The sequence below is a fragment of the Dermacentor andersoni genome, chromosome 10 (assembly GCF_023375885.2).
Source record: "Dermacentor andersoni chromosome 10, qqDerAnde1_hic_scaffold, whole genome shotgun sequence".
Taxonomy (NCBI): domain Eukaryota; kingdom Metazoa; phylum Arthropoda; class Arachnida; order Ixodida; family Ixodidae; genus Dermacentor; species Dermacentor andersoni.
In genome coordinates this window covers 49,664,304-49,805,277 of record NC_092823.1, presented here as the reverse complement: position 1 = coordinate 49,805,277, position 140,974 = coordinate 49,664,304, and the positions used below count along the sequence as shown (strand labels likewise).

The 140,974-nt window shown below is 45.1% G+C and overlaps 4 protein-coding genes across 5 annotated transcripts in view; 3 read left to right on the top strand and 1 right to left on the bottom strand.

Moving 5' to 3' along the window:
- LOC126543673 (mitochondrial inner membrane protein Mpv17-like) overlaps window positions 1-1,608 on the top strand; it is an 8,556-nt gene extending 6,948 nt beyond the window's left edge. Inside the window, exon 2 of the mRNA XM_050190780.3 lies at window positions 1-1,608. This exon is cut by the window's left edge and continues 1,319 nt beyond it. The gene's annotated coding sequence lies outside the window, so the exon portion shown is untranslated.
- Window positions 1,609-23,708: 22,100 nt separating this feature from the next.
- LOC126543674 (mitochondrial inner membrane protein Mpv17-like) lies at window positions 23,709-30,434 on the top strand. The gene is made up of 2 exons (XM_050190782.3): window positions 23,709-24,338; window positions 28,731-30,434. Exons 1-2 carry the CDS (start codon window positions 24,184-24,186, stop codon window positions 29,113-29,115), a joined length of 540 nt encoding a protein of 179 aa, XP_050046739.2. The 5' UTR covers window positions 23,709-24,183; the 3' UTR covers window positions 29,116-30,434.
- A 1,073-nt stretch (window positions 30,435-31,507) lies between these two features.
- Arp6 (Actin-related protein 6) lies at window positions 31,508-86,509 on the bottom strand. Its single transcript, XM_050190779.3, has 11 exons — window positions 85,800-86,509; window positions 82,853-82,970; window positions 77,983-78,051; window positions 70,275-70,398; window positions 65,313-65,448; window positions 52,995-53,150; window positions 48,745-48,865; window positions 45,937-46,060; window positions 40,270-40,345; window positions 33,778-33,840; window positions 31,508-31,791 (listed from the first exon to the last, which is right to left on the bottom strand). The coding sequence occupies exons 1-11, from the start codon at window positions 85,874-85,876 to the stop codon at window positions 31,662-31,664; spliced, it is 1,194 nt and encodes a 397-aa protein (XP_050046736.1). The 5' UTR covers window positions 85,877-86,509; the 3' UTR covers window positions 31,508-31,661.
- Window positions 86,510-86,735: 226 nt separating this feature from the next.
- Window positions 86,736-100,567, top strand: LOC126543671 (tubulin beta chain-like). 2 transcript variants are annotated; one of them, XM_050190778.3, is made up of 6 exons: window positions 86,736-86,888; window positions 91,026-91,134; window positions 91,712-91,819; window positions 94,612-95,056; window positions 95,520-95,956; window positions 100,242-100,567. In XM_050190778.3, the coding sequence occupies exons 1-6, from the start codon at window positions 86,832-86,834 to the stop codon at window positions 100,421-100,423; spliced, it is 1,338 nt and encodes a 445-aa protein (XP_050046735.1). In that variant the 5' UTR covers window positions 86,736-86,831; the 3' UTR covers window positions 100,424-100,567. The 2 variants fall into 2 exon arrangements, with proteins under 2 accessions (XP_050046735.1, XP_050046734.1); XM_050190777.3 differs by having other exon boundaries at window positions 86,737-86,888; window positions 91,709-91,819.
- The last annotated feature ends 40,407 nt before the right edge of the window (window positions 100,568-140,974 follow it).

Genomic DNA, 140,974 nt, shown 5'->3' with positions numbered 1-140,974 from the left:
TTGCAAGTTTTCCGTAGTGAGCGACAGTGACGTCACCATGTATTGAAAGGTGTATTGTAATCGATGCCTACTTTACGTCCGCAAATTCTCTACGTCACGACGATTCAAATTTCGGAGTTTTTATTTGTAGCGATAAAACGAGAGCAGTATTAAGTGCGAAGTTATGATAATACGCGTTCGCTTCCCGAGTTAAACAAGAATCGAAACAATACGAGCAAGCTGTTACTATAAAAGAAGTAGTTAGCCTCAAATTTCCCATAAAGGAACCAAATACAAGCTTGAAGGTAGAGATGGTAGAATTTCTTTATAATCTAGCTGAACAGTTCCTAGCTGCGCAAAAACCACAGCCGCTGTAGATTGCACATATAGTTCGATACACGCAATTCCTTCCTGAACTACCCTAAAAGTACCCCCTACTTTTATGCGAAGCATATTACTAGAGCTCAACCCAGCTCCTCAGGCGCGGCGGTGTCATCTTCAATACCACGTGACACCGTGACGTCACGACAGAGGAGAAACGGGGCTCCAACTCGCGCCGTCGCTCGCGGCATCGCGGCGGTATATAAGCAGCTGCACTTGTTTCTAGGTGGCTTTGGCTCAACTCTTGCAAGATGGGCTGGGTGGGAATCGAACCAGGGTCTCCGGAGTGTGAGACGGAGACGCTACCACTGAGCGACGAGTACGATGCTTCAAAGCGGTACAAAAGCGCCTCTAGTGAATGCGGTGTTGCCTTAGAAACGAGCTGTTTCTAAGGCTCAGGCGTGCGTCGCTTGCTCAGGCGCACATTTCGTTGCCGCGCCGAACGCTGCGTTGCTCGACGCTCACCGCGTCCAATGCGGGGCGAGTAGTCGCTGCGCCGTAGCCCATTGTCTTACACCCCTTGGCGGGTCGACGGGAACGCTGTCGCGTTCCACTCTTGAAGGCGAAGCAGAGTAACGCATGAGTTGTTTCTTCGTCTAGCCGAACCAAATATAGCCAAGCAACAGCAGTTCACCAGGCTAAACAGTGGTTCAACAACTAAAATAAAGGCTAGTATGCTTCGCATCCTGGGCTTAACCTTAGCTAAGCCACAGCCATTTTTTTTTCTAAGAGTGAAATGGCAAAAACGGCTTTCGATTGTTTAATCAGATAAATAGTTCGTCATTTCCAAACATAGTGAGATATAAGGCTAGCATAGGGTTCATCTGGAAAAAAAAAGATGCCTTATTTACATTATTTGATTCAAATATCTAATGGCCCTTCACAATTGCATGGCGGGCCGACTGAGGACCTTGCACATAATAAACAATTTATTGTAGAGCAGTTGGCTGCTTCATGCGCTCACTGAGGAACTGTGGCGCCTATGTGCAGCATCTGCTGCTGTCGCCTTTGCCTTCGATCATCCAATAGGCGTTGTTATCCCTTCTGTTTGAACACAAGCACATATTAGACATTTTCCGACAGCGAATTTTCTAATGGAATGCTAATCAAATGGAGAGATTGTTTTATGTGCATTCGATGTCTAGAATGTTCGCACATATTTATAAGACATTAGTGTTCCTATAAGAGGATGCGTTGTTCAAACGGAGTTTAAAGAGAAATAAATCCTTGTCGACTTGTTTAAAAATATTTATTCGTCCAATGATTGAGAAGCCAGTGTGTGCTACGTATATTTATTAAATCGTATACTAGAGTGGTTGACTGCTCAGTTCGAGACACTTAAAGGCTGCCATCTACAGTCAAGGAAAAGCCAGACTGCTGCCTCCAAACAAGCGCATCGTGAAGCCATGTATAGTCCCAAAAGTGTGCCGGTGAGGCATGCGTAATGGTGTGTGGTAAGCATACTTTCTTATTTTGGATGTGGAACGTGTGACATTCTATTGATTAGTCACAGAGTGTTTTACTGGAGCTGATGCTTCTGTCGTGAATAGTAGTGGCGGTTCTGTATGCCTTGCAATACCCTAATATTCCCAAAATATTCCTTGTATTTGGGCCAGGACGTACTCTTGTGAGATCCGTGATTCATGAGATCTTGAGTTTCACCACCATGACCCTACGTTGCCTTAGAAGTTGCGGTAGAGGCCCGCACTGGAGGTGCTCTCCTGCTGCAAAGCGTGGCGCTAAGATAGGGAATATTAATTGCGCTGGCGCATTGTGAACAAAGTTCTCCAAAGAAAGGACCGTTATCTGATAAGCGGTTGAATCACGTATTGCTCAGAGCAAGTACTGTCGGTGTCGAAATTATGCGGCCAGCGAGATCTGACCAAATGGCGGAATTCCCGAGCAGTCTGCAACCAAGCGCAGTAAAACTGCCCGATAATGCGAGTGCTTAACTTTGTAGACATGCTCCGTAAGTATGCAGAATTTTTCTTCCGTCTTGAGGGTCGTAAACTTTGGACACTGCCGATATTTGTTGGTGTGACGAAATTAAGAACTCAGCAGTCCTAACATGGGGACAGCTGGAGCAAAACACTAGTAATTTTAGTTCGCTGGGAGTGGCCTCCGTCCTGCAGCTGACATAGACTGGTGATGAGGACACTTGCTAGCATTACACGTGCAACATTCACAGCCTCACGAACCAGGTCCACATCCAGCAAAGTAAACGTTCATAAATAGCCATCGCAGCTTGCTGATTGCTAGCGATAAAGATCACTTGAACTCTTCTTGAAATTGTCACGGCCGCATAAACATAAATCCCCAAACCTCTTTATCTCCGCGCTATCAAAGATAACGGCAATCCGTGTCTATGAAAGGATGTCCCTGGCCCGCTCTGTCCTGGAGAGGCTCATCACGGGATCTTCAGTAAAAATGTCGTGCTTCCTGCATGGCGCAGCTTTTGAAAGAGGCAAGTATTCTGAGTTGCAAACTTAAATAGCTTTTGCTGCCAAACGAACGAATAATCGCTTCTTTAGTTGCTGCGTTTTATACAATTCCAGCGGTGGAGTTAGAATAAACCGTGGCACAGTCTCCGCTGGTAGTGTCCCACAGACAGCAACAAAATACCGAACTTCCGGCTGCATATTATGTGCACTGTTTTTCATTAGGTGTGCAATGGTGGCTTCCACAGCAGGCCCTTCAAAGGTGACGAATAGCTGAAGCTAGAAATCCTACTAAACGTTAGCTCCAACCGTATCGCTTAATGTGTTAAGCCTGACGCCTTGTGTTGTTTATACAGGCCTCCCATTTTAAACACCGTCATTTAGTCTGTAAGCATGCAACATGAACGTCTGCATCAAATATATCAAATTAGGTGGCTTCTACATAGTACATGATAACGCATTCTATTCGTTCATAAGGAGGTTAATGCGCGCTAGTATTTGTCGTAGCCTCGCAGAAAACAATCGAACCACTGATATTTTGGCATTTTGTCACAGGATATTGCTCCGCTCATATTTGTGGTTCAATGACTTGATCTCAATGGAAAGTTGCTTAGTTCTCCAGGATGTGCAAAGCTGCTTAGTAAAAAACCATGGTTCATGATCATGGCTCAGTACTCGTAGCACGAAGTTAACATCGCAGCAGGTTTCGCCTGGCTAGCATGAGCCACTACATGTGTTATTAGTATTAACTACGACGTGCCACCATTCAAACTTCGTCTCAAACTTCGTCTCAAAGTTCGTCACACACTTCGTCACACACTTCATCACACACTTCACACACTTCGTCACACACTTCCTCACACACTTCATCACAAGACATTTTCATCTGACGTAATAAAGCGGACACCGTTACTGGGCTCCTGACGCGCTCGGTTTAAATATTGCCTGAAAATTGGGCGATAAGTTGAATTAGATGCAGTTTTTTTTTACGATGGTGCTATAAATTCCATCTGCTGCCATATTTGTGCGGGTGTAATGTGCGTGTCGAATGGCAAAGCACCGGAGCTCCAGCCTACAAGGAAACACGCTGAAGAATATTTATTACGTGCTATGATACGCAGTTCATTCACGCTGGAAAAACAATACCAGCGTCACTGTTACGCTTCCCACAGCTGCCCATACATACGGAAGCTTTCCTTCGTCTATACCTTTTGGTTAATGGGCTATACATAATGTGCTTGTTGCATATTTTTCGGGCTCCATATTCCAGGAAGTCTTTCAAGTAGGATACGCTTCTCAACGCTAAAATACCGACTGGACCACTGAAGAGCTGCCAAGTTACATTTTGGGGCAAATATTCTAGACAGAATTTTTTCTCGCAGAGTCTCAGTTCTGTCCGTCATTATGCCTCTTGAGTGCGATTTTGTCAGTTCATTAATTACTGGCTAAAGTTTAACAGTATATAGATGTAAGGGTCAAATACCACCAGGAAATAACAGCCCACTTGAATTTTAAACGATTGCGAAACGGTTTCCATGGAAACAGTACGCAACATTGTAGAAACGTACCAGCCCATTCTCAGTGACAGACATGAGAGAAGACACCTCATCAGGGCCACAACTCTTCATCGCAGCTTCAAAAATGCTCGAGTTTTCTTGGCAAATGTAATGAGGCCATTAACAATGTTATTGGAATTCTGATCTACAGGAACAATTTCGAGAAACTTGCAGCGGTTCCAGTAAGTAAACAAACAGTTGAACGACAGATCTGAACAAGATGTGGAAATTCCTTTTTCGTAAAACATTGTATTGTTGCTTTTGTTTATCACTGAATGCAAGCGACTATAAGATAGCTTGAGCAGTGAGGCAGGCAACTTCTTGTGAATGGAACAGATGTTCAGAATGACGACACGTTCTAAGAGATGTGAGCTCACCACTGCTTAGCCACGCTATCGCTTCATGGTTCGGCTACAATCAGTTCATCGTCTTGAGGCTACGTTTTTAAACGTGCAAGTTACACACCGCGGTGGTTGAGCGGCCATGGTGCTGCGCTGCCAAGCGCGAAGTCGAGGGGTGAAATCCCAGCCGCGGTGGCCGCATTTCGATGGAGGCGAAATGCAAAAACGCCCGCATCCCGTGCATTGGGGGAAACCATTAAAATCCTCTTAAGGTCAAAATAATACTTAGTCCCCCAATACGGCATTCCTCAGTGCCAAATCGTGGGGCACGCAAGGCCCCAGAATTTAATTCTTTTTAAGCGTGCAATCTAAAATAAGTATCTTGCTATTCCTAATGCCCTTTTGTCGTTACGACTAACACTGCCTGCCCAACGCCATGGTTGAGTCTGAACGAATCAATGGCAAATAACTTCCTGCAAGAGCGAGGCGACATAAATTGCGGGGTATAAATCAGAGCGAATTTTCCAACCCAGCGCATCCTGTCCTACAGATGCCTATACAGCTGTGATGGCGCCAGCGTGCTTGGTGTCACAATAAGCGATAAATTGAAGCTAGTGCGTGTCCTGTTTGCGCGTGGTCCTCGTCGGTCTTTTTTGTTGTTGTTGTTTCGGCGCTGCCAGAATGCATCAAAGTTCGAGTGACCAACTAGCCAGATCCTGCCTTGGTACATAAATTCGAATTATTCAAAAGTATAAATTTCCTGCGTAGTTAAAACTTAAACTGCTTAATCTTATGAATTGCATTACTTTTAGAGGTTCTAAAAACCACAAAAAGAAAATAAAAAAAAACAATAAATTGTACTACATGCGCAAGTCTGTATTCGTACAAAACTTGTATTCGAAACTATGTCGACAAGCTTCGCGGCGAGCTGTGCGTTATTTGCTTCGTGCACTGTTCCTATAATAACAAAGACGAAATGAAAGTCATTATCATTATTGGGCAGGTGCTACTGCGTGAACAAAATTTTTTAATCCATCATTGCCATACATGGGATCCTTCGACGAAGCCACCGAGGAAGCGCACACGTGTTTCTAGGAAAGAAAACATCGCTTTTTAATAGAAAAAGAAAAGTATTCACTGTTATGTGGCTATGCGAAAACGTCGATGACCAATATTTTTTATCAGCTCTCCGTATTATTTTTTCTTGAGAAAAGCTACATTTCCTTTTGCAGCTTTTTAAGGCTTTCGGCTGGAGGCCAGCATTGTTTTCGCATGACAGTTCTTCTACCTGCAACTTTTGTGGAGAACTCCACTTATGTATACAATGGATCTTTCCTCACAATGTGCTTAGATTTTGATTCCCCATATCACCTGGCCGTCACCCTGATAGGCAAAACGTGTACCAACCACCCAGACATCAGGTGGTGAGTAGCTTGATCTTAAAATTTTATTTCGTCCTGGGATTGTCAGCTTTTGTGCCATACAACTAATCGAGCGCCATGGGAGGTAGTGTTTGTGAGCGTATTTACAAAGAATCTTCGCAGGCACAACAGTGACCGTATAGAGCATAAACTAAAGATAGTGGAAAGACCCAGTTCACATACTTGTATATGTCCCGCGAAACTCGTTGGGTAAAATATTGAAACATTTAGTTATTTACAAATTTGCACACCATTCTATTGTCGGTGGTTGGCGTAGCCCCAACAGCCTTCTCCAAGTTTTTAATAGCTAATCTTTGGGTAAAGTTATGTAGGCTTGAACGATACCTATGGGTAAACAAGTGTCAGTTAAAGATAAACTCACCTTTCAAGGATTTTTTTAAAACTTTGAAAGATTTAAAGACAAAATAAAGAAATATTCGCGTTTCTTCAGTTGCTGGCTGTAAAGCACGTTGAACGAGCTTTACTCTGCGCTACCTTGCGAGAGTTTGCACAGATCCGCTAACGTTGATATTTCTTGCTGCGAATCTTTCTAACACTTATGATTTTTCCGTGTAGCTACGATTTAATGTCACATGAGCTCCGAGCTTTCGTTCGGGCAGGACTTTTTTGCTCTGAAAGATAAAAATATTGCTTGCTCATACTGACGCGAGGGCCATGTCATTACACTGTGACATTTCAAGAAACAAAATGGGGACCCGACAGTGACACCGAACACCTGCAGTTTTTACGCTGCTGATATTACTATTACTATTACTATTACTCAGTGCGCACATGCTTTACCACTGCATGAGAACGGAAATAAGGCAGTCACGGCTGTTCATCGACCCCGGGACAAATTATCTTAAAGCACCAGGGCAATTTTGTTAGCAATGAGCACGGCAAAATTCCTTTTATATATCTTTCAGTTGCACAGTTAGGAAAAAGTGCATATGTAGGCAAGAATTATAAGTTATGATGAGGACGCCTTTATGAAACTTAAGCAACGGATGGTCTCACATTTTCAGCGGCACATCGCAGCCGCGTATACCGTGATACGCGATAGCTCTTTCAAGATGCCTACGATTGCTGGTACTTGCGTGGTTTCAAACCACTCGCCGCCATGCAACTTAACACATCTTGCGTGCACGGACAAGTTTGCTGTTCTGGTTGCACAACCAGATTTGGCGTTCCACGTCGTTCCTTAAAAGAGTCGTCTTTACTTGCTGTCCATCTACGTATCTTTCGTCGAAGCATCGCCCTTTTTCAACTTTTTCATTGTTACAATTTCTAAACATTTTGTTGAACGGGAAGAGAACCAAGAATCTGAAATAATGTTAATAAAGCTTGATCCGCATGTCAAACACAAGTCTGCATTGCCTTCTCTGTAAAAAAAAAAAGGTCGTGGAGTTTTACGTGCCAAAACCACCATCTGATTATGAAGCACGCCGTAGTGCGGACTATGAATGAATGAATGTGTAGTTTTTATTGGCGCAAGGGCCAGGTATGGCCAAAGAGCGTCATGCCAGTGTTGGTGATTTCTCGGTGGAGTGATGGATTCTATGAAGTTCATGTGACGTGGCTGTAAAGGGGCCTAAAGAATAGTCGCTGTAAAGTGCGTAAAATCTACGTTTAATAAGATTATGGCGATGACTAATGGCGTGTACTATGAGCCTTAAAGTACATTGCGAAAATAATGTTATATACAAAACATGTCAGAACCAAAGGTTGGCCACAGCACTACGGCCTCACCAGAGCCCTTGAGACACAAAGGCCTGGAGGCATGTGCTATACAATACTGCTATCGCAGCGGCATCCTCTGGAGAGAGGGAGCGCTACAAATGTATTGGACTAATAACATGTAGGACAACATCATTCAAGAAGCTGAGGACTGATTTGCCAATAAAAAGTGGTTCTTTGCCAAGAATCATAGCCGGGGGAAGTGGGATACGATAGCATTATGCCAACGGAAAATGTTTCTTTCTCTCAGCTTCGGCTTCCCGACACTCCAGTAGGACGTGCAGGACGGTCAGCCTCTCCCCGCATCTACCACAGATTGGAGGCTCACTCCCAGAAATTAGAAAATTATGGGTCCCAAATGTGTGTCCTATTCTGAGACGACAGAACAGGACATCTGTTCGCCGTGATTTTGTTGTGGAGGGCCAAAAATCTAATTGTGGCCTTATCACGTGCAGTTATTTGTTTCTGCGTCCCACATGCGTTGCCAGTGGTATCGCAGTTTCTTTCGTAAGAAAGGCTTCAGATCTGTGACAGGGACAGAAAGCGGTAGGATTAACAGCATGTAATGCAATTGATGTGGCCATCTGGTCCGCCAGAACGTTACCCTCGATTCCCCTATGGCTAGGTATACCCAGCATATAATGATATGATGGTTAGCTAGATAAGCTTTACACAGCTCGGAATATAGCTGAATAAGTGCGGGATTTTTATGCTTATAGATTGACATCAAGACTTTCTCGAAACCTAGGGAGTCTGTATACATAACTGTTTTTTGGAGTTTTGATTTCTTTATTTGCTTCACAGCCGACAATAGTGCGTAGGCCTCGGCCATGAAGATACATGTTTCCGGATGCAGTACATCGAATTTCGAGAAGTATGGACTGACGGCTGCATAGGACCCCCCTCCATGTGACGTGGAAGCGCCTGTATAGAACTCTGTACACGAGTGCTCCACACGAGTGCTTTCGCCTCCAACGAAATGCGGCCGCCGAAGCTGGGATTCGATCCCGCGACTTCGTGCTCAGCAACAGAAATAGTGTGCCTCAGTAAGATTGGCCAACTTTTAGATAGGAAGACCTACCTTTGTCAAAGGCGACCTCGTCACGCGAAGTAAATCCTAGTCTCCTTCGTAATGTAGTAGTGTGTATAGATCGTAGCACCACTGTGCACTTACTTCCACTGATCCCATGCTAAGCAATCAAATTTTTAATCTCTTCAAACCAAGTAATGTTCTGCCATCCTCGACGATATTTCTCGTTCCTAAGCGCATAATCTGTTGTAAAAAACCGCCGGTCACCCGCTCTACGGATTATAGGACCTGTTCCGCTCCGTTCCTTACTGTTAAACTGAACTGGAACATCAGGTGTACGAACTAACTTAGAACGTTGCCTTCCTGTGCCCTACCGTTACGCCTCTCGTCTTTTTTTTTTATTCCAGTGCTCCTAGTGCAGTACTTAGCTTCACAAGCTTATTTGCCTTTGATGTTTCTGCCCCTTGCGTTGGCACTGGTAGAATTCAATGATTGTGCACTTTCTATTTCAAGCTTAAGTGTAAGCTACCAGTCACCCCTTGGGAGTGCCTGCCATATGCACTAGAATCCGTTTTATTTGCTTTTTAATGTCTCATTATACTGGTCTCCTGTGACTAATTGGCCTAAATAAAAGTGCTCTTGCAGACCGTAGACAAGCTGGCTACTGGGCACGAACACATCACAGAGTGCGAAGTTGGGCTAGTCGGTCAGAAATACAGCGCAGCAACAGGACCAACAAGAAAACACAGGCGGTGACCAGAAGGAAGCATTGCTCAGGGTGACGGTTAGCAAAGAATACAAGAAACAAGTCGTGCGAAAGGACTCGGTGCAAAAGAAAGTACTGCGCAAGACTGCGAAGTTGGGCTAGTTAGTTGAGCAATAGCACGGATTTATCGTGCTCTTTGCCAACTCTGCATAACGCTTCTGGTCATCGCCTGAGTTTTGTATTTGTTTGGTCCTTTTGCGGGCGCTGTCTTGTTCTTCAGAGTACGGACTCTCTGTTTTTCTTCAGTAAATAGTGACGCTGTGCAGAGCCGCCAGACAAACACGCCTCTTATTGAGAAGACAAATGACCAATGAAATACAATGACATAGTCGGCTCTCTTCTAAGAGCGTAAATAGCTTTCTCCTCCTACTCCTAATTTCTATCTATATATACTATCGGCTCTCACTGTCCTTTCCTAACTTACCCTTTGCTAGCCTCCGTTCACGTGTCGGTGGAACACGCTATTGAAAGTTTGGCCAACAGCAATTTCCTATTTTCCAGTTTAATCCTTATACGAATGAGAAACCGCATTTTGCTTCCTTTTCTTGCTAGGATCTTCAACATTGCCTAAGTATGCTCAATCATTTACTGCAAATCGTTTGCAGCCAGGTGGCAATTCTAAATGGTTTGCGCATCACAACTTCGAAACCACATTTCCTAGTTTTTTCCTACACGAGTGTAGCCCATATGCCGTATATATACGCCCTATGCGTATATAGATGACGCTTGTTTCCGTTCACCAGTGGGTTGTCGCATGTTTTGAATGTCTGGTAAACATGAGTGACACCTACGAGATCCATATCATGGAGATAGGCACGCAGACCCGGAGACAAGAGCGATGGGGAAAACACATACGATGACTATTGCCTGAAAGTTCGCCCCTTGCAGAAAAGAAGGTGGACACAGAAATTATCTGCCCATGCTCAGGAATGCAAATACTTATCTGCGAAATCTGAGGAGAGGCAGCGCTAAGGGTCAGATACATTTTTTCCAACATAAGTTCCTACCGACTAGTTCAACTTTTTGTCGTCCTAAACTACAAGATGACTTGGCAAAACAGCGCCAGTTAGGCCGCGGGCACGTCGATGACTTCGTGCGCTACGATGAACGACACCCGGATGGGTAGGATTATGTTGGACGACGCACTCATGCCGACTGGGACCGCGTGCAGTATTTGAGTCACCCTGGATTTTCTGGCCTACGTTCAAGAACAGCTCAATTTAAAAAAAAAAAGAGTTCCTGTAACCGCTGAAAGAGGGTTGACTTGCGTGAAACAGTTCCTTAAGAGTTGAAAGATGCAAAGAGCATTTCGCTGCTCTTCAAGCTTAAACATCGCGCAATGCACTGCAGCGTAATGATGTTAGGCCCATACCATGACATACGATATTATTCAGTTTCCTAAGTTTCATTCCATATCATCATTTTGTAGTACGATATCTATACGCAAATGACACAGCGTTCATTTCATCAGATATTCACATTCACTCGCTATATAATCAATTGGAAACATACCTGTGCGCCATTGAAAAATACTTAAGCAATATTAGCTTCTTCCCTCAGAGTTAAAGAAAGCAGGCACATCCCACGCCCTGTGGGAACCGATGTTATGCGAAGCAGTGTGCGAAGAGCCTACCAAGTTAACAAAACGACCATGAAGGCACCAAGACGTAGGTGGCTGTTTCATGACTTACATGGCACACAGATCATGATATTCCTGTCATGACCACTCATTTCTGTTCGTCATATAGTCTTGTCATAGTAGGCCAATTTCGGTACCTACCAAGTTAACGAAACGAGCATGAGAGTACCTCTCAAAACAACTCTGAAGAATCCAGTGCATTGCTTTATATGTTCATCGTACACGTGCTTTACACTGATGGACGTCAGTAGCAGCCTCCGCAGCTGCTTTCGTTGTACCAGCCTTGTCTATTCATCGGAACTTAGACCAGAAATGGTCGCCGCGTAATATTTCAATCGGTTCCTGGACACTGCGGTGTTGATTAGAATAAGCTTGCCCACCCTTCGTGGTTACGATTACATTTCAGTCCCATTCTCAAGCACCGAGCCGCCGCCTTCATTGACTTGATTCCGAGCTTCGCGTCAGGATCCCCAGTAGCACCTAAAGAAACCACGCGTGCCTTCTACACATACAGAGACTTGGTGTGGCCTTTACCCAACACTATCGCCATCGCATTGGCCGTGCGGACAGCCAGGACTTAGAATGGCGCCCCGCAGGAGGCTATTTGACCACATGATTCATCACAGTGCCCTTTGCACTTGCGAGAAATAAATTTTTTAAAAGCTTCTTTGGCACCCACAGACAGCCGGTCGGTTTTTGAAAACCTTGTTTTTGGGCAATGGCCAGAATACTCTGCGGGTTCTTTGGGATACAGCGTTTCTTTAAACCCAGTGAACTCGACATGCGACTTCAATAAGTGTCACTGATTAAACGTTTCTTTTCAATTTATCATATTCATGCCTTTACGTCATTCTTATTTTATCATATTTATGCATTTTGTCATTAATATTTAGATCATCTAATTTATGTTGCGCAGTAGGTGGTCTGAAACATTTGGTTCCTAAGAAATCATCATTAGAAACTGGATCTGGCATCGCTCACTTCTACGCTCTTATACCGGCAAGTATAACCTAACACAGTTATTGTTAGTATTACCAACCACAGTTATTGGTTGACACGCTTCTGCACGCCTGGTCGACCGGACAACGAAGTCGTCGGACTTTACACTGGCTCAAGGGTGTGGGGCTTCGAAGTTCAGCGTCGATGCAGTCATTCACTTCAGCTTGCACCAATGTTGTTTATTTACGGGGTACGCAAGAAGTGAAAGGTCGAACTCGTCGCGGAAGTTATTACCCTGCGAGCAGCCACAACTGGACCGTACGTAAAATGCTGCTGATGCATGTGGTTAGCACTTCCTCATTAGATAATTTAAATCGCTAAAGATGCGCCATCTAAGCGGAATTTGTTCTTTGTTGCAAACTGCCAAAATGATTACCAAAATTAATGATGTGACATACATCTAGACATATAATTATGGCAGCAAGGCACACAAGGCATACCATTAATCAGCTGTCAATGAAAATGCGTTGAGTTAACAGCCTTCCTTCCCTCCCTCCAAAGGCCCTCCACGAAACTCAGTCTATAAGCATGTCAGCATACCTACAGAGCCGAACTACTCCCACACGAGCTCGTCATACCGCAGCCGCAAGGTTCTCCTGTGCACGCAATTTCACCGGTGTGAAGATTTCACAGAGATCTCCTGTGTCGCTTGGGCTTAAGACATTAATGTCCTCGACACGCGCTGTCGTACGGAGTGAATCCTCAACGACGCACGAGCACTTGTGAAACTACACATATAGACCTCCCATCACCGAGCCAGCTTTATTTCCCTGTAGGTAGTCGGTCACGGCTTTGGTGCATGTCGTGTGAAGAAATGAGCTATTTACATCATACGGTACCATCCTATCGCCAGATGTAAAGTACTCGCGCAATGAAACGCGACAGTCTTAGTCTGTGTAGCCGCGGCTACATTAACTACGCACCCGTGGGTGCCCGTGAAAGCGAGGGGAAAGTTAATTCCCCGAAGACAAGAACGTTTTTGGGAGCACCATGCGCCCGGTAAAGGATTTATTTTTTGCTATTGAAGACCATCACATAACCAGTGGCACACACTAAGTGACCCACGTTGTTGCCAAAGAGGTTAATTGAAGAGCGGCACCACCTGCCAAGTGGCACAATAATTGTTTAACCTATCTTGTGTCGAAGAAAAACGGTTAGATCCGGACTTAGACACCGGGAATCGCCTGAAGTATCCTGAGAATGCTAGTTCCATGAAAGGAAGAAAGAATGATCTGTAGGAAGTTGACTACAGATAGTGCAGCGGATATAGTCGAAACACTGTAACCGTATACATTTCTCCTTGTGGTATGTGTGTGGCACTGTGCGAGTAAGATGTCTGAGTGCATCAACGAGCGAGTGAGTTTGCTAAGGCACGTGAAAGCGCGACCAAGTGGAATTAAACGAATTCTCGGGTTTTACGTATAAAAACTCGATTTGATTATGAGGCATGCCGTCGTCGGGGAGCTTAAAAGAGCCTAGTCATAGAACCGTAATGTGCAGGCAAGAACAGTGGCCGCATACGTACTTTATACTACAGTCCCCCATTTATTTTTTGCAGCGATGCTCTTAGGAGGCAAGCGGCCAGAAACCTGGTCAGTTACCTGTTTTCCAATAATGCTCGCGACAATTGGGCTTTTCACAATCCCGCTAAGCATACTTTCATAAAAATGATTTATTTATTCATAATGACGGCGCCCGCATTTCGATGGGGGCGAAATGAAGAAAAAGTCGTGAAGTTAGATTTAGGTGCACGTTGAAGAACACCGGGTAGTCAACATTCATCCGGAGTCCCCCACTAAGGCGTGTCTCATAATCAGATCGTGCTTCTGGCACGTAAAATCCCCTTTTCTAATTTATGCATTATACCTTACAGTCCGACTGAAGGGCATTGAGTAAATGAGCAAAATTTATACAGAAAAAAATAGCATCAAATAAACCGGTAACAAAACAAAGGTTACAGAGAGTACATGTGGAACATCGTTATACACTGTTACCAAAGAGCGTATTCAGGTTACCGCGGAAAGGTTCGCGGTTTGACATGGATGCGATGTGGTCCTTAAGATTGTTCAAGCGTGTAATAGTACGAGGCCGTGATAATGAGTTGAATCCCTGCGTTTGACCATTTATACGCATGAAACTGAGCGTGCTGTGAAAGCGTCGTGACGAATGCACACGCTTAAAAATTTTTTTCTAAAAAGTTTATAGACGTCTATAGACTAGTCCATGGAGTCTATAGACTCTCTATAGACATTTTTTAGGCTAGTCCTTAGACAGTCGGTAGACTTATGGTCATAACCTTTTTATACACTAGTCTATAAAAGTATGGGTCTATAGGCTGTCTATAGATTAATGAAAACACCTTTGCCGACAAATTTATAGACAAAAGCGTATAGGCTTATACAGTTCTACTTTTGTAGACTGAAGTCTATGGAATGTCTAAGAAGACAAAAGTGTATAGGCTTATACAGTTCTACTTTTGTAGACTGAAGTCTATGGAATGTCTAAGACAAATGCCTACAGATCATCTATAGACATTTCTTTAGACTAGGCTATAGACTTATGACCTTACACTTTTTATACTTGTCTTAAAATGGCTGAGTCAATAGACAATCTATAGACTGTCTATATACTAGTGAAAATTCACCTTTGTAGGCAAATGTCTGCAGAATGTGTATAGACAAAAGTGTAAAGGGCTATACAGTTCTATTTTTGTAGGCTGAAAACTATAAAATGTCTATAAGCAAATGTCTACAGACTATCTATAGACATTGCTCTATAGACATTCCATAGACTTCAGTCTATAAAAATAGAACTATATACAGTTTTATTTTAGCAGACTGAAGATATGTCTATAAGCAAATGTCAATAGACTATCATAGGCATTCTACAGACGTCAGTCTGCAAAAGTGGAACTGTATATTCGTATACTTTTCTCTATAACATTCTGCAGACACTTGAGTACAAACATGAATTCCCATTAATCTATAGACAGTTTATAGTGTCTATAGACTCGGACATTTTATAGACTAGCCTACAAAAAGTGTAAGGCCATAAGCCCCTAGACTCACTTAGACAATTCCTGCAGGTCAGTCGATAGCTAATCCATAGACTTTCGCCTAACACTATTTGACGATTATTGTCGACACAGGGTGTCCGAGCTAACATAAATTCAGTGAAGCTGTTCAACGAAGAATAATGTAAAAGAAGAGGTGCAGTAAGATTCGAATTTAAGACTTGTGGTGTTCAGCCGTCAGAGATCTGACCCGTAAGTCTTTTTATAATAGTATATCTTGCACCGTATTATTGTTAAATCTTTTATTTTCATTGCCTAGATTGGCTGATATAGCCGGGATCGCCAACCTATATTCCAGCTATATAAACCACATTTTGCCAACTATATATGTTTCGATTATTCATAAACACTCGCTGCTGGGGTTGTTAAGCAGTCTACTGAAATGTCTATGAAAATGTACTGCATCCAACATGCATATGGGAATGTACCCAGGGAACTGTACATGGAAAATCATGCATGCAGATGGAAGCAGTCAAAAAATCTGAAATGCATGTAGCCATGACTCTTTACGTAAAGCTGCATGAGCCTTTGTGCACGAGCACATTTAAGAAATAATACGGTTGCATGCAATACATCCGTTTGAACGAAATCTGCTAGCTATCTGCTATCTACATGTTAGTTTACATTTTCGTTTACATATGGCGGCAAAAAAATTTTGAATGTATGTTGTGTATGTTCACGTGTTGCTTTTCATTATGCATTAATTAGATAGCTTAATAATGCTCTTGTACCAGCTGCACTTTCATATGTTGCATAAACAGACAAAAAAAAATTGAAGCAATTCCACTAGTCCTGAATCGTGCAGTGCAAAAAAGAAAACAAGTGCACCGATATTGAAATAACTCTTCTTATTGTGCGATATATTAATTTTCTTAAAATGCAAGTCTTACGCTATGATCGAAAGATACTATTTGCAGATTTGCAGACTACTTCGCCTTGGCAAGCAAGGCCGCCAGGCCGGCCTGCACCTTCGCGTCATATGTTCCAAAGATGCTGGAAGTGTATGCTGCAAATAATTAGATGCAACAATGTGAGGCAAAAATATTCCTTGTGTATTCCGTGTGACCGTGTGTGACCATGCATTGACGTCTACGTTACACTACTTCAAGCAACATCTAGACTTATAAAGCATGAATCCATCAACGATATTCAATTTACACATACTGCCGTATTTTACAAAACATGGCAAGAACATGCACGCAGTAAAAGTCACCTGCAGGGTCATGTAGATAAAAAGAAGAAAAATGCTACAACACCGCAACCTTTAGTCATGTGACAAGTAAAGATTGCAGCTGCAAACACGCTGAAGAAAACGCGCCTGTTACTTTAGCTCTGCTCTTCCCCTTGCTATTTAACAGACCATCTTTGTTGGGGGAAAGAAACGTGGAGAATGACCCATCCAGGGGAGAAGCAGCAGGGACAACTCGGCATTTGGCAGCGCGTCTTCTATCCGGTGTGAGAGATGTTCATACCTATAGGCTTTTGATGAATTAGCCCGCAGGTTCCATTTAAGGTGTATCTGCACGCCGCTACTCTCTTGCCTTGTCACTATTGGCACAAATATGAAATAAATACTAATGTGACCAGCTTCATCGGACCCCAAAATCAAAACGGAGGGGGAGGCTGGAGTTAGACCCGAGATTGAACATTAATCGCTCCAAGTTTTACGTGAAGCTAGTCAGTTTCCGAGCTAATCAGTAAACTTGCACTAGCGTTTAGCTAATATTCTACGTGTACTCTAACACCATATGCATCAGAAGCAAGACAGCATGAAGACGGCGTCGTCAGTGGGCTTTGGTTTGGCTATACAGCTCGTTTGCCGACGCATTGAGAAATTTATTGTAGCTGGATTTAGAAAACATGTGCGAGTCGTCGTGCGCTCTACGAGGGGCGCGATCCTATAATGGTTCGGTAAGCGAACCATTCGATTCCTCACGCGCGATTGATCAGAATCGCGCATTCGTCAGCAGTAAGCGCCATTCTGGCAAAGCACGCGAGAAATGTTCGCGTTCCTGACTTTTACAATGTCGCGGGTGCTGCTGCCACATTTCCGGCAGTGTTCCGCTTTACCGCCTGCCTCTCGAGTCTGCTTGAAGGTGGCGCCCCCACACCCGAGGAAATGAAGAGCTCATTAGTCACCACAGGGCGGACATCTCGGTATAACTCGGGGTCCGGAGGGCCAAATACGGGATGAAACACTGTCCTGCAGGTAAGCCGTGGGACAGCGGGACCACTGCGGTAAAAGCGGGACGTGTACCGTCTAAATCGGGACGTCTGGTTACCTTACTAGGTCACTCTTTTATCAAACAATATATGTAGTATAAGCTACACCGCCCACTTTCAAGCCTTTCTTGACCCCAGAAAGGACATTTGATAAAGCTTTGTTTGTTTAATTGTATAGTTTAGAGGAAAAAGAATAATTTTAATAAAATGAAGTCGCTTATAAATGGCATATTGTTCATAGGGCTAGGACGTCGCATATGTCGGGCTGAAACATTGATCAGCGTGACAGGCACATGTATTAGCGTTGATGCATGTGCAATCTCATGTCATGTGATAAAATGTTCACACGTGTATCAGAACTTCGATAACAGTCACTAGTAGTGACCGCATGACGAGGGTGAAAACCTCGTCGTAGTGGTGTTAAACTATACTCATAAAGAAGTTTTGTAAGAATCCAAGCGAGTAACGCAACATATATGGTCACGTTACTTTACTTTGAAAGGCCATTCCAGTATGTGCTGCATTAGCAGTGCAATGCTATAAAATCCTGGCCACGTCAGGTACCGAAATAGTGGCTTTTGCCCATTATTAGTGATCAATTTAAACATTTCTATTGTTAAATCTAGTACTTCAATGCATATTTACAAGTTCTCCATATTACTATGACAATCATTACTATGATGCCCTAGTCCATAGCTGACGTGAGGTAAGGCCCGCAAACATGCACAGATTACTGTACCCTATCACATTGTTCGATATGAGAAACCTGGGTCGCTGCCTCACACCCACTTGTTGTTGACAGGAGGATACTCAGATTTCCCATAGATTCTGGCGCTGTTTGGCACACTTGTGATGTTTGCAAAATAAAGCAACTCTCAAGTTTTTTAATGCAACGCTCAATGTGGGCAGCCTGATTGAAATCACAAGAAGACACAGAGAAAATGAGCTCGATATCTCAAAAGCGCACGCTTACAGCATCAGCCCGTGTAATTGGAGGAGCTTGTACTGGTGTGTCACAGTGACCTGCAGAAGGTTGAGGGTCACCAACCCTGATGGCTGCGATAGGCATTTCTTTTGATAATTCTACATCACTTGGAAGTGTGTCCCAGAGGTCCTAGCAAGCAGAACTCTCTCGATCTCACACACCTGGGGCAACTTCAGGAGCTCTTTGTGATGCAGCCTGCTTCAGAGAAGTTTGCCCTGACCCGGCTGCTATCACAGAACGCCGTCGCCACCTTATTCAGAAGAAAATAGGAAGAAAAAAAAAGAGTGTGGCAGCACATGAAGCTATATACTCGCCGTGGTGGCGTATTGGCTCTGACGTCACTAAGCCCGAGGGTGCAGGAGCGAATCGCGGCCGAGGCAGCCGCATTTCGATGGAAGCGAAATGCAATAACACCCGTGTACTTAGATTTAGGCGCACGTTAAAGAACCTCAGGTGGTCAAAATTAATCCAGAGTTCCTCCCCCCTCTTCGGCGTGCCTCATAATCATATCGTGGTTTTGGCACGTCAAGCCCCAGAATTTTTTTATATGAAGCTGTTCACTGCAAGGTTCAAATGCGATTTGTTTTTACTGCAAATGCGGTAATCTGTTTTTAGCATCTCTAACATACAATTTCATCGGTGTGACATGATTTCGCCTTCTTTTTTCTTTTGCGTCCAGGCAAAAATAAGATTATGTCGTCTTCGTTGGTGAAAACGTATGTCCTGCAGAAACTAGAGCGGCAGGCGGTCTCGGTAATGTTTTAAAGGCACTAGCAGAAATCCGGTGAATACGCATGCAAAAACCAGTGCTGCACCGTTCCTTAACGTTTTTTTTTTTTTTCTATTAAACTTTTGAGGACGCCCGTAGGACAATTTCTCGCAGCGCGTGGAAGCATGCTTCATTATTGTTGACAAAATGTTTTAAAACGCGCACTGAATTCTGACCTCCGCTAGCGATCGTACCCCTGCGCTGCTTTTGGGCCAGGTGTCCGTGTCTTGTACTCCACCGGAAAAATCGTCGGCACATGCGACGGGTGTTGGCTAGAGTCATTTTTGCAGTTTCCCACGAAATGTCTACTGCAAATCCGTGTCGTCTCTGTTGGCAACCACACACTTCCATCAGGACTGTGCAGAAAATTGACGAAAGATTTCACCACGCAACACAAATATTACATGCGTACAAAACTTTATATAGCCTCTGCAGTGGAAGAGCGGCAGCAGCGTAACCAGTTTCGTAAACAGTTTCGACAGCCCATCTCACGATGACTGTCGATGTTAAGGCGACTGGCGTTCCAGCGATGTAATGACACACCTTACGTAGCTGAAGGCATTTGCTATCTGTAGTGGTCATTCCGAGGTTTCTGCTGCTTCGGCTTCCTTACCACATTGCACCATGCGGGGCTCCATTCTGTTATCTCGGCAGTTGATAAGGTTCTCTTGTGTTTCCTAACCGCAATGAAGGCTCTACAACCGGTTTTAGATATAGTTGTAATTGACGTCATATATATATATATGTGTGTGTGTGTGTGTGTGTGTGTGTGTGTGTGTGTGTGTGTGTGCGTGTGAGAGAGAGAGAAAGAGAACCATACAAAGCCAACAGACAATTAAGCCACGGAATTGAAACGGAAATGTAGAAAATAATTAAGAATTGGTAGCGCAATGCACGCATAATGCGGAGGTTGTGGGTTAGACTCCCACCGGCGACAAGTTATGCTTTTATCCACATTCATTTCTACCTTCCTAATTATTTTCTACATTTTCACTTCTGCAACAGGTAATTTCCTCGACGTATTCCTTGGCTTCCTTGTCTGTTGGATTTATGTAAATATGATTAAGGAAAATTGAGCCCCTCGGTTTCCCTTCTTCTCTTGTTCATAGATATCGAAGTCCTCGAATCTGGCAGCCTTGGTATTCATTAGGTAGCATACGAGGGATCTTTAGCCACATGCCTGCCGTCGTAAGTTAACGCGTCACGTGACGCGAGCTGGTAAAAAAAAGGAATGTTCCACATCCACTCAGCATGGATTTGAGTAACGCTGGCTAACATTCCGATGGTTAGATGTAATAAATAAAAGTACGCAAGTTAGTCGACGGATTGATAGCCGTCGTCGTAGCACAATTGGTAGTGCAACGCACACGTAAGCCGAGGTTGTGGGTTCAACTTCCACCAGCGACAAACTATCTTTTCGACCACTTTAACTTCCCTCTTCTTAATTATTAGTGGCACGAGCATAGAGTGACACTCTTAGTTCTTGCGCAGTACTCCCGGTTCACCTTGTGAGACGACCAGGCAGGAAGTTCAATATAAATAGGAAAAAATCGAAAAAAATTGTGCAGTACAAGATTCATGGACTTCATTACAGATATGATGTCGGAGCATAAGTTTAGTTTCAAGTTCAGTTACTGAAGTTTCTGGAATAATTGGACTTAATTAGAAATCACTGATTACCGCACACCAGAGGCACAGAATTTCGACTTCGGCGAAATTCCTGGAAACCCGGAAGTAGAAAGCGGAAGTAATGACGTGTCTAATGATATCACACATAAGGTGGCATGCGAGCGACCACCGTGCCGCAGGCGGTGGCAACGCACTGTGGCAAGGGGAGCGTTCTTCCCTTGCGATAGCTAGCGTTTTGAAACGCAGCAGAAAGGACCGGGTTCCGAAATTGTACGTCCTACATGAAGTGGCGTTCGAAGTATCGGTTGGCTCCCGCGCACCTGTTTCACATGCAAGTGACGGCGTGGTGGCTGAGCGGTTCGTAGACGCAGTTTCGTTTCACATGGTCCGTTTTGCGCACTCTTAAAGAAGTATGCACCCTTCGGGGCTTGCCCCACAACGACAATGGTTATCTGCCTTGCTTGTGTTTCCTTTCTTGAAAACGCTGCGCTCGCTTCTTTTCTGTCGAGAATGTAATGTCACGCTGATAACGCGCACATATATGACATTCATGGCCTGGAAGCACTGGGCGCGCAGCATTAAAGAAAGACGCGCAAGACAGATGACGATTATCGTTGTGGGACAAGACAATAGAGACCTTTAGCTTGTCCGCTATTCCGGTAAACGGGAGCGGTTTGAGCGGATTGCGGTATTTGCGGGGGCGTAAACGTGAGCGGCCAGAGCAGTGCAGCCGCCTGGTAGCGTAGAGTTCAACCATACAAACACAGAGCTAAAACTGCAGTAACCCACTGTATCCTGCTTCGCTACTCGTGCGAATTTTGGCAGCGGCGTAATTGTGAACACGATTACGCCACTGTCGAAAATTTACAACAGCAGCTAAGCAGAATATAGTAATTAGCTTTGTGTTTGTGTGGTTGGGCTTTGCGCCGCCAGCTGGCGCCACCAATCTGGCCGCTCACGTTTACGCCCCCGCTAAACCGGCAAACCGCCCGCGCTTGGCGGAATACCGGACACGCTAAAAGTCTCTAATCTCCAAAGGGCGTGAACCCTGTTTTTTAAGAGTGAGCCATTCGTTCTTTTGGGATGTAACTGCGAGGGAATGAATTAGTGTCCCTCCCCACGCGGTTACTCCTTCAAGGATTAACACTTGCTCTTTTTCAATGCTCCGCAAGGGAGTACGTACGATCATTCTTTTCCATGCTCCTGAAAGAAGCATCTCGTCTGAATCGAATCTAGTCGTCTGCGCTGCGCGTCTCCAGAAAGTAGCAACATGGCGGCGCCCTCAGTTGCGGTTGCCGATTGCAATGCATAGGCTCCATAGGGAGCTGTTGTTCAAGAGTCGTTTATATTAACTCTATGACACAATCAGCGCCACCCTCCGCCTCCCACAGTATGGTGTGGCCACCAGTTCGGGCGCCTGCAAACGCATATTCTTTTTCGCACCATAACTTCTACATCAAAATTTTCTCAACATCGATCCGACCTTTCTGAAGAATATACGGAATTAACTTTTCACGTGCTTCACATGTACGTGATACGTGTTCATTCTTCTTCTTGTATAATACTTTGAATATTTTTGGAGTTAAAAAATGAGTCGTAGCAACAGGGCGGCGCCTTCGCGATTGTCACTTTTTCAGCTAAGCTTTTCCTTTAGAGTTAGCACATTAAGTCTATGGTCTAACGCTATTTATTCCTAAAAGCTGACATACAAATCGTTTTTCGAGCTAGTCTCTCTTTTCTCTTCTTTTTATGTCATTTCCCATATAACCAGACGAAATGACAATAGCTGCACACTTCAATTGCTTGGTTATTATTAGATATCTCGAAAATACAGTGTTACGTACCAGTATGCAGCCGCTGTATAATGCCTTTGTGGCGAACCCTGTGAGCCTGTTGCACCCACCCCAATAAGTAACAGTTTAATGCCGCAGTTGTAGCATTTATGTTCTGTTGTTTAACGATTACTGTATAAATAAGACGGGAACACGATGAAGAGGCGATGCTGACGAGCACTCCTCCGTCCATCGTTCAGTTTACTTATATTTATTTTTCCACTGCAGCCATCTATGCATAACGACTTGTATAACTAAGTATAATTGCTACACGTCATATAAACTGTGCACTTGTTTCAAACCTTTACGCAAAGCTTTACGAGAACATATTACGTAAGACATGTTTGGCATCATTCCCTTTTTTTTTTAATTTACTCATACTGTTGGCCTGTCGGCCGTTACAGGGTGGGTCAAAAGCAGGTCTTCAAAAATTAGTACAATACATGAATATTCCAATAGTACACACACCACACACACAAAAAAAATACAGGTCAATAGCAGGTTTTCGGCAATTAGTACAGTACACGAATAAAAAAAAAACAAGTCAATAGTCAGCTTGAAAAAATGATTATCTTAGCTTCTTGTCTGTTGGCTCCGTGCCAAAGCTCAAATATTTCGTAAATTATTAGACAAACTGACGCGGACTATCGTGCGGCTGCTCACACCGAATTCAAGCACATCAAACGCACTCCACACCACAACTCTACATAGACACGCAGAGCCATTTGTGTTATAGCAGTTGGTTTTGTTCATTAGAGCAGCAGCACCCATGGCTTTGTTGTTTCGCCGCTTCGCAGGCAATGCTGCACGCATCGAGCGATGTTTCACTCTTGAGCGGGTTGTTTTCAAAACACCCGCGTTCTCGTCATACTGCGTGAGGCCACGTGACTTCCGGTTTAGTTTTTTGCTTCTAACTGCTCGTAACCGTTTCCTTGTTTGCCGTGTGGTCTTGCGTTTGCTCGCTATGCTTAACTGCTCCTCTCTCTACCCAAAGTGTGCGCCGGAGCCTGAGTCATGTGGTGCACTGAAAATGTAGTCATGTGTAGCCGCCGCGTTGACGTAGTGCAATACGGAGCGGTTGGGCAGAAAATTTGATCCGAACAAACACGTGCGAAACCCCGAACAGCCAGCGCGTCTTGCCGTGTCTTTGCTATCGCTACCCTGCGATATCGGCGCTTCCGATAACTACGGCGACCCAGGAGTCCCAAGGGAGCTCAGAATATAAACCATCCCGCTGTCTCTGCATGTGGTTGCCAATGCGGGTGATACAAACGAACCACTTTGTCGGTTAATTTACGGCGTGGTTTGCGGATCGCCGTCCGTACGGAGCTTGCGATTGTGTGTAAGGCTGTTTGGCGTGCGCTAGCGTTGCAAAAGCTTCGAAAATGCGGCAGGCGTGGAACCTCTACGCGCGTGTGATGCGCGATCACCCGGCGAAGACTCAGCTGATCACCACGGCCACTGTGATGCTTTCGGGTGACCTGATCGCCCAGAAGGTGCTCGAACGCCGGTCCAGCATCGATGTGCCTCGAGCAGCGAGGTACGCTCGACTTGTTCCGTTCTATACCGTGTAAACTGGCAACATGCTTTTAAATAATGACAGTGAACATGACTATGACTCTTATTGCATGCATGAAAAATAAAAAGCAAATTGGTAGTATTTTTTTTTTTCTTCTCCCGTCGAGAAGCATAATCTTGTCGTAGCTTTACCATTTAGGCATTTTTCTCTCAAATAAATTGGCGTATAAAAATAAAAATCTCATTAGTTTTTATTCCTTTTATGCCAAACTCAAGAGCCATAGCGTGGGCAGGATGCATGGAGCCAAACTGTGCTTAAAAGTCTGCTTTAATAATGCATATGCAAGATGTAACTTTGAGGCCAAGGACTGTGATGCTTTGGCACACCCGGATGATAAGCTCATTTCCTTTCACGATACTGCAATATGTCAGCATTATTTATTGACCTGTAATCGGCATCTTCAGCCTGTTTTATTTATTTAATAACAAAAGCTTTTAACAATGAAAGCATTATGAAATGATGTTGGAATCTCTGTGAAACGAATCTTTTGTGAAGCAGTTACTTAAATTTCATAAATCTAAATGAAGTGCATACAATTGTCTTTATTGTCATCTATGCAATGTTTAATGTGATGCATTGTACATGTTTGTGTGCTACACTGTTCACAATCTAAACTGAGGTGCAAACAGTGCGTGCGAATTCACACTGAGACGTTGGTGCTGTGATGCCACGAAGACAAAGGTGATGCTTGTCGAGGAAAGAATGGTGAGGACAGATGAATGCTGAGAGAAGTATGATGCGAAAGACGGGGGTAAAATTGACTAGTATTTTTTCTCTCTCATTCATACATCCATGGCCTAATCGCAACTGGTACACATGCACATGCTCTCATGTGCATGTGCTATGTGACATGAAACACACACCTATTTGGTAAGACAACAGCCATGGTCAGAAAATTCTGGCACCGTTTGCGAAGGAATCTTTGCTTTAAAAACTTCAAGCGTTAACTTGTAGATGTGGTGAGTTTGCGGAGAGGCCCCTTTCTATTATTGTGTGGGAAGAAGGAAAACCTAAACGGTATGTCTGGTCTTGCGAAATATGGAGTTAATCTGTGGTTTCAAGGGCATTGGGTGTGTGCTTCTTTATAGAGACAAGAAATACATAAGATCAATGCAGATTTGTTAAGAGTAAGGAAAGGAATTCCTGTCCAAATACTTTTTCTCACATATGAAGTGCCTTAATGTCATTTGTTCGCGGAGAGTCGGTGAGAGAAAACTTATTATCAACCTGATCGCTTTTCTGATTCCTTTCGAGGTTGCTGATGTTAGTTTTAGTCTGTGGGCCTGAAACAATATAAGCATGCTCAAATTTAGGTCTCATTAGTGAGTAATAGGCTAGTAATTTTGTGTTGAACAGGGCATTTTAAAGTTTGTGACTCAAGTGACATAGTTTCCAAAGTGTAATAAATAATGCATATATTTATAACATTCCACAAGAAGCTGCCAGGCAGGGTTATGCCTTAATATATGTAGCTGTTGACTTCTTGTAGTGGTGAAGAAACTGATTAATCACTCTATCCAAGTGGCCACTTTTTTCATTGAAAGAAAGGAATACAGTTTTTCTGTGTTTATCATGCCCCCCACTCGTAACAACATTTTAAAATATTATTTATGCTAGTGTTGAAGGACTTTTGGTTATATGAACATGTAATTTCTGTGTATAAAATAGTCATCCACCAGCAATAGAATGTGGACACCAAGTGCAACAATGTAAACAATATTGTAAATATACAATAAGAAAATTGGAGGGCCATGGCCCCCGAGACTGTGTGCGCTAGCAGGTTTTGCTCCGGCCGTCCCATTCGGCATGCTTCCCAGCAAAAAGGTGCGATGCGGTTCACGCCCTTGGCTGTCCCAGTCGGAGGTGGTCATGGAAGATATAACGCACGAGATTACCGATCTTTTCATGAGTGGCAGAAGATGTTCACTGGATATATCCCAGACAATTTTTTAACATTGTCTCGAGCATTTTGCCATCTAGACCGTCCGGTACTTTTGTGCCTTTGTTTTCATCCTGTACCTTTCTATGTCCTTATCCACTGATCTTGTAGTATCTATAGTCTGTACTTACAGTATGCTTATTCTATTCTTCTAAAGAAAATTGTGCGTGGTCTCACACACTATTATTTGCCTGTGAACTTGTAGTTCATGGTATGTGGCCAAGTTTAATTTATGCCCGTCTTCTTTTTCTCTCTTATTATTAATTTTTACTTTGTGGGGATTCACAAATTCGTGTGGCTATTTTTGCATTTGAATGCCAACTCAGTAGTTCAATGATCGTCGTGTGCTAATTAATAGTATCTTCTCGAGCATACTTATTTGTTTTTAGCTTTCCTTTAGTTTTCATATCAATGGCACTTTTTTGCATTGACTGTATAATGTTGCGTGCTATTGCTTTGTGCGATCAGTGCTTTTGTTACGTTGATACTTTCTTTTTTTTGCCTTGTTAGATAATGCTTGTTTTACATTAATGTAACCATTTGCACTTTACCCAATGCCTTTCTGAATGCAGGTAGGGTATTCATAAATACATACATTTATAAAGAAAAAAAACAAGTCCCACTCGACTTCATTTCTTTCTCTTAATGTCAACTAGAACATCGGTTACCCCTTTTGCTCTCTGATCCACACCGCTGGCTTCCCGTCCCCTTAACGTTACACTTAACATTTTTCATTCCATCACTCTTTGCAGGGTCCTTAGCTTCTTCTCAAGCGTCTTTGTTAACCTCCACAAGTTTGTGCCTCGTTTCGCCAGTGGAATAAAGCAATTGTACACTTTTCGCTTCAACGACGGCAGTAAGCTGCCAGTTGTGACTTCGAAATGCCTGCCATGTGCACTCCAACGCATCTTATTCTTGTGTACATTTCCTTTTCATGATCTGGGTCCCTTCTGATAAGTTGGCCTTGATATGTACATAATCTTATGCACTTTGTAGAGCCTGACTGCCAATCACAAATTCTTCTCTTGCCAGGCTTTTGAACAAAACCCTTGTCTTCTGAAAGGGAGAAATTGTCATCCCCCAACGGTAGCATAAAGCTGCAATGGAAACCCATATGCGTTTGCTTTGCAGTGTAAGAGAAGTTTGTCCTGGCCGAGGGATTAAACCCGGGAACAAGACGAATTATTCTTCAACTTATTTTCCCACTGGAGATCAGCTATAATAAGTGCACATATGCAAGGAAGTTAATTAGTTGGTCATGGTGTCTAACTTTGGGAAACTGTGCAGTGCTTTATGAAGGATGCCATAGTCGAGAGCTCCACATTAATTTTTGACCACTTAAGGTTCTTTAATGTGTTCACAAAGCATGGTACACGAGCGATTTTGCATTTCACCCCCATCGAAATGTGGCCACTGCGGCTGGGCGTGAAACCCGTGATTTCACGCTCAGTAGCACTGCACCGTAGCCACGGAGTCACTTTGATGGATCTTTAAAATCAAGCTGTATGACCCACCACTGTGGTGCTGTATTTCTATCACCACCAATAAGGCAGCAAAGCTTCGTAAACAGCCACCTCTTGCACTAGAGGTCAGCGTCAGCAGGGTACACTGTGGTTTACACAGATGCAGGTATTCAGAGTAATGGAGGATGGGACACCTTCATTGTCTAGACACACCCCAGTATTCAAGATACCTGCAGCTATGTGGCAGAAACAAGGGAGTCTTTATTACTTGAGCTACAGGTCGTGCATGTTGCGATCATAGCTGTTCACAACTTGACAAACATTGACGTTGTTGAGATCAGCGTCGACTTGCCCAGTGCTTGCAGATGAAACAAGCAAACAAAAAAGCAACACGTATACGTGAAGAGGTTTATAAACTTTACATGACTTTGCATTTCACCATCAAAGTCCACTGGAACTGACCCTGTGAAGTAACCAAAGTGCTCTGCCTCCACATCTGGCGTAGATGCTTGCCATCTATTGTCGCTGGGTCTGAGGACGAAAGTTCACGAGAGAGAAAGTGTTTTGAAACACCAGGATATGGACAATCTAGTCCACGGACTATGAACGGTTAACTATGGATGATAAGTTCCACAGGCCGGTTATGCAACTCCTCCACAAAAGACTGCATGCATTTACTTCATCATAGTATGCTGTATGGCAAACCGTGCGGTCGACAAAAAAAAAAAATACAGAAATGCACAAGAGTAAACATCACAGCAAGCCAAAACAAGAAAATATTCACAGGACTAAGTGTATATAACAATAAACAATACAACAAGTCTACAGTATAAAAAGAATTCCAGGTCTTTTTAGTGACACATCAAACAAATGTTGGTTTAGTAAATAAAGAAAGATTTTGTCTTTGTTCATTGACGTCTGAAGTTTCTGAACTTTTCCGAATGTTTGCAGGTTCTTCATCATGGGCGTTGCATTTGTTGGCCCTGCTCTTCGCGTCTGGTACTTCACGCTCGAACGCATTGTCGGCAGTGGTGGTGGGCGGGCGCTGGTTGTCAAAAAGGTGTTCCTCGACCAAGCCCTGTTCACCCCGGTGTTCTTGCCGAGCTTTCTGGTGACTCTCGGTGTACTTCAGCGACGCTCGTGGGAGAGCATCAAGCAGACGGTGCGGGCAGACTACCTGCCCATCCTGAAGGCGAACTACATGCTCTGGCCCGCAGCACAGCTAATCAACTTCAGATTCGTTCCTCTCAGCTACCGAGTGCCATTTGCGAGCTGTGTGGCGCTCGTCTGGAACACATATTTGGCCTGGAAGGCCAACAGGACGCAGAAGATATAGTGGATTCGATCAGTCTTTGAATGCAGTGATTTGTTCGCCAGTGGTCCAGGCGCAGGTTTCTAAAAGTCAATGCCAGCTAGATCAAAGTCAGCTTTTCTTCTTAGGCAACATTGTCTGCCAATGATGCCACTAGATGTAATTCGTGACTTGATTCAACTTCTTTCACGCGTTGAGTACATCACATTTGGGCCAAAGGTAAGATTACATATCTTACACCAGATTACATGATGCATACCTATGTCTCGATATGTGACGTACCACTTCTTAGTCACAAATTAAATCAGAGTAGTTACCATAGCCTTCGCAGCATTGCATGCTATATATGAAACGGAGTATAGATATCATTTACGACTTTTGAGGCATTTCTGGCACCCAGTTATTTTGCCACATTTTGCCGTAGTGTACAAATGCAAATAGGCATTTGTGGTTAACTGACGCCCAGCTACAATTCTGATGTTGAAAGCTTTATGCAGCGAAACAAATTATGCCTTTGCGATGCCTTTCTCCTTGGGAGCAAGTTGTTATATTTTCCTAGAGACATCTTGTGATGATGACTTCAGTATGACAAAACTGACTTCTGACATCATGTTCTACCATTTGCTGTATCAGTCTTGGAGGCCATTCAAAGCTGTTGCACTTGCCGTGCTTTGATTGCGTGTTAAGTTTAGTGTAGTCTATAAAAGCCAAATAAATGATTTTGCACCATTTTCGGACATTTTGTATTGGGTTGGTGCTTAAGTCAGTGAAATACTTTTTCTCTGTTACAGAACTACATAATTCAGCTCAGTATATCTGGTAACAATTCATCAAAAATGTGCCACAAAATCATTCAGGTACCCCCCCCCACACACACCCATTTACGATGCTGTCTCAAAGCCTAGAGACAGCTCTTGGTCTAGAGGCAGCACTAGAGCATGGGATCTCACGCGGCCGATACCACGGCTGCTCTGGTCGTGCAGACCAGCACGTTCAATTTCCTAAGCTCCCTGCATGTGAGCCGCCTTCTTCAACAGCTCTGCAGGCAATAGTTACACTGCTACATCCTCGACCTTTGGTGGGAGTTGAACCCACAACCTTTGGTGTTAATTAGGGTGAAGTTAATTAAGGTAGAGTTAATTAGAACACTTGAACCTACAACCTTTGGTGGGAGAAAACAAGTACAATAGGAAGAATGCATTCGAATAAAAATGGGGATAAGTAATGTAATGAATGTCTCGGGAGCACGCAGGCTTTTGCCTTCATCCTCTTCAGCATACGCTAAAATGACTGTCAGCTTCTTTTTTATTCTCCTTTTAAATAAACTGTGAGTAAGAAATTGGCTTGCACTGCTGGCATGATTTGCAATAACAGACGAGGAAAGAACCACGTATGGAGAAAGGTTGGTTTTTATGGTCCTCACATAGAGTGAGCGGTGCCTTAACATTCTAACACTATCCGTATGTGTTACACATGTTTAACTACTGAAGCACAATTACTATACAGAGACCAGTTTTTTAGGCGCTATGAACCGGCGCTCTAAGTGTGAAAATAAGCAGCCTGGACAAGGGTTCAAACTTGAGACCCTGAGTATTAGAAACCCAATATTCTAGCTCTACTCCACGCCAACATCGACTATAGCAGTGAACTAAATGAGTTGCGTGCCCTGAGGGCAACTTGAGTTATTTCACAACTGACAGTGGCTACTATATTTGATGCCCTCAACAGGATTCCGTAAGTTCAATGATGTTAGTATTAATTACAGGTGAATAAACATGAAAGCACATGCTATGAGCGCATGAGAGAGAAAGTGTATGTGTGTGCACGCCTTTTTTGTCAAAGTCCTGTTTGCGCTTCTTTAACATTCTTATAAATAAGCAAAAATGATGGGCAAATGTATACCTGTCAGCTAAGATACCTTCTCCTGGTCAGTTGACTGAAAATAAATGTCAAATACCACCACTGCCTGATCAGGTCACTCACTGATACAAAAAAAAAGTTGCCCATAAAGTGCAACATAGGCTGCTCAAGCTACAGAAAACTACGGAGTTGGTTAAGAATAAGCATGCTTTCACTAGGTTGACTATTGAGGCTTATCACAATATCAAAGTAGGTAATGAGTGCATAGGCCAGGCTCCAATCATGTTATCGCCAAAGGTGGCGGCTTTGCTGGAGACGCCATGATTTCTAGTTTTTGCTTATTGTTTTTCGTGTTTGTGGCAACATTCTGTCCCTTCTTCCCAGTGTGCTGTTTCCTTGCACTTTTTGGCCACAATGAATTCACATTGCCTAGCTCAACTTTCCCTGCCCAAGCAGATTGCCTGGTGAGCCGAGGACAAGACGTTTTTCATTATGACCTCGCACACACAGTCAATACACAGCATAGCCGGCTCATCAGTAGATCACTAAGCAAGAATAAAAAAATGAGTTTTTTTTTATTATGGTCCCATGCACTCAACACACTCTTCCATCATTCCGCACAACCATACACATAATATCAACCACACTGACATTCATAATTGTGGAGCTGTAGAAATTGAAATACGCCAAGTCAATCACGCACAAGCACATCACGAGTCGAACTTTTCTAAGCAAAAAGCAGTGCCATTCTCCTCGTACTGCTTCTTGGTCACAATCAGCTTGTTCATGTCAGGATCCTGGAAGGCCATGACACCGCCATGCCATGCATATGTGATGGGACTGCAATCAATCAAGAGAGTGAGAATGCTTCTTAATGAAATGCAGATATTGTGTTGCTGTGTGTAATTGCTTGCCCACTACTCCGCACAGGTAAGAGGATGGGGAATGTAGAAGTACATGTAATGTGATTGTGAGCACAGGAGAAAGAAAAAACAAAAATGACAAAACGAGAATGGCGGATCTTATATTTGCATATGATGCAATACAAAAATAAAATTGTCATTATGTTGTGTGTATGTGTGAAGCAATTCCTAGAGGTTCTCAAACAAGCCAATGACTCGAAAATATGACAGGCAGTTCAAAGTTTGATGTAACATAGAAGAACAAGGCAAGGGGCCTGAAGCGCTTTTCAGTGTTAACGGTGTTGTAAAAATGATGTCCATTTGACCTAGATAAAGTGCTCTTTCATCTCTACAGGCTGGAACGATAATAAGAAATGCTCAACCATTTCTACCACACCAGAATATTCACAATATGGATTGGTATCTTGTCCAAGGCGCCAGAAGTAACTACTTGATAAAGCATTTGTTTAAAGCCAAAGGAAAGGTGCAGATAATTTTCTATGTACTTTGAATATCCAATAAATGCAAAAGCTAGCTTGGAAAGACGTATAAGGTCAGCTTAACTACTTTTCCTGTACAATATGTACTTTATTTTAATCTGTCACTTGCAATGATTCAAGCACCATGGCACATGGGCCAATCAAGAAAGGGAGTTTGTGCTCACGTTTTCAGCATATGTAATTAACAATACAGCAGCCACTGCCTTCCAACACTCGGCTTGCAAAGGTGGCTTTTGGGTGTCTAACAAGAGATTCACATAACTACTTATGAACGTGGCTTTTTGTGTAAGTTTCATCATTGTCTGGCATTTTCACCTCTAAAGTACAGTGCGCTATAAAAGGATGCATCTTTGCAGAATGTACGGTCAAACTTGATGATATTGAACCCGGCTATAATCAACTATCCATTAAACGAAAATACTTCTGAACAGAGTGAAACCTTTACTTAGACTGAACAAAAATTGTATACGCAGCTGATAGACCAAACTTTGTCCACCACTGAATGGCTTCATGAGTGGGCAGGACACTACCATGCCCACCATGGAGGAATAGAAAAACAGATCGTAACAAAACACCCTGTATACAGGTGAGACGTTTTTCAATGGACAGTGGAACAAAATGTGGAACAGTGAGGAAGGTGCCCTATTAGCCACAGCAACATTGCTAACAGCCTTGTGCGCATGTAAATTAAGAGTCGTGTATTATGTTTCCTAAGAGTGACACCTTTCCACTCTTTATATGCTTCATCGCATAACACAACTCTATTGCGGCGAAGTTGACTTTAGGGAGCCGGCTGAAAATGACATGTTTATCGGGAGCGACGATTGCACACGTCCGGCATTTAATACTTCCGAATTTTTCTCTGCGCTGCTAAATTTAAGTGACCGTCGCATTCAAATACAAGGTAAGATGTCATAACATTACAGAATGGTGACGTATCATATGGAAATACATGGGAGTAAACGGGCTTACAGTCGGGACTGCAAAAAGGTGACGTACCAGTGGGAAAACGTAGAATCCAGGAACATATCAATGGGGTTCCACTGTTGAACTGAATTCTGGGGTCTTGTGTGCCAAAACCACTATTTGATTACGAGGCACGCCATAATCGGGGACTCCGGGTTAAGTTTGACCACCAGGGGATCTCTTAACGTGCCCCCAATGCAAGGTACCACGGGCATTTTTGCATTTCGCCCCCATCGAAATGCAGCCGTCACGTCCGGGATTTGATCCTGCGACCTTGTGCTTAGCAGCGCAACACCACACTAGGCCACCGCGGTGGGTAGGGGTTCCACAGGCGAGGCTTTTCTTTTATGTTCTTTTGATAGCCTCACAACAATTTTTGTACTGACCTATTGCAGCAGGTATGCTTGAAGCCAATGCAACATGGTGAAATGCCAATAATGGCTTGATAAAAGACTTACTTATCTGGAGCTGTGACATTCACCTCACAGATCTCGGGACACAGGGAGCGCAGGTCGGTGTACCTGCGTCACAGAAGAAAGGCGCCACTTGCAACATGAGCTTGCAAGAGATAGCAGAAGGCAAAATAGGTGTGGCATAATTTGATCAGCTGGGGTCTAGAGGAACACTAATGAGATAAACTATTTGAGATGTATCAGTAATTACACTTCCACAATACCAAAACAGCCACTCTTATCATTAGAGGAAGCTTGATAAGCCACAAAAGACGCAAGGAAGAAAGGTGCGTGCCACTGCCGTCATGGATTTTGACGTCGTCTGCTTGGGCCTGGTTAATTTTGAATGGGTAAATATGGGCTAAATTGTGTTTTAATGAAACCAAACACTGAACGTAGCAAGTTTCAAGGATATTTACTGTGTTACAATGGCCCAAATTTGAGAAAATACATTGAAATACCTGAAATCACACTGACATATTGGCACTGCAGTTTCAGCTAAAAATTCCAAAAATGAAGTATGGCCTTCATTTTTCCTTGTAGTAATCAGCTTCTTACTGCAAGATTAATGAAAAAAATAGAGCTGAAAGAATATGTTACAGGCCTCAGCTAAATCTGCATTTGCACCTAATTCTTAGTATAATATGTTCCAAAAGAACTTCTTAGACAAGTCAGTGTTTAGGTTTGCTAGACACTATACTGCTTGGCACTACATAAACAACATAAAACAGAGAGTATATAGACAGACAATCGCCAACTATCTATGCACTGTTCAATGACAGTTTAGGTTTACAGCAAAAAAAAGGCTTTCACAAAGTATGCGCATGTAATGTGTAAAGTGTGCGTGCGTCTGGTGCGACAGACAGCCCAAGTGTTTCGAATATGATGACAGTCAGGACCTTAATAGAGAAAATGTAAGAGTGGGGTTCAACATTACTATGCAGCAGACAAAGATAATGCTCAACAGCCTAGCAAGAGAACAAGAGTTCAGGATTGCCAATGAGCCTTTAGAGTCTGCAAAGGCATGTTTACCTAGGTCAATTACTCACAGGGGACCCTAATCATGAGAAGGAAACTTGCACAAGATTAAAAATGGGCTATTGTGCATACAGCAGACATCACCTTACTCATGTTTAACTGAATTGTACGAACAATAAGGAAGGGGGAAATGAAACTGGATCAAAAGGTAACTTGCTATGATTAATATAAAAGGTAAAATAGGAAAGACAAAAGAATGGCCAGTTGCCTGCTGCTAAGTTGAAGTAGGGTGTGATGCTTGCAGTTAAAAGAATGTCCTACGATTGCCGCCTTGGCCCCGAGGGATGTTGGCTAGCACTCCCGTATCTTACTTGGTGAAGCACTGCACGCATAATGCAGAAGATGAGGGTTCAGCTCCCAACTGTGGCAAGTCGTGCGTTCCTTCACTTTCATTTCCCTTTTCCTTTACTATTTATTTATTCATTTATTTACCATACCTTACAGGCCCTATAGGGGCATTGTGTAAGGGGGGTTACAAAATCAAGGCATAAAAAAAAAAGTAAGCAGCATTTTGAAGTCTAATTTTTACATTTCAATTGAGTGTCACTATCAACTTCCGCAACGCTTTCCATGGCTTCATTGTCCATTTCCTTCTTAGGACTGTAACAACATATCAGGCCTGTCGGATCCCCGCATTCTTCAGAAAGGCGCTTTCTTGAGAGACAGCTGTCATGAAAACGTCCCAGTCATGATTTTGCTAAGGTGTGTATCATGCATACACACCTCGTCATTTCCCAACAAGTCTCCCTTGCTATGTGCCTGAAATTGTCATTGAACAATTGCTATTTGGAGCTTGGTGCATGTCTCTACGTTGACACTGTCATGTTGCTTACATAACCACCAAGCATTACAACGTGGTGCGAGTAGATAGGCAAGTTTCTTTTTGCATTGCTAATCAATGAGAATGTGGGCACTATGGCTGAGCCACCATGGCAGGAAGTGTTTCACAAAATTTGAAGTGAAAATGCCAGAGACTTCCGGGTACCAGGTCTTGGACATTGACTTTGATTTTATGTTTGCCTTCATTCGATATAAAAGTTAAAGGATAATTGATGTGACATTTTTTGCTTTTCATATTTTGCAGGAAGTGAAATTCTCGTATCTCGAAACCTCAGAAAAAATACTGGCAATTCTCAGAGCGTCTTAAATAATTTACCATACACTTGACTTCTGTTTGATCTTGACGAGATTGAGAAAATTGGCCGAATTATTCTGTGGGCTGGATTTAAAGAAGCGGCACAACAAAAAATTTCTAATGCACCACTGTTTCATTTTGTAGTATTTTTCCAATTCCGACGCACCACTGATTCTAATAGTAACAGTTCTTATGGGTTTTTAGCAAAATAAGAATGTGCTCCCATATCTAATGTACACCAAATTTTATAACAAAACACATAGCATGCCTTTGAATCTGGCAATTACAAATAAAACAAAACCTTTTATTGCTGTATACAGAACACAACATGTCATTTTCTGGCGGTCCAATGTGTTTGATATTATGCATTTCTCGAACAGCTGTGCAACCCTCACAAACGGGATGGTGGCCTACACCTAGACTAACCGCTCTGCCAGTTCGTCCTGTGATGCATGCAGGTCTCCGGAGGGCCGAAAACATGCGACACAACTGTTCTGCAATTACGTTAACAATTTAACAGGAGCTGAATTAATGGAAGTCTAACCGAAGTAACTTTTCTGCAAGTCTATCTAGGTCTCGTTTTCCAATAAGTGCATGTGCTGTGACGCCATGACGTAGAAGGTGGTCACGTGGGAGCAAGACAATGCAACGTTTTGTGAACTCTCTCCGTTCTCCTTGGCAGTCTGCATGCTGCTACTCATAGCACAGCTCAATGTAGCAGCATAGCAGACGACTGCATGAGCTGGAGGGAGGGCGAAATGCCACAATGTACTGCTCCCACTGGCCACCTTCTATGCCATGGCGTCACGGCATATGCTACAGCCTATAGAGAAATGAAAGCGTAATTGTCTCGTATAAAAGCTATTTACAGTAAATATTTATAGAAAATAGGTTTGCCAGTATTTTTTTCTATGGTTTACATGTCCATGAATTTCATTTAAGGCAACAACAACAACAAAAAATGTCAAATATGTTCTGTCAGTACTCCTTTGGGACAGTTTCCTAAAACTGTTGCTCATATTTGGCGATAGCCCAGTGCGGTGCGCCTCACTAGAGAATCACATGGCGAGGAACCAAGTAGCTCAGTGCATAGAGTTTTCTACAATATACTAGAGGGAACTCTGGCGCTGCAGTCGCTGTCCTACCATGGGAATGATGGGAAGTACATGGATTTGTCTGATCTTTGTGCTTGTGGATTCAGACGTTCTGGTGGCTTTGTATATTACGCTATATAAATCTTATTGTCGTAAATTTCAGTGCAATCTATACTCTTTTAAGTGCAGAAGACGCCGGGAACGCATACAATTGCTATCAATTGCAACGACTGAGCTTGTCCAGGTGGCCAAATCAAAACGCGCCAAGCATCTCAAGGCACTGGCATGCCCGCGCTAAATTTATAAGGGTACTGTATTTCATTCGCTTGTCGATGCATGTGTCCGTGGCTTAATAGTTTCAAGATCAGGCTTCTGAGCCAGAGTTGCCGTGTTCGAATCCTGCCGTCGGACAATTTTAATGATGTTTATTTAGTTATTCATGACGCAATACACTGTTGAAAATGACGAATTTACAGAGTCACAAAGCCGTTTGAAGCCAAAAGGACAAAGTTTAGGAAAATCCATGTACTTCCCATAATTCCCATGCTGGTACAACCACTCCCATTGCAGCTCCCGCAGGCACTAGAGCCAGAGTTCCCTCTAGTAATTTTTGTAGGAAACTCTATGGATCAGTGAACGACAAATACGCCTGCTACAACACGCCAACAGTGAGTGAAGTGGCGCCACCTATCTCGAGCCGAAGAAAGATGCAGAGGTGCCTGACGTGAATTGGGAAGCTCAAGAATATTATGCTGCAGTAAACATGCTAATAGGACTTATCATTTATAGGTTTTAAGTCTTTCTCTTGCAAGAGGAGGCGAAAGTTTGTGTAGATACTTTGTAAACCAAGTGTTTGTTTATTTTTAGTTGAAACAAGCTTTTAAAAATCACATGGAGCACATGTCGCGCTATTCAACCTGTTTATGTAGGTTACCTGAAAAGCTGGACGTTACTTGTGTGACAAATCACACTGTCCAGGAGGCTAAATAAAAAAATTCGTTAATTAAAATTTTCTTTATTGAGTTTAGGGCACATGTTCCAATTGCTAAATCGAAGCTGAGCAGTAATGAAGTCACATTTGCTTAGGAGAACTTGTATAACTAGCACAAATTCCAAAACAAAGATGTTAACTCGATTTTTCAGTTAATTCGATCTCGACCGAAGGTCCCAGCCAGTGCCCATGCATTTCTATGAACACAAACTTTCCTTATTTTGATCTTCAAATTGGCCTTAGCCGGATAATTCGGCAGAGCTAATGGGACAGTGAATGCATAGAACACGCATAATCTCTCGTCGAAAATGTCTATTTTTGGCCTGCCCTAGGAAGGTTTTTCAAGCAATAACCATAGCTCACAATGTTTGATTACGGTATTTACCCGATTCGAACACACACCTTTTTCGTTAGAGTGCAGCTTCTAGGTGCCCATTCCTGTGGCGAGAATCGGTGTCCTACCTCGTAACAGAGCTCAGCGAAATATGAGAGCAAATGTGAAGTGCAGCGGGGAATGAAAAAGGCGGCAAGAGTGAAGAAAGCGTGAGGAGGAAAACGGAGTGCCGCGCACGAGGAGCTTTGCGGCGTGCGTCGTCTGCATGGAAACAAAGCGCTGCATGAGCGGAGGTTGTCTGCAGCGGCTGCTGTGAATCACGGCAGTGCTTCACCTACGCGCTGCCTGTTGCGATCTCTCAATTAGCGAGGCAGTCGTACCACACTTCGCTCCGTCTGCAACGTGCCGCACGAGACAAGATTGTCCGCACAAAGCAATATATCGCGAAATAAAAACACGTATATAGCTGCACTCAAATTTCTCATTAGGGACTATTGTAATCGTCAGAGAATTTTTTTTTTTCTGAAAGAAAACTGGATCTAAAATTGCATACACGATACAATTAGTCACGAAACCAAAACAACCTTCGCAACGTTGGGTACTTTTTCAAATAACAAGGATGTATTGCCGCAAAACTGACTTGAAAAAAAGATTTAAACCTCGTTTAGGAACAGTAATGTAATTTCTACTTTAGTTTACTACTTTGGATGGATAGAAAATGGGTGTGTGTTTGATTCGGGTGCGTGTTAGAATCGGGCAAATACCGCCAAATGAATCAGTGGTGTATTTTGGTGTTTTTCCTGCACCTTGTTCAAATCAGCCTGCCGCTTATTTCAATCAATTTCGTCGGTGTTGTTAGGGTCGAATTAACGGAAGCCGACTGTATTGGTCCTTAAAGTGTGCTTCTAGGTACACTGGTGTGCATCAAGTAGTTCAGGATTAACTGTAAATTCAATGTGTCTATTAACAGATTTTGGTGGCTGATACCTTGAAAGTGGTGCTAGTTTTTTAATTTATGCAACACAGACATAGCTTCACTGCTACTTGGCTTCATTTTCGCAATTGGAACATCGCTCCTTCGATAAATCTCAATGTTAGTCAGTGAGCACCTTTATTTTTGTCACTTGGACACTGCTATTTATCACACAATTAACGCTCACCTCTTCAGGTAATCCACCTGAGCAGACCGAAATGTGCTACTTGTCAGAGGCAATATTTTGAAAATCTGTTCAGACCAACATATGAACAGATGGTTCTATATCAATCACAGCATGAACTCAATGGTTATTTGCTGTTTCTTTTTTGTGTGTGGCTTGGATAAAACATCTTAATGTTTTTTTTTTCTTGCACACCGAATATATTCCAACCACAGCTTGGATATTTCAGCTGTGTTCGGGGTGCTTGAGTATGAGCTGTAGCAGTTGCCAAAGGCTCAAGTTGCAAATTTCTGATTTTTAGCTGGCAACACTGCTCCCGTTGAACATACCAGTGAATCAACAAAAAGAAGTTTGGCCAGAAGTCACCTACGATGACTATCCAAGTACACAAATGGCCCAGATGTGTCACGCACGAGGTGTGAACTGCAGCTTGGGTACTCTCTCGCACTTCCCTCTGAACACGCTGCATCATCTGGTGCCCTACCGTTTAGTTTGCGCATACGCAGTGGCACATACAAAATAATCCAAGTTAGCTTCAACGAAACTCACTGAACAGCGGCATATACCCATGCGAATGGCCCCACAGACTGCATTGCTTTTTGGGATTGGCCCACATGTTTAGATTGCATCATCTTCGCGATCAGTACACATTTTGGGATAGTTATATAGCTAAACAGCCAAAAAGAAAACTTGTCTGACAATGCTAAGAATGCTATTTTCGTTAAAAGCAGAGTATAATTTGTACTCACACTCGCTCCCCAAAGGCAGGGAAGCAGGCATTCCCGCCAGTCAGGAGGACGTTCTTCAGCATGTGTGGTCGCATTTCTGCAAGTCACCGAAAGGAGAGAGAAGTGTGCATATCAAGAAACAAAGACAGTCCGGTGTAGAGCAAATGCTAAAGGTAGGGATGTGCAAATGTTCTAAATTTCGAATATGAATCAAATACTCCTTGCTATCCTATTTGTATTAGATTAGAGCACTTCACTATTCAAAATTTTTTAATACAGCCAATGTCCGATTTCGGTTTTCATAGGGGCTGCGAAAACGTCCTAAAAATTGGGCAGTCCCGAGAAAACGAACGCTTGCCTTTTATTGCCCCCAAGGGGTTCAAATAGCCACAGGCACGTCCAAAATATCTCTGAAGGCCTGCCAGTACACATAGGCGTATCGGTGCTCGTACTGTGGCAGGATACGGCGGGCGCACGCGTGTATAGTTAAAAGGATACATGCTGTGACCCATGACAATTGCCCTTTCCCGCTCTTGACATGCTTCACCGCGTACACTGCTGCAATGAGGCGAAGCTAACTTTCGCAAACCGGCATTATGCAATGCGTCGTGCTTTCCGAGCTTCGAAGCCATCGGCGAGGATTACAAAGGCGGAATCGGCGCCATTGCTAACAGCGGCGAATTGTTTTACTGAAAAACACGGCACCGAACAACTAGAAACTTGGTAGTAAGCATCGAAGTAGCTAGGCTTAGTGCCACCGCAGTGGTGGCTACAGCTGCCAGCGGATCTGCGTGCGAGAGCACCTGTTCGAGGCGGCATGATAATTAACATGGCAGCGGTGGTAGCGCTGATCAATGCCGTTTCAGACCTGCGGTAATAGCAAAAAGTCCGGAAAATCGGATCGCAAAGGATTATTGCGTCCAAAATTTTAAACGTTCTTATACACTGGCTCTATGGGGAACCGTGGCAGTGCCGTGAAGGCGTCCAAAATTGGGCATCCAAAAAATCTGTCGTTGACTGTATTCATTCCTGTTCAGACATAAGGGACAAAGGAACTTGTTAGAGTCTTTCAGGGAGAGAGGCTGATGCCAACTGATGACTGTTCCAAATGATTCTGGTGCTAGTAACCATGGTTGTGCAGAGGCACCAGTTCTTGTGCAAATGCATGAGTAACTTCTACCCAGTAACCTTCAGTCATTCATTAAGAGACGCTTCAATTTTAGGCGGATATATACGAATCTGCTGTCTCAATTCATAGAAAATTTTTTTTTAGTTTGGCCAGTTGAGCCATGTGCGCATCCCTTTAAAACAATTCCTTTAAAACAATGTGTGGTGGTGTAAAGTCCCAATTCTCTCCTTCAATGAGCAGCACAACACTGACACGTCCTTTTTTTGTTTCATTACTGTCACTGCCATCGTGCACAAGATAATTGAAAGCAGTTGTTTCCCATTCAAAGCTCCGAAGCTAACTAGATGTGCACTCTGCACCAAAAAGTTTCCCTCCGGCAGGACACAAGCACCCTAATCACAAGATGTGTTTGTTCCCTCCCAGATAACCTAAGCAGGGTGCAGAAAGTTGCACTTATCAGGCTTCAAGTTGGGGTCGCCATTGAAGATCGCAAGGAGAAGCCTTTGTCCTGCAGTGGACATAAAATAAGCTGCTGATGATGATCATGACCACTGAGTGTAATGGTTTGCTTATTTCTTGGCTTTTCCTTTCAGCGTCTGGGCAAACACGAAACTGTTGCACGTGGAAGCTGCATCGATTCAGCGTCTGTTCTGCGCAACCAAAAGCATTGTCAAATGCTGCCAGGTTACTTGGCATGGTAACACATCTGCAGCGGCCACACTCCCTTCGCTTTCCCTTCATAGCCAGAAAAAGTTGTCCGTGAGTATAGTATGGACATGTCCCGGCTTTCAAGCAGAACTCCTGTCTCCCACCGGAAGCAGGCTTACGATACAGTGCCATGACCAGCTATTATCGCTGGGCACATGACATCAATACCACAGAACACTGCTTCATTTCATACACAACACTGGTCTTACAGCGTACATATACAGTCTATGCTCGTTACAATGGACCCGTGTAGAACAGACTTTTAGATATAACGGACCATACTTCAGCTTTAGTTTGTTGTACCTATTTTATTATTACAATGAAATTCGCTTTTGATGAACCACGCTACAATGAACTATCGGCTACAGTGTACGAAATTAGCGGCAATCTTTTTTTTGAAATCGGGCACATAAACATACTTTTGCAGTGTTGACACGGGCTGACAACTGACTTGCAAAGGTCATCCGATGATTCCGGCTCAATATCCTTGCACGAGGGAGGAAGGTAGGGCGGAAACATGCTGTCTTCTTTTGTGTGCGAGGCACCAGGGGGGGGGGGGGGGGGGTAGGCAAGAGAGAGGACGGTTCTACTCTGGCGGCTGCTGCTCACGGCGCAGCTGCTGCATCTTGAAAGCGATCTGCGATGTGGACAAAGTGAGTCCAGTGCCAACAGCTTCGTATGCGCTGTGCTTTCGACGTTTAGTTTGGGTTGAAGTGAGAGACGACACGAAGGTCAATTCACTCGCTGCTGCTGCACTTGCTTAATTTGCTATCGCAATCGACGCTTAACCTTTCGGGCGAAACTGCAACTTTTTGTTTGTTTTTGCTTTGGACGTTTGTCACTCACTCTTAGCAATAAAGTTGTTAGACATCGCAACGAAAGTTTCGGAAGTGAGGCGTTTCTGATATTACGAACTTTGGATGAAACAGATGTTTTTTGTCGGATTATCAGGGTCCGTTGTAACGAGAGGAGACTGTAATACAGAACCTGTGTTATTATGCCTTAAGGGGGTTGCCGCAACTGAAATGGTCAGTCCGGTTAATAATTTGCGGTGATGTTGACGGCAAATGTGTAATTTCATCAGGGTTTAGTCCAATACAAGAGTGGTGAGTTGATGTTAAGCATTACCTTGCGTGCACCACTCCTGTTTGCTTGCGTATTACACAGAACACACAGTGAGACATTATTGTTTGAGGCGCTGTTGTGTGCCACTGTTCATAATCCCTTACAGGGTTGAGCATTATCATTGCCTGACATGGCACATTGCATTGTGGCAGACATGTTAAACTTTAAATGAATTACGGGCTGTACGTGCCAAAACCACGATCAGATTATGAGGCACACCATGGTCGTAGACTCTGGATTAATTTTGACACCCTGGTGTTCTTTAACGTGCACCTAAGTGCACTAGTGCTTTTGTATTTCACTCCCGTCGAAATGTGGCTGCCATCGTCAGAATTGGACCCGCGGCCTCAAGCAATGCCATAGCCATCAAGCTACCACGGTGGGTACAGAAGTGTTGATTTTATGTGCGAGAGCTTCCGCGCAGACTGCGCTGGGGAATGCCGGCAAGCGGGTGCCGGGAGGCCTAGGATTTGTCGCTTTCCGGTGTGCTCCCTACTGACGCCGAAAATGTTCTGCCGAGACCTGCGCACTGGTTGCACTGTGATTCCGGACACTGTCACATTTGACAGTTTCACAGGTGCTGACACTGCTGTACTGACATGCGCAGAACTCGACGATGGAGAGATCATTCGTCAGGTTTCTGCTGCACCACCGGACGATGACTCCATGTCGGAAGATGACGCACCATGTGCTACGCTGCCGTCGCAGGTGGAGCGTGTACAAGCAGTGACTGTGCTTTCAGCTGCGTTATAGTGACCGTACGACCCTTTCCGAGATTCAGGTTTATCTGATTGCGCATAAACGGAACAGCGTCCAATGGCGCAATTCACGATTTCTTCAAGCCTACTGCCGAGCCCGAATAAGTGCGTGGAAATAAAGGATTTCTTTTTTTTTTCTTAATCTGCTTTTAAGGACACCTGTTTATTCGGACATTTCCGCAGTCCCCGTGAGGTCCGAATAAACGGTCGGCGACTGTAATAAAACACTCAAACAGAATGCCTGCATGTTTTCCGCTTTACTTCGCACTGAAGCAAGAGAGATGTACTTCTGCTTCGTCTGCTTGTTCTCACGGTCGTGCGGTAACGTGCACAGGTACCGAAACTATGCCATTTCCTACGCTGTTCCAGCACGTGATCATGCTCTATGATCCGCTTGTTCTGCCTCAGTATTTATGTAGCAGTGAATTATACCGCTAGTCATGTGTCCTTGTGCACAGCGGGCAAAATTGTGCGCTGCGCGAGATGATAACAGCTCGCGCGCAATGCCGCCAGCAAAAGTGCGCATCGCCAAAAAAAAAAAAAAAAAGCAAGGAGAAAAAAGAAGTGAAAGCGGGGCCAGTGACGTATGTGTCATGCGATATTCGAGGTCAGGCATGGGAGAATGCAGGGAAGGAATTTCGCTCACAAAGGCTAGACGGGGCGAGTGGAGAGGGTGTCTCGCTATGCAGTGGAGCCCTCCTGCTGAAATCATGAGTTCACGGCACTGAAATATTTCTATCTCGGCTGTTAATGAGTCGACTTGAAAAATTTTTGTGGTAGAATGCTCCCTAGAGGACACGTAACAACTTCCAGCGTATGACCAAAATTTAGCTATGGGGCCTGGTGAGGGGCCCTTTAAAAAATGTTGCGAATGGCATCATATACATGCATCAAGTGATGTAAACAAGCCTCTTTATTCTCCTTCATTTACAGTGACGCTGCGAGGGGGGTTTCGCAACAGTTTTCATGTGGCGGCATGGTTGATATGAAATGTCAACGTAACACGACGTGTGTTGAAGCCCCAAATTTGCTTTGAAACGTAATGAACAATTATCATAAAATAAAAGTTACTTTGCGTAGATCTAATTCGAATAGACAGCAACACATGTGCGCAGTTTCTTTTAACCAGTAATTGGTAATTCTTGCATCTCATGTTGCATTATACAGGCTCCACAATGGAGGTCGGCTAGCACTTCAAACGGCAGTGATGGTGAAAGCTGATTCCATGGCGCTGTAATGCCACCTAAGTAATGGCGCCTACAGCCAGCCACCACTGCATTTGAGCGAGGCTGTAAGCCAGCAAATGAACCCCCAGTACTTCCAAAGGGTGCGAGAGCCTGTTTATATGCAGCTTCGCTGTCCTTGATGGGTCAGTTGCTCAGGTTGATGCATATCTGCAAATTTCTTACCATGCAGACTCCACGATTACTTTGCTCATAAATGAGAAAACATTTTTGCATTTGATTCGCTTCGGAAATTTCACTTTTCAACACTCCTGCCCTTTATGCCAATGTACATTTGCAACTTCCTCCGCAGGGCTTTCAAATCAAATTACAAGGTATTGTGTCCGAAAGCGACACATGGCCTATAGTGGACTACTACGGATTACTTCTGACCACCTGGCATTTAAGGTGTATGTATATTTACGCGGATTCCGAGCCTCTTTGAAGTGCCCCCCCCCAAAGCTTTAGTGCATTTGGTACGACAGAAAATACGTAGCAGAATTTTCTGGCTAATCTGTTATCCCAGGCTCCCTACTTATTAAGGCTTCAAGGCAGTTCTCGCCAAGCACGAATTATCGGTCAGCAATTGCATTATCCAGAAGAGGCATTTTACTTTAGGTTTCCCTGTCTACATTTAAAGTTCATTCACGGCAGCGCGTGTCCGCCAGTTCATCACATGACCCTCTGTGCCGTCACGAAAAGCAGGTGTGAAAGAAGAAATAAAACGAGCAGCAGTCGTGCTCACCTTTTGGCAGAGTCTCAACGACATAGTTTATCGCTTCCGGAATCCCCATCTCGTCTACACCAATGTCTGTCGGATGGAACAGTAGCTCGGGAACCGTGAACCGCTCGTTGCTCAGCCGAAGGAGCTGTGAAAAAAACGGGACAGGGGACGACGTGGATGGTGTAAAAAACATTATATATACTCCGTTTCATAGAGAGAAGCACACGCTGCAAGTGCCAGAGAGGCTTCTCTCGGCGTTCACATTCAGGACAAAAGTACATAGTGTGTCGCGTACGAACGAAAGGCAATAGGTATGCACCATGCAATTCCATGCCGTGTCGACGTAGTGTTGCCCGCCGTGCAACAATGCAGGAGTGAATGCTTCGTGTCCCTCTCGCTTCAATGCGTCTCCAAAACTAGAGATTACGCAACCTCTAGTGCTAAATGCGCGGAAAGACAGTGCCCGATGCCACACCGTCTCAGCTCACCCAGTCTTTGCACACGTGGCAGATTACCTCTAAAGCAGGGCGCGCAGGCTGCATATGCTCGTTCGATCGGCTACGCTGACACCGCCGACGCTCACCGCAGGAACGGGGTATTAAGAGCTGCGCTATAAATTGGTGGTGTGGTGTCGTCGGATACAAAACCCAAACTGCCTGTGCGATGTTTGTAAGCTTTATCGCATAACTGTACTGCGGCCACGGAGCAAGAAATATTTAGGAGTGGAAACTCCGCTGTTTGCGGCGACCAGTAAAGGTCACAAGCCCGCGGATATGTTTTCATGCTGGCGGCACCTGGCGGCATGGGAAGAAATTACCGCCGTTTTGGTTGCCAGGGCAACCGGTTGAGCGTGTTGCCCCCGTTCGGCCGCGCGCGCCTGACTTCTACCACGGAGTGGCCGGAGCTGCCGGAGCCGCCGAGCCGCCTGCCGGGCGCTGCTTTTTTTTTTTTTTTTTCCGCTGCGGCTTCTACGACGCGCCGCATGGTGCCGCCACTGTATACGGTAGCGTCGGCGCATGCAACAATTGTGACTTTATCTGATCGCCCGCGCCCGCTCGCGCTGACGGGAGTTTCACCTCCTATATGTCTTACTCCGTGACTGCGGCGAAGCTGACTTCAGAAAACCAGATGCCATTGTGCAACACATATTGGACCCTTGCCCATGTTTAGTTTCTCGCTACAAAATCGGGTGCTCATTAAACTTCGGCTCTGTTTATGAGCTTTAATGTAATTTTTATGTTAGTTTTCTGCTCTGGACACACGGAAAGTTGGCGCGCGCGCGTTTGATTCGAGGGCATGTTATGACATGGGCAAACACTGTCAAATGATTCGACAATGTGTTTTGTCGCTTTTCTGCATCTTGTTTAATTCAACCCTCCCATCAGTTTTGTCGATCAGTTTCGTGAGTCTCATCAGTGTCAAATTAACGGCAGTCTACTGTATTGAAATCATGTATAAAGAAACTTTCGTTACATTTAGGTTCAAGATAGATGGTGTTCTAAAGACAAAAAGTTTACAAAAAGTCATATAGAGAATTCAGTTATATCAAGGTTTAACTGTATGTGATTTCGAACCGTGTTGTGAGCTTAAATGGACTTGGCTATCTGTCACAGGTGAACCATATTCTGGTCATCAATTTTGCATGACAACACAAGATAGAACGTGACACATCCTAATCATGGAGAGTCATTGAGCCTCTCAACGGTTAGCCAAAGAAGATGGAATGCTATATCTGCGAATGCACGACGTTATTAAAAGTTATTTGCACACACCAATGGTTCTTGTAAAACGGGGGGGAATAAAAAAAAGGTCAACCCAAAATTTGATAGTGCAGCAACAGCAAATGGTGACTCCCTATTTCTAACAGAGAGTTTCAGCTTTGACAAATCTTTTTCGTCGAGTGGGTGATTACTCAGTACAATACGCAGGCCACCATTTCAACCACTGATTTCTTGCAATAATAAAAGAAGCATGGAAACAACTTGTATTTTCACCGACAGTGCAGTCACGCCTTACACACTGAAATGTTGCATAACTAAGACAGTCAGGCAAAAATGGTTCTTCTCGGTGATGCTAGCTTGTGCATGCTCCAATCTCACATGAAGGTAACATATTGTGGGTCATTTTATTTAGTATATCGTGTTTGTACGCAAAGTTGATGCGTTTGGCATACAGAATTAGATGTGTACATACATATCACCTGCGGTGATGAGGGACCAAAGGGTAATTTTTTTCAGTGAACGGAACAGTGGCGCCATCTATCACTGGTACGGTTAAACATGATGCATACCATGCTTTTTTAACAGCGACAAATAATGGCAGCATTCTTTTGCTGAGAAAATCTGCCCCTTTCGTTCGGCCTCACTGCAGATGACGCGAACTCCTAATTTGTTGGACGATGACAGATCAGTACTGCGCCGAAGCATGACATTAAACGAAATGAACCAAACTCACACCTCTGTGCCAAATTTGAGCCTAAACAAATTGATGCCTCTACCCAAACAGCAATTTATACGTGACTCCCTTACTTATGAAGCGTTCAGTGGATGCACAGTGTGACTCGCAGAACATCGAACTTGCTTCTGGAGAGGGTTACGAGAGGCTGAACAGAGCTGCTGAAGTGCACAAAAGTGCACGAGAACTTCATCGTTTTTGCGAAGCTTTGTCCCTGCTGGATTAGCATCTCGTACGGATGCAAAACTTGCAACCCAGCCCTCATATCCAAACAAGGGCCTGATGTAGTACATCTATCGACACGCTTTCTTAACAGCCCAACAGATACAGCCTCGCTCGGCGAATGAAAGAGCACTGCAGAACGACCATGCAGACCTGTTCGTTGTCCTTGGGCCTGCCGGTGGTCTCCTCGAGCGGTCGGATGTAGCCCCGCTTAATGACTGTGTAGTCGGGTAGGACGTAGTCTCGGGCCACTGTGTTCTCTGCACCGTGCTTCCTGGGAGGAGCAGAGTAGGGCAATTTCTTCCTTTTCCGCTTATTTATCCTAGACGCTAGATTGGGCACGAGCACATAAACAACAGCACACTTGTCAACAGCGAATGCAGCTGTGCGCTACGGCATAGTGCAACTTGCTACTAGTTCCCACTTAATTTAAGTGAGCTCAGTAGTGTGTTGTAGTCTATCAAATAATTAGTCCAACTAATTAGTTTCGAGTGACCATGGCTCTTAGATAAACCCCTTATGCCAATGCAGATGCTGCAAAAATTTTGGAATAATGATGAAAGGGATGTGGAAATAAAACAGAATGGAGAGAAATTTACTCTGTAATTGAATCCTTCTTTTGAGTCATATTTTGAAACACTGAGTTGCTCAGCCCTCATATACACTACGCCTTTGCTATACTGTATTTAGTACTCGCATAATTGAATGCACTCACGTAACGAATGCACCCATTGCTTTTCCAATCAAAAGGCGTTTTTTTTTTTCTTTTCGTTGCATAATGGTCGTGCCCCTAACTTGGTGTCTTGAAGTAGGAGACACACGACACGATTCGGCGTTTGATACGGCACCTGACGTACCAAAATGGCAGCCGTATCTGAGGCGTTTTGCCGTGTTGTAGGTAGAGCCAGATTGAATGCCTGGTGTGCACAGGTGTGTGTTGTAGGTAGAGCCAGACTGAATGCCTGGTGTGCACAGGTGTCCAATCCAGCACTACGGTATGGAAAAACGCCTCGGCTCTGGCTGCTGTTCTGGTACATCGGACGCTGCATCGGACTCTGAATCATACCGTGCGTCTATTTTTTAGAGGTGGCAACAGAAAAGAAATCGATCATAATTTTACCCCGCATAATGAACGCACCCCCCCCCCAACTTTGTGCAAATTTTTCTGGAGGAAAAAAAAAGAGCAATCGTTATGCGAGCAAATATGGTATATTGCTGCACAGCTATTCGGAAAGTTTAGTGAGGGCACGCACGTGACACTTTAGTGCATGAGCATTATGGAGAGAAGATGTCTTTTTTTTTTTCAGTGTTTTGAAGACAGTGTCTTCTTTGGGGAGTTACCGCTGCTATGGTGGCTAAAAGAGTTGGTGCGCCGACCGAGCGTAGTTCACCACTTCTCCACATCGCGACGCGAAAATCGCAATGCTGTCAGTATAATGGTGCTCCTGCATGCATCATCGTCTCTACGCTGTGTAGACAGACGAGTGTTTGAGGATATTGTTGCCACAGTTTTCAGCTATAATTTGCGCCTCAAATACCGTTGTGAGCAGTGCAGGCAAAGCTGGATGGAACGTTCTGTTATTGTTTGAAGAGACGAAACGCTTGAATTATTTTTCTGGCTCATACGCAAGAATCTGGTACTACTGATCCAGCAGTTTTGAAGAAGTGGGAAGCTATTTTGGAGTTATAGGTCTGTGAACTAGCAGTACATAGTCTTTTTCATAGATTCGGTGCAACCAATTATTAATATGAGGTTGCATGTCCAGAAGCAATTAACACACGGTCTACGAGAGGCGCTGATTACTTTTTACTTTACTAGATTACTATTAGATTACTAGATTACTTTACTAGATTACTTTTTGACTACCTGTGGTACTTTAACATGCACCTAAACCTAAGTAAGTGACCGTTAAGCATTCCGACTCCATCAAAATGCGGCCGCCGTGGCAAGTAATCGAACCCACAACCCCATCCTTAGCAGCACAATAATAACCATTCAAAACAAGGATGTTGCACTTAACTTAAAGCAGAACTGATTCCTCCCACACAAATTGAGGTAGTTCGCCCTTCCTAAAGCTTCGTGAAACATTTTCACTACCTTTGACGCCATAGCTGGCAACATGCTATGCATTTCAGCAACAGCAAACTAACATTTCCTACAAAGTTATGGTGCAGCCGTCAGTTTGTTGTATAGAAACACATGCCTCCAATAGAATTTTATTGAGGATGATGTATGTTAGTCTAACTTCACACGAACAGAAAATCTGGCAGCTGAAAAACCTTCCACTGCCGGGCCCAGTAACCACGAGGCCAATCACGTATGCACGCGTTGACAAGCACTGCAGGCGTCGGCACAACAATCTTGAAGTCGTCGCACTTTGCAGGGGCTTCATTCACAGCTTGTTGTGATCTCGCCATGCCCGATTTTGCGGTCTTAATCCGTTGTGTGACGACCGCAGTTCCAGAAATTGTGTCGCTCTTTTTTTTCTCAAGCATCGTATTACGGGGATGAGTGGAACTGCCATATCGATGCATCTTTGATAAACCTCTCTTGGTCAACCACATATGGATGAAATCGCGCCTGCGGGCAACTGTTCTTAAAAGCACACAATCTGCACTCAATTAGGTTGTGTCCACTGCTGCTCTTGTCAACTCTGAAAACAGTGCTGTTTTAGGCTCCCTGACGTAAAGTTCAGAGCAAGAAAGTAAGTGTGCAAGATTAAACACCGCCACTACTTGGTGCGGCGTCTGCTTAGTCAGCCTCGTGGTTGAGCTCCCGCTAACCATGCTGCTCACATTTGCATCGTAGACGCTTCCACATCCTTAAAGGGTAAGTTGGTGTAGACTGTTTAAATACCATTCCAGAAACCTTGCAACGCTTGTTTCGTGCCCAGAAAAGACTTAGTTTACGAGAAAATTGCATCTGAAGGGTCCGAATACCTTCTTCGAAATCAAATCTCCCGCCACCCAACGGAGGAGTGGTGACATTGTGTACACCATTACGTCCCTTTGCTGCGGCGCCCGACAGATGGCGGTACCAAGCCAAGACAAAGTCAGAGTAGTGGATTCGCTGCCAAATTTCGCGACATCACATGCAAGTTGAATCCTCTGCTACTTGCAGTTTGTGTGAGTTTCGCGAGCTAGCGAAACCAGCGCAGCACTACGCGATAACTACTGAAGCGCGGGCGGAGCGGAGTCGAGAGAAAATTAAACCGTTTGACCACCCGCGTCATTGTCAAAGATAATTTCAATAAGTTCTTTTGTCTAAAAATGAAATAGAACTAGACAAGTAGCATTTTATTTTGTCATAATATAATACAAGGATGTTTTGTGCAAAGAGTGGTTGAGTACTAGTGACAGAATTTAATTGAGGAGTGCTTTCGTCATCGGGCAAGTATTTGAGTTTCCTGGGGGAGTCTCTAATCATGTCCTGCATTTACCTCAATTTCTCGATTATTAAGTTCTGTTCGCGATAATATCAACACCTTAGAGATTCTCAAGCACTAATCTATCACTTTAGCTTGACTTAATATTTGCCTTTGGTGTCCCTTTAAGCAACTTCTAAACATGCAATAACAGAGACCCGTAGCTCCTCACTGAACAAATTGACAGCTACAGATGATAATTTATCACTGCGTGTGGTTTAATTGTTGAGTGCCGTCTGCCGCATGCAGCAGATGACACACACCACTCCAACATCCTGCTGAGCGAAGCGCTATTTTTGCGTCATGATGTGGACATGTGGGATCTACGCTTCAGACGTGTCAGCCAGCACACCTACACCTCTAGCCACCATACTGCTGCCTTTCCGTATCAGGTATGTCCGTTTCTAGCCTCTAGCTTCTTTTGTGGGCTAATTCCAGCGTAAAAATGAGACAAAAGTGATGATGATGACTGCAATGATGACGATGATAGCTGATGACAAATGTCCAGGAAGAAATGGTTTTTCATCAACTTCAAGTAGAGTTTGTATCACCTTTCAACTTTTTTCTTTTGTTTCTTTTTTTTGCAGCAACTCCAGCGGGAAACCTGACGCAGTGATATCTGCCTGTGGCAAATAATGTGCGGCGCAACTAGTATCTTCCCCATAACAGACAACTCGACCATGCTTCGTTTAGGCTCAAGAGCCAATGGGTCGGATCGAAGCAGACTGGGACGGGTACTGGTCAGGTTTGAAATTACCGAACCAGGCTCGGGCTGGCCAGTGCACGACACTTTCAGGCTTGAGCAGGGCCAGAAAAAAAATGGCCCGTGTGGTTCATCACTCCCTATCACCCTCACCCCCTAGGTGCTGTTGTGTTTCTCGCAACAAAGGTGGAAAGGTTAATGTGCAGAGATGCACACAAACACAAAAGAACTTGCCCCTGCTGGATGAATACACCCGGCATCGCCACCACACTTACTGGGCGATTCTCATGTGCTCGTTGAAGGAAGTGGAGACAAAGCAGGCGTCCTCCTTGACCTGGTTCATGACATACGTCTCATCCATGACGTGCAGCTGCCGGTAGGAGACGATGTCCTTCAGGTGGTTGGTCAGCGCCTTGCCTCCCAGGTTTATCCTGTCACAAACGCATGTGTATACGTCTGGTCATCACCATTCTTGCACACGTTCACAGCTTGATTCTTAAAATGCATGGCACATAGCAAAAAGCGAGCCTTTAATTAAGGAACACTACAGAGAAAGAGTAACTCAGTTTAGACTGATAAAGTATTTTTCAAAAGTCTGTTTTCTTGAATTTTACCATAACAGTTTGATTATTAAAAGGCCAAAGTTTCATGTTGCACTGAAACCGTAGAAGCCTGTAAACTTCTGTGATGTCAGGGATCTCAATTTATTTTGTCGTACTCAGTAAGTTTTCCCCAAACTGAGCTCAGTTCTTGGTCATTTTACGATATGCCATAGTCCGTCATTACCGATAACAAATTAACAAGGTCTGAGCAGAAGCAATCTAAACTCATGATGAGCTGGCATGAGAACTTCAGGGTGGCGTTGTCGCCCACCTCAGGTTTTTCCATATTTGCAGCTCAAGTTAGATTTACCTTTGGTGTCCGTTCAACAAAGTGAACTTTTATTTAGTGATTATGTCAACATGGCGACTGCATCCGACTGATTTCATTCCAACAATGCATGCACGGATTCATGCCATGCTTCAACGGCTCACATTGGGAATATCATAAAGCTCGTCTAAGCTGCAGGAACGTTGTGGTAGACGCCAAGCCTCATTCATGCTGTGAGAGTACTACTATATACAAGACATAGTGATTATGCACCTTGGCACTCGCATAATGAGCACATTCCAGACACAGCGCAGTACACAAAGGGGAGTGTATGAAGAACCAAACATCATACACAAAACAGCCGGTGAGGAAGAACAGAATGTGCTAATGAGTGGGGTTTATCAAGATTTCACCTACATGCCTAGCTGCTCCCACGTGCTCCAATGATACACGTGGGTGGCCCTCTGCATTAGGCCACGAAGTTTGTGCATTGAGATCACACCTAGATCACCGATTCTGTTAGTGGCATGGCGTTGATGGTGCCCACTTTTATTGGCCTAGGGGCAGCAAGACATGGAGATGAAATCCAGAGAAGCCATAGAAATCTAACCGATCCGAGTGCATTTTTACAATTGCTAGTAAGTACAGCCGGGCGTGGCATTTTGGGAGAAGCCAGACGTTTGTGCGCATGTGCAAGTAAGAGCGGGAGCGAGAGAGAAAATGCGGAGACTTCTGCTCCTTGAATATATAACTATGGAGAACTTTCCTTGCGCGTGTTGTATGCGTTTGTTCCTAGGCGTGCCGGCATTGCAGAGTGGGGTCAAGTTTGTTTACGCTCCGACGCTGGCTACCGGCGCGGTGAAGCAGTGGGCATGGACACCTTGTTCAGTGATCGCTTTGCCAGAAGGTATGTCGGACAGATTTTCTCGCGCCTGCGGCGCTGAGTCAGTCACGCCTCATCATAACTTTGTCGCGTTATACGGCGCTCTACCTTAAAAAAAATATCACTGATTTTCCCCGGAGGAGCAATAGAGGCCGTAGTAGAGGCCAGGACTGCTCTCCTGGTGCAGTATCTTCGCTCTTGGCAGGCTTTTCGTATGCTGCTGTCTGTGACTTTTCAGGAGCATTTTTGAGTCATCCCCTTTGAATGAAATGAATGCACAGCACCTTAGCAACCGCAGTTGAGTACCATTGCTTGATGTCACACCATGAGGATTATTGGCTTTCCGTCTCGACCACGTTAGGTTAGGTTATCTTAGGTTTACGTTAGCTTTAGGTTACCTTAGGTTAGGTTAGCGTAAAGGGCATTAGGGTGGTGCAGCGTGTTCTCACAACTGTTGCGCCGTGCAGATTGTCTCTGCATGTCGTCCATGTTAGGTTAGGTTAACATAAGATTACGTTAGATTACCGTATTTACTCGCATAATGATCGCACTTTTTTGTCAGAAAAAATTGACGCAAATTCAGAGGTGCGATCATTACGCGGGTTAAATTTCCCATAAAAAAAAAGTTTTTTTTTCGTCCCCCATTTGCTGCAGGATGCGGGACACCAAAACAAAAATGGCAGCCGGCGGAGCAAGCCGAACGCGATTTTTTTTTCTTCTCGCGAGTACATTACATGCATTGAAACAGGTTTTTCCACATCAGTAATAAATAATATCGTTAATATCGGCAAGTTTGCGGCAATAACGTAGCCATGTGCACTTTGAGGGGGCAGAAACAGATGGGCGCGCTTAGCTGCCAGCGACATAGAAACACATGGCGGGCATGCTGCGGAAACTGCTGCATGTCTTCACTACTATCCTAATACCGCACGTTTGCGCTAAGGGTGGGTGAATATCTTAGCTGTGTTACAAGCGTTGGCGTATGAATAAGGTACACATTTAACGTATCAGTGTAAACGTGGCTACTATCGTTGCCGCTCCCGATTTGTTGCTTGCCCATGAGTGCAGATGAGAAAAACCGAATGGCGCCTTTTTTTGTTGTTGTTGACCACAACCATTATAAAGCCTACACATAATAAAGAAAAGTTTGGTAGTACCTCTTTTTGTCATGGAAGTGCGGAAAGTGATGAAAGTAATGAAATGAGGCATCTGATGAAAGTAATGAAACGAGGCATCTACTTAAGAATGTTTGGTGCGTGCAGACCGCTTGGTTTGTCTTGAATAGTCGTTCGGGTAGCATTCAGCAGATGGTAAGCGCGATCATTATTAGCTAGACTTGGCACACGACATATCGCTGCGGCAAGTTCGGGGTGCGATCATTACGCAAGAAATAAAAAAATTGAATTTTGACGACAAAATTCAGGGGTGCGATCATTACGCGAGTGCGATCATTATGCGAGTAAATACGGTAGGTTAGCGTAAGGTCAGGTTAGGTTAGTGTAAAAAGCGTTAGTGTGGTACGGCGTATTCTCACAGCAGCTATGCTACGAGGATTATTGTCTTTTTGTCTTGGCCATGTCTCATTAGATTAGCGTTCGGTTAGGTTAGGTTAGCGTAAGAGGTGTTAGGGTAGCGTGACGTATTCTCTTAAAAGTTTCAGGGGCGTCAAGCGCCACCGGCAGCCTTTCAGCCTCGTTCAACTGCGGTTGCAAAGCTATGGTCCCTACTGCTCCCACGGAAACATCTTTGATGTGATTTTCAAGGCACATTGCCATGAGGCTCGAGAAAGCTATGATTCGCCAGGACTGACTTCGCCATTGCCACAAGCGCTGCAGGGGTGTCAGTGCCACCCCGCTGCTTCACCTATTTCACCGCTCTGGCAACCAGCGGCCGAGCGTAAACAAACTCCACAATGCTGGCACGCCTAGGGACAAACGCATACAACACGTGCAAGAAAACTTCTCCTCTGTAGTGCCTAGGCAGAGTCATATATTCAAGGAGCAAAAGTGCCCACATTTTATCTCTCACACTCGCTTTTACTTACGCATGCGCACAGACGTCTGGCGCCTCCTGAAATGCCACGCCCGGCTGTACTTAATAGCAACTGTAAAGTTGCGACCTGAGTAGGTGTGTGCAAACAGTACTTTTCAGATTGAATTCAATACAAATGCAATAGTAATTGAAACCAACTGGACTACTTAATACCTTTCGAATAACAATGAGCTGTTTTTCATCATTAACATAAAACAGTGTTTGCTACTATGGTGACCTCTCATTAAGGCGAACTCAGTTAAGTTGAATTCTTGCATATAACGAACAACATGGGAATGTTTGTTTTTTCACAGATTCAATGCAAAAAAAAATCCCCTCAAAACGAACTGCATCAGATGTGCTTTTCGGTTATGACGAACATTCGGAAAGACCGCCACTGCTACCTATCCTGGAGGCTCGGGTGCTTCGATGTACCACGCCCAAGGGCACGTGCATCAAGGCACCCTACAAAAGGCCTGTGGCTCACATCGCCCGTTGACAGGGGCAAAAACAAGACGAGGAAATAAAAAGAGACAGTGACATTTCACGTCGTGAACGCAAGTGATGTGCAAGCATCTGGGTGCTATAGCACATGCGAAGCTATAAGCCCTCGGTGAGCCTAGACTGTCCATGTCGCAGATCGTATTTGACAGAGCTCATGTGGCCACGCCATACGCAGCAGCCACCAGTGTAGAATATCCCCTCATAAACATTCGCTTGCTAACTAAATTTACAAGCATGGTGTCAGCATGCACAGGCAAACATGAACACATCATACTCTATGACCTTGGACGGTTGCTGTCAAAACGCTGGCGTGAGGGATCGTGGCAGCAGCAGCGAGCGAAGTGACCTTTGTGAACTCTATCGCTTCAATGCAAACTGAGCGGCGAGAACATAGCGCATGCAAAGGTACGAGCCATCGGCCTACCTAGACTATGCTTCCATAGCAGATTGCGTTCAAGATAAAGCCTGTGCAACCTACAACACCCCCTTCCCTTCCCTCCTTGGTGCCATGCATGCAACGGAAGAAGGCGCGCTCCCCCCCTTTCCTCTTTTGTGCAGGTGACATTGAGCCGCCATCGTCGGCTCACTGTCGCACGCTTTCACTCACACACACAGTGTACGGCATGCGAGGACGATGTTATCACGAGACAAACCTGGTACGTCCGTATTGCAAACGAAACCTGTAGAAGCTGCCAGAGGAGGTCAACCCAGTGCGCCTCCGCCTACCTTCCTCCTCCGCAACGCTTCACCTCGTTTCTCCTTCCCCACTTCGCTCAACGTCACCTAGACTTTCTACTAGGTTGTGCTGCTTTGCCGCACGCTCAGCGCGCTCCTTCGTACTCTCACTAGCTCGGAGTTTGCACCGATGATCTGTGATGCACCAGATGCCTGCTTGAACTTGCTAGTGAGCTTTTTCCAGCATCACAAAGGCACACAAATATATTTAAGGTCATTAGGTGAGATAACATTGTTTGTGGCTGCTCGCCGATTTTCACAGAAGTGCCAAACGTCCATTATGGACTGGATGAAACCAAGCAAGAGTACCACTTAAAAACAGTGTTCTATTAATTTCAGCTAAATAACTACTTTTTGTGTCATTTCTCCCCCACTTTAAATCTACTTCATTTACCGTTTTGAAGTAAGATATTCGGATGCACCTGGTCATGTTGCCAATTATTCTGGTAAGACGAATAAATTTTCGTGGTCCCTTTAAGTTCGTCTTAAAGGGAGTCTGCTGTATAATAGCATATTATATAATTATGAATAGTGTGTTCAAGACTTTAGCAAGCATCTGTCAATACACTGCACATAATGAAATGCTGTTGCTCAGAAGCCTGAATGGAGCATTAGGAATAAATAAGCAGTTTGTTTGTGTACTAAGGACACTGTAGCACCGTTTACATGAATGCGACAGTGGGGCATCACATTTCCAAGCGCATTTGTGAAAGGCGATGCAACGCCGTTTACATGTAGCGCATTAACTCTCGCGAGAATGTAGCGCCACATGGTGTCATATAAGGGAAGTGCAGCCAACTTCCGGTGTAACTGGTTTCCAGTAGTGGGCCGAGTGCACGTTGGTGGCTGAGTGCCGAGAAACAGACAGCTTTAGTTTAGCGTACGCAACTTATAGCGTACACTATATGCTATAGTAGACAGTTTTAGTTTAGCGTAAGCAACTTATAGCGTACGCTATACACTAGGTGTAGTGTACGCTAAGCAGCGCATGTTTTCTACAATTTTAGTTGGCTGGCAATATCTTCGGATTTCAGAGGCCATATGCCGTAGTTGTGGCTATTTCCCGCCTGTAGCGACAGGTGGTGCTGACATCTCGAATGTTTCTGTCGTTAGGCTTCGACTCGGAAATGAGAAGTGATCTCGAAAACACAACGAGGTTATCCATAATACTTTGTCGTCGAAGTGGCCTGAGACTAAGCGAAAGCCGTTTACACAATCATTTGCTACGAACGAAGTGCATTTTACAAAAGCAACGCCAAATTCAATTCGAAGCGGGCAGCCGGGACCGCCGCCATGTTTCACGCAAACTCCGCAAACCACGCAAAAATGCTAACACTAACTAGTTTGCGTTGCGTACGCCCACTATACCCGCTATTTCGTTTAGCATTCAGCGCATGCACAGTGACGACCCGCTATGTTTTAGCGTACGAATGGTTCATATTTATGTAACAAAAACTGTTTTTGCTCCACAATTGTTATCTGTACCGCCACCCTCACGCAATGCTCCTTCCGGAGCCTGTGAGGTATATGAAATAAATAAATAAGTATAGTGTACGCTATACTAAAACTGTCTAGCGTAGCGTACGCGAAGCAGCGCACATTTTTTACACTTTTCGTTGGCCAGCGAGATCTTTGAATCTCAGAGGTCATATGCCGCCGTTGCAGCTATTTCCTGGCTCTAGCGATAGGTAGAGCAAACATCTCGAATGTTTCTTTCATTAGGCTTCGACTCGGAAACAAGAAGCGATCTCGAGAACACCACAAGGTTATCCATAATACTCTGTCGTCGAAGCGGCCTGAGACTAAACGAAGGCTGTTTACACATTCATTTGCTGCGAACGAAGCTGCATTTTACAAAAGCAACGCCAAATTCAATTCAAAGCGGGCAGCCGGGACCACCGCCATGTTGGTGGCTAATTCCTTCCCATAATTCCTAATGCGATGATCCTGTGTTTACATGCTCCGCAAGAGTCGACTTCCGCCCGTAAATCTACCCTCGCCTGGTGCATTAATGCGATGCGCCTTACTAGCGCATTACTGCTGTTACATGAATGTGATGCACTAGAATGTGATGCGATGCGACACTGTTGCATTCATGTAAACGCAGCTTGTAGTGTGTGCAGATGATAGTGGTTTATTTGAAAAAAAAAAGAACGTCCGACAATTACAATATTCCATAATGCGAAATGTGAGCGCAGCTGTATACGTGTTTTCATTTTACGATATATTGAGGAGAAGAATTTGAGCCCGAAATCACCGCACCAACTGGCAGTGGGCCAGTGCTGTCAGTGCCTTTGCAGAGGGAGGGTCACCATGGAAACACTGGCATGATGAGTGGCATTGGAGCCAGCTGTGGAAGCCGATGACGACGAAGGCGCGCAGTGGCACGAGTGCATTCGCACAGTTACGCTGAGCTACGACGACGCTCAACCCTGGAACAGGTGCTTAAGACCTACACTATAAAATCTGGCTGCCCGAGTTATGTACAGCATGCTCCTTTATGTAATTCTCGTGTTTCACATTTACTATGGCCACCAGGATAAAATTTATCGCACTTTTGCAAAAATTTTATGTTTTATCTCATCGTCATCGTCATCAGCCTGGTTACGCCCACTGCAGGGCGAAGGCCTCTCCCATACTTCTCCAACTACCCCGGTCATGTACTAACAGTGGCCATGTTGTCCCTCCAAACTTCCTAATCTCATCTGCCCACCTAACTTTCTGTCGCCCCCTGCTGCACTTCCCTTCCCTTGGAATCCAGTCCGTAACCCTTAATGACCATCGGTTATCTTCCCTCCTCATTACATGTCCTGCCCATGCCCATTTCTTTTTCTTGATCTCAACTAAGATGTCATTAACACGCGTTTGTTCCCTCACCAAATCTGCTCTTTTCTTATCCCTTAACGTTACACCTATCATTCTTCTTTCCATAGCTCGTTGCGTCGTCCTCAACATAAGTAGAACCCTTTTCGTAAGCCTCCAGGTTTCTGCCCCGTACGTGAGTACTGGTAAGACACAGCTGTTATACACTTTTCTCTTGAGGGATAATGGCAACCTGCTGTTCATGATCTGAGAATGCCTGCCAAACGCACCCCAGCCCATCCTTATTCTTCTGATTATTTCACTCATGATCCGGATCAGCAGTCACTACCTGTCCTAAGTAGATGTATTCCCTTACCACTTCCAGTGCCTCGCTACCTATAGTAAATTGCTGTTCCCTTCCGAGACTGTTAAACATTACTTTAGTTTTCTGCAGATTAATTTTTAGTCCCACCCTTCTGCTTTGCCTCTCCAGGTCAGTGAGCATGCATTGTAGTTGGTCCCCTGAGTTACTAAGCAAGGCAATATCATCAGCGAAGCGCAAGTTACTAAGGTATTCTCCATTTACTCTTATCCCCAATTCTTCCCAATCCAGGTCTCTGAATACCTCCTGTAAACATGATGTGAATAGCATTGGAGAGATTGTATCTCCCTGCCTAACGCCTTTCTTTATTGGGATTTTGTTGCTTTCTTTATGGAGGACTACGGTGGCTGTGGAGCCGCTATAGATATCTTCCAGTATTTTTACATACGGCTCGTCTACACCCTGATTCTGCAATCCCTCCATGACTGCTGAGGTTTCGACTGAATCAAACGCTTTCTGGTAATCAATGAAAGCTACATATAATGGTTGGTTATATTCCGCACATTTCTCTATCACCTGATTGATAGTGTGAATATGATCTATTGTTGAATAGCCCTTACGGAATCCTGCCTGGTCCTTTGGTTGACGGAAGTCTAAGGTGTTCCTGATTCTATTTGCAATTACCTTAGCAAATACTTTGTAGGCAACGGACAGTAAGCTGACCGGTCTATAATTTTTCAAGTCTTTGGCGTCCCCCTTTCTTCCGGATTAGAATTATGTTAGCGTTCTTCCAAGATTCTGGAACGCTCGAGGTCATGAGGCAGGGTGTATACAGGGTGGCCAGTTTTTCTAGAACAATCTGCCCACCGTCCTTCAACAAATCTGCTGTTACCTGATCCTCCTCAGCTGCCTTCCCCCTTTACATAGCTCCCAAGGCTTTCTTTACTTCTTCCGGCGTTACCTGTGGGATTTCGAATTCCTCTGGACTATTCTCTCTTCCATTATCGTCGTGCGTGCCACTCGTACTGTATAAATCTCTATAGAATTCCTCAGCCACTGGAACTATCTCATCCATATTAGTGATGATATTGCCGGCTTTGTCTCTTAACGCATACATCTGATTCTTGCCAATTCCTAGTTTCTTCTTCACTGCTTTTAGGCTTCCTCCGTTCCTGAGAGCTTGTTCAATTCTATCCATATTATACTTTCTTATGTCAGCTGTCTTACGCATGTTGATTAACTTCGAAAGTTGTGCCAGTTCTATTCTAGCTGGAGGGTTAGAGGCTTTCATACATTGGCGTTTCTTGATCAGATCTTTCGTCACCTGCGATAGCTTACTGGTATCCTGTCTAACGGAGTTACCGCCGACTTCTATTGCACACTCCTTAATGATGCCCACAAGATTGTCGTTCATTGCTTCAACACTAAGGTCCTCTTCCTGAGTTATAGCCGAATACCTGTTCTGTAGCTTGATCTGGAATTCCTCTATTTTCTCTCTTACCGCTAACTCATTGATCGGCTTCTTATGTACCAGTTCCTTCCGTTCCCTCCTCAGGTCTAGGGTAATTCGAGTTCTTACCATCCCATGGTCACTGCAGCGCACCTTGCCGAGCACGTCCACATCTTGTATGATGGCAGGGTTAGCGCAGAGTATGAGGTCTATTTCATCTCTAGTCTCACCAATCGGGCTCCTCCACGTCCACTTTCGTCTATACGGCTTGCGGAAGAAGGTATTCATTATCCGCATATTATTCTGTTCCGCAAACTCTACTAATAACTCTCCCCTGCTATTCCTAGTGCCTATGCCATATTCCCCCACTGCCTTGTCTCCAGCCTGCTTCTTGCCTACCTTGGCATTGAAGTCGCCCATCAGTATAGTGTATTTTGTTTTCACTCTACCCATCGCCGATTCCACGTCTTCATAGAAGCTTTCAACTTCCTGGTCATCATGACTGGATGTAGGGGCGTAGACCTGTACAACCTTCATTTTGTACCTCTTAATAAGTTTCACAACAATACCTGCCACCCTCTCGTTAATGCTATAGAATTCCTGTATGTTACCAGCTCTATTCTTATTAATGAGGAATCCGACTCCTAGTTCTCGTCTCTCCGCTAAGCCCCGGTAGCACAGGACGTGCCCGTTTTTTAGCACTGTATATGCTTCTTTTGGCCTCCTAACTTCACTGAGCCCTATTATATCCCATTTACTGCCCTCTAATTCCTCCAATAGCACTGCTAGACTCGCCTCACTAGATAACGCTCTAGCGTTAAACATTGGCAGGTTCATATTCCAATGGCGGCCTGTCCGGAGCCAGGGATTCTTAGCACCCTCTGCTGCGTCGCAGGTCTGACCGCCGCCGTGGTCAGTTGCTTCGCAGCTGCTGGGGACTGAGGGCCGGTGTTTGATTGTTGTGTTCATATAGGAGGTTGTGGCCAAGTACTGCAGCAGGGTGGCCAATCCTGCTCTGGTGAGGGAGTGCGTTGCCGGTTCTGGTCACCGGAATCAGGCCACACTCCAGGCCTGTTTATGCAATTTTATCAATACACAGATTTCTTTTTTAATCCGGTGGAGAATTGTGCGGCACCGGGATTCGAACCACGGACCTCTTGCATGCGAGGCGGGTGTTCTACCTCTACACCACCACTGCATTCTTTATCTCGTACAGTTTACAGTTTATCATACAGTTTACATATACATACATATATCATACAGTTTACATCTCATACAGTTGACAATTTAAAGTATTTGAAAACTGCTCGAGAGATATCCATATTTACCAATAGCGACTATTTGATTTCGAGACCGAAGCGAATTGGAAAATATAGTCAAACCTCAACATAATGAAGTTGTAATTGCAGCAAAAAACTTCATTAAATGGCAAGTTTCATTAATTCAAGGTTTTACAGTTCTAGCAGTAAAATCAACTTCACAAATTCCCAGAGCATTCCTGGGGGATAGTATCTCTTCAGTAAGCACTTATAAACAAATCCCAAGAAGGGCAGGTTATAATAGCGCGGTTATGAGCGACAGTGCATTCGGTGCAGATCGCGCCGAGAGCAATGCATCGAAGTGGCCACAGTGGCAGAGGTTTGCGTGCATTGCGACATGCGGCTCCATAAATCTTGGACGCCATGGCCGACCATGCTTAGTGCGCGCAGCCGTCATCAGATGGCGCACACAAATGAAAAAGAAAACTGTAAAAAGATACAGATATTCATCCCGAGCACCGAAAGCAAATGTCAGTACTGCCAGAAAGGCTGAGCCCTGATGGTGATGGCAAAGAGACAACTACATGGAATCAGGTTTGTAGTTTTATCAGTGTCACGTGCAGTTGAGCAAACATGAACAGATCTCACTTGATGACCACAAACTCACTGTCACAATGAAACTTCCCACCGTGTTGCGGAAACTTGAAATTACGCAACTGCCAACTCTAGACACACGGGAACACAAGGCACATCAAAGCGCATCTCGGCTCGGTCTTTGCACTTGTTGCAGATCACCTCCAAGACAAGGCACGTGGCCCACATGCAAAGAGGACACAAGTGCGCTCGGGGGAGAGGGCAGACAGGCGGGCATTCCTGCCCCCCTCAGGCAGGTCCTTGATCCTGTTACCATGTGTTCACTCCCTCCCCATTCCTCCCCTGGCATTCAAAATGAAAGTTGTATACTTTACTGACGTGAACAGAAACATGGCTTCTCAGTGCCAGTTTGACATTTCCGGGGAAAAAAGAAAAACATGCAATATTGGCGGGCACAAAAACTAAAACTGTCGGCGTGCAACTAATGCAAAACGTCATTAACGTTTTATAGAGAGGTTGCTTGATGTGACCGAGGGCAACGCACTGTGGGAGGCAGCTAGCGACAAATGGTTGTCTTTCGACTACGTTTCTGCAAGTTCAGATGATTAATGAGCAATGCCGCAAAAATAAATGCGTTTCGGCGATTTTCTTCTCGTTTCCCTTTCCTGTCTTTTTTTCTCTTTCTCACTTCAAGCTAAGGTGTCAACCTACATTCTGTTTTATACGATTCTTACTTTCCTTGTCATCAACTGCTCTTGCTGTTCTACACAGACATCTGCTGCAACCCATAGGTTTTTCTTTATAAAGGAAACAGGTTAACATTGTTACATGCCACCAGTGAATCAATGTTACAAATCTCTGGTGACTCAAGGCAACGATTTGGAATGCGCAGTGATGCAGCCTGTACACACACTGCCAAGAACAGCAGAACTGTGAACAGCCCCTCACTGTAAGAGTCATGGCAACTACACGAGTCTACATGGCAACCACGACACAAAGACAAAGAAATAAATTATGCTTGTGCAGAGGCGCCCACAATACTTAGCGGATTGCAGAGCCCAGTCCAATTATTTCGTTTGCTTCAAGGTGACTTCCTTCCTTCACAGGAAACGCAAATAACAATTGAGCGTGTTGGTCCCTCACCTGCGGATACCGGCCTTGATCAGCTTGCCACGCAGGAAGGGTGCGATGTGGGTGAAGGAGAAGCCACTGTCCACCACCACGCAGGCTATCTCCCGCACACGCTCCTTGCGGTACTTGAGGGCACTCAGAGCACCCGCTGCACAACATGAACAGCCAGACGTGTAGAGCAACCTCTAGCAACCCCATCACGGTGGAAAAACAGTGCGAAAAACGGGACAAAAAAGAGAAGACAGGACTGATTACTAACAAGTGTGTTTATTTTGCAACCATAACACATGTATGGAAAAAAAAGAAAAAAAAGAGGGAGCTAAAGGCTCCAAACATGCAAGTAGGCGAATAGTTCACTGTGAACTCAACAAACTTGGTTCCCTTTTCAAGCGTGTGAACGCTTTATTAACACTTGATTAAATTACAAGGAAGGTGTATTTTTTTACAGAATGCCCCAAACTAAGGTTGCTGCACCCGTTAGTTTAGCAAATAAAGTTTATATCATCTATTTGCACAGTCATTACCATGTTTGAGGCCCCCACTAACGTTCAAGACAAGCCAAGCTTTCCATATCCTGGCATTCCCATGGCATCACAGTAACATATTTGCATAAAAATGGTAAGGCTAGACTTCCCTCCAGATAGTACTGTAAGAAATTCTATGCTGCTAACAGTGGCCTGCTCTAGGACACATTTACGCTATAGTAATCTATTGTATTTACTGAACATCACTGGATGTTGCCCAACGCATTCTGTACCGACAGGAAACTAGAAAAAAGTTCGAACACTTCCCCAGCCACGATTAGAAAAGGAATAAAGCTCAATGTACTTGAAAATGGATGAGTTCCGTAAGTTTTATTTCTCACATCGTGTTTCACCAGCTCCACGTTGGAGGCCACTAGGAGTTTCGTACAGCTGCGGTGATGGAAACTGATGGCGTGTTCCAGCAATGCAGTCCACATGGGAGACTCATATGAGTATGACTAGGGCGTCGGTGACAAATCAACTAGGGTGACTCAATGTGCACATCCTCTCCCTTTTCATGCAGGGTGGCGACACTCTCTGAAGCTGTCGATGCCGACAAAACCACTGTGGAACCGGTCTTCTCGGCACGCTCCACCCTTTTTCACCTCACCTCTGATGGCCGCCGTACACGACCGTAATTAGCAGCCGTCACACACACCTTGCCAGCCATGTCGTGACTTTTGCAAAATGACTGGGTGCTGCGTCCCGCAGTGCTCTAATAATTGGAGAAACGGCTGGCGACTATTTGCATTTCTGAGAGATCGAAAAAGACGGCTTCTATGGACAGTGAAGGTTAAACGGGGCAAGTGGTAGCCTATGAATGTCTCATGTGTCTGCAATGCGAGTACAGCGTGTTCTGCGTTTTCATCACGAACTAAAATTCAGGGAAACAGTGTACGTGCAGTAATGCTGACATTTTGCTAGTGCGCGTATTCACAGTGTGGCATTGTGAAATATTTGTGAAAGATCGTAGTGAAAAATCGTTAATTACATGCCACATAGCACAGTGAGCTTGTGAACTTTTTAATTGTTGCAAATTAACGTAGTTCGCTTTCTTGCAAACCTACAGTCTCACTTCGAAGAATCTAGTTTCAACCAAAAACGGGCGGATGGCTGGAAGAAGCTGATGTCAAATGTTGTGCCAACAGTGCTTTCAGTCGGAGACTTCCATCTTCGTCAGGCTTCCTCCTAAATGAATCCTGAAGAGGATCAATTAGTGCGTGTCATGCAGAGCTGCACTTTTGTGGGCAAGTACCAGCGAGTAAGCCTGCCCACCCATCCTGAAAGAATACGCTTGCAAAGGCAACAACCCTCATTACCCAAGCAAAGCAAAGAAGTAATGAAAACGGTGAAGTAATGCGAAGAGCACTTCAATGGCATTGCTGCTTGAACTGATACAGTCCTCAAAGTGAGATCCTCGGTGCAGACCTGACTAGTTCTCTCACCGAACTCTGAAGCCAAGCGTGGAGGCATGCCGTCAGCACAAGGAGATTGTTGAGAACCTTCCGATCTTCAGCTATGCTCAACTATGGGGCTGCAGATACGCCTGCGTGAACTGAAAGCACGAGTGAGTGAGGGGCATGGGAGCAGAACGTGCGCTGGTAGTCAACCTCAAATCAATTTTGGTTTGTTCAGTGCAGCTACAGGTTGTTATTTGTGTGACCTACCACATCTGAATAAATGACTAGGCATGGCAGCTGCCCTCTCCACTGCATCATGCAGTACGGTATGTATCATAACTCTCCAAATGCGTGAAGTAATCTAAATGTACAATGCAAACATTTTTGACCATTTAGTACTATTTACTTTCCAAAGAATTACATGCAGAAATCAGAGGCAGATGTGGTCTGTAGTTTCAGTTCACAACTGCGAAAAAATTTAAAAAGTGATTTTCGATGCATCAGTAGCTAGAGGAAAAATTGAGGTGCGTCCGAGCTGTGACAGAAAAAGAAAGAGGAAAAATAGAAGAAAAGGATAAGCAAATAACTTGAATTGTACTAGGTCATGCAATATACCTTCTGGGAACACTTCAGCGGGGTTACTCCTTGTAAAAATTTCTGTATATACAGAAAGACCGCCTTGCGCCATCGCGCTAGATGCACGATACCATGTAGTGAGATTGAACATAGTGCATGCCATAGCAGATGACGTGAGTGTCACCACCCTGTATGGAGCGGCGAGCAAGGGCATTGAGGCACCCTGGAATCAGCACTAAGAACAGCCGGCACGCAGAACCCTAGTACTTATACAATTGCCAACCGATAATTTGGACTCAACAGGAACCGCAAAAATGTCCGAATAATTGGGAGTGCAAAATATCGAACTCGCCCGAAAATAAGTGACTTTATTCATCTTAAAAAAATGTGTATTGTATTCTTGCACTGTCCCTTTCACAGATACCTTCAATTTCGTGTGGCTAGCGCAACACGCATCAGTGTCTTAGTGTCTCGTGCGGATGAGATGAATTGGTGTTACTTGGCCTTAGTCCAACGATGTCGGCTGATGAAGTTGGGTCCGCTGAAGTGGACTACTGCGGCAGACAATCCGCTGCCGCATCAAACGCAAATACATGGCACTTCCTCTTTATGCTACATGAAGGTGAGGTTAGGCCGAAGACACTGGGTCCAATGGAGTGCACATCCACACTACTATGGTAAACTGTCATCTCCGGCCATCGACACGAACCCACAATGCTTCTGCCATCCGATCTGACCCCGGCCTAACGTCGACAGCCGCGTAGCCGAAAATTCTCTACCCCTTCCTTAAAAATACCAGCCACTCAGTGCAAGGAAAGGTCGTACCTCTACATAGCCAGGGTCGCATGCCAGGAATATGTGGCCCCTAGCAATGATAACATCTGCTTATACAGTGAACATTCTTTTCCAATTTTTGCTGCTACCTGAAGAAAGCGGCAGCCCCCCCCCCCCCCCCCCCCCAACCCTTCTCTCACTAATAAATGTAAACACCCTCACTTTTGAACATTTTGACTTCCACCACATCCGCGCGTCAACTTATTTCAATTTTGCCATTGTAGGTGGGGGGAGAAGCAGAGACGTTTCACGGCCGCATGTTTCCATCAAGAGGACATGGCAGTTATTGTCCTGACGAATACAGGTCACGTTTCTGAAACATTGGCTCTACATAGAGACACGACTTGTTCGATTCTAACTGACAGGTTACATGAATTGAAGAAAGAGAAAGAGAGGTGTGCAGGGGGGTCGGGTAACAGAGCATGGCTCAGTGAAGGAAGAAGCCACCACGTGCAATGCAAGCGCAGTGCAGCTAGAGCAGAGCGTGGGCTCAGTGACCTATCCTGTCCGCATTCATGCATCCATGCATTCATGCATTCATGATGTACCTTGCAAATTTCCTGAGTAAACTGCACTAACAGTCGCTGCTGCACTCCCCTTGTTGGCCGTTGTTGAGGCATCATTGCAGCTATGGCCAGCAGAGTTCTCCTTTTCCTTTCTTTCTTCCAAATATCACAAATAACTGTTTTTTTCAGAATCAGACATGATTGAGCTGATGCTGACGTGTAGGTGCTGCCTTTTTTTTTTTTCTTGTGCAGCAGTCTTTCTTTTTGGGGGGGGGGGGGGGGGCAGAAAAGGAATTTTTCGTGGGTAAGAGGGGGGAAGGTTGTCCTGAAGTTCTTCAGCAAGAAAACCCCCCCTCCCCTTTTGGGAAGCATGCTGGGGACACTGGCCTCCACCGGATCGCAAGATAAAAGAATGTCGCTGTCTTTAGTTTATTCGGGGGGCTCATTCGTGCCAAGCGACCCTCTCCATTGCACTACCCTTTTTCTCCAAGCTGAGCCTGCGTGTTATCAGTGGCAAGCAGCTACGCTGTGGAAGCAGTGCGCAACGGAACAGACAAATTTTACTCCACCCCTCCTTCCGCACGCCCAAAGTCACCCGAACGTGCACTCCATTGGCCCCCCCCTTGCAGCTTGATCCCAATCTTTAACGTTAGATCCAGATCTGACTTAATTGCATCAAAAACATGCCATGTGACTGTCAAAGTAGACTTCCGCAGCATTGTATTATTTCAGCTACAGTTTCTTTTTACTTTTTACGGACTAGTTGCTTTTATCCAATTACCGCATATATAGAATTTTTTAGCCATCCCATTCATTTCATAAGCAGGGTTTATTGCTCACTTTAAAATTCGTGACATCACAGTGGTGTAGCGGCATCGGGGCTTTGGCGTGAAACTAAGAAAATGAAGCTTTGACGCTCATTTTCTCTTCTGATAACCAACCTAGTATAGTGAAATTAACAATAGCGCTTTCGAAGAATACATTATCAGGCGAAACTGATTTAGTGTCCCTTTAAAGATGGACCACGAATTGGTTTGACTGAATCATTTTGATTCGAAACAAAAAAGCAAGCCTGTGAATCCAGACGTGGCACAACTTCATCGGCCCCAGCCTCCTCCCTCCCTGCCCACTCACCTGTAGTGAGCAGGAGTGAATGGAACTGGTATTCCTCATAAAGCACTTCCACCAGGCTCTCCCTGATGGAGGGGAAGTTGAAGAACGGCTCCGTCAGGATCAGGCACGTCTCCTCAAATTGACACTGCGACAAAGAAAACACACTTGCAACAGAAAGTAGCGCTAAAGACCGACACAATCACATGGGATGGTTTGAACTGCTAAACTCGCGCTATGAAGAACAAGTGCTAAACTCACACTGTTTATTCACCGGCACAAGCTGCTAAACACAGAAGGAATGAAGGGCATGAAACAGGGCTACCAGCTTGAAGGTGTCTACACGCGCACATTAAGAAAAAGCTTTCTCTCGGTTATAAAAAGTTGATAGACGGATGGCTGACACAATCACTGCCATTCTTTAATATTTAGAAATGCTTCTGATATCAGTTGCGCAGCTGTTTTACTACTTCTACCAAGAACCTTAACCTCGCCAAGTTGTGGGCCACGAACGCATGTGTTACAATCCTGAAATTGGCCCTCAGTGAATAATTAGAACTTGATTTGGTCAGCACGAGTGTGTATGATGCAAATGATGGCCCTAATTGCATATCTGACAACCTGGGAACATCACAATTTGCAAAATCTTGATGACACAACCAGGGAGAGGGGGACATGAGGGGAACACAGCACACAAGTATAGGCAATTATCGAATAGTAGACACTGCTAATGAAATATTGTGTATCGATCACAGTGACTTTTTAAGTGACCTTGCTGCTGATTTTGCCTGCTTCAGGAACTTGTTGGCATACAGTCAACAGCCAATTTTTTGGGCCTTCTAGCGACCGCGAAAACGTCCGAAAAATCGAGCAGCACGAAAAAATAAATGCGTGCCTCTTACTGCCCCCAAGGGCTCAAATCACCACGAGCACGTCCAAAAAAGCCCTGTCAGTACACTTACAAGGCATATCGGTGCTCGTACTGTGACATGAGATGGCGGGTGCAGGTGTGTATAATTAAAGAATAGATACCGCGTCCCTCGACAGTGGCCCCTTCCAACTCTTGGTACGCTTCACTGCAATACATTGTGTATGCTTGACCGCACAACAATTCTGTATTGTGGCAAAGCTGACTTTCAGGACCCTGCAATGTGCTACGCTTACTTTTGCAGTACTTTCTGTGTTTCGAAGCCATTGACGGGGATGACAAAGCCAGAATCGGTGCCATTGCTGACAGCAGTAAATTCCTTCAATGAACAACACGACAACAAACCAGAAAAAGGTTGGTAGTGCATGTCAAAGCGGCTAGGTCTAGCAACGCCGTGGTGGCTCCAGCTACAGCTGGTGGTGGCTACGACTATTGTCATTTTGGGCCTGTGGTCCCAGCAAAAAGTGCGGAAAATCGGATAGCAAAGAGTTTCAGCATCAGAGAGAGAGAGAGAAAAGCAAAGGAAAGACAGGGAGGTTAACCAGGGATTATCTCCGGTTGGCTACCCTGTACTGGGGGAGGGGCAAGGGGATGCGATAGGTGAAAGAGAAAGATTTAAAAATTTTTTTAAAAATTTCAGTCCGTCTTTATACATTGCCTCTATGGGGTACGTGGCGGTGCCACAAAAGCATCCGAATTATCTGGCATGTTCAAAAAATTGGTCGCTGACTGTATATGTATAAACTTGCTTGAAGCAATCACCCTCTTGCATTCTTTCACCATCAGAAGACATTCAATGGAAGGTTTAGAAACCGATGAGTGAGACTTTTTCGCATACAGGATTTATTTTCTCAACACCTGCTAAATGGTACAACCCACCCAAATTATTTGGGAGAGTTGGCAGGTAAAGTTCAGCCCGTATACAACTAACAACTTCAGTGCACAAAATGTGTTCGCTACTGTATATCAGAAGATTATTACAGTTGGATGTGCCCTCAAAATTACCGATACAGCACTCAACAAAGGCCAAGATGCTTTATTTCTAAAAATGACGTGCACTACATTCAGTGGCAGAAATTGGTGATTGACCATTAATTAGTCTCTGAATGGTACTCTACGAATTTGTCAAGCTGCCATTGTGGCTGTTAAAGCCCTTATCATATACAGAATGCTTGGATAAACTGTTAAGTCCAAGGAAGACTACTAAGATCAATCCCTGGCTTGTTGTTCCTTTCCCAGCTCATCAGAATGCTGCCGCGCTACAGTTCATTCCGTTAGCTGAAAGCGAACTGGGCAGCACATGAGTTGTTATAAGTAGACTGTTCTCTCATAGAATGCCTACTTGCAAAACATTTTAGTCGTTGAGAAACTGTTTGTAGTAGCCTGAAGTTCACTGTAGATGAGATCGTCATATCTGGACTCAACCGTCTGTAATCATGACCACAATAGCTGCAGGGCAGCACTAAGCAGGGGCGTAGCCAGGGGGGGCGCTTATGGGGCTTGAGCCCCCCCCCCCGAAATTTTTTCGTGCTGTCCATGCACCGCTGACCAAAGCAACCCCCGGCGCCGGAAATCATTCTGGATTTTGTCTAGAGCGCCTTTTTCACGCTCGAAAAGCCATTTCACCGCGAAAATTGCGAACTCGGGCTGGATTTCGTGGCAACGCCCATGCACCGGGAGTCACGTAGCGCAAGCAGCCCCATCCAAGCACAAAGTTTCAAGGATGTTTTGATGGCGAACGGGCTCGCCGCGGCATCTTGCGGAGGCCCCAGAATCTACATTCTATCATAGAATTTACGGAGCGCGTGGACGTCAATTCCGAAACATTATGGGTATAAAGTTCTCGTAAACTTTTGATGTGAAATGTGCATTGACATTTCCAAACGTGTGCTTTAGATTTTCAATTGCGGAACTTTGTAAGTTTAATGCTCCCATAAATACTTGACGCCAAAGGTGCATTGACTTTTGCAAAGTCGTATATCGGGCCATACAATGAGACAAGCCAAATCAACACACTATCAGACAAGTTGGCAAAGCCCGCAGCGAGGCCCGAAGAGACGAAGCGTTGTGGTGGTTCATTCGTGCCGTCATGTCACATAAAAAAATATCAACATTTTTTTTCACCTGCGCCAAAGCATCCAGTGAAGACACTAAAGCCAGTCAAGCTAACTACGTTCTTATTTATTTTTCTACTTTGACTTTTAATCGCGAAGACACATTGAGCCTCTTCAATTTTTTTTTGTTCTCGCTCACCCGCGGGCTGCCAGAGCCAGCCAGAGCGCATGCGTTTTTCTTGTGTTGCCCCGACCACTGGGCAGTGCACTTCGGTGAGCGTTCGGTTTTCTCTGGCTGAGTGCATTTTCGCCTGGCAGAGCTTTGGACGCTTTCTAGCTAGCAGACGAGGAAAAGAAACAATGGTTGCTAGCGGCCATCACTGTGGGGACTCGACGGATTGCAACGCGTTCGCTTGAGTGCAACCTCTCCAGAAAGTCTTGTCTCGCCAGTGTAGGGTACCGAGCAGTATGCGCATGGTTCTTGTGGACCAAGCGTCTCGTGTTGTCTTCGATATTCCTTTAATAGCCACATTAGTTGCCCAAAGCAGGCATTCGATTGTGACCTACATACTTTGCGTTCTTTTTTTAAATTATGGTGCCCCCACCCCACAAACGAAAAAAAAAGCATTGTTGCGGTGCAGCGAATCGTCGCATGGTGAAAGTTCTATTTTGGTACTTCTTTTGCGGAAAGTAATGGGCCATGGGACGCTTCAGTTGCGGGATACTCTCATTATATTATTACGATAGCAATTATATGGAAACTCTAGGCGCATTCCTGCCATCGCCGTCGCCCTCATGTTCCGCATAAAATCCAAGGGCGATAACATCGTGACCGCGCGCCACATGCTGTATGTACGAGTGAAAGCATGGGGGGGGGGGGGGGGGGGGGTGAGCCGACGATGGTCGCTCAGTCTTGCGTGCGCAAGGAAGAAAAGTGAGGAGCAAGCGCGCCGCCTTCCGTCACGCGCGATACATCGGGGGGAGTGGATGGAATGGGGGCAGGATCGAGGATTCGGTGAATCTGTGATTGCGCAACATGTTTATTTGCCTTGTTTGACGCATTATATACCGTGACTTTTTCTTAGATCCATAGATTTATTGAAGACTTATCCGTATGTTTAAATATCTTGTTGCGAGGTGTTGTGTATACGTCCAGTGAATTTTGTTTCCAGTGGCACTTTCTTGCCCTTTATCAAGCTGTATTTTCGCCTTTGTATATTCCATTGCATCTTCGCATTTCTAATGTACAAGGGCGAGTCAGTGAAAGTGAGCCTACCCACCCCGCTCAATTATGGTTCTGTTCATTATCTGCAAGGCCTGCGCTTAGCAGACAGGCATCTCTCATTTACAAAAGTGACACGCAGGTGTGAGGATAAATGTTTTTTAATGCTCTCATACACAGGGTTGAACATGGTTGCGTGCCGTAATGGACGCTCCAGAAGTTGAGCAGCGTGGTGCCGTGAGGTTTTTGACAGCTGAAGGTGTTTCCCAAAAAGAAATTAGTCGCCGTATGGCTGCCGTGTACATTGAACATTGCATTTCATTGACCACTATGAAGCGTTGGAAGAAACGGTTTAAAGAAGGACGTGAAAGTTACAAAGACGATCACAGACCGGGCCAAAGCCATCGTGCAAGCACTCCTAACAAAATTGCAAAGGTTGATGACCTGGTGAGACCAGAACGGAGGATGAGCATCAATGAACTGGCAGAGCATGTGAACATCAGTCACGGTTTGGTTCACGCCATAATTCATGAACATGTCGGTTATCGGCTGATGTGTGCACAATGGATGCACAAGATTTTGAACCACCGCCAAAATGCGGAGAAGATCGGCGCTGCCTTTACTCATCTGATCCGGTATCACAATAAGGGTGACAACTTCTTGTCTGCAATTGTGATCGGAGACGAACCATCATGCCACTACTACGAGCCTGAAACACGACGGCAAAGCTTACAATGGAAACATGCGAATTCACCACCCCCAAAGAAAGCAAAGGCCGTCATTTCTGCCGGAAAAGTGTTGTTGACTTTTATTTTTCGATCGTCAGGGGCCATTACTGATAGAATTTTCTAAATCTTCAGGGACTATCAATTGTTTCCGATATATTGAAACGCCGGATCGGCTGCGTGTCGCTATCAAGAACAAACTACATGGAAAATTGACGAATGGGGTCATCTCGTTCCACGACAATGCCCGTCCCCACGTCGCTGATGTGGTTAATACAAAACTGGCAAAGTTCAAGCGGGAAGCGCTGCAACATCCGTCATACAGCTTAAACCTGTCGCCTTGCGACTTCCACATTTTGGGGCCACCGAAAAAACAGCTCAAGGGAACCAGATTCGTCTCAGACGATGACGTGAAAGTCAGTTGCAGACGTTTTGAAGCAGCAACCCAAGGAGCTTTATGAGACGAGAATTCCATGACACGTTAGTCAATGGGACAAATGTCTAAATGCTCATGGGGGCTACCTTTAATTAAAGTACCCCGTTTGTCATATATTCGCAGTGGCTCACTTTCATTTGACTCGCCCTCGTATATTCTGCAGAACTCCTGCTTTTTATATGTGTTCTCTGTTGCGACTATAATTTCGGTGCAATTACTCACGATACATGACCGTTGACAGCTGCTGCTGCGTAATACATTGGAACAAATGACAGTGTCATTGAGATTTTTCACTGGCCGTTGCATATGTACAAGAATGTAAACAAGGATCTTGAATGGCAAAGTGTCATTAACATATCTGTCCTCAACTTGTTCATTTCATGGCCTTTACATTTTTCATATCAGCGGCATGCACTGCTTTGCTGGCTCCGAACTGATGTAGTTCTAATGTTCGTGTGATATTTTCTTTACTTATTAAATAAAAAAAAAACATGGAAGTATTGACATCAGTTCTGTTGGGCACAATTTTTGGCACATACGAGTATATTCTTTTATGAAAATATTGATATTTTACTTGTATTGACAGTACGTTGTGTTCAAGAATTTGTTTGCAGCATCTTTGGCAATGGCAATGCACTTATTATTCGTGTATTTGATCCCTAGGCAAATTGTTTAAGAGGAAGCTTTAGCTCGGGCACAACTCCGACGCGGCCTATTCAGATACATGTAAAACGCAGAAACGCTTTTCTGAGATAACACCTGAATCGCTTTTAATGAAATTCGTTGCATTTGAGAGAGTAAGTTAAATTCTAGTGTCTGTTGGAAGCGGAATTTTGATTTAGGGCCTGAACTTTGTTTAAAATATTTTGAAAAATTCAATAGTTAGAAAAAATAGAAGCACGAAGTTTACAAACTAATAGCTCTGCATCAAGAACAAATATCGCGGTTCTGTAAACGGCAATCATTACACCATTCAAAGCGGACAAATTCGATATGTCAATTTGTATCTTACGTGAATTGGTTATGTTATGTACAAGGCTTCTGCAAAAGCTGTATTTCCATAATACTTAATTTTTTTAGACTCATGTGTAACATATGAATTTCATACGCTGTAGATGTGCTATTATGTGCAATTCATAGAACTGTGATATCAATTTTCATTGCTGATTTACAGAGTTGTAAACTTAATTGTTTCGTTTTCGGAAAATTTTATATTTTTGCCACTTTTCAATAAAAATTGACGACCTAAATCGAAAATTCGAAACAAGCAGTCAATAGGATTTACGTTTTTCTTTCAAATGCAACAAACCTCGTCAAATTTGGTGCAGTGGTTGCCGAGAAAAACGAATTCTCCTTCTACATGTATCTATATAGGAGCATCCGAACTAATGTTTTCTCTTAAGGAGGAGGCCGAGCTGTACGTGAGCCCCCCCCGAACGAAATTTCTGGCTACGCCACTGGCACTAAGGGGACAGTGAATGTGTCAAGGATTCCTTATCTCACACCGAAAATGCCTATGTATGGCCTCCTCTAGGCGAATTTTTCAGCAAGCATATCAAGAAATCAGTTTGGGCACACCTTGAAGATGGAATCCAGTTATCGCTGATCAAAATCAACAGTATTCACTTTTCAATTAACAATAACCTCAAAGGATTTTTTGGCGTACTGCAACTCCTGGGCTACGAGAGAAGCCATAGTGGGGGGCTTCTGATTAATTTTGATCACCTGGGGCCCTTTAATGGGCCCCAAAATTCAAGTATTTTGAATCCAGCATCCCAAATGCATTGCTATAAATGTGACTTGAGGGAGCAGTGGTACTAGTGTTTATGGGAGCTGGAAGCAGGGCACTTCAGCCAGCATGGAAGTGATGATTAGTACATGTATTTGCCTAAACTTTCTCCAGTGACTTGGCAAACTGGACATTTTCAACCATATGTCGCATTTTAAATACAATTCATAATAATTCTGCACACGCAGAATTATTATTATTATTATTATTATTATTATTATTGTTACTGCCTTCTCCATTTGAAAACGGATTGCTTAAAAATTTAGACCTATAGAGGCAGATAAAGCACAGCAAACAAAGGTGCAAGAACATTTGAAGTTACAAGCAGTAACAAAGTCCCAACCATTACACCCATGCCAACTGAAGTACCGGAGTGCCAGAGTTAATCTCTAGTAATTTTAGTAATAAAGCTCTGGCGCACCTCCCAAGAGAATACGGCCACGGCAGCTGGGGTTCGAACCCGCAACCTCACGCTCTGCAAGAAAAGCGGCACGGCTACCGAGCCGCAGAGGTGGGTTTGCTCAACGAGTTCCCCAGCTGCCCCGAGTGATACAGCTGCAAAGTGGTGTGGTGCTTACGTTGAAGACGTCCTTCCCGAACATGTAGTCCCACACCTGCTTCTCCACTTCCCAGTTGACCAGGTATCCCTGCAGGAGAGATGAAAACGAGAGAACGGTCGAACGAACGAATTCGGAAAGGACACAAGCTGTACCACAAGAGGTGAAAGTAAGCGCGAAATTGTCGTCCATCCGGGAGAGGCCTGCCAAGCTACAATAAAAATAACCAAGGGTGTGTGAATATTTGGAATTTCGGATACAATTGAAACGCTCCCCTCTATTCGATTCGTACTCAGTTGGAGAGTTGGCTATTCGAAGCTGTCAAATACGATATAAGGAATAAAAAAATCAGGAAGAACTCGTCTACAATGAATAGCGGAAACGTGTCATGTATGAGGCGTGTACACTGCAAATAGGTTTTTCTTTCACGCTTATCTATCTCTGGGCACGCTGCACCAGCTAGCGGTGACACTGCAATGTCTGCGTATACGCAGTGACACATGCCCGAGTGAACGGTCCACATTTTATATCACACCACCTTTGGGGTCAGTCCACAATTTTTGCAAGGATGTGGAAGATTTGGAGGTTGCGAGTAGGGGGCGTGCAAACAAAAGTTTTTGGGACTGAATCGAATAGTTTTCGAATAATGAAAAGTCGTACCTGCCATTTCGAATTTAGTTAGCAAGCTTCTCTTATTGGGGGGCACATCACGTTATGAACTGTTTAATAAAAGCAGAAATGGAGCACTAGCCACCAATTAGCACATTGTTCCCAAACCCAGGGCTGTTTGCATAGTGTGAATGGTATCATTTAAAAAGCAAAAGTCAGGCTCCTGAGAGACATAGCGTGTTTCACTATGTAACTTATCATTTTTAAGCCTACTATGGCCACCGATATGAAATTTGTTGCCCTTTTGCTCCAATTTCATGTTCGACAGTGTTCACTTTAAAAGTTAAAATATTCAAAATCTATTTATGTTTACGAATAGTGGCTATTCAACTCAGAGAGTGAATAGGATAGAACAGAATTTGATTTGTCATTCAAAAGTTTCAAATATTCGCACAGTCCTAGTTACAAGAAATCTATGACCAGATCAACAGACACTACTGATGTGCTCATATGCAAGACAAGGTACCAAGTCTGATGCTGGCCCAATACCAGTGTCACATGGGCACTTTCAATCTCGATCGAGCCTGGCCACGATTGAACTTTTCTACTGCAATCGGCAATAATCACTGCTACTCAGGGTGTTGGACTGAATTCGGGTTCCGTTCGGGTTTACGCTTTTCAGTTCGATTCAAGTTCAGCTCTGGATAAAAAAAAAGAAGTCTGAACCGATTCGGAGCATACTAAACTGGTTCATTTGGGTTCAAACGGGTTTGATGAAAGAAAAATACATCTGCATACCTCCAGTTGAAAAAAGGGCAATGGTTTTAGAGAGACCTTTGGCTACTAGCTGAGTAAGACCATCTTTGTTTTTTGCACAGGCATTAACTTGCAAATGTTATCACAAAAATTATGCGCGTACATAGCTGCATGTCGGGGTTGGAATTTGTACATTCAGTGAGCTTTGTGGCATCCTGTGTGCCTATTTAGTGGTTTACCCCAATACCAGTCTTGCAAATTTTTTCCTTCACTGGATTCTTGAAGGTAACTTAAAAATGAATTTCTGGGGTTTTACATGCCAAAACCGTGATTTGATTAGGTATGTGGCATGCCACAGTGAAGGAGTCCAGATTAATTTTGAACACCTGGGGTTCTTCAACGTGCCCCCAAGGCACAGTACATGGGTGTTTTTCGCACTTCACCCTCGTCGAAATGCGGCCGCCGTTGCCAGGATTCAATCCTGCACTCTCCTGCACTCTCGGGCTTAGTAGCACAATGCAACAGTCACTATGGCGGGGGAAGTTTTTGAAGTTGCCCGCACTCATTGTCAATAGCGTGCAAAATGAATATCTAATCTGCTGTTAACTAGCCATGTATTATGTTCACTTTATTTTAATAAGGCACCTAGTTGTAAGAGAACATGTCATATCATAGTTAATCGGGCTGCTGGGCTAGTTCGCAAGTAACTGAAAACTGAGCATGAATAAAAAAAACAAGGCAGGACATGACTGAGGCGATGAGACTCGACTCATAAATGGTTGCACTCCGCACGAGTTGTACACCTGTGATAGTGATTAGGAGTGTGGGTTGTATGGAGGCAAGATTTCAGGTGAAGCAAGAGATCAGAAATGTCGGCTGCCAAAGGGGCAACACAGATGTCAACTGGGGATACGGAGTAGCGCATTTTGAAAATAACGATTAAACGGGAGCAAAGAATTTCCGATTCTTTTCAAAGGTAGTTTCCGTTTTCTGTAGAGGTTAGGTTTGAATAAAAAATAATGCCAAGGATCTTTGTTTTTTGTTGACATTTGAGGGTGACGCTATTGAAGGAACAGTAGATTTGCAAATCTGACTAGAAGTATTGGCGTGACTTTTGGGTAAATATAGAAAGCATGACTTTTCTGTGCTGGTGAGTCCTACACAGCACGCCCAGCCGGAGATAACATGAGTGCCCTTGCTTCTTGATCCGAGTGGTTGGTTGCGGAAATCACAACCACCTGTGCCGGCATATTCCCGCGTTGTCACACCGGGTGGTAAGGGGAGCTTTGAAGGTCAATGAATAATAGATGTTCTATAGTAGATGACTTATTGGTGAGCCCTCAGGACTTCCAATTGAAGGTGTAAACCACACCTTCCAAATGAAGGTGTGGTTTACACCTGGCGCTAGAGCAGTCAACGACAGTTCGGGAAACACTTTCCTAACTGATGGCACATGTTCTTAGAGTAGTTACGAAATTTGAAAAACTGTAATAGTACTACCGTGGGATGCAAAATGCTGTTAAGGCACATATGAAATAAAGAGAGATGAGTGAAGCATGTAACTTCTTATTTTTAATTTCACCGAGTGTTTTTATGGCAAGGGGTGCACTCTTCCCATGTGTAAAACCAAATTGTTTAGGCTGGGGTACATGATTAGATGTATCACATAATATTTACTGCAATTTGAAAGCCGTTTGAAAATTTTTGCGAGAAATAACATCCATTAGATTAGGCCAGCATGATGAGAGTGAACTGGGTGGTCAGACATGTTTTGCTGCAATAATGCTACCTTCTCGTCGACAAATTGGGAAGTGCAGAAATTAGTGTGGTTAACAGAGCAGCAGAGCGTAGAACACTTGTTACACGACCACCATGCAGAAGTGAAACGATGAAAGTTGTTGTGTGGCATGCTGTTTTTCAAACAAGATTTGTAATGGGAGGCAAAATACATTTTGCTGTCTTAATGATATGCAAGTCTACTTGGAGGCCGATGTACTTTATAAGTGGCAAAAGTGTCATAGTATAGAGACTTGCAAAAGTCCCCGAGTTGGGGTTCTGTTATATTGCGAGAACGCCTATGCATTGGTGATGCAGTCACGCTCAATTGTTAAATCTGGTGTCCACCAGGAGTTGCTCCCGCCTGATGGCGGAACAACTGGTCGTAAATGAGTTTTACGCAAGTGTCTGAAATGAATGTCGAATTTAACGGAAACCTTTAGACCTCCTTTTAAATGAAGGGGTGTTAGCTGAACAAATTGGAAGCAATTAGAATTACAGAGCGATTGCAGAATGTTTTGTGTTCCAAATTTTAGTTGAGCATTGTTTTGAGAGAAAAAAAAGATATGAATATTTTTATAGTAAAAACTTCGGAATCACTAACAAACACGAGGCGAGAGCAAGAGATGCTAATGCACCATCCATGCAGCTGTAAGCAATCTGTAATTGAAATATAGGTAGGAATCGAGTGTTACCAAGTGCTTTGAGATTTTGGGTGAATGTGAATTGTGATAGCTATGCACCATGCATATCTCCGTCAACTGGGCCCTAAAGCTAGTGTTTCATATGGAAGTCGCCGGCAATATCTACAGATCAGTACATGATGTGAATGGTGCAAACTTCAATTTCTTCAAGCAACGGTTCAAGCAGAGTATCAGGCGGTGCATAAACTGCAATGATAACATTCGTAAAACCAGGAGTCGCAGAATTTGCCCCTATACTACCTCAACTGAAGTGTGAAATGTAAATATGCCATATTTATTAATGGACGCTAATAGGTGCTGACAATTCATCAAATTGAGTTAGCCAATGAGATCACAGTGGTGAGCAACACAACTGTTACAGAGATAACACTCCGTGCACTGTGATGAACTGACACAACAGACAGCCCTTACTCTCATCAATGCAGTGTACCACATGGTCATTCAATCAAAAGTTACCCTGGGTTGAACCTGTGGTTGAACTGGTTTAGGACAGTTCCTCCAAAACGTTACAGATAGGGTTCAGGGTGGCAGAAAACATATTGTTTCGGTTCGGTTCTGGTTTGGTGAGCTATGGCATACCACGTGTTGCTAAGTGGACCCAAAGCATTCGACAAATTTGCCAAATACGCAATATAAAACATAACGCGGACGCCGGCCTTCGATCCCAATACACAAGCTTGATTACAATGTGTGTAATCGTTACTGACTGAATCCAGATCCAACAACGTTACGACTGAATGTGCCTGTGTAGCAGTTATCAATCCATACTGAGCTCAATCCAGATCATGCTCAATTGTGATCAAAAGTGCTTGTGTAGGTGCACTTGAAGGAGACAGGGTCTGACGGTGATCAAAACATCCTGCGCAGCAGCACTCGATCCAGATTGGGGTAAGTGGTGACAGAAGGTGTCCGCGCAGCAGCACTCGATGCAGATTGCAATCAGACCAGATTGGGCTCGGTGCCGATCGCAAGCGCCCGTGTGGGACACGGGCATAAGAACTCCATCGGAGCATGCACAAGAGATGGTGTAATCAAGTCATGCAAACCTTCTGGAATGGCAGCAGGTAGAAGAGGCCCGACATGTCCTTGCAGTCATCCAACTGATCGGCAATGAACTGGCGCCGACGCTCACTCTTGGCTTTAGTGATGCAGTTTGGTAGCACCCTGCAAGCAGGTTTTGCATGCACACACGAAGTTAAAAGAGCGTTGCGATTAAATTTTAGAACTTTTTTTTTATATGCATGTCTAAACACTCTAAACTTTAGAAAAAGTACTGGCAACTGTCAAAGCAACATGAAGAATCTACTAATGAATAATTATTTATTGCTCTTTGTAATACCACTTACGTACATCAGGGTACTTATGTGGTAAACATACTCCTGATGTCTTACTCCTACAAACCACTTCCAGCACCCGGGAGGTGGACGAGTCATGACGTCATGACACAGTGACTCGCTCTGTTCCTCATATTACTGCAGCTGCCACTTGTGAGCACAACTAGAGGAAACGTGCACAGCACTCATGTTTTCTTACGAGCAACACACATTCAGACACAGCCTTACTGCTACATGACATCGGCAAACCTTGCTCTGCATCATGGTGCCGCGATAATGTGGATCACGACAGGTCCGACACCTTGTGACAACAAACGCATTGACTGAGTACTAGAATTAGGAGTCCTTGACCAAAACGTGTTTTTTGTACCAGATACCTAGCATTACGCGAAACAGGGGAGTTCGGCTCCACCCGGCGGCAAGTTGTTTTTTTTCGCCCACTTTCATTTCCCTTCAGCTTATCATTTCTACACTCCAATTAAAGCTGCAATTAATTTCTCTTATGTTTTCATTGGTTTCGTATGGTTGCATTTAACAAAAAAATTGGGCCCCTCAGTTCCCCATCTTCTTCTCGTTGATTTTATTGTATGTGCCATTTTGAAGCCAGCTTGGCTGCTTCTATAGAGGTAACGATAGATAGGAGATGTTTAACTGTCGTCAGCCTAAAGGTGTTGAGCTGGCTTCAAAATGTTGGGCCAATAATCAAATTTTGGCTGGGGACGTCTTCCTCCTAATGTACAAGGGGCATTTATAAATCTTATATTTTTGCTACCATAAATTCGGGACAGGCTTACACAATAGGCACCAAAACGAGCATGCGCCTCTCTAGTTTTAGTGGAATATAAAGATTGTGTTCTATCCAGTACCATGTGTAACGCCCCCCGAAAATAAGAACGTAAATGACGGCGCCCGTAAAAAAAAGTTTTTATTTTCAATAGACACAATGCCAAAGAAATTCATGCTGAGCTGCTGGCGGTGTACGGTGACAACGCCCCAGCCGGTGACACTGCTGTGAAGTGGTGCGAATGATTTCAATGCAGTCAAACAAACCCAGACAATGAAGAATGGATGGCCGACCGTCGCTCAGTCGCAAAGTGCATATTGATGCGGAAGTGGCAGCTCTGGTGCTTGGTGACCACCGGACAATCGTTGAGCAAATAGCACAGCAAGTTAACGAGAATGCAGGCTGAGGTTAAGACCGCAGCAGAGTCTCGTCAACTAGTTTCTGTTCCTCGAGGACAGTAATACAAACTCATGGATGCCCCTCGTGTTAACGTGACCAGATTGTCAAAACGTCTGGATTCCGATGCGGAACCCCCAATGTTCACTTTTTCTTTTTTTACTTGGGCATGTATGATATTTTTAATTTTGCGAAGTACATTTATTACCACATCCCGACGGCACCGTTGTGTTGCATTTAGGCATATCTAGGCAAAGGCGTTAGCTGGATACAAAAGTGCTAGCACTTGTTGGGTAGGTTGGCACATGCCTTAAAGTAAGTGCAAAAAAAAAAAAGGGACAGTGTGGTGATAGACAGCAGAGGTGGTAGCTCTTACCTGGTTTCATTTTGAGAAACCCATGCTAAAGAAAAATTATGGCGCACAAGCGTAGGCAGTGAGCATACAAACGCGCAGAAGAAAAACAAAACAAGAAAGCAAGCATCAGGAGCTGTGACGTTACATATTTCTAAACAGCCATACCTATATAAGCTTACGTTGTCAAGTTTTTTTTTGTCACAGTTCCATAAGGCAATACTCAAACAGTGGTCGACTTTCAAGCAACATCAACTACCCACGTCAGCTCGTGTTTTATAATACGGGTGTCACACGGCCCACTTTTGATCACGATGAAGCCCAATCCTGATCGAATTTCTCGGTCGTGATTGACTCCTTTGCGCAAGCAGCACGAGGGAGCCAATCACAGTCGATAATTTCGGTCCGGATCGCGTTTAATTGGGATTAAAAGTGGTCGTGCGACACCGGTATAACAACGCACTAAGTACTTTATTACTACATTTAATGTGACACCTCGTAATCGAAACGCTGGTGACCCTTGTTGGGCGATTAATCGTCCAGTGATTACCGCAAATATCAGAATTTGGCCGAATCGCAGGTTGCATTTACTTCTCGCAATTAAGCCGTTCGCTTTATGTCGAATCAAACCGAATCGAAGCGCATTGACCACATAGCTCATCCTATCACGCGTCAGTATGGCATCGCGAAAAGTCAGGAGACATTTTTGCCCTGAGAAAAAAGAAAGAAAAGATGAAGAACAAGAAGAAGAAGACTCCGAGTGGCGAGGTACACAGACACTTTTATGAGTGACGCGGTCTTTGGAAATATTTTCTCTTGGGAATTAAAATGCGGAGACAAGTGTGCCGGCGAGTCCGATCTCATAAGTCGCAGGTCTGCAGTGAGTGTGTTTCAAACTGCGCGCTTCAGTTACCTAAAAGCGAGGTAAATAGCAAGCGCAGATGGCTTGTTTTCAGGCGCTTAATTAGAAGAAGAAATATCGCCGAATCTTAATGGATAAGCGATGCTTTGCTCTTCGGTCGGGATAATAGGGGTAACAGGGTGCTGAAGGCGTCAACCGCACATTAATACACAGTGAATACAGCTTTGCACGTCCCATTTTTGTAACGGCTAGCCTGGCCACTAACCTGGGAACATTTTGTGTCGTGAAACCGGCTTTTATAGACCCACCGCCGTTGTCAACAACCAAACAGTGCGCGGCCATTGTGACATGCGTGAACGACAGCGTTGCCTGCTTTCCAGTTAAGACACTGCCGAAACTGACGAGCCAAATAGAAACATCTTAGTATACACTCGTCAGAATTGCTTTACACGTAAAGCTTGACGTATGAGAACTAGGAATTAAATGTACATCGTTTAACTTGTCAAAAGTATTATACCTTTCCCTATAGTTTCACTGTATTGCTCAAAAGAGCATGCTTTGCTTGTCTCGTTATAAACATTAATCCGCCACAAACTGTCATACTGGACAAAAAAAAAAAAAAAAGATACTGTGCGCATTTTACACAGTGAATACTTGGAATACTTTTTATTAGGCGCACCTCGCTTGTATGAGAAGGTGGCTGAACGGCAGCGCCTAACGTTGAAAATGCAAAAAAAAAAGCCACTTATGAACGAAAAAATACTGTTTTGAAGATTTGAGAGTTTTAGGTGGAGGGACGCAAACCGTGGGTTGTACAAAAGAACCCAAAGTGAGCACGAAAGACCCACAATGGAGCTTGCGTCCCCCGATCATATGGCGAATTCGCCAAAGCGCACCGGTGCGTCCCAGTTCGCCATATAGTTAATATCAGTTCTCCAATTCATCCTCTCATCGTTGCCCCAGGGCGCCCCGGTGGGATTTGCCAAATTCGCCATGAACCTCTATTTACAGCGCAGAGGTTGGCGTACGCGCGAAAAGCCCTCTTTCATTTTCGAAACCGAAACGAAACAGCAGCCGCCGCGCGCCACCGCTGGACATGTCGCGGCCTCGTCATGCGAAATATTTCCGCCAATCACAAAGCGCACTTTTGATCTGAGCTCGCTGACTGGCTGCCGAGACTAGTCGAACCAGTAAAAACCAGTTGGGCCATTGAGACCCCGTGCACTCAGTCTGTACGTTCGGGTAGGCTACGTGCAGCATCAGTTCTGTCTTCCTTGCCCTCCATCTGTACAACAAGATGCGTGAAATTGTTCACATCCAGGCCGGCCAGTGCGGAAACCAAATCGGAGCCAAGGTAATTTACCAGCAGCTTTTACCGATTCAGTTCTGTAGTGGGCAGGTGCACCGGGTGTGGGCGCGGTTAGGCCTAGCTCTACGTCAAAAGCGCCCCTCCTTTTAAAACCATGCCATGCCTCTCGATCGAGACCGGATGTAGTCTTATTGCTAGTGTACCTCGAGGTGTATTTTCAAGCTTTTTCATGCCTAGTGCAAATATTCCAGCAATCGGCTGTGTGCGGTGTATTGTGCTGAAACTGCCAAAGCAACGAGCGGAGGCCCCACCCGCTGACAATGCCGGCGCGATGACCTGGTTGTGTGGGTGACCGTTGCAGCGGCGCTCACGGTCGTGACTCGGTGCAAGAGAGGAACGACCTTCGTGCCTAGTTAGTTTAGGCCTCGGCAGTTCCCCTGCGGTGTTCGCTCCCGTCTAATTGGGGACAGCGCCGGTCTTTCGTTCACGGAAAAAAGCGGCATGCCGCGTGAAATTGCAACTTTCACGCGTAGGCCTGACTCCTAGGCGCTGCATGCATGGAGGCAGATCTTGCTCATGGCGTATGCACGTACCGTGACAGGCTCGTGTACGTCCCCATTAGTGTAACTGACTCGCCCGTTTTGCCGTGCGTAGAGTCCGGCTTTCGATTTGCGATTACTTTTAAGCCCTGTGTATCGTGCAAATTTTCTCGAATGGCGATCTCACTCTATCGCCAGAGTACCCCATTTACTGTAGATGCGGAACGATCTTTAACTTCAGCTTTCTTTGCGTCGTTACCTTTTCTCTTTCAAGTCTGCTTGTTATCTTCTTTAAACCGGTTACCTTTCGTAGAGCCATCCTTTTCTACCAGTACCTATCGGCCATTGTGGCCGCCCGGCGTATTTCCTTGTTTGGCGTCCATTTTGTCTAGCTGCGCTTGCTAAATTAGTAACGCCGGTCTGTCTCCTTACAAGGCGATGCGTAGGCAGCTGGTTTGGCGTTGCGGCGTTTTATAAGGGGCTCTCGGATGCTTCCTGCAGCGAAAAAAAAATCTCGTCTGCTGCCAAGAAAACGCGCGCTGTTCCCGCCCCGCCCGGCATGTTTCAAATTGCGTGTCGTTGATTGGCTCTGTGAATTGGCTCTTTGACCAATGGCGTCGCGGTCTTGCAGATATTGAAATCGGCTTCCCGCCGCTTGACCGTTAAGTCTTGCGCGGGCTTTCGTGTCTAACCGCCGCCTGCGTAATTAGCGGTGCGAATTTTTCTTTTGACCGACCAAACAAAATGCGCGGAAGTTCATTTACGAGCTCAGTGGTGTTGCAAGGCTGGGCGTGGTAGTTGGAATAGCATTATTAGGATACAGCGCTGCAAAATTTTGACGCGTGTCGTGAATGAAGCGGTTAACTAGTCCATTTCATGAACACCTTTCACATGTTTCTCGTGCTTTCCATTTAGTTCAGTGCACGTGAATGTTTCGTAAACCTGTGCCGTGCTGTATCCCAATTTCATTTAGGTCTTGGCTAGCCATTGTTTTGCCGCTGATACGGCTTGCGGTTTCCGATCGTAGGCGGTATCGCGCATTGCTGCTGCTTCAGATACCTGCTCGGTGGTGGTCGGCTTACGTGGCCCTAGATGCTGTAGGACTTGTTTTTGACGTGCTCCGCCTCGGAGGGATGTCGCAATATCCGATCGATTGTCTAATTACCCGTCAAGTTCCATCAATAAAGCAGCCGTTGAGCGACGTTCGAGGTTTTTGAGAACAAAAACGGCTGTTCATACTGTCGTACTAACGCCAGCGGAGAGGGTTGTAGATGCGGACTTTAGGCGTCACATTGGAGTTTGCGACTATTAGCGGGCGTGGCACGCGTTCAGAACGTTGCTCACGTTAAATTTTCTGGTGCAGTCCCCTGTTTCAATCTGGCAGCACAAAATCGGGAAGCATTTTCGAAAAATTCAGGCTCGCGTTATGTCCTTTCCGGACTCGTAGGACTTGACCGGTTCTGTTCAAGATAAATGTGGCCCTGTGAAACATGCCGCAAAGTGCCAACTAATGGATTTTCAACTCGGGTGATCTCTTTATTGCCTTCAGCTTCATATTGGATAGAGAATGCACAGTATAAAATTATTTCTTTGGTACTTCATTTCAAATGCTTCCACTTGCAAAGCATGTCTGGTTAAGCATACTGTCAATTTATGCTATTCACTTTGCAGCCCTTGCTGTGCACAATAAGCATTAAATGCAAATGATAGTACAGTGTTCCATCCTATTTACCTTGGTGGGAGCTTTTCAGTTATGCACTTCGGGGCAATATGCAGCTGAATGTGGCTGTTTCCTTTCAGAGTGCACATTTTTCCAAAAATCCAAGGGTGTTTTGTAAACTGTGGTCAAGTATGCACAAATTGAAAATAAAGTGCAAGCCAGCACACTTGCAGTTAAGCGTGACATAGCAAACTTCAATAATCCAAACGACGTGGTGAGGAAATTTTACTCGCAAACAACTCTGCACTTGCTCCAGCTTGCTTGGGTTGTGTTGCTATATTCATTCAGCCCACAGAGCACCTTTGAATACATGCCCAAGCCTGTCCCGCTCCCATGTGACCATGTGCTGCATCGTGATGCGTACCTCGTGATAATTTAGCTAAAACACAAACCCAGAGGAAAGAACAGCGGGCGTGCCATCAATTGAAGTTTCATTTGGTTAATGATTGTTTATGTACTAAAACTCCCGCTACATGCGAAGAACCCTGTACAGAAAAAAAGCCGCAGATCCCACGCCCTATGGGAATCGATATTATGCAAAGCAGTGTGTGGGGACCATGAGAGCACCAAGAATTAGGCAGCTGTTTCATGACCTACATGACGCGCACGTCATGATACTTATGCCATGACCAATCATTTATGTTCCTCATACTCTTGTCGTACTATACCACTTTTGGTACGTGCCAAGTTAACAAAACAACCCTGGGAGGTACGAAGACATAGCCAGCTAGGTACTGTCAAAGTCGCAAGTGTGTACCAAGAAATCTAAGCCAACCCTCTTTAGCACTTCACAACTGTTTTGGAGCAGCATGACTGCCAGACATATACTGTATGGCCGTCACCTTGCTCCAAAAGTTTTCTCCTGAAGTGAGAGGGACGGCCCGTCAGCTTTTTTCTCTTTTCCATCTTTTACGAAATGACCCTTCAGTTGACAGTAACGCTCATGTTGTGCTCTTCCTGGCATATTTTTGTCTGTGTACACACATTTTGCCTTGAATCAACACCGGCTAGCTTGCTCAGCCCGCTCATCAAAACATGCACCACCTAGGAACTGACACCGGCTGTAGAAAAGCTACTTGGCAATAAGAGGCTTGACAGTATTTCTTGTATGCTTTCGAAGTCGGATGCCTTCATTAAACACAATAAAATTAAGTTGTGAATTTCATCTCTGTACTCCTTTAACCGTGCTTATTAAACTTGCTTTTCTGTGTATAACGTATGCATCTTGTGAGTGTTGCGTGTCCCTTCTTTCTGCCCTGAATGACATCAATAGCTGCTTACGCTGAAAATCTCAAAGTTGACTCGCACAAGGAAAGGGGCTTCCCAATGAATCATTGCAGTGTGCTTGAATACAATGAACATTCGGCCAGTGAGCTAGAGCCAATGCTCTGTGAATCTAGCTTGGCAGTCCTCTGTGCAGATAGCGACTTCTGATTAGATTGCCGTGTAACATTCATGTTCAAGGAAACCTTCAGCCGGCATAGCTGCCTCTTCTCGGGGTTAGTCAAGCAGCTTGTTTTCACGTATCTCTGTACTTCTACTGCCTCTCGTTGAACTTGAGTGCCTAGCTTGCTATCGGCCTGCAAGGTCTGCATACCATGCAACTGAATCATCGGGTACAAAGTGCGGCTGGCACGTTTGCCCTGTTTCCATATTTGGCTTGTATTGTCCCCCACTTCGGGTGTGTGGGAGGGGGGGGGCATTGCTGGTATAATTTTCAATATCCTAATGATTTAAATGTTAACATTTAGAGCTTTCTCGCTTTCTAGATTATAAACCATGCTGAGCTGTTACTGTATTGGTTTGCATGTAATGGGGTAGCGATCACACCTCTTCTCAAATCTGTAGCACGAACTGCAAGAAAGTGTTCAACTCTGATTACTTGTAAATGCAAGACTTGTATACGAAATGTCTTTATTGCAGTTTTGGGAAGTGATCTCCGATGAGCACGGCATTGATCCCACTGGAAGCTACCACGGGGACTCCGACTTGCAGCTGGAACGCATCAATGTCTACTACAATGAGGCTTCCGGTGAGCCTTGTGCCTTGTTTGATAGCCTAGTTGCTTGCTCAGCTCAGCCGTAGGTGCTGGCTCCAGAGCTTGCGGGGATGCTACCCTCGTGTCCCCTAACGTTTTCCCTGCACGGTTCTCATTTTTCCATGCATCCTGCTTCTCCGCATAGCACACATTGTGCTGTAAGTTGTAGCTGCACGGTAGTACATGCTTCTGCCGACAATATGAACTACTGCCAACGTACTGTGCTCCTCTTGCTGATCCCCTTGGCTTCTGGCGTCAAGCAGAACTTGAGTAGCCTACAGACTACTGCACTCTTGCTATATGAATGGCGATACGAGGCAACCAACAATTCTGCAACTTTGTTGTGCTGCTTGTGGCTCTTGGGAATGACAGGTTCACTCTTGAGTTGGCAACCTCATTAGTACTACTGTATGCTGCTGCTTGCATAGCCAACTTACTGCAACACCTCGCAGCTCCCTCTGGATTCTATCCTGGCCAGTCCTAATGTACTGTAGACTGTCATCTCTTGCTTTGTGCTATGTTTCTTGTGCCTGGTTTGTGAGTTTGTCTATCTGCTTTCTCGGTGGAGGAGGCAAATACGTGCCGCGTGCCATCCTCGTGGATCTGGAGCCCGGCACCATGGACTCCGTACGGTCTGGACCTTTCGGCCAGCTCTTCAGGCCAGACAACTTCGTCTTCGGTATGTACTCTTCATTTGGCGCAGTCAAAGCTGGCCATCACACCACCCTAAATTTTAGTGCAAGTTGTATGTGACCTTTCTCTGTGACAAGATGAGGCAAGGAGTGTCAATTAAATTTGAGGGAGTTGCATTTTAGCATTGGGCATTACAATAACCACAGGCACGGTGATTGTGCCCTAGACTGCAATTCATACTCTTCAACTGTCATTGGTAATAGATGTCTTTGGCAAAGCTGAACGTAAAAAGTTCAGCATGAGCCAACAAATCACCTGGCCCTACATGTCTTGTCCTGCAAGTTCATATCAGTGCTGCAATAAAGAACAATGCGCGCTCGCACCACTGATAACTGTTGATAAAACAATTGGAATGTACAGTGATCGATAACACAATTGGTACGTGCAGCAGATCCAACCTACGAAATGATCCTAGCTTGAATGGAGGCACTCCACAAACATCTGCACTGGTAAATTACCCATTTAAGTAACAAGTTAATAAAGGTAATGCTGGCATAGTGTAAAATTATGTACGGATGAAAAAGGGCATGTCAGAAAGAGCGCTCTTCCCGTTTTCTCCTTTTCCTCTCTAAGGTAGCTTTACATTGCGCCACATTTTAGTTGTGCACCTGCCCGCCAAACGTAGTAACCCAGGGTGAGAGGCTTGGTAAGCCTGAAAATGCCTCAATATGAGGCTGGGGTTGACCACGCCTTCTTGCTGTGACATAGGTTTTGACTACTCTGTTCTAGATAACAGTTAGTGACGTGCATCCTGTCGTGGAAGAGCAAGCCACTTGACAAATTCCGCAGCAGCTCAAATAAAGGGAGCGGTGACTTTCATTTGGTCTTCTAATAATCTAGTTATTACTGCAACACTGAAGCAAATTGAGTTTCTCAAGACTGTAAATACAACCACGAAGTTTAGTGATTAAATAGTATCCCTTCACAGTTTCAACTGGCATGGTTTTGCACATCGCAGCTGGTAGCATATTCTTAGCGTAGACCATGCCCCCATTGCTTTACTTTAGTGCATGGTGTTTGCGAGATGGGGCAGTGTGGATAAAACGGTGCGCTAAAGGCAAGCCAGAAACTGCGTTGGTTCTGTGCTCGTTTGTCCAGTGCCTCTTTGATGTGACAGCATTGTTTCGAATGCTTGTTGTTTAGCTTATATCTTCAAAAGAATCAATGAAGAGGGGATGGCACTAAACACCTGAACTCCTGTGTTCAGGTATAAAGGAGTTCGAAGTTAAATGCGCGTCACTTCAGGTGGTAGCATTTATTTCTTTTTACCAGCATTTAAGTACTTGTTTTTTCTCAATAAGCACATCTTATTTAACTTATTCAGCTACTTGTAGTGCAGAAAATGGTCACCTTTATTTTCTTGTCATCAAATTTGGTAAAAGTGCTACCAACGCCAGCAATGACAACTAAATACTGAATTGAGTAAAGCTTTGTCGCTTATGTAGTCTATGTGACCTAAGTAGTGACCCAGGAAAAATGCTATGCAAATAATGTTGGGGAAGTAATGTTCAAAAACCTGCATAAAGTGAACCAAAATTTGAACCTTATTTCGTAAATCCAAACGTATTGCATCAGTTTCTTTTGACCTAGTTTTGTTACATACTTCTGTGCAAGGAATGAGTCTGAAAAGTCAAGGTTTGCATTCCATAGGTGGTGCAAAATCTCGTTTTGAGCACAACTCTTTTGAACCATGTGAAAGATGTTAAAGACAACCCAGGCAATAGGCTGGGGAATTGCACACACCCTTGTAAATTAACGTAGCGTAAGCTCTACGTTAATTTACAAGGGTGTGTGAACATTACTTCCCCAACATTATTCGCATAGCATTTTTCCTGGGTCACTGCTTAGGTCACATAGAACCTCAACCATTTATTTGGGTTCCTTGGGTTCGTCAGATTCTGAATCCTGATAATCGGGCTTGTCTGGGAAGGTGTGCATTATTCATGTAATGAAACTCTCGTTACTTGGGACTACTCTCGGAGCTTGGCACCTCAAATGTGAGGCAGACACGGCATCTGTCGAAACGGAAAAGGCAGAGCTCCCATTGCCAATCATCAGTGGAAATTAATTGTATGTGGATGGCAGCGACGCCAGAGCACTTCGTGAATATTTGTGCCTTTGCAACCTTCATTCTTGCATTTCCTGCTGCACGTAGCACCGTGTCGGTCGCATGCCTTTATAGCTGAGTAGTCGCCATCTATGAGCCTGTCGATAGCGACCGCTGTTTCAAACTGTAGTTGAGTTTCGACTCGGCGTGTGCGTTGGCCACACTCCTTCAGAACTGCAAGGTCGCCGTGGAATGTTGCGTCGACAGCAGCCATGGTTTCTTCCGCAGCGGTTGTGGCAAACAGTTCCGTTCTTACTCTGCGCAACGCTGTTGAGGATGAAAAGCACATTTCTACATCGTGACGGGCAACGACTTGGTGACGGTAGCGAAAAAATGGGATGTGCACACGGTAGTGAAATGCCACACTGTGAAGGAAATTGTGAGGCCTTTGCTGTCGCGAGATGACAATTGCAGTTTCTGCACTGCTTTTGTGGAAAGTAGAAACAGGATTTGCTGACCTATCCAGTAAATAAAAGAGTGTTGATGTAGTAAGCATTTGCTTATTGTTTTCTTGATACCCTCAATATTTCGGCATTTGGTTCATTCGGACATTTTTCTCAGTCCTGTGCATTTGGAATTGACCAAGGTTTTACTCTATGCACATACATCTATGCTGCAAGTTTCTGTTCCCATTGTATTTGTCTAACCTCCCCTGTTCTTCCTACTTCCAGGCCAGAGCGGCGCGGGGAACAACTGGGCCAAGGGCCACTACACAGAGGGTGCCGAGCTCGTGGACTCCGTGCTCGACGTCGTCCGCAAGGAAGCCGAGGGCTGTGACTGCCTGCAGGGCTTCCAGCTAACACACTCGCTCGGAGGGGGCACCGGCTCGGGCATGGGCACCCTGCTCATCTCGAAGATCCGTGAGGAGTACCCGGATCGGATCATGAACACTTTCTCGGTCGTCCCCTCGCCAAAGGTCTCCGACACGGTGGTTGAGCCCTACAATGCAACCCTCTCGGTCCACCAGCTGGTGGAGAACACGGACGAGACATTCTGCATCGACAACGAGGCTCTGTACGACATCTGCTTCCGCACGCTGAAGCTGACCACGCCCACATACGGAGACCTCAACCACCTCGTGTCTGCAACCATGTCTGGCGTCACAACCTGCCTTAGGTGGGTCTATTAGTAATCTCGCCAAGACTACTTGGTGACTGGTACCATACATTATTTCTCTCGGAGAAATCGGAACTCTAGAGGAAAGGTTTGGGATAGTAAATTGAGGGGACAACTATTCTGAATTAGCCTACCAACACTGCACTAAAAAGATAACTGGAAGGTGCAGAGGTCATTTGGTGTGGCCATCTTTCATTCTGGTCCTGTTAAGTTTTAACCATGAGGCACAGCAATACAAGATGCATGGATGGGTGCCAATTCGTCATTTAAGCCCAACTTATCTAAATGGCATTATTGTCCTCATTACTGTGCAAAATAGTTGCTTAGCAATATTTTCTCCATGCAAAGGTTGTATTTGGAGGTCTACTTTTGTTGGCTTTATTCTTTGGTCTCTCTTAACACCTCAATCTCTAACCAATCGCTGTTGGTTCCTTTTTTTTTTTTTGTGTGTGCGTCCCCTCAGGTTCCCAGGCCAGCTGAATGCTGACCTGCGCAAGCTTGCAGTCAACATGGTTCCCTTCCCTCGCCTGCACTTTTTCATGCCTGGCTTCGCGCCCCTCACCGCCCGTGGCTCGCAGCAGTACCGCGCTCTGACGGTGCCCGAGCTGACCCAGCAGATGTTCGACGCCAAGAACATGATGGCCGCCTGCGACCCCAGGCACGGCCGGTACCTCACGGTGGCAGCCATCTTCCGCGGCCGCATGAGCATGCGCGAGGTCGACGAGCAGATGCTCAACGTGCAGAACAAGAACTCCTCCTACTTCGTCGAGTGGATCCCGAACAACGTCAAGACCGCCGTCTGCGACATTCCGCCCCGTGGTCTCAAGATGTCAGCCACATTCATTGGGAACAGCACTGCCATCCAGGAGCTCTTCAAACGAATCTCCGAACAGTTCACAGGTGGGTGCAAGGCATGAGGCTCCTTACAGGGTAGTGCAGTCTACTAAGGGTTGCCATGACAGTACCAGCAACATTTAGTGCAATTCCACTGTAAGCTATGTTTTTGCGTTCTGTGGCAGTAAAATCCATCATATACTATCCATCATAAGTTACTGTCCCTACCTGCACAATGTGTGCTGGATGACTTGTTGCTCTTCTGAACCTCTACAGTGTTTGTTGAGTAGCTTGTACATGTCTGCGCCTGTGCACTTGATTTGCTTCAAGGAAACTGGCAAGAATGTTTGTGGGTTTTTACGTGTAGCCAGTTTGGGTGTGCAGTTTCCAACGGTACAGCATAGATTGCTTGCTTAAGGGGAGATGTGGGTCTTAAAACCAATTTTGTTAATTTTAGTGTGAACGGGATGATATCTAACAGTATTGTTCAGTTCTTTCTGCTGATTGCAAATATATAATTAGATTTTGTATATCTTCATTAGAACAAATGATGCAAAGTTTTTTATACAGAAATTCAATCAATTTCTTACGGGACTTTTCAAAAACTTAATTTTGTCAAAAGGAAAAACAAAGTATATGGCCAGAACGCCAGAGAGTAGCTCTAGCCGGTGATGCTTTTTTTATTGTTCTCAGTGCAATTATAATGCAAACATAACAGATGTAAACATAATTCAAATATTTCTGCTAATTTTCGTTTGTATTTAGTGGCAATTAAAATTTAGCCGGCAGCTTTAGAAATAAATAAATAGCATCACCGGCTAGATCCATTCGACACAAATATATTGATACCAAACATTTTGCTGGTACTTCGAAACAACATATGAAGATCCCCCGTAAGGCAGTGTGCGGTGTCCAAAAAAATGAAGCTGAGAAAAATGAGTTTGAACTTTCAGTTCACTGTGACTTTTAATGGGCTAACAATATGGCAATATAAATTGCACCACCATGTAGCCCTGTCTTTCAGCAACAAGTTCATGACATATATATGGCCATTTTGCAAAAATAACATTGAGATATTGGTTGCAAAATCATGCATAGTCATTGAAAGCAATGCCAGAAAGCTAGCACCATGAGCTTCACATTCCTATTTTAGTTCCTTGTTGAACAGAAGGCACACAAATGGCATCCCTATGCAAATAAAGTTGTGCAGAGTTCATGGCCACAACAAAATATGTCCTTTCCACAAAGTTTACGGCTACAACAAAAAATTGGGATCAAATCCCAGTGGTGGTCGCCACATTTCAATGGAGCTGAAATGCAAGAAACTTCATGTGCTTGTGTTGTAGCGCTTCCCAAGTGGTCAAAATTGGTCCACAATCAAATCACGGTTTTGGAACGTAAAATCCCAGAATTTAAATTGTAAAAAAAATTTATATCTCTTGCACACTCTCACAATTGTGCATTCAGCAAAAGGTCACACCTATACCTATAAATGCCCAAGACTGTAGGCAGAGTCTGTTGGTGGCTTGTGCCTCTTTGCAAGCTTGTTTATCAAAGCATTTCTGTTTTTGTGATCCTTGTTGGACATGTGAACCTCCGACGATCCTTTCGCGCATGCCACACGTGGAGCACTCCAGCACAAGCTTGGCACAGAGCCCGTACTCCTTGGCGGGGTCCTTCGAAAGCATCAGCGTTTTCTTGGCGCACACGGGACACGGCATAAGTCCAAAAAAGTATTGCACCACGGATAAATCCACGATCGCAAGTTCCGTTCCGCTGTCGCTGACGTCCTCTTTCGTGTCAACACCCAGCAGCTCCAACTTTCGCTCCGTTGCAGACTGCGACGCCGGGCGCGTTTTCGCCTTATCGGCGATCGCTGCGCGCTTGCTTCTTTCTTCGGTCGTGAAGAAAACGGTATCTACACGGTCTGCGCCAACACGCGAGGCGTGGGTGGACGAAGTGTTGATGCTAGACGTACTGGATTGCAGCTCGGAACTCGATCCGGCAGAATCTTCAGGCAGACCAGCAGCCGGCAACTCCGGGTGCACGACAAGCTTATCCGTCTTCTATCGCGCATTCCACGACCGCCATCGCGCCTTGCCGAACGCTTGACGCGTACTAGTCTTCAGACGACGATCTCCTCCAGCCATTCAGGCAGCGAAAAAGACACTTCATCGAACATTGTCGAGAAGCGAGCGGCGCGATGAAACCAGAGACAAACACGCAGCGAGCACGAGAGCGACCAGCCTGTCGGGAACGCGGGAATCTGCACTCAGACGGCGCCAGACCAATAGGAGCGAGGCGCGCGGGGGGTGTGCGTGCTTTGGCCAATCAGCGGCACGGGCGCATCCTTCAGAAATGACGCGATAGCGTCGGTTCCTCCTCACCTACGCCATTTTGAACGGACGCAAAATACGCACAAAGAAAGCAGCTTCCAAACAAGCTCAAAATGGCGCCCGCCGGCCAACTCGTTCGCAAATGACGACGGCGCGAAGTTCGAACATTTTTGGCAATTTTTTGCTAATTCCGCGGCCACCGTGGCCCGTATAAGTGTTTTTTTATTATTTTCTGATTAAATTTAGGTTCTAGATTTCGCGGAGGGATTCTTGAATGTATAAACGTAGCGAAAACGCACTTTTCCGAAAATCGACTTTTTTGCCATTTTTTTGTCATTTCAAGACCCGCGTCTCCCCTTAAATCGCCGGATTGCAAATTTTCTCCGCTAGAAGTGGTACTACAATAACCAACACAAAACTGCTGAACAGCTGTCAGCTGCAAATCTCCAGTAGTTGAAACGTACGACTGGACTTGTCTGGATTTTCATTCGGGGAGTAGTAGCCCCATTGTACGAGTGCCGTACAGCCACAGAGTTGTGTTGTTGACTGCACCGACCCCCAGCATTTGCCGTGATGGAAGCAGTTACTCCTAGCCGGCAGGAGTAACTGCTGGCTAGGAGTATGCCAATGCCAATAGAATGCATATCTGGCACGAGATAACGCACCCAGGCTGCACTTAAATGCGCATTCTGGTAGGAACAGCAAAGGCTCCTACGTGAAGTTCCACCTGGCTGCATTGCGGAGTGAATTTGTGCACTTCTCACCTGGACCGGCTTCTATGCTCGTATTTTACTGTTCCATACATTTTGCAAAAACATTTCTTGGCCAACGTTCAGTACGCGTACGTTGTCAAGCTCCAATCACACAATAAGTTTTCCGACCGCTACATCCCTTGTAAAGAAAGTGCGTGTGGTCGAACAGTATGTGGCGGCCTGCTGCGTCAGCTTCACCCCAATACTTGCCTGCCCCTCAGTGCTCATGAGAGTACAGAGTATCAGTACTGGGCCGGTACGCAGGCGAGTACTGAGTGCAGGTACTCGTCTGCACTCGGTACCAGCAAATCTTTACCCGGTTTGTCGCATGCGGCATTCACAGCTATCGCTGCCAAACCTATCTGGATAAGCATCTTCACCTATCTCTATTGCAGCGCGTAAGGCGTAGTACCATTGGTAGCATACTACATGCTTTTAGTAATCAATAATCCAAACGCGCTGCCGTTCCCATGCTGCATGATCTGGGTGTTTTGTTTTGGCATCATCTGGCGTCTCCCACCAGCTCAATTTAGTTCATTTCGGTTCCTGTCGTCCTCTTGAAACGCCACTCGATAGGAAAACAAAACGGTCTCGGGCTGCCTGGGCACCACCAGCTTCACGTGCATCGGCACCTCGTGCCACGCTCATCCGCACAACGCTCTGCACGACGTAGATGTTAACAATAGTTGTCTGACAAATTTTTTATTTCGGTTCGTGCGTTTTCCCTGTTAGTATAGTTATTTGCACAGTTCTTCTTTTTTTCTTCTTTTTTTTTTTCTTTTTTTTTTTTTTTCCCCCGATGCGGATGAACAAGGTTTTACTGACAGTTCGGTGGGGAGCTACATGAGAGTGTGGAGAGAGACCGCATGTCTGTTCGTGCACAAGTAATTGCATTACAAGTGGTCCAAGCTGTAGTAACCTTCCGTAAAGCAACTTTCCCTGTAACCTTGCCATGGTAGTACACTGCCTGCAGAACTTCCTGAACTAAGTGTATTGTGGGTTTGACCCTTAGCTATGTACTAGCAGCGCTTGAGGCCAAAAGCCAGTTCGTTTACTTCTGCGTTATGTGAATTCTCACTTGCAGTAGCACTTTTCAGAGCATGGGCTCCAAATGAATGACATTTGGCGGAGCGCAAATAGTCTCCCAAAATTCAACGCATGCTTACATTTGCTGTTAGTTCTCCCTTGGCTTGATAAACAAGCAATGTATTGACTGACGTGGACTTGCATTCATTGTGCCATTTTGTACTCCCCTCTGTGCAGCCATGTTCCGCCGCAAAGCTTTCCTCCACTGGTACACTGGCGAGGGCATGGACGAGATGGAGTTCACGGAGGCGGAGTCCAACATGAACGACCTGGTTTCCGAGTATCAGCAGTACCAAGAGGCCACCGCAGACGAGGAGGGAGAGTTCGACGACGAGCCAGAGGCTGATGCCGAAGCTTAGGCACAATTTTTTTGTTTTGTGTTTATCGTTTTTCTTTTTTTTTTCTCGCCGGTGTCCGGCATCCTCCACCCCCTGTTCATTTCTCCCAGTGATTTTTTTTTTTTTGCTTCATTCATGTTCAATAAATTATTTTGTTCAAGCCTACTCCAGTGTTGCACTGTTGTGTTAGCCTGATTCGGCACATTTTGCTGTTATTCGCTTGAGCCTCGACTGGCACTGCAAGACCTTGAAGAAGTCTGGCAATTTGAGCTCTTTCCACGGCGGGTACCAATGCAATCCTTAGCGGGCACGATCATGAGCGTGCCTTCTATGCACTACACTTTTTGGCTGAAAATGGCCCTGTAAGAAAGTGCTACATGCCTACTTTTAATTGGGATTCGTGGTTGTGAAAATGCAACCGGTAGCGCCAGTAGGGGCACAAAGTGCCCCAGGTGTACTAAACTACTATAAAGAAACCTTCGTACTGACGAATTGCATTTGACAAGATTACCCTGTTAGTGTGGATGTAAAGTGCTTTAGTTTGTAACCTATTGGAGAGAAACTCTGGCATTGAAATTGCTGAGCAGGTGAACAAGGTCTACAGTCATACATTCTGCGATATTTGCTGAAATGGGTAGACCCCCGAAGTTTAGACCCTTTTTGCATAGTTTGCTGGAGAAACGAGATGGCTCTTTAACCTGGGTGCTGTACTTCATCTCGAACAAAATCTGCATGAATGCGAAACCAGAACGCTTTGCCCTGCTGCCGTGCATTCGACTCTTAGAAATGCAACTGGGCAATCGCTAATGCACCATGCTCCATTCGTGCTGCAAATGTGGAATGGTTGAGAGAAAAGTGACTAGTACGTTGAGGCATTGAATGAATGAGTGGCCAAGTTTGCGGACCATTGTTGCCGGCCCTTTGTGTTGCCTGGCTTTCCTCGAGGATATAAAAAAAGCACTTATGTTCGAGCATTGTATTTCTAACCTCGAAAGAGAACGACTTCAACGCCCTTGCCTTAACCGGAGCGAGTAGCGCTCGTTGCAGTGATTAAGGGAGTATACGGCCCTCGCTGACGTAGCAAGGTTCTCGCATGTTGCGTTCACCCCGACTGGCTCTAATTCACGCCTACTGTATTGGCCATGCATGAACATCTTTCAGCGCAGATGTCCTAAGAAGGTGGCTGGTTGGATTATGTGATTATGTCGTGCTATGGCCACCGCTTCGGTGGGCGTGTAACCACTATAGGGGCTCATTATGCCATGTCCAGACTGCGCGACTAGCGTGTACAGTGCTTGTACTAGAAGTGGGGCTAGAAAGGGGTATAATATCACATTCATCAAAAATGTCTTTTGGATTATAGTTATTCAAACAAAATGAATTGGAGGTACGATCGGTTCTGCTGATTCCCATTTACAAAAATATCCAGCGGTTCATCATCACAAGAAGCTAGCAATAGGTATTGCGCAATGTGGGACTGGGTATTGATGTTGAACTCTTTCAGTGTTTGCTGAAGGATATCTCAAAAGAGGATGGTACCTTTGCAGTTAAAAAATTATGTCTGTCTCCCAACTCATGCACGTGCGCGATGCCCACGCAGATATGAAAAGAAGGTCTTGTGAGTACATCAGGAACATGTGAGTACATGGCTTTAAGCACATGACGCAAAAGTGGCCACTACACGGTAGCTGTTGCAAGCATACAGGTGTAGCCGTTGCCTTCGAGTTCAGACTGCACCGGCCGATTACGGAAGCCATGATGACTCTGCGTAATGACCCAGTCAGCAAGCTGAGCAGGCCTGGCAACCATGAGACGCCAACTTATAGCATGGGGCGATATGGACACTTGCACGTCGTGCAAGGGAGACACGTGGCAGGCTGAGTCGCAATAATTCAAATCGAGGGCTACTCCAGGGTTGGTTACTCTCATTTCGCTTGCATTTCGAAGTTTCTGCGACCGACAACTTCGGTTTGTGTGTCGTATTTGTCATAATTCACTTTTCTCTTTGCGTCTTTGACATGCTAAGGCGTCTAGAGCAAGGCAAGAAAGGTAGCAAGTAGAAAACGCTGACTCGGACAGAACGAAAGGAGACACACCGCTGGACTAGTGACTGCACGTTTGTTATTCGTAGACATTTTGTGTAGCTCAAGACAACCAATGCAGTAACTTTTAATTGTGTGAGCATTTCTATGCCTATGCAATGAGAATCCGGTCCGTCCGTCACATAAGACGAATGCAATGGCTCATGCCCCCCTAAGCAATGGCTCATATACCCCCGTAAGCAAGGAAAAAGTGCAGTGGCTCATACCCTTGTAAGGCAGAGGCTACAAGCGCTCAGCAAAGTGAGCAGTGCATAGATTCATTGAAATCACCCATATAACACACAACTTCATGTTTCAATAAACAACAAGCTCAAAATAAGCATTCGAACCATAAATAAAGCATTGCATACACCCCTCAGCAAATGTGGTTTTGCAACAGCTTCGCATGACATCCACGTTGATAAGGGCCAATAAGAGCTGATAAGTGTCGGACCATGTTTCATAAGGTTGATGTCGATTGGTGAGGGTTGATAAGGGTTTATACTGGTCGGATCAAGTTTCATAACATTGATAATGACAGCGGGCTGCATGGAGATGAGCAAGTCGCACAGTGCTTACGCATACTTAGACAACTTCCCGGGGAGTTTGTGCGTGAATGTTTTTTCTTCGTCACGCCGATGCTCTATTTCTTAGGCTGGTATACAGGTTTTCAGCAGTATTGCTGGTGTACTGATTAATTACGTTCTAGGTCCCATCAATAACCATGGGTTCAAAAGCTTTGTGCATGCACTTGCCTTTCCTTTTTTCTATGAACTCTGCTGCAACATGTCCTGTTACAATGAAGTGTTGACTGTCTATGATTTCAAATAATTCCATTGCATTTCAACTCTGGCCATCAAACCACTTCTGCATAGATACGGGGACGGGACTTGTGGCCAGTAGTCAAATGAATGTTCTTAACTGCCTGCCTGGACATTGCGATTTGTCGTGCAGCTAACCCAATGGAACAGGCCAAACTGGGCTATGTGCTCCACGCGACTGAAAAAATGAGCTATCCCATATAAGCACAGCATTGGAGAAATGTAGTTTTTTTTTCAGTCATGTGATTAGCCCTCTGACTGATATTGCAGTTGAACACGTTGTGGGGCTAGTTGGTTGTGCTGCCACTGTTGACGCTTCATCTTTTCAATCGCTCCACCTGCAGTCGGCGCTTAGAAGTTTTGTGTGCGTCTTTAGATTACCTCTCCGTACAGAGCAAAACAGGTATGCAACATTATTTATTGCGCGAATTGCTTCTGGACAGACGGGGAGTGCGCTGAAAAACAAAACGAGCATACTAGGGAGTGGTTGTAGTCATAGGTGTCCGAGTTATCTCTGCAATGGCAGTAAAAGGTTAACATTTCTTCTAAGTGAAAAATTAAAAAAAAAAACTTTTCAAGAAGTGCTCCTTGAAAAAGAGTATTTTGGATCAGGCAGTTTCTGCTGCCATTCTATCTTCAACATAGGCTCTTTGAAAATCTTGCGGTGTAATCATCGTTCGATTGCTTCTGCTGCTACAGATCCGTCATATATTTCTCCTCATTTTTCCCCAGACATAATTATCTTACCGGAAACATGGCTTTCAATTGCTCAAAAATATTTGCTAGAAAATTACCTATTGTTTCGTTTTCGGATCAACCTGCCAAAGATGGTGGCTTTGCTTTCTTGACTTAAAGTAAGCTTAGTCACGGGGCCACAATGTCATATCAATGCATGTCTACTGAATGCGAAATTTTAGCATTAGGCATAAAACTTCCAGACTGCTTCCCTTTTTCCTTGGTTACCATATACATCCCAGCCTGGAGAGCAAGACGTCTGATCTCTAGACAGTGCACTAGCTTCTTGTAGAAAATATGTAGTACTAACTGGTGAATTCTTACCATGTGTCTTGGGGGTTTTTAAAAGTGACCTATGTGGAAAACGCCTGTGCAAATGGGCTCTTGATAATAAGCTGTCGTGTGTAAATTCAAAAGTTGCTACGTTTGTTCACGGCCAGTCTAAATCGCGCCCATAGATCTCACTTTTTGCAGCTCGTCTCCAACTATATCCTCGTGGAATACTGTATGCTGTGCTACAAACAGCGACCACCTTCCTATTGTTTTTGAGACTGATTTCCCTGTGATTTATTTCAGAATAAAAAAATACCACATTTGTAAATTTTGACAAGTTTCGAAAGGACTTGAAGTCTACGATGCTTTCCCATACAGTTATGCAACAAGATATTAGAGCTATGAGCCTCTGTGCAGTGTTAAAACGTTCCTTGAAGAATTCAGCAATTAATGTAAACTCCAAAACAGGTAGAACTTTCAGTCTGTCGTGGAATTCAGAATGCACGCAGGTGGGCTCACCAGACACGAAAAGCTACCTGGAAGCAACTTCTTTGTAATCAATGTCCAAACAATTGGACTGACTACCAATTTGTTGCTGCACCTTTCAAGCACACGATAGCTAAAGCCAAAGATGAGTATGATATGAATAAATTCACTTATCTGTCTAAACCAAAAGCCAAAAAAAACATTTTAGATTTTTCCGCTTTCGAAAGATGATTCCAGTTCCAGAAACTATTTACTCTTTTGCTCTTTTGCCATGGGAATTGTTCGAATTATTGGGAAATATTACAAAGGGACTAGAAAACAGATTCGCTTCAGTAGTTCCACCATAACTTTTGAATCCATTACCGCTAGAGGAGTTTAGGGACGTCACATTACAAGAATTGGTGGCTGTTCTTAGCTCTCTGCCTTCTTATGTGCCAGGTCCGGGCGGTGTTACCGCAGCCGTGATAAGAATTCTGTATGAATTGCCCTGTAAGAAATTTTGAATATGGTAAATTACTGTTTAAGAATGCCTGGATACCTTCAGGATGTTAACTTGCTAAAGCAATTCTGATACTTAAAAAGCAGGGAAGTGGATATGATTCAGATAATGTTAGACCAATTTCTCTCACATCCAATTTGGTTATACTGATAGAGCTTTGAATTGCTAAATGACGACCTATATATTTCTGAAAAGCTAATACTCACCCCCGTCACACTGGCTAGATCTGGGTGCTTGATATGGCATGCACACGTAGACTTAAGAGAGTCCCGTACAACTTGCTCATCGCTGAAAGGAGTATTCAGTATTATTGACCCTAGATATAGTAAAAGCTTATGATTCCGTCGAATATGGCATACTGAAAAAACAATTAGAGAATTACAGGTTTCCGAAATACAACGCATGGCTTTCGGAATTTTGAAGGGACAGAGAATTCTACTGTTTTCAAAGCGTATGTTCATCGTCTAGGTATGAGCAGCAAGGCGGAGTACCCACAAAGGTCAGAGTTATCTCCTGTTTTATTTGATATATTTTTAAGCTCCATCCCTCTCTTTCAGGACATTCATGTATATGTTTATGCCAATGACATCGCTATATTTTGCATCTAATTATGATCTACATTCACTTTATCAGTCGTTACAAAACTACTTATATACTCTTGAAACTTGGATAGAGAACGTACATATGTCTCTGAACATCATTAAAAGTGCGCTTCTCTTTCCTTTAAATATTCCCGTTCACATTTCGTTCATGCATCGTCAAGAGTTCATTCCCCAGGTGGATTCTCTAAAATACCTGGGATTCGCGTGTGATGGGACACTAAACTGGAAAAACCACATTGGAAAAGTCACGTCTAAGGCAACAATCGGTCGTGTCTACGTACACCTCAGGTAGTATTTGTACAGGCTCAGCTAAAACCATTGAATGTGCAAATTCAACATGTTCAACCAACGATTTAATCCAAAAAAAGCCTCCAGATTGAATACTGACAATATTTTTCCATCAAATGCTAAACGAATGCCATTCCAATATTTAAATGACCAGTTACAAGATTGCCTTTCTCATCTGGAAACGAGTAATATAATAGCCACTGATGCTTCACTGTCAGACAAGAAGGCTGGCGTAGGCATTTTCTCTCTTTCTCTTGCATGGCACTTTTGTATTCGCCTTCTGCATTGCGCGCCTATTTTCATAGCAGAATTATTGGCTATTGTTCTAGCGCTGCGCAAGCTTCCCGCTGATGAATTGTCTGCTGTCGTAGTTACAGATTGTCTGTCGACTTGTACGTCGCTTTCCTCAGCAACGAATACAACTGCTTAAATGTGTTCCAAAATTTAGTTCCTACAACATTACAAAAAAACAAATTAATATGCTGTGGGTTCCTGGACAACGTGGTTTATACTTAAATGAAATGGCAGATTTATTAGCCAGAACATATTTAAGTGCACCTTTGATTCCTATTTTACTGCATACAACTTAATTACGTCTCTGCATCGAGGTACGGAAAGCTATCACCTACAAAATCATTTAAGCAAGTTATCGCTGACACCATTTCCAGACTTTCAGCATCTTGGTTTTCGCTGGAATAAACGTTGGTGCCTTTCTCGGCAGCTGGAAGTCACATACACAAGACTACGCTGTCGCATCCCGCAATTGAATTTCTATTTACGTAGAGCTGGTGAGACGATGTCGCCTCTATGCCACAATTGTATGAAAACTGAATCAATTGACCACTACTTTTTATCATGCCAGAGGTATTGAAACTAGCGAAAGGTATTAGTCAAAGCTCTACTCTGCAAATTTGGAGCAGGATTAAGTATACTGGTAACATTATCATTTGGGGCCTCGACCCTGTGCTATAGCTGCGGAGACGTTTGTTGCGCAGTGTTTGATTTTTTTAACTGAAACAAACGATTACCCGGCTAATTATTGTACCTTTATTCTACCTATCAGATCAGCATTCATTTCACTGAAATTAGTTTCCTTAAATTTTTTATTAACATTATATTTATTCTCTCCTTGATTGCATCCTCTTTTCTTTAAGTTCGCTCTTCCGTTAGTCTGGTTACTCGCCGGCATACTAGTCTAGCTATTCCAAAATCTTTTTTGGCATTTTTATTTTACTTCGCGTTTCTCATTTTCAAATAAGAATTCTCTATAGCTACCTATACTGCCGCCCGATTTTTGGCCTATCCGCCTTAGTGAGTAGGAGCCATGGTAGAGTTTCATCATCAGCATCATCGCGGGAAAGCATCCCGTGGCGCCAGGCGATATAAAGGGAGCGTCATTTTCGTACAGAGCTTGTGAAACGGGCAGCTCGCAAGGCTGGGGATGACGCACTCCCCCCTGCGGGCGGCGGCCGGACGCTCGTACTGCATTTATCATTCGTTCGCTTTACGCACCCGAGACGAATACTTGATGCGCAAGTGAAGCGCTACGGCGTCGATGAAAGACGCTTGCAAGAACTAGCTCGGGAATTCCAGAGCGCGTATACACTCTTAGTGAAAAGGAAACTATGTCGACGTGACGTCTAGCCGAGAGTCGAACGAGGCGTCAAGCACCTCTGGCCGTCTAGTTGTCACGTGGTTTACGCCTCGGGGGGAAAAGTTTCACTGCCCCCGCCATGGTTCTGCAGGGGAGCCCGACGCGTCGCAAGATTGATTACCGCGGCGCCTGTGGCCGCATTAGAATGAGCGTAGAATTCGAAAAAAAAAAAAATGAAAATGTGTGCATGCAGTTAGCCCCCCCCCCCCCCCCCCCCCCAAAAAAAAAAAAAAAAATTCCGGGACCCGCCACAGTGGCTATGTATATACCGCGTTCCGCAAAAGGTCGCGGGATCGATTCCCGTCCGCAGCGACCGCGTTCCGATGGGGGCGAACTAAAAAAAAAAGAAGAAAAACGTTTGCCTATGCTTAGATTTTACGTGCACGGTAGAAAACCTGAGGTGTCAAGATGAATCTGCAGCTCTCCCCTATGTCGTCCCTCGTAATCCAACGTGCAGTTTTCAGAACGGTATACTCTGCAGTTTGATTAAAATGTTCACGCGACCCACTATTAAGTTCCCATACAAATGTTCCATTGTTCTCTATTAAGATGCGGCGCTTGGTACTTGATGGGTCGCTGGCTAGATCGAGTTGAAATAATATACTTGGAAACCTTGAATTCCAGGCTATGTGCCACGGCTTCGTAGGAGCTCAGTATCTTTATTTTTTTGGCAAATGCCGCCGCGTCCTGTAAACTTTTGTTGCCGAGTGCGCATTCCTATGCGTAGACCCCTGCTTCGCCAAAATTAATCGGGAGCAACGGCGTCTCTCATAGCGCTTTATCGTTTTGGATCCCATGAATCAGTCAATCGGAGTGCGTGTAAGCAGCTGCCGTGCCGCAATTCGGCGAGTGATAAAGCCAGCGTCGCGACTCATTAGAGAACTCGTCGTGCTACAACTTGATGCGGCTCACATGAAAATTCTTTCATTGCGATATCCATTTTACGAACACTCCAGGCGAAATTGCGTTGTCGTCGTTGCCGTCCGGTGAAGGAATTAAAATTAAATTATGGGGTTTTACGTGCCAAAACCACTTTCTGGTTATGAGGCACGCCGTAGTGGAGGACTCCGGAAATTTCGACCACCTGGGGCTCTTTAACGTACACCTAAATCTAAGTACACGGGTGTTTTCGCATTTCGCCCCCATCGAAATGCGGCCGCCGTGGCCGGGATTCGATCCCGCGATCTCGTGCTCAGCAGCCTACCGTTGTCAGATGGGAAGAGGACTTGGCACCTTTGAAGGCGCCGCGTCCATGAGCTTTCGTGTACTCATCAACCCAGCATCATTCGATACATTGACCCCGGTACTCCCCCACAACCCGGGCTGGCTGGGTGGGGGGACTTGGTTCGGGCCAACGGTCCTTCCCGGACAAGGGGGCTGTTGTGGTGCAGCAACACAGAGTTACCGCACACAACACACAAACAGCCATGTCGGTCTTACAGGACTTAAGCCTGAATGACCCTCGGACTGCCTCGGCGCAAAAAAGGCCAAGGCATACAACCATGCAGAGTACCAAAGCCGTCCGCGGAGCAGCGCGACCAACCAAGGGTGCGCCACCACCGGTTCTAGCTCTGGGTTCCGCTGAACCAGACAAAACCCCGTAGATCGACTGGCGCACACGGCCGAGTCGAGCGACCTTAGGAGCATGCATCATAACTTAATGGAAAGCTTTCCGCCTGACTCATCTAAGCGGTAAAGGAATATACGGAAGTATATGTATGTTGTGTTATTCCAGCAGTACATATGCCATATATGACTATTCAACCACCAGGTTGTTCAAACAGGGTATTAAGTTTTTAACTAAATTATTCATTAGAATATTGAGAATGACGGCCCGCAAACATAAGCAACGGTACATTACATTCACAGCGCATGGCCTTTATCTTAAATCTCTCAGACTCTTAAAGATTAAAAGTGCGAAACAATATCAGTGCCCAAATCTGAAAGTGATTTAACTTTACTGGTGCGTCTCTGTACGGGAAGTCTAATTGTCTCGTAGTTTCGTAACCGCGCCTGTGCGATGACATTACAGGCCCTACACAGCGTGCTAAAGCTTTTAAAGGGCAACTCCGGCGACCTTTTTGATCATGTAAAGGTGACGGCAACTGTAGGTTTCCGGTTTAAGTTTCTTGCTTCTTTAAAGTTATTTTCGAATTTGAGAAACAATTCTACTATGAGTCACGTGTCTGACAGTAGAACTGTTTCTCAAATTCAAAAATAACTTTAAATAAGCAAAAAAAAAAACCCCACAAGAATGAAACCGAAAGCTGACGTGTGACGTTCATGTGATTTCGTGTGACATCACGAGCAGTTCACTAACTCGTCTCACCAACGGGGAAGGCGCGCAAGGCATGCTGGTGAACATGTCGGTGAACGAAGTCCGTAAACAGGTTGTCTGAAATAAATGTTTTTCGTTCTGGTTTTAGTTTCGTTCCATTGAAAAAAGTTACGTTCCGGTTCTGCTCCGGGACGGAAAAAAAGATAATAAATTTAAATGATCCGCACTGGTTCATAACGGTCTTTGTTTGCATGCAAAGCTTTTCGAAGCAGAGTAGCGACAAAATATATGTATTTATTGTTCTCGATGATCATGCTCAGTGCCTTGTCTCAAAGCACTGAGCATGATCTTAGAAGTAGAACGTCATCGATTGTACTCGCCTAAATGCGAGACCGCTGTTCCGATACAACGAACATAAACGAACGATAAAACTTCGCTAGCAAAGCGTTGTGCCCGCAGAAAACGAGACGATAAGCTCTTCAGCTCGCAAGCCCTGGATTTTGCTACCATGCCGATCTGCTAGTGAACCGAGCGGTAGGCTTAAATAAGTGGAGTGCTCGACCGGCTATTGCTCACACTATCCGTCTGAGATATGCGGAGCCCTGAGATGCTGACGTTCCCTGACGTCGTTTGTTTCGGATTAAAATTAAATAAATTATGAGGTTTTACGTGCCAAAACCACTTTCTGATTATGAGGCACGCCGTAGTTACAGTGAACTAGAAGTATTGGGTAGTGGAAAGAGCGGAGGGCTGGGCGCACAGGCAGCGTGAAGCCAAGAGCGAAGACTCCCGCTAGGGGCGCTGGTGTGCTCTTCCCGAGGAGACCGTGCCGGTTGGAGCTCGCGTTGCCCACGTGCGCTTTACCGCGTCATTCTTAGTGCTACGAGCCAGCGTGCTTTTCGCATTTTTGCTAGTGAAGCTACTGAGAGTGCCGAGCGTGACTGTTGCTCAGTTCGATGCAGCCCTGTTGTTGCTTTTTGGATAATGGAAGAGAAGAAGAAAAAAAGCGATACGCATTGTTATGCGCCCGGATGCAAGAGCGGCCGGTCATTAAAACTTCTTGCTGGGCGAGTTGGTGCATACTTGACATGAAAACTGTTTACAGCGCAAACACATGCAACCACAAAGAATAAGGGACAGGACACAAGTCAGCGCTTGTGTCCTGTCCCTTATTTTTTGTGGTTGCATGTGTTTGCGCTGTAAACAGTTTTCATGTCAAGAGCGGCCGGGTATCCTGGTTTTCGGAAAGTAAATGGGCGCACGTTCTCTCTTTTTGGAGTGCCTAAAGACAATGGGCGATGAATCTTCACCGCAAAGATAAGCCACTCTCCGAGACTTCAAGTGTGTGTGAGAGGCACTTTGAAGCGCATTTTATTTTGCGCGACTATGCTCATTTCATCAACGGTGAGGAAGTAAAGATTCCTCGAGGTAAACCGGCGCTGACCGACGACGCGGTGCCCACGCTCCTGCCCGATTTGCCATCCTACCTCTCAAAGGAAATGCGTCAGAGAAGACCAGAGACAAAACGCGTTGCTGTGTGCCGAGCTGCACGTACGAAGAAGGTGCGTTTGTCTCATTGCGACGTTCATAATTCATCATCCCTAGATCATGGTGCGGATGGCAACGACAGCCTAGAGGTGACAGTGCCTCAGCATGATCTTCAAACGCTCGTAAACAGTGTGACCGTACCGAAGAGGTGGACACGACTTGATGCGGTAGACTTCGATGGAGTCCTGTTTGCCACGACAAGTGTGAGAAAAAATCCATTTGCTCTTTTTCACAAAAGAGTGCTGATGTTTACGACTGACTGCGCAAACACAGTTACCGCCAAGCCGTGCGGTAATTTCCAAGCCAAGCCGTGCGGCCAGAATCTGCTTCTGTGGAAAAGCTTCTTTCGTTTTTGACGTACCTAACCGAATGGGAGCTGCATGCAGGTGGTCGAGGTGGATTCCTGTCCGCATCTACTGCTGTTGGCCTGAGAGTGACAGTTGCAAGTGTTCTGTTGTTGCTGACCTACCTGACAAAGAATTTTAGCTACAAATACATAATGACCTCAAAGCTGAGTCAGGACCCAGTTGAAAATCTCTTCGGTATAGCACGACAATCAAGCGGTTGCAATACCCATCCAACATCCCAACAGTTTCTCATTACTGTGTCTTGCCTAAGTTTTTATGGGCTTGCCAGATCTGTTGCTAATGGGAATGCTGAGCCTGGTGTTCTTACAGCCCTACTTGAGCCAGACATGATGGAAGGCCCAAAACCTGGCAGAAAGGACCTAATCCAAAGCCTTCTTGATGATGATGACATTCCCACTGCAGAGCATCAAAAGCAGAGTCCTGTACCAGACCATGTCTCATGTGCTCAAGCAAAAAGTGACGACCGGCTCATTTTTTACATTTGTGGTTATGTTGCCAGGAAGTTTCTGTTGAAATTAGAGTGTGATGAATGCCACAAATTGCTTCTCACAAAGAAGGAGGATGTTCATCGTCTTGCTGCCGCTCAGTACACCAGGCTGCGAGACAGTGGTGGCCTACTGTACCCAACCGGATGGCTTTTCAGGTTTATTCGAAGATCAGAAAATCTTTTCACAGCCACATTCAGCACACAGGAGCTGCATCACGAGAGTGTTATGGATGTTATTGCTCTTAATTGTTAAGAGAAACCGCCAAGACCGGATAGGGTGCGCCAGCCATGCAGAATCATTGACGGTGAAGGTTGTAGCTTTGTATGTTACCACACGGCTGCACTTTTTTGTGAAGTCCTTAAACCGTTCCAAAGGTAAGAGTCAGGAGACCTCAAGATATCTGAAGTTGAGCCGCTATACATAAGTATGTGAAATGGTATTGTGTACTCCCTACCGTGGAACTCTTCTGTTGCAGTATGTTTCTTGAAAATGCCTCCCCCAACCCACCGATACTGCGACTGAAATAAACAGTCTTCAGGAGGCTCATGCTTCTGAAATGCGCATGTGCATCGCTTGCTTAAATCATCATGATAGAATACAGCAGTATGCATGCATTCAGCACAAATAGATTTTCTATGTTACGAACGGGACTTGTTACTGCTGCAGCTGGGTAAAAAAAAGAAGTTAAATTTTAATGCTAGAAGTGCACTCTGCCGCTGCAGGGGGAGGGGGGCACGAATTGCGTGTATCGCGATAACAGGCATTGCAGGTACGTGCCGTGCCCTGCCATCCCATGCTACAGATCTTGTGCTTGCTTACATAAAAACATATTTACATATTTGGCTTGAGGAAAAATGAAGCATTCTGAAACTGTGCCGCCGCACTCGCTTGCTGCTTTCTGCCGCATGCTCCCTCAGCCGGTGCTCGGGATGTGAGCGCGCGCGCCATCTGGTGAGCTTCTACGCAACATGCCTCGCGCCCGGGCCGCCGCTTCTTCCACTACCCAATATTTTCTAGTGCACTGTACCGTAGTGGAGGACTCCGGAAATTTTGACCACCAGGGGTTCTTTAACGTGCACCTAAATCTAAGTACACGGGTGTTTTCGCATTTCGCCCCCATCGATATGCGGCCGCCGTGGCCGGGATTCGATCCCGCGACCTTGTGCTCAGCAGCCAAACACCATAGCCACTGAGCAACCACGGCGGTTTGTTTCGCATTGTCGGCATTCCCGTTGAACCGAAAACCAATGAAATGCGTTTCGGTTTCACTCCGAAACAAAATAATAAATAACGTTTCGGTCACGTTTTCGTCCCGGTCAAAAATTTCGTTCCGTTCCGACACACCGGCGTTCAAGAGCAGACACTTAACTTAATCGTAGCCGCGCCGCACCATTGACACGATAACTTTGGACGACGAATGTCAGCTGCATCGGCTTTTCGCATGCGTCAAACAGTGATATAGCTACGATAGCCGTGTATCTCCGTTCACATTCGACCCGCCACAACGAGAGCATGCGCTCAGCGCAACACATCGCGCTGAAACATCAAGACCGTCATAGGATTTAATACTGATTTGATACGTGCTGCTTGCTACTTAGGTGCTTTAACCCTTCTCAGGGCAGCGTTTCGTAAGCTGCCTATTAGATATTGTGGAGCGCTGCTTTCCCACCTGTGTATCGATTTATAGAGTGGCCAGTCGCGCGGCACATGGCGTGTATTCGTGGGCTTCTTTTCGGGTCGGAAAAACACTTTTATGTAGCACGCATTGAGTAACAGAAAGCTGTGTCGGGAGTTTTTTTTATGTTGCTCTAGAACTTTCTCATTGACACTTTTAATGTAACTATATAATATTTGAGAAGTTGATAAATAAGTAAGACTAATTGTGTAATTAGACGAAATGAAATGTAATCTGGGTATCTCCAAGCCACGGCAAACAACATTACCTTGGTTCTGTCCAGCTAAGTGGCATTTGGATATATTTAAATCTTGGTGCATGATAGTTGGGACATCCTGTACGTGTGAACGAGAAGATTTATTAGTCATAAAGACCACTAAATGGCTACTCATAAACAACTAGTCATCAACAATATCATATGACTGTATATATATATATATATATATATACCCGTATTGCAGCCGTATACCCTTATAGTGTAGCAGGACAGTCACCGGTAGTCAATGTCTCAACAGTATTATACCTTAGTGCCCTTATATTGTACATATCTCTTCCTAGCCTCATTTGGCGTTCCTCTCCCGAGGGCCGGCCTGCTTGCATGGTGGCAGTGGTGGGATTCTTTTAATGCTATGATATAACGTATCGCTGTTTGATAATTTCGTATAATTAAAATTTGCAGCTTACACTGATTTTATCGTTTAGCCTAAATTGTATCGATACGTCATGTATTGCATTTAAGTACCAGTCATTTTTCGAACAAAAATGAGAAGTTATGGCAATTGATTGTCATTCATACTGCTTTTCAAGGTTTCCTTCACATATTTGGCGCTAAAATACAATTTCGAGCTCTTTTATATACAGATTTGTATCAGTCCTGCCCCAGGAAACCGGGAAACCGGTGTTTGAGACGTGACTCCGTATACTGCGCGCTTTTTGGCTTTTTCATCTGACATTAGCTGCTGCTAAGAAACTGTTTTTTTTTTGTTGCGATATCAATAATATGGACACTCCAGGTGAATTTCCACCATCGTCACAGTCGTCGCCGTGATGTTCTGTATAAAGCCCAAGTGAGATAAGGTCGTGGCCGAGCGCCATAGGCTGTAGGTGCGAGCGAAATCTTGCGAGGGTGAGCCGAGGAGGACAGTGGCTTGATGCGGCGTTGCCTTGTCACGATCGCAAGAGAGGAAAACGGGGAGGGTGCGCGTCATCTTCTCACGCAAGCAAAGGAAGGAAGCGGGGACATGTGCGCGCCAGGTTGAGGGGGATAAGGGAGCAGGTCAGTGCGTATCTCCTCTTCTATTCCAACTGTGGTGGCCTAGTGCGGCCGTTCGTGTCCAATCTTGGAGGCAATCTGCGCTGGGTTCGAAGGCTGACTGGCCTGAGTTAACTGATGGCTTTGTGTGCGCTGCATTCTCGCGCGACTACTTGTAGTCGAAGAGAGAGGCGCCATGAAGAACGGAATTCACTCGCCACTGTGGCCGCTCTTCACCACGCCAGCGTTCTGATAACTAGTGTCCGCGGATATCGAGTGAGATGTGTTCGTGCGCGTGTGGCAACGTGCCTATTAATTCAGTTACTAAGCGAATATTTACAGCAGGTTATGCAGCTGGTGAAACGACTAACTTCGTATAGCTCTCTAATAATTTGCTATCGCAATCAATGCTTCGTCTGTCGGGCGAAACTATGGCTTGTTTTAACCAAAGGCAATATTACCAGCACAATTGTGTGCTGCTCAATCTCCTGAGCCTAGTGATATAGGTCAGGTGCTAGGGCTCAGTGGTACATACATTGTCACTCGCCGAAAGGGTTGGAAGCGTGTTACAAAGGCTGCACATGCTGAAAGCGCTACATTGTCAGGCTGGGAGAAAGGCTACTGGATTGCTGGAGCCAAGTAAAGCGGTTCACTAAATCCCTTGCAGCTGACATTGATTCGTACAATTTGGTGACGACAGGTGTGCGCACAGAAAAGTGCCACACGTATCAATAAAGCACCATTTAGGGATTCGGTGTGTCTCGTGTCAAAGTGGGACATACCGGTTCTGGAGGATTGTTCAACAACGGGCATACCCTCAGGGGCGCATACCGAATAGTTACATCAAAGAAAATAAAGTAAATAAAAATCGTGAAATGTAATTAATCATTCTATTAACAGATCGGTGTGTTTTAAAGATATCTGTGAGCCGACATTACACATTCATGTCTTGTGTAGGAATCGTAGGTAGTGGCACATTGCCATTCTGGAGAAGTGGCCAAGAACTAATCGGCAAATAGTGAGTGATGAAATCAAAGCGAATGCGTTAGGTGTAATTCACTTTACTCTACACAGGCATTTCCTTGTACGCGCAAAACGTACGGCTATCACGTCGAATGTCCCACAAAAGAGCCAAAGAAAACTATCGCTCTGAAGTGACTATGCGACTTGTTTCGGGCAAACTGGACGCTTCGTTAAAGATCGTGAAAGCTTTCGATAAACAATTACAGGCGGTCTGACTGCACCAACCACGGAATTATCTTGCGAAAGCGCATTTTCTTGGACGGAATTGGCCATTTTCTTGCACCAAGTTGCGCATTGCTAGGGCGTTGTCTTAACAGTTGCTAATTCAATCCATTGCAGCAGCGATGGCGTTCTTAAACCGTTGTTTTATTGCACACATGATATGTCTAGTCACGCACACGGGGTTGCACAATGCGTACAGGGTTACTCCGTGACATAGTAGGCGGATGATTGCCGATTTGCACAAAGACCGTATTGTGGTCCGTGTAGCGATTGGCCGCGACTTTGGTGTATCCGACGAGATTAGCAGTTTCGGAAGACGATAGCTGCGCAACTCTTCCACTGTGTCGTAAGCATTTTGTTGGGATCTGCAAGCAACAAGTTTAGGCCGCGTTGCAATGCGTTTGCAAAATAAGGGTGTCTCTCCGGATCTTTGTCGCAATCGCCGAGCGCGACGAGCGACTATATGTGGCCGACGTGAGGCAACCCCTCGGTCGCGACATCGATGTCCTCAGTCTCAGACGCCTGCGGTGCAACGTACGCAAGAGCGACAGTCACCCCGTTCGGAAGACGCCCGGCGCAAGTTTCACCGCGGCGTTGAGCACGCACTGGCGTCGGGCACCTCGATGGAAATGAGTCGAAGACCGGTCTTGGCGTAGGCGGCAACTCCCGCGCACGTACGTGTTGGTCGGAATTCTGAGAGCGCCGGTGACGCAGACGAAACCCTGTGTGACGTGTCGCAACGACGAAATCGTCTAGTCCCTGTTTCGCGAACCGTTTTTTTTTTTCATTGTGATTGTGCTGCCTGAAGCGCATGTGCGCTAAGCAAAAATGCTTGTATTGACGACTCTGACTGAATTAAAATTAAATTAAAATAAGCTCAATGTTCGCGCTTGTTCGGGTCTCCACTTTCTCGTAGTTGTCTGTTTTGAGTAGTATGTTTTTTTTTTTGCTAAGCGCTATGCATCAAATAGCTCAACGACACGTTTTGTGGAAGTGACAAGGAAGTGAATAGAAAGTTCTCAGTAGATAGCAATACGAAAAAGCGTACATAAATTTTCTTATGCTTAGAGTCAATATTAAAAGCGAGGATGAAGAGTTCTCGGAGGCGCGCCACAAACATCAATACGACTTACAACTGGCACCGGGAAATATGAAAATCAGCTCTCCAGAGGTTACGAAGAGAATGAACTGCTCCCTTAGAAGTTATACCATGCAGACACGTATCCTCCCTGTACAAGCAGAAAAAAAGGCAAATTTTCTTGTGCCTTAGAGAGATAGAGAGAAAGAGCTTTATTTATCCCATATTAAAGGGAAAGGGTTTGCGAGAAGAAGGCGAGGGAGGTTATCCTACTCGCGGTAGGCCTCCTCTACCACCTTAGCCCACCACAGGATAGCTTCCTGAAGTTTTAGTCTGAAGTGCATGGCGGTCTCGCACAGCTAGTTAAACTAGTTAAAACTACTAGTTAAAACTCTTCAAATGTTAGGAGAAGGGGAGTGGTTCTTGCATTGCCACATAATGTGGTTAAGGTCCGCTCTGCTACCAGGACAAAACTTGCAGGCTGAGGTAGGGTATTTTCCCACGTGAATTTTGTGACGTAAGGCAGGAGATAAAAAAGTGCGACACTGTAGTTTACGCCATAGTACCTCGTGTATGCGTGACGACCGAATCATTAACGCTGGGAGGGTTCGGCGACCTAGGCGGTAATGCCCGCCAATGCCGTGGTATGTAAGGGATCTGTCTTTGGAGGTGAATGCTGGAGGGAGATTATTGGCATCTGAATCATCCCCTAGCCTGCGCTCGGTTCGTGAAAGCTCGAGCACTTGGTCGTGCCGCTTCATAGCCGATTAAGCCTGCGTTGAGGGTTTAGTAGAGGTCAGTAGAGGGTTGGGATCGAGTGGTAGTAGTTGTACAGAGAGAAGGGGTTAGGAGGTCGAGAATTTGTTTACGCAGAACACGATTTTCTTCCTCAAACTGCTGTAGCAGGGCATAGATGGGGGCTTCAGGATGCTTTGGTTTACGTAGGCTGTGGGAAGCTACCGATGCGCAGCTTACCTGAGGAACGCTTGGTTTGTTGCTGGAAGGAGCAGCCGATAGAAGAGGCCAATCTACATCTTGCTTTTTTTCAGGAAGAGGTCCGTGCTTCTCAGGCGAAGGAGGAGACTTGATCTTGGATGGAGGAGGAGTCTTGTCAGCCTTGGGGAGTGAGATTTCGGGATTATATCGCAGTGCACACTAAACGGATCCAGTATCATGACTTCCACTACACAGTACACGCTTGGTAATGCATACACGATCAGTCGGAGGGTTCACAGTTCCGCATCTATGGCAAGTATCCTCAGTGGCCGTAGGGCACACGTCCGGTAGATGTCCAACTCTCCAACAGCGTGTACAAGCCTCCATTCTTTGTAGGAAAGGTTTGCACGGGAACATCGCCATTTCATATTTGATCCAAAAAAGGAACTTTAGTTCCCAAGAAAGTCACGAGTTGGTAGTCTTTTTCATTCGTCTGGCTTCTAAAAAATGCATTTGTGGGTCGCACTCAGGAAGCATGGGCAGAATGTCACTTTCGTAGATAACTTCTTCCAGGCATACTCTGTCGATGTAGATAATGCCTCTGCACATCTCGGAGTGTTGAACGCTGCAGGACGCGACTTCGTGCTCTTGGCCGTCGGCCATGAGCGACTTGATGGCGAGATATTTCGTCAGGCGATCGTAGCTTTCCGTTTTGAGGGTAACTGTGTTGGTGGTGGGGTTGATGGTAACGGACGTCTTGGCGCAGCTCCCTAGTGGCTGGAAAGGCGGCTGCCGTAGAGAGAAGCTTGGCGAGTTGGAAGTGGCTGAAGCGAGAGGCGTCGCAACCTCCTTGAATGCGAAAGATAGCCTTGTATGAGCCTTCGGGTAACTTGGGAGGCCTCACTTTATCATTCCTGGAGATTATCTGTTTCCATACGGCAGCCTTGGCCACGGCGGCGATGGCGTCCTTACGAAGTGAATCTTGGTATGCGGCGTCGCATATGTGAGTTTGCCGCCACTTGAGCGTCTTCTCCGGGGAAAGATCTTCCCATTCTAATACCTCAACCTGGTTCATGACGCCCGCACGAAGCGTGCGAACTACTACGGCGTCGGACAGCCACCAAGCTCTCGTAGGCGAGGAACCGCAAAAGTCACAATAACGTGCGTTCTATAAAATAGTGCACAGACCTCGATCTTCAAGAATACTCTTAAAAGGTTGCGGAAAACTTCACGCATGTCGCGTGAAAGAGCCACTATGATATAACAAAAAAAAAAGACAGGCGTTACAACCAAAAACTCACGGAGCCGGCGAGACACGTCCACACCCGGCAACGCCACCTCGCGTTCCTCTCTGGGCATTAGAACATTAGCACAACACGAAAAGGTGCGGCGACTCAGTTTACTTCTAGACTGGAGCAGTTCACATACGCGCATTGCACACGAAGAGTTACATTTTACTGTTGGTAGTAAATGAAAGTTCATTTAAACAATACGTAGTGTGAGAACCTAAGTGCTAGAGATGCAAATGTTCTATTTATTTCCTCAACACCGTCGGCATTAATAACACTAACACTTAACGCAACGCCTATAGAGAAGACCCAAGAGTTCTTAGCGAGGCGCCGCAAATATCGACTTACATCAGTATAACATTTCATACAGCCTACGTATAGTTGCTGCAAGAATACTTGAAATTATTTGAGATTCTTTCCTCTGGTTAAATGAAAACTATGGAACAGAGGAAGAAAACGAAGTAGTTTTACCTGTGTCGTGTGTCCTTTATTTAAACGTGTTGGCGCCTACAGTTCAACTAAGGCGGGTAAATAAGGAGGAGTGCTCAATAATTTACTGTAGCTCCCCTTGTGATTATTTGGCAGTGAGCACGAATGCTTCGCCTTCGAACGATCAGCTGAAGACAGAGCACTGAGAAAGAGCGAGCAAATATATTAGTGAGCACCAGGATGACTGAATTTGCATGAGTGCGCATGGCTCCCTCTTTACGGGAATCCATGCGCCGTCACGGCTACGATTGCTCTCTCAATCAACACGATCTAGTCCGATAGGTGGAGGCTGGGCAGCAGCGCCTGTCACTGCTCCTGTAGGGGTTGGAGGTAGAGAAGGCAAATCTGAGTTTTTCTCACACTCTATGACAATGTGCCCGAGTGTTTCTAGCTGTTGGCAGTATTGACATTGTTCGGCATATTGTGTTGGTAACAGGAAATGTGTAGCCACGTTGGGTGTGGGAACGTGTTGGATTTTAACAATCTGAGAGTTGTCTCTTCCGTCTTCGCGAAGTTGGGTGCGGTGGTGGTAGTGTTCGGTGATTGAGTCTGTAGTGTTGAGTGAGTTCCGGGTGTGTTGTGAGTGAAGTGAGCTCTTCTGTGTCCTCCGTGGTCTGGTCGATGAGTTCCCGGCCTTGCAGTGGGCGAGTTTGTTGCCCTCCAGGGAGGCGGGAGCGGCTTTCCGCACTATTTCAACAATTCTTTCTGGAAATCTGGCTGTTAGTATGAGGCGAGTCGTCGGTGCCATCCAGGGGAGGCATTCTGTAGGGGTCCACCTAGTGGACTCTCCATTTCGGCCGCTGCTGACTGGATGCAGCTGTACGAGGTAGGAGGAGACGAGCGGCCCTAGCCAATCAGCAGCGGCTGAAATGGACAGTCCACTAGGTGGACTCCTACAGAATACCTCCCTTGCCCCGCGTAAAGCTCCTGCACACTTCTACAGTGTCAGTTCTACTGACTGTGTTCTTAGACTGTGTGAGGGCTACGGCTTGTTTCTCCGCTTCCTGGGTTGTTGCATCTGGCATGGGGGCACCGACTGGGAGGTCCGTCTCTGTCCTCACCACGAAGGCTTTAGCTCTTCTGCCACGGTATGCAGCTGCATCTCTGTAGACCACCTCCAGGAAGGACGCGTAAGTCTTGCCCAGGGTCTTGGCTCTTGCTCCGCGCCGCCCTTGGTGTCGGCAAGGGTGCGTATTTTTCGGTAAGCAGTGGAACTTAACGTAACTTCATCACTCTTATGGGAGTTGTCTGGGTGGTTTAGCATCAGTAGAGGAGTTACACCTGATTTGCCTAGGAACTTTCTGACCTGTTTGGGTCATAACCAGGCACATTTTCTGGCTGGAGAGGCGGCCTTTAGTTCTTCAACTCTGGTACGGAGAAGTCTGTCTATAGGCATAGGGAGATGAAGGGCTTGCTTTGTGGTTTTTGGAATGATGGTGTTTAGTTTGTCTTTGTCGGTTTTTGTCAATACCATGTACGACGCTACAAACGTCAACTTAGAGAGGATGAAGGCTTGAACGAGGCCGACCATGCCGTTACCTTTCATGCCCTGTAGTCTGTTTGCTACTCTTGGAATAACGTGTAAGACCTGCTCTGCCGTTCTGGAGATGCGTTGGAACATCTGGTCGCACTTTGCATCAGCTGGTATGTGGAGTCCCGGGATTCTGAGGGTTTTGCAGCGCTTTATAACCTGTCTGTATAGGGTGCCCTGTGCGCTACCTTCTTGGTGCGGCGCCGCCGGACTACAAGAAGCTCTGACATCTGAGGCGAGCAGACAAGTCCGCTCTGCTCTGCATATTTGTTTGCCGTCTCCGCTTCCAATTTCAGGGTGCCTTGCAGGCCCCCGAGCGAATTAGTAACCGTCGAGAGCGTCACATTATCGGTGTATAGTGCATGGCGTAGGTTGGGTATACACTCCAGCCGCTCCGGAAGGCCTAGGAGCGTGATTTTAAAGAAGAGTGGGGATGAGACCGAGCCTTGGGGAGTGCCTCTGCGTCCAAGTGTGATGGAGTCAGAGGCTATACCTCCGATCTTGAGTATGGCTGTGCGGCGACGTGGAGCGTGCCAGAGGCGTTGCCGGCGTCTGATTTCGTGGATGTGCGAGATGAGACCATAGAAGAACTATAGGTGTTTGTCAGCGCCCACAGGAAGGATAACATAAATTTAGCTCTACATTTACGGTCCATTCCGCTCAGACCAGCGCGTGTGCCGCGGTATGGTACGCACACAACTGCTCAGCAGTAAGGCTACTGTGTGCGCACAGTGCTCGTGACAGCGATGCAAGCCGGTACGCTGCCCCAGCTCTGGCAGAACCGATTGAGCGAAGCGCGATGGTTGGTCCACTTGGATTCGTCGTCTTTTTTCAGCCAAACTCACTGCGCTTATCTGGAGGCCTAAACATCGTGCGCTGTCGATAGCAGGACAGCACAACAACGCCGTCGGCGACGGCACAAATGCACCTAGAGCGCCCGTATAGGGTGACCAAAAGTAACTTTAGGTGTTCAACGAAAAAAAAAATTAAAAGAACACGGTGCAAGATACTATTGTAAGACCCAAGGTGTTTGGCCGTTAGACTTTTGATGACCGAACGCTATAGATCTTAAAATCGTGTCTTGCGCGGTCTTTCTTTATTGAATCCGTTATTATTGCGTTGGAAAGCTTGGCTAAATTTCGCTGGGACACCCTGCTAATGTAGTAGAACAACGGTATTGCGCACTTGCCTGCGCATTGTCGAATCTGCATGTGCACTCCGCCGACTTCGTAGGATCAGGATTCTTGGCGGAATCAAATGTGCCACTGCTAGAGAGCTGATGGAAACGTTTTCCATCGCCTCTAAAGGCAATAGAAAACGGTTGAGTGGTACGTGAATTTCTTTGTCTCCTAGCCAGGAGAGGTTCTTGCGAGGCATGTTACCGGTAACGCAATCGTTTTGTAAGTATTTCACCTCTTTTTTTTGTCACAGTGAACGTGTACCACCTCATTGAGCATAAGTGGTAAATCGCTTATATTGACGACTCTGGCGGAAATAAAATTAGCTGGAAGTTTACGCTAGTCCGTGTCTCTACCTTTTCGTCCTTGTCTATTTCGCGTGGTACTGTTTTCCGAAGGACTATGAACCAAATAGCCCTGCTACCATTTTTACAGGGCTAAAGGGAAAATAGAAGCCCCAAAATGCCACAAACCCAACAAAAGGGAAGGTTTATTGTACACATAACTTGTAGGGAAAAAGTCGAAAAACGAAGAAAAACCCCAGAACACAACGCATGTTTAACAAACAGACACTAAGATATTGTTGTACAACACTGCGCATTTGTATATAGCACACAGCATCTATCAAGACGCTAGAAACCGGAGCGGAATGGTTTGCATGCTCAGGGTGGTCATACACAGGGGAGACAGGTTAGATGTCGCGGAGGTTGTAGACAAAACATTTCCTAAACACAGAACGCTAGCTAGCTTGAGCTGCAGATATTCAGCGAAGAAGCCGTGGCGTCATCTTCTCCTGAGAGCCTTCGTGTGAAGTTACTGGGAACTCCTTCCTTAGTCAAGTACCGGCTGTGCCACAGTCGCGAAAATGTATCTTCTCCTTGTTGTTCCAGGTGCCATTCGAGGCAGTTCCACACCATTAGGCGCACTTCCTGGAGTGCGGGGTAAGCCACCCGTCGAGGTTGTTGGCGGACTCGCCGCCACAGACATACAAGGTGACCGTTATCACGAGTTGTGCAAAGAGCCCTCGCTCTCTTTCCACACAGAAAGCACGGATGCCAAAGCGACGTTGTACAGAGTGCCTGCCTAGAGGAATGTACTGAGCACTAGAACATAGCGTGCTGTGTCGTCTCCTTTCTGTCGCAGTTATTTGTTCGGAACAACTCCCCCGCGTAATATGCCACTGACGCGCAGGTCTTCGAATCCAGTCGAATTCCCAGTACTGCTCGGGAACGCGATGCCTGCGCCATCTTCGCCATTGTGTTGCCCGACATTCCAACCTTACCTTGTTTACCCTTCGTGGCGGCATATGCCGTATGTATCGATGTACACCCATAGTACATTCATGCAACCTATGCAATGGCTGCAAGAATACTTGATGTTAATGCAAATTATTTCATCAAAAATTAGGTGAGGACTATACAGCAGACAAAGCGAACCAAAGCGTTTCACTCGTGGCGTGCGACCTTTATTGAGACATGTTTACTTCCACAACCAAATTAAAGAGGGCCACTAAGTATGAGTGCTTAATCATTTACTATATATCTGCTCGTGATTGTGCGGTGAATAGCTAGCCAGAAGGCGTAGCATTGAAAATGATAGCAGGTTCTAGCGCGGCGCTGAAGGCACTTCACACTTAATTTCAATGAACTTTATGGCGAAATCGTGGAGACCAGTTGTGCCTCGAAGGTGGGGGACTTTAGTCCGGGGCCCCGTAGGTAAGGCCACCGCAAGGCATCTCAGAACGCTGGCGTGATGAGGAAGAAGTAGAACTTTATAAATTTTGACCCCCTGGGCGGCGTTTCAAGGGATGTCGTAATATGTCCTATGATAGCGGGCTCTTGAAGTTCGGTCATTGTATATCGTCTGCTGTCTCTGCAAGGTGGAACAATGTGGGCCTTGCAGGTGTTGCACCTCGGCGGAGCTCGAGATAATACCGACGGGAGACCGTCGGCGTTATAGTCTAGCCCACTGAAATATTAGGTGCAGTTAGCTTGACGTTTACGGCTCGTTCCGTTCAGATTAGCGCATATAGAGAGCAGCTCAGCAGGAACGCTACGTGTGCGTGTAGTGGCCTGCGTCCAACGCTCACGCGCAGCAGTGGAACGCTGCCCTGGCTCCGTCACTGAGGCGACTGAGCGCATAGCGTTGACGGTGCATCGACTTGGCTTTATCGTTGTTGCAGCCAAATGCACTCCACATCTATGGAGACCCTTTACTCTCCGTGTACGAGCCGCGCATGCACCGTCGATAGCGAGACAGCGTGACAACGGCGCCGCCGACCGATTTCTGTGCCTCGAGCGTCCGCCTAACTGCTATCGCAATAAAAACGTTAACGTAAATTTAGCTCGGCATTTGCTGCCGCTCCGCTCATGCAGCAGGCAGGGCTTAGTTTTATTTAAATTATTTTTATTTTTCACTAATTTTTATTGCCCAACACAATCTTTATGTCGCTCCGCTCAGACCAGGAACACGTATTTTCGGACGATCACTTCCGGCGACACTATCGCCTCGCCCCATCAGGCGCGCGTTGATTGGCTGGCTGATCAAAACCGGGTGAGCTGAGTGGCTATTTGAGAAGTACGCCACGCGAAGGCGATAGTTTCGCCGAAAGTGATCGTCCGAGAAATACGGCCCTGGGCTGTGCAATGGCGCCAGCGGAGTGATTGCGCTTCGGGTGTCCGTAAAATTGCTGTCGCAAGAAAATTATGCATATCCCACACACTGTGGGAATCAGTGTTACGCGAAGCATTTTGCAGATAGCTGGCTCTGCAGCATCGTTTGAAAATCTCCAAATCGTTGCCAGACAGACCGACATGCTTGTGTGAGGCGATCACTTGTGCAGGCACGTTTCGTCGGTTTCATTGCGCTCGCAGGTGTTAGCAGCTTACAATACGTAGAAACTGTGTGACATTGCACCGACTTCATGATCGCCCAAGTAATCACACTTTAACATTTGTTCGCCGGAGTGCAAATACCATTGTCGTTTTAACATGCACCACATGACAACCGTAGGTATAAGCACCACTGTATGACACGAAGTAGCTGATGACGTCACAATAGGTGGTATTTTCGCTCACTATCGTTCATTGCTTATGTTGAGCCCCACAAGTGCCATGTCGTAAGCTCGCGTCGAACGACTGGCGTAGCAATCATGCCCCTGTCGCCACACGATCGTCTTCAACGTGGTCGTTGTCGTGCTGTTGTCTCTTAACGTACATGTATGCTCGTGACTCGCCCCACCCCCTCCCCACCAAACACACACACAACTACTGAATTTACCACTTGGTATCGCTTTTGGAAAAAAAAAAAACATGAACAATACTGGGAGCCGAGGTACTTGCAGAATGGTTCGCATAACATCGATTCCTACAGTGTGAGGAATCTGCATAATTTTTCATAGAAAGTGTAATATCGTGCAATCTTTATGCACTAGACAGGTAAGTGATAAGTTAACTTTCATGGAATCTTTATTGTTTACGCACTTGACCGTTCGCAAGGTACTCCGAAGTGCAAACACCAGTTCAGGCGGGTGCACACTGTGAAACGTTGACGTGGCGATGTTACGATAGAGAGAAAAATAGAGAGAAAGAGAGAGAGAAAATAAATGTTATTATAGTACATTCCTTAGTCCAGAGTTCTTGCTTCGAAATTGTCATTGCCTACCAGGTATCTCCCAGCTCGTTACGAGTGTGCTGGGCAAAGGCCAGACGAGAAGAGAGATATGGGTTCGAGGAGTGGGCCAATCACTCAGAGAAGTGGGATGTATGCTGCAGGGTGAATTATATTGAGCGATTGCAGGTACGGGATTCTTGGGCTGTGGGTCATTCTCCTAGGGTGCGTGTGAAACACGGGAAGTCCCCGCAGTGAGGGCAAGTTGGGAGATCTGGATCTGTAGATGTCCACTAAGTGGTTGGTCTATTTCAGCGCTCCCTGATTGGATGAAGCTCGAAAGGCGACTGTGACGACGGCCCGCGCCCTATCGGCCTCCGAGCTCTATCGAATTCAAAGGCCCAAATCAAAACTCTGCGCCCTGCAGTTGCTAGGCTTCAAGTTCCTCTCTCAAGCGCAACAGCTGTGATTGTAACTGGCGCAGTGGTTCTCATAAATGCATTACTACTTTTTTTTACTTGCATTTGAATAGGGAAACTGGAGTTGGTCCATAGCTAAAAGCTTCCTGTTAATTTTGTATCTACTCGTTCTATTCTTGCCTTTAACCGTGCACGTCACGTGCCAAGTGGGCAACTACTTTGGAATGAGACCATTTGTACGAGGCCGAACGTGACGCGTCGCGGACAAGGTTGAAAAAAACAAACAAGACAGACAAATCTATCTAGGCTACCAGCGAACGAATGCGTCGGGTCACGTATAACCTGTATGAGCATCTTGTTACGGTGCCTCACGTTTACAACCAGACTGCATCGAAACGTGCTGTTCCCCTCGAGAGAGAAGAAATGTGCGAAAACGCTAACAATTCAGCCGCGGCAGTGTCCTCCTCCAAGCGGCGTTATAAGTTTGTCCAACCGACTGTAACGCCACGTGTCTCATTCCCGGCCTCGGTAATCGCGTTCTAATGCGTTTTGAGATCAGGACACAAGCGACGTGCTGACCGTTTTTTTTAACCATGGAGAATGTTTCGAAAAAGACTAGGAGGGAGCATGACGTCAGGAATCTAGCCTCGGCAGGGCAACCTGCTCTGACGCTGATTGCCTTCTCCTTCGAAGCCTATGCGCCCGTTAAACCTTGCGAAATGGGTTATCTATTGTTCGCGGGCCTTCCAAGGTATATTTTTGTTTGGTTCGCGGTAGCATTTAGGAATGTGCTCGTCGCTATCGGCCTACGCCGATCCCCCTGCGCTCTTCGTGCTACTCTCCCACAAACTCTCCACCCACAAGGCGTCTTAAGGTTATCGCTTGCCCATAGTGTGGTGAGGGCCCATTTCCCGTGAGCCTTTCCTTCATATTATACTCTATGACATAGGCTCAGAGTTCTTGTCGGAGTCGGAATTCTAGCGGAGGTCGCTGGGCCCATAAGCACTGGGGGGTAATGCGGTAAAATGACAAACGAGGCAGCGAAAAGTGACATTGGTTGGGGCCTGTTTTGAAGACAAAGAACCGCAGAGCGAAATTGACTTTGAAGAAAGAGCTAGGAAAAAAAAGAAGGAAAAAGGATATGGGTGGCTAAAGTGCACAAATATCAGCACCTCAAAAGCGCAGATGTGGAGTGGAGGAAAAGGTCATGGAAGTTGGCAACCAAGGACAGTGCAATTGAAAGTGTCAATATAGACAACTCAGAGTCATGAAAACAAAAGGTGAGACACACAGAGACAGTAAACTGGATGCCAATGTTGGAAGCAAAAAAAATATCATGGAGACTTACAAAGAAGACAAGACGACGAATCTACTTGATTGTGCTAGAGACGCGGACGAAACGCGTACAATACGTTCCCAACTCTAGCGCCGCCAAGTGCATTCGCGATGTGTCTTCTACCAGCTCAATTCAACATAGGGCAAGAAAGCAACCAGAAAGCAAAAACGGTCACGACAAAACAAAGGACAGTGCCTTGCTATTGGAGGCACGAGCGGGCTGCCTTAGGACAAAAACATACCGAAGAAAAATACTCTCAACAAAATGAGGCATATGATGAGGCAACAGATAAGGCAACAGTTGAGGCAACGGTTGAGGCAACAGTTGAGGCAACAGTTGAGGCAGCAAGATGAGGCTGATGAGTCTGCTTCAGAAAAAGTCGGGAAACGACTCGGTTCATTGTAATGTTACGCCGAGGTATTCATCGGATAAGAACACTAGGGAACATTCACCTTTTAGAAAGGCTGGAATTTAAAGCGCAAAGGAACATTAATTGAGCAGCACTCGTAATAAGCAAGATAAGCTTAGAGTATACTGGTCAAGAAAAGCAGATAAAGGATCAGTAGAGCCGGAGTTCTTATAGGAATAGACAACATAGAGGTAGAGTTTCTTATGAAGAGATGTAAAATGAAGGAGAGAATAGCAAAATGCTAGATGGCAAGAAATGTAAAAAACTCATCAGCTCAGGCGGGCCAGGTGAGTGTTTGCCGCCACCGTGCTTCAAAACGTATGTCAATGTAAATCGTCATCGTGCACGTTATAAATTCTTTTCATTGCAGCAGCAAGTTGACCTCGAGTGCAGTTGGCACTTCTTCATTTTTAGGATTTGTTGCGCTGAAGAAAGACACACGATTTAAAAGGGACAAGAAAAAAAAAAGAGAGCACTTCTGATTGCAAACGTCGGTTTTCGTTGAGCACTGCATTCTATAACACAGCTGCACGGCCAGAAAACGCTACTTCAAAGTTAAAAGCATTTGACTAAGTAGTTCCGGTTCGTTATTTCCACAGAAAGTGCTATATATCTCTGCTTCGAGCACTCTTAAATGCACTTCCTTCTTTCTACGCTTTTCTCTGCATCACGCGCTTACGAAACAGGCAGTTATCTTGTAGATTGCTGGAACTTGCGTTTTACGTGGACCATTTGTCCGTAGCAAAGGAGGGCCTAGTTCCTGATGACATCGTTCGCGCCGTGACTAAAAGAAAAAACAACATCCAACACATAGTTCCGCCAGAAAATGTGCAGAAAGGGCTAAAATTATAAGCATGTTTCGCTAAAGTTGCGAAAGTATTAACGTACAAAACACATTCGTGGCGCCTCCCAGAGTGGGGAGGAAATGGCGATGCGGACAGCCCTATAACAAACGCAGTATCAGCTAAAGGTAGCCGGCCTTTGCTATTTGAGACACGTCTTGTGAATTTCAAGTATATTTCAATAATATACGTACATTTATTTCTCGCTTATGAGCTCATCAGCCACACTAGCCCTACACGCCTGAAATTAGCATGACACACATCATTGTAGCATTGTGTAGCTCGGAGCTGCGAAAGCGTGGGACAATTTAGGAGTGCGAGCTTCGACGTGCTGAAATACTCATCATTCCCGAATGTTACGCTCTGTCAGCTTAGCGATGTCGTGGGGGCGTATGCTCAATGAGATCGTGTGCCTCCGACTTCGATATTTTTTTATGTGCCACGGCGTCGTACGCTGAACAAATGATGATCCATCACTGGGAAGGCATATACGAAGTGCATCCGGAACTGCGCAGTTGAATACATATTATTGAGCGCACACAACGGAGATATCTGCACTCGAATACGCAAGCAGCAGTATGCCCGAAAAGAGATGCGACGACCGTTTCTATCCATTATAAATTACAAGACAGGGCTATTGAAGCGGTAAGATAGCATAAAAGCGATACGTTGTGTGTAACTGAATGGTTTGAGTCCGGGATGAAGTGTCTGTGGCTTTTATGCGTCGTCGTGGCCGTTTATAGAAGTATCCGTCGGGAAGAAGAATACTTCCATTGGTGTGGAGACAGGCTAAGTATGTGAAATGTGGCGAAGCTGGAGATTCGTGAACCGTGAAAGCTTCTTGTTCGTAAATCATATAGTAATCGTTTTGATAGTTCTGCGGAACGTTCAGAAAAGCGCAAATTAGAAACTAAGCATTATTTCTGCATGCCTGCATTGTTGTTTTTGTGGATGTTGACGTATGAGCAACTTCGTTTTTATCAAAGCGTAAAGTGCTAAATAAAAGCGAATGACAATTTTGCCTGACAGGGTTTGAGTCTTTGTTTAAACTGGTAGTTACAAATCTTGCAAAATGTTAATAATCAAATTGGCTGATAGGGAAGCTGTATTCACATAGAATTTTTTCGCAGGAAGGACCTCACAGTTAAGAACATTATAATCGCACAACTCTTGCATCGTATAAAGTATTCAAAACGACATATACCGGCAGTCTGACGTAGCTTCAGCCAAGCTTTAAATATATGCAAATACCACGTAGGTAGACAGAACCAAGGAAACCAAGGCCATGGCTTGGAGTTAGTCGGACAATTTCTTGCGTTCTGCCTAATAACACAATTAGTCTTAAGTATTTAACTGCTCAAACATTGTAGTTCGATGAGAAGTGTCAATCATAAAATTGTAGAGCAACATTAAAAACTCCCGATACAGCTTTCTGTTGCTCAACACGTGCGGCATAGAAGTGTTTTTCCGAGCGTGAAAGAAGTCCGCCATTACAGGCAAAGCTCCGCGAGCGGCCAGTCGCGTGGGTATTTTTCATGTATTCGGGGGCTTCTTTCATGCTCGGAAAAACACTTTTATGTAGCACGTATTGAGCAACAGAAACCTGTATCGGGAGTTTTTCGTGTTGCTCTACAATTTTCTCGTGGGCACTTTTGATCAATTTATAATATTCGAGAAGCGAATATAATTAAGACTAATTGTGCAATTAGGCGTAACGCAAAAAAAAAGGATGTCTGATTATCTCCAAGCGACGGCCAACAACATTACCTTGGTTATGTCCAGCTACGTGGCATTTGCATATATTTAACGTTTGGCGCAAGTTACGTGAGACAACCGGCATACAATGAAGGAAAGATTTGCATGAATATCACAATTCATACGAACACAGGCCTCGAAGCAATCAAACGTGATGAAGAACTGGGCTTTTAAACCCGGAATGCATATTTGCTGCCAACTGTTCGCAATGCAGCAGCTTGGCAATGCTGAAAGCGCGTAAATAACTTTTCACTTTTTACTGTGGACATGATGTCTCTTGATGGCGACTGACCGCCTAATATTAAATTTCTTCGCTGCTTATCGATAATGGGTGGCTCTAACCGGAGAAAGGCCTTTGTTATCAAACTGTACATGATGTGTGCAACAAAATTCTCAAATTATCGCGGTGGGCTTCTGCTTTAATAAGCGAACGCTAAAGAGAAGCGGTAAATCTCTAAACAGATGAAGGCTTTTCCAAAGTCCTATTGTCGTTAATTTCACAGGTAAAAAATTTATTACTACAAGTGAAAACGGAGGTTTCATTTTTTCTGGACTTCGTGCCGAAACTCCAGCCCCAGTATGGGGGCACACTGTCGTATACGCCAGTGTGACGTCAAAGATTTTAAAATATTTTTTTTTCCTCTTCAGGCGGTTACAGATCAGTAGAAGTTCATAAAACGTGCCAAGTCTGTGGCACTTTTGAAACACAGTGTAGTCTATATTTGCCGATAAAAGCTTAACTAGGCCCACGCAGGGGTCGTTGAAATCCATGACGTCACTATGGCGTCATGTGAGAACTTCGAGACGGTGTCGACGCTTGTTTTCAGTTCTTGCGCTTTTTCTGGCTCACCAATACCCTTCTCACGCCGACAGTGACTTTTCTGATACTCGAGAGAGAGAGAGGGCTGGGAGGTTAACCAGAAGGAAATCTCCGGTTTGCTACCCTGCACGTGGATCATGAGAAACGGGGTTAGAAAAAAGGAAGGGGAAGAGAAAGCAGTAGCATAATGTATCGTACTAATATCGCTCAAATTAGTCTTATCTCCGTGACCGCTGTTGCTAATTCTTGTTTCCCTTTGTTTTGTACACAAATTTTGAAAGGGGCGCAGATCCTTGTCAAGATAAATTGATTTTGGCTTTTTGTCTGTGCCGCCTACATCATGTATAGATGTGAACGAAATTTGATTTGATTTGACTTGATCTTCAGTGCCCCTTGATCGCACTATAGAAGGAAACCAACTATAAACCGGGTTGTTCAGCTTGACTATGGTTGACCGCGTTAGGCCTCACCCTTTGCGAATTTAAATAAAATTATCCTTCTTTTTTACTTTTACCTAATAATTATTAATGAGAATGCAAACATCGTTTTCTGACCTCACGCACTCGTTCAAGCTGGAATAATTTTTCCCCACTTCCGTCACTTAGCGGAAAAAGTAATCGTAGCAACGTCCTGTTTTTTCATTACCAGAATTATTTCGTGCACAAAGCTACTACCTTGTGTTCAGAAAAAAAAAATATTCTGGGGCATTGAATGCCAAAACCACGACATAATTACGAGGCACGCCGTAATGGGGGACTCCAGAATAATTTTGACCACATGGTGTTCTTTAACATGCACCCAATGCTCAGGACACGGACGTTTTCTTACATTTTGTCCCAATTAAAATGCGGCCGCCGCGGCCGGGATTTGAACCCGCGTACTTAGGCTTAGCAGCGCAACGCCAAAGCCATTACGCCACCAAGGCGGGTGCAGAGGCGACTAAGAGATAGAGCTTTTTAATGAAGAGAAAGAATATAAACTAGAGGAAAACAAAATGCTAGCTACATTAGCTGTATTAAGACTTCGTTAGCTGAAACAGGTTGCGTGACTATTTGTTGCCACTGCGTTTCGCAGGGGACGTAATTAGAAATAACGAATAATTGGAAGCTATCACATGCCTTTTGTTCCTGTCTCATGTGACACAGAAATTAGGATTTCGCTGTTTTGAATGATTCTGCCCTCTTTTCTTTTCATCCTGACACATTTCGCGTTTTGATTGATCCTAATTTCACGCTAGGGCATTTAATTGTTGCTGGAGTTTATGAAATCGGCTACCGTTCACGAATACTTGATGAATTGTTTGCAATATCGCACATGTCAGCAAACAAAAGCCTTAACTGATTCTTAGAATTGGCTATAGCTTAGATATGCCGTGAAAAGGAACTTTTGGCAGGACAGCCACCGCGGTGGCTCACTGGCCAAGGTGGCTTGCTGCTGAGCACGGAGGTCGAAGGTTCGATTCATTCCCGGCAGCATTCTGATGCGGACGGAATGCAATAACCCTCGTCCAAATACACTCAGGTTCGTGTCAAAAAAAAAAAAAAAAGCGCACTCAGTCGGAATCAATCCGGAGCTCTTATCACGGCGTCCCTCATAATCTGGTGATGCTTCCGAAGGTCGTACCATACATTTTTTTTTGACAGGAGAAAAGTTCTTATTTTTGTTTGTTGAACCCACCGCCATGTTACCAGAGGCCTATCTTTCGTGACGTGGAAGAGTGAACGCTGGTTCTGTTTTTTGTTTTGTCTGCAGGAGCTCTTCAGGCAGTATCGTGCAAATGTTACTGCAATATTGGACGCCACAGCGGTGAGTATGATTAGCCGTGTCTTGTCTGCAGGCCACGACCCAATTCGTGCACTCCATCTGAGGAAGTTCTTGTGAGCAATGTAACATACGAGGTTTGACAATAATGTTTCAGGACTGAAACTGGTACCTGTAAAGTCAAAGCCACTTCGCTAAACTGCAGTGAGGATTTTTCAAAGTAGTCTCCATTATATTTTAGGCACAGTGCTTGCCGCTTACCGATGTCTCTAAATCTGGTATTGATATAACTATCTAAAATGCCCTTGCATTGTGTCTTCACGTATTTGTGGATGTCCTGAATATTTCTGAAATGCTCTTACGTTTATTTATTTATTTATTTACATACTCTCAAGGCCCGAGGGCATTACAGATAAGAGTGGAGAGTACATATGTAGTCGTTCGCAATATTGAAATCAGTGGCGTCACAGATGGCCGCGACGGAGGCGGGAAGGTGGCTCCGGTCACCGGCAGTGCGTGGTATAAATGACTGAAAGTAAGAGTTGAAGTTGCGTGGTGGTAAACCCACCTTCATTCGACGATCCATGCGACGTAAAATGTAGGATGGATGAAGGATCGACTTATCTTTATAGAACAGAAGTAGTGTAGTAAATCTTATGAAAGAGGTATAAGCACATAAACTTACGACGTACTACAAGGTCTGGCAAACCGAGATTCAGTTGAGGGTACGCTTGTGGGACGTGCATAATTTCATAAAATAAAACGGGCGGCCCTGTTCTGAAGAGATTCAAGAATATTTGTTAGATTAGCTTGATCGGGGTCCCAAATGGAACGCGCATATTCGAGCTTGGGGCGTACAACTGTTTCATAAAGTTGTGACTTAACGTGAACAGTGGCACTAGAAAAATTGCAACGTATGAAACCAAGCATGCGGTTAGCGTTATTAAATATGTATTGGAGATTTACGTTCCACGGGAGATTACCAGTGATATGTATACCAATATATTTGTAAGATAGAGAGAGAGAGACAGAGGAAAGGGGAAAGGCAGGGAGGTTAACCAGAGGGGATGATCCGGTTTGCTACCCTACGCTGGGGAAAGAAGGGAGGGGTAGGTAAAGTGATAATAAAGTAGAGATAAAGAAAGAAAGGAGCATAGACACACAATCACAGTCGGTCACTGTCACCGCATACTGTCACCGCACAGCACAGTAACACTTGCAGCACTATAAACATCTGTTCAGGCTACAGCCTCTTGTCCAATTCTGTTGTCCTTAAAAACTGCAACAGTGCCCTCGTCGCCCTCTGCTGCGATGCCTCCCCCCCCCCCCCCCCCCCTTGTGATGACGGCATTTTAAAATAAGTTGCTCTGTTAGAGGAATATATTTGTAAAATGCTACAGAGGCTAATGGTGTGTTATTGAGGGTATAGTTGAGAGAAACGGCGAGGAAGTCTGTGAGAAAAGCATGCTTTTACATTTAATAACATTAAGGGTCATTAAAGGATCGGAGCAACAAGAAGATATGGCGGTAAGGTCGGATTGCAGGGCAGTATGATCAGAGGCGTTAGTGATGATGAGGTAAACTACGCAGTCATCGGTGAAAAGTTTTATGGAAGAAGTAACGAACTTGGGTAGGTCATTAATAAAAATTAGAAAGAGTAGTGGACCCAAAGCAGACTCTTGAGGTACATCAGAAAGAACAAAAGTGATGGAAGAGTCATGTCCTTTAGCTGATACATATTGGAAGTGGGTAGCAAGGAAGCATTCAATCCAGCGCAGGATATTGGTGTCAATATTAAGTTTACGCAACTTAAGAAAAAACAATTTGCGAGACACAGTCGAAAGCTATCGTGAAATCCAAGAATATACAATACAATCTGTTGTTAGTCCTTTGTCTGCAGCACTAAATAACTCATCAGTAAAAAACATTGCTGAGTGTCACATGCAAAACATTTTCTAAAACTACGGTGATAGTTAGTGAAAAACGAGTTTTATTCAAGAAAATAATGAGATGCGAGTAAATGACATGTTCCGTGAGCTTACAGGGTACGCGGGTTAATGACATAGGCCCATAATTGAATGGAGCGTCAGTGGCACCTGATTTATGCAGTGGAACAAACTTCCCTACCTTCAAATCATTAGGCAAGGTGGATGATTCTAGTGACTGAGCAAAAATGTGCGACACCATTAAAAAAGATACGTCACCGTGTTTTTAAGAAAATTGGAATTGATATGATCAATTCCTGCACAAGAAGATATTTTTAGCTTTTTAATCAAACTAACAATAACAACAGCATCAAAAGAAACAGGATTCATAGGAATGTAATCAGCAAACGGGATGTCACAATAAGCATGGGGTGACGCTGCAGAAAAGAATGACACGAATGCATTGTTTAATAATTCGCAGCAGTCATCGGGGGCCAGAGTGACACCATTTTCATCACACAATTCAATCGAAGATGACTTCTTGTCACTGACTATATTCCGCCATTTCCGCGGGCTATCATGAAGAATTAAAGACAAAGTAACTTGATAAAATTCGCTCTTAGAAAGTGCGATAGCTTGCTTCTAATCGCAGTCAGCAGAGACATAGGCGTGTCAACGCTTTGTATTATTGGCTGCCTTGGTGTGCCGAAAAGGAATCTCTTTTTTTATTTAGCAGACGTTTGAGACGTGCATTGTATCAGTTATCAGCGTCAGTTTTCATTTGAGAAACGATAAAAAGTAGGCGGACGGCAAATAGGGGAAATAAGGTGAACAGGTGAGCCTGCGAAACCTACGGTTCGTCAAGAACTTTGTCACAAACAGGGCTGAATAAGGAGCAGCGTTGCAATCAAGGAGCAACCTGTTGCCACGCTCTTGCAGGAGTGCCCTCACGCGATCAACGCATTCCATCAGTCGATCAAGAACATCGCGATAGTATGTACCGTCGATCGCCGCGCACGCAGGAAACCATTCCAAATTATGTCTTGATGGTGGAATAAGATCGCGAGCACGCATCACAGCCCTCTCAGAATGACTGGTTCACGGATGCCCAGTTCTTGGGTCATCGCAGACATATTTACGTCCGTCGCAAAGATTGTGCTTGTCGGCCAAACATACGACCACTCGCGGTAAACAATTGTGATCATTTCTTGGGTCTCCGGCGCTCATTTCCCTAACATACAGCAAAGCTTGGTGTTGGCTCTTTATTTCATGTGGGAATACATGACGAAGGCTAGAGTAGTGCTTCTGATTATCGTTATTTATAAAGTCGCAGATACTGTCACTACAAAATAGTTACACATCGTGCAAAAAAAGAATATTCTAGCTTTAATCTGACACGTTCTTGAATTTCTTTTTCTTTTTTTTACCATTCGTAACAGAATGCCAACATCAGCCTGGAACTTCATAGCCTAACCTCATGCATACCCTCTGTTTTCCTTATGGACTTGACCTATGCTCAGGCGCATTAAGTTTCGGCTTATTTTGATGTTGCGTACGTGTACATAATAGCAGTATAGCTTATCAATTTGAGCACTGTTCGCTCCATCCTTATGACCAACTGCTGTAATGTGTATATATAGGTTGAATGGGAAGACGTTTTTACTGCCCACTGTTAAGCATTTCGTACAAAATGTAGGCAAAGGATGTTGATCTCAAACCTCACGTGGCTTCAGTCACGTGCAGCCCATACAAGAGGGAGAACAATAACGCAAGCAATCACACAGCAAGAGGAAAGCACTTTATGTATACAGAAATACGCTTTAAAAAATTTGCCGCTTTAAAAGGCCATGCAGTCAACATCTAACGCACGTATCACTTATCTGTCCATGATCGTGGCTAACGCAATAAAACATAATCGATGACTACGCCTGGCTTGTTTCCAGCGATGCGCCGACCACATGGTTCCCCAAGACGTGAGGTATACGCTGGGAGCTCTCGGATTCTTCAAGGACTTCATATCTGGTTGAACGTTTCTTCCACTCGGCTCACTAAATGTGTGACAAGAACCAACCGAATAAAGCCTGTAGCTTTAAATTTTCGAGAGCCGTTTGTTCAACTAGTAAAAAAAAAAAAGGAGTCCTGACAGAACCTTGAGTTGATCTCCTTCTAAGCGCACGGCCGCGCCCTCGAACGCAGCAGCAATGGCTGCTGCTACGTTGGAGTGCCGCCGTGGCAGAGAAATCGGTACTTTTGTTCAGCACTAGAACGTGCCAAATCAGAGGGCGTGGCATGCTTGACCACGGCTTCACCGGCTGCTTAACGGTTAATATTCTGTGATTTTGGGCGTTGTAGTTGCCCGTGGTGCTATATAAATGGGCTGATTGAATTTGCAGAAAAACCGGAGCCAGCCCGGAGGCCCAGGCGCCTTCCTTGCTCGCTTGCTTTGTGGCTTCGCACAAACACCGCCGATTTCGCGAGCCGTTCAGCCACGCTGGCGCCTAAAATTTGTCAGTTTCGCCGGGAGGTCGGAGCAGTGACAGCGATGCCTAGCGTTGCCCTTAAAGTCCTCGGACGGTGTTCTAACCATACGCGGGTGCGACATGTTGGAGCCAAGTGGCACGCAAGGCATCTCCTGCTGGGGAGAAGGAACAGCACCCTGGCACATTGTTAACCACGCGCCAGGTGTAGCAACAACACAACAGTTTTCGCACGGTGCCGCAGGGCGTGGTTAGCTCCTTCAGTCAGGGCGTACACGTTTTTGGACGCGACTTATTTTTGCCATTACTGTGCAGTGGTTGCAAGGAATAAACTAACCTCAATCTTTAAGTAAATTTAATGTTCTGCTTTGCTAAAGTACACCCACTTCACTTCTCAGTGAAATGTATCGGTTCAGAAGACCGCTTTGGGGAAGGCACTGCCTGTTTGACGGGATGTTTGAAGTTGGGGGTTTCGGTAGCAATCGAGAAATATTTTTTTCCCTTGTTGTAATACTTGCACCCAATAATTAACCCGCCCATGTAATTCGAGCGGGTGATTCAATATTTTGAATGAAGAAATGTAGCATGACTGACTGCATAATAAATGAGTATTTAAGTACTGTGTAATCGTGATGGGCCTCTGTAAAATGCACAGAGTCATTCTCATCCCACCTTGGCTTGCTTTCTATGGAGTCTCCAGCGCCTTGGCATAAAATTATGTAAATTTCGCAAATTTATCGACAGTCGATCGTAATTCGTGACTGACGGGGTTGGTGCGCCGCCAAAGGCTTTGCAGGCATCGCACCTCCATGGCGCACGAGATCAGACAGAGGGGAAACCGTTGACGTCAGTCAGCGCCAAGTGAAACATTAGATGACGTTAGCTTGGCGTTTACTGCTCAGACCAGAGCACACACATGCACAGCAGAGACAGCAGGAACGCTGGTGTGCTTATAGTGCAAGAGTACGCACAGAGCTCACGCTAACAGGGGAACGCGGAACGCTGCCCATGTTCCGCTACAGAGGCGATTGAGCGTAGCGCTGACGGTGCAACCACTTCGATTCGTGGTTTTAATGAGTAAGCATTCTTTGGCCAGTACTCCAGCAAAATCTGTCCATAACGCGAGAAGTTTCACACCCTTCATCTGCCAAATAAGCATATAATTGGCGAAGTTAAGATATTTAATTTTTATAATGGCGTAAGTGTTGACTATTGGTAACCTTAGAATTGATAAGAAAGAAATGGATGAGGAAAAAAAAAATGAGATACACGTTCTCGTCACGCCGCCTTCAAACCTTACCTTTAGTGAAAGCTTACTTTTCCACGTTGTTTGTGTGAGTGCAAGGAAACCTGCTTTAGGACAGTGGAGTATAATAAATGATAGAACAGCTTATTATAGTTAGGTGGGATATTAGTCTAATAGTGCATGAGTGGTAGCTTTTAAAAAAAGAAAAAATGGTGACGTCACCACGATCAGGTAAAAAAGAAACTAACAAATGAAATAAAAGGGGAAAAATTGCAATACTAAAATTATACCGAACACAGCAATAGAAGAAGATTGTAATCCCATGATTGTATGAAATAGAATTGTGCACAGGACGTTATGGTATGGTCTAAGCAGGATAGACACAATGGGCCAGAAAAATACCTCGGAAATTCTGAGAATCGTCTACTAAGCGTAAGAATTCTCTGGCATCGGGAAGGCGATGGGTAGACATGCATAAGCCAGGCAAAGCAAGTAAGCGAAAACGAACAGCCGGGCCAAAGAATGCTTTCGCGTTTGTAGAGAATCATCGGAATTTCTGCAGCATATTTTTTAGCTGCAAAACGCCCTTCGCTTATCTGTAGACAATCTAACTTCGGGACGCAAGCCGCGCATGCGCTGTCAGCGGGACAGGACGTCATCAGCGGCGGTGGTGCCGACAGCGTGATTACGCTGTGGGCGTGTGTACATCTCCATGGTGTGCATAATGCGGTCATAAAATACTGATCAAAAGTATCACGAATTGCTGCATAAACATGCCACCGCTAAGCAGCTAGCGTACCGCACAAATAAGCGTGGAAGACCCTAGGAGTTATGCTAGTAAGAATTCGCGGTCATGTTAATATATTACGGAATGGTGCGTCGGTCTAGAAGTATTGGCCTTCCTTCTTTTACCTCTCCGCTAACTGCCCGGAACCATTATAAGGAAACAGGCAGTTAGCCCAGGATAAATGCACTACGGCTGAACTTGCTATATAGCTTTGTCAAACGCAGAAATTATTGTAAAAGTAGCGTTGGCTAGGAACGCGGTTTCTCTCTGCATTGACGATGCTACGCTGGCGGCTTGTGGCGTAGCCGACGTACGAAGCTCGCGCGAACCTCGCGTAATACAGTCGTAATGACCATAAAGTTTATTGTGGGGAACTCTATGCATGGCAATTT

Coding starts and splice junctions, on each gene's coding strand:
- Arp6 (XM_050190779.3), bottom strand. CDS start 85,876: ATGGCCGCGCACTGTTTGGTTGTTGACAACGGCGGTGGGTCTATAAAA. Junction 65,449..70,274: donor TTCACTCCTGCTCACTACAG/GTGAGTGGGCAG, acceptor CATGTTGTGCAG/CGGGTGCTCTGAGTGCCCTC. Junction 31,792..33,777: donor AATGTCACAGCTCCAGATAA/GTAAGTCTTTTA, acceptor GATTGATTGCAG/TCCCATCACATATGCATGGC.
- LOC126543671 (XM_050190777.3), top strand. CDS start 86,832: ATGCGTGAAATTGTTCACATCCAGGCCGGCCAGTGCGGAAACCAAATC. Junction 91,135..91,708: donor CTACTACAATGAGGCTTCCG/GTGAGCCTTGTG, acceptor TTCTCGGTGGAG/GAGGCAAATACGTGCCGCGT. Junction 91,820..94,611: donor GCCAGACAACTTCGTCTTCG/GTATGTACTCTT, acceptor TCCTACTTCCAG/GCCAGAGCGGCGCGGGGAAC.
- LOC126543674 (XM_050190782.3), top strand. CDS start 24,184: ATGCGGCAGGCGTGGAACCTCTACGCGCGTGTGATGCGCGATCACCCG. Junction 24,339..28,730: donor GATGTGCCTCGAGCAGCGAG/GTACGCTCGACT, acceptor GAATGTTTGCAG/GTTCTTCATCATGGGCGTTG.